The following is a 144,179-nucleotide window of genomic DNA, read 5'->3' as shown; positions in this document are numbered from 1 at the left end:
ATCATAGTATCAGCTGCTGTTTAGCCCAAATCTGGGAGAAAAAGTGGTACCATCCGATAGCTTTTACTAGTTGAAAATTGGGCACATCAGAAATCAACTACACGTATATGGAGAAGTTGTGCCTGACGATGGTCTTTGCGACTAAGAAATTTAGGCGCTACATCCTCTATGAGAAGGTAGTGTTCTATATGAAGACGGAAGGGCTTAGATTGCTTATGAACAAGCTACAACCGCCTATTCGCCTGGCAAAGTGGTTAATCACTTTGCAGGAGTTCGATTATGAGATTAAGAGTAAGCCACCAAGGTTGCAGGGTATTGTGGAATGCCTTGTGGATTTCGGGGAGCCGAAAGAGACTTTGGCTGGAAGTGATATCAAAGAAATGTTTAAAATTGATACAACTTCTATTCCATCTTCGTATGCTGCTATCACACATTATCTATCAACCGGAGAGACTGGAGCTGGTTTATCAAAATCAGAAAAGAGGAAAATCAGACAACAGGCTTTGAAGTTTTCCTTGATCGTAGGAATACTATATTGGTAGGGTGTTGATGATATCTATCACCGATGTGTGATGCCTGATGAGGTTCCTTTCATCTTGGAAGAGTGCCATGACTCTACGTGTGGAGGGCACTTTGCTGGACGGTTGATGGCACAGAAAGCTTTAAGAGCTGGATATTGGTGGCCGTCCATCTTCCAAGATTCCTTTGAGTACGTTAACAGATGTGATACGTGTCAAAGACATGACAGTAGAGAGAATAGGAAATGCCCACTTACGTCTATCATGGATATCCTTCCATTTGAGAAGTGGGGCATTGACTTTGTGGGTCCTATTACCCTGTCGTCTACTACTCAGAAGAGGTACATTATAGTAGCAACTGATTATTTTACAAAATGGTCAGAAGTGTAGGCGACGAGGCAGGACAATGCAAAAGAGACTGCAAGTTTTCTTTTAGAGTAGATTATCTGTCGTTTAGGTCCACCGAAGGAACTAGTGTTGGACCGTAGAACCCACTTTTTGAATAAATTTGATGGGACCTAAAACGGGCCAGCTCTAGCTCATGCACTAGCCGGACCTCTACCATGCGCTCAACAACCCCACGGCCTCGCGGCTAGGAGCGTGGATGACACATACATCCTCTTCCTAAACATCTTGCATTTGTATTACGTCTCGTAGTCCAGCTCTAACCCAATTAACACTCCTCAGAGGGAGTCCCACCACATTTCCAAATAGCACAAAGTACAAACATAGGAGGTCCTCCCACGGCTAACTGCCGCTACCTCACTACGACTCTCCTACATCTTGGGGATTGGCCCCTCAATGCGTCGCTAAACATATATAACACAATATTGCACACATTTCCACTCAAGGTACCAATTGATCGTATCCAGGAATGTACCGTTTTCCTCACTTTACTTTCCCCTTAGACCCAACGCCTAGCCTGTAGCTTGGACAACCTTACTCACTCAACGTTGGTCATATTCCTCTAAAAAGCAATTGCCATGCATCCAAGAGATATTGTCTGATACCTTTTATCATTTCTTTATGATTCATGCAAATTGTGAATGTCCATGTACTCAAACAATTAAGAAAATCAGCATTGGTGCACATGTGGAAACCATTTCTTTCAATGATTTTGACTATTACTCGTATGTGGCGTTGCATGAACCTAGCACCAAGAAACCCTCGTGCTACTAGGTCCTTAATTTTTAATTATCGACCAACCTAAATGGTATGCATAAAAAACAGCAAGCTTTTCATCATTTCATTCAGTATTTAAACACCTTTTATACACTCTACCCCCTCACCCGTTTAGGTTGTGCATGGTGCATAGGTTTAAGGTTCATTTTCCACATTTTTATTGTATAAAAAGTAATAAAAACTCACTAAAACATAAAGTAGGGTTGAACTGAGGCTAAACCTCATACTTCAAACCCCCCATACATCCACAACCATGAATCTTATTTTTCCTTAATTTTCGGCACTCAAAATCCATTTTTCTCCTATTTTTCCACATTTTCTCTATTTTTCTTGTATTTTTTCCGCAATATTAAATGACTTAAAATACAAAATGAGTTGTGGTCTATGGCCCTTAGGTTCATTTGCAGCAAAAACACAAGTTTAGTTGGTGTGTCTTACTATATTTTCCATTTATATCTCAAAAACACTCAATTTTTCCATATTTCACGTATTTTACGGGTCTTACACCATTAATTTCATCCACAACACTTATGATTTTCAAATTCTCTAATTTCAAACAGTTGAAAGACATTGCAAACAATATTATAATCCATAATCATCCCATGGGAACAAATATTCATGAAGCAAATTGCATAAAACATCAATTTCCTTTGTACAAATGGGATTACCGTTCTTTGCGAGTTGCGGGTTTTTATTTGCCATATCCTGGGACTGATTTCCAACCACCATTAATGCTCATGACAGTTCACAATCAGCAATCTTCATTCCTCTTGAACCACGGAGCAATCCGGTCTTCATTGGACAAGCATCCGTCATCCATTCTTCTTCTTCTTCTTCACCACATGAATTTGCCCTTGGAAGAGAGAGAGGGAGGAGAGAGAAAGACTGAAATCAGAATTCTTCATAGAGACCGCCATTGAAGGAGCAAAGCACGGCGATAGAGTCAGCATCTAGGGGGGATTGAAGGGCAATGATCATTGGCATGGGTTGTTTGCAGCAGGCATGTTGCCTTCATCAACATAGGAGCGCAAATTTCAGTGCATCCTGGTGTCTTCTTCTCCTCTACCTTTTTTGCTTCTTCATAGAGACCGCCATTGGAGGAGCAAAGCACGGCGATAGAGTCAGCATCCAGGGGGGATTGAAGGGCAATGATCATTGGCATGGGTTGTTTGCAGCAGGCATGTTGCCTCCATCAACATAGGAGTGCAAATTTCGACGCATCCTGGCGCCTTCTTCTCCCACGTTTTTTGCTTCTTCATGCATGAAAAATTTCATGCTACATTCAAATCTTGGGCTCCCAAGGGTCACTTGCCCATTTTGGCCAAATTTTGTCCACCTCTTCGCATCTTGACCGGTTTCTTAGCCATTTCCCCGTCCGGACTCCGAATTGAGCTCTGAAAAATCTTGTGCGTCCGGCTCGGCATCCCGCATTGGGCGGTAACTCTTGTCAACCCACACGACAGTCTGAAAAATTATGAAAAATCAACAAGTGTCGCTCGGGCGGCTTTAAAGTACTTTGACGCTTAAAATCGTCCTAGATCGAGCCGCCGCCTTTGATGTTGAATATTTTTCCCTTGATATTCGTAATTTTTAGCTATTTTTAAGCACTTCTCGACATCAAAATTCCACTCTCATTGGCGACCACGGGATAGGGCGACTCAGCCCGTCAAATCCCACAATAGATCTACACAAAACAACCAAAGGAAGCATCAAGCTGATACAAAGTAGATATATACTAAATACAGCACAATGCTCACCCTACCCCCTGACAAAACGAAGGCATGAAATCCACAAGGAGTAGGCCTAGCATAATCTGATAGAAGGTCCCAAGCTAGTCACTAACCGACTGCTCTAACATGCCCAAACTAAAAAGAACTATCAAAGAGGTTGCCCTAAGTGGTGGTCTGAACTACCTACCTAACTAAGGACAACATAGCCAGGAGCTCCTACTAGGTGAGGACTCCTATAGCCTGATCAAGAAGTATTTTCTTGTAACACATTTCTTCTTTTAGGGTTTTATGTTTCCATACTCGGGTATGTAAAAAGGAGGGAGCTGAGCGTAGTGACCCAAGGAGAACAGGGCATCGGCCTCAGGACCTGTCTCGGTACCCAAGAACCTACCAAGCCCTCGCAAGGCGACACTTAATCCTTTTCTGACGCTCACTTTTATTTTCGCTCCAACCTTCCTTACTTTCTTGTTTTCTAGCAAGATGCCACCCCTAGGGAGACAAGGTATCGGCCCCAGGTCTGACTCGTCCCCAGGAACCTACCAGGCCCTCACAAGGCGATGATCAACTGCGTATAAATTCTTCTTTCTTTTCTTTTCTTCTTTTGATAGGGGTTAGAACCCCTTTTTACACACCTTTGTATATACTTAGTGTCTTTAAGATATTCAGGGTTTTTTTTTTCCTTTATCATCTTGATTTTCCTTTTGCAGGCTTCTCTAACTGCCTCACAACTAACAAGAACTCCTAGAATGGGTGCCTACCAAGCCAGCAGAACAGGGTCCCTAGGACTTCCTTCTAAAACAGGTCTTCTGATCCTTGACAATGTCTTTATAGGAGGCAACAACTACTCAGACCTCCCTCAAACACACTGAACCTAAACCTGGGATTTCATGCCTTGGACGCCGGTCCCCAACCAGAAACGAAAAACCCCTTTAACAAGTACACAAACACATATAACATAAAACCCACAGTACTCATAAAGGATAGATATCACCTGGAGAGGGCCACAAGAAGCTTCCACGCAACAAAAGGCTCCTTCCAAGCTCTTCTTCAAACCTGTCTAGTACAGAACTCAAACAAGAAACCATTAACCGTACCTGCACTAAACAGACAACTGGCCCTCTTGGTCTAATGAAATAAAGCACTTTACTACCAAACTGAATCGGCCCTCTTGGCCTAATGAAATAAACCATTCAAAACCTCGCAACACCGGTCCTCTTGGCCTAACGAGAGCAAACAAAGTAACACCTACACATCCTTCCCTAGAAGAATCCAGATATACAATAATAAGCTCCTTTCCAAGGAGGAAAAACAGGCTCGTAGCCCTAAACTAAATGCATGAGGTTATGACCCATCCCTCCTGCATAGATAGCAAGAGGCGTATGCATAACATGTTGTCTAATCAACCTATGGGTCCCAAATAATAACGGTAGATTGGTCTCGGCTACCCTTTGCATCACCCATATCAACCATCGTCTGCCATATATTGCATGCTCTGATAACATACCCCACAAGCGACCGGGTCCGGTGTCATCATTGATAACAATATCCAGACTAGGACCACAATTGAAGAAAATGTCTTCTTCATAAGCAAGATTTGCTAATGAATCCGCAAACTGATTCCACTAACGTGGAATGAGCTAAAAAGACACTCTCTCAAACTCCTCTAGTAGGGTCATAGCAGTCCGATGATACATACAGAGAATGGGATTCTGCACTGTGTATGTCCCATCTAGCTGATTCAGGATCAACTGGGAATCCCCCTTTACTAACAATCGACGAATACCACCTTGTTTGGCAATATGCAATCCCATAATCAAGGCTTTATACTCCGCCATATTGTTAGTGAATCCTACCTCGAGATAAGCGGCTAACTTCATCGTAACTCTTCGTCGAGGATCGTGGATTACTACTCCAACACTTCCTTTTCTATTAGGGCCCCTAGACGCTCCGTCAAAATATAATGTATACGTCCACAACGGGTTTACACAGACGGCCATCGCGAACTCCTCTATTCGTAATTATGGTAGTCAAAGTTTAGCATGTTGAGAGGATGAACTGACGGCTCCATCCCACCTTCTTCATTGAACTCAACAGGGATACTCATCAATAGTCGTAAACAGTGATGGCAGAAGACTTTAATCTCCCACACAAAGGTTCCGTCTTCTTGCTCAATCACTTTATATCCTTTGCTCCACCAGATGAGTTTCCCTTGATGGTATCTTTGCTCCAGATATGGGTGCTCCAAATAAGGGATTAACCGACCCATCAACTGTCTTTGAAACTCTTTCCCACAGGTCTCAAATCATTCCTAACACGGACCTGCAATGCATTTCCTTTGTATTAGCATACTTAGAAGTAATAAGATTTAATCTTATTAAGATTAACCTTATTCCTAAACTCTTCCCTGTAAATTAGCTAATAGGGCTGTAGACCTATTCTTCCCTAATCTGATGATTTTGTAGGGGCCATCCCATTTAGGTTCCAATTTCCCTGGGAACAGCTCCCTATGCGCATCGTAATACAAAACTAGTTGTCATTTCTTAAAGGTATACTTCTTCGCTTTAAGGTCATGCAACTGTTTCATGCGACGTTTAGCTACCTCTTGGTGTAATAGACTTTGTAACTTAATTTCATCCAGGTGTGCTAAGGTCGTAAATCCCTCTAATAGAGCATCCTCATTACCCAAAGAATGGTTTATTGCGAATCTAATGGTCGGCAACTCAATTTCTAAGGGTAAAACGCACTCTTCACCATAAACTAGTTTGAATGGAGGGTGGCCAGTGGCTCACTTGAACGTGGTATTATATGCCCATAGTGCCACATACAGCTTCTTATCCCAGTCGCGTTTCTTTTCAGATACGACTTTCGATAGGATACCCACAAGCTGCTTGTTGGTACTTTCAACCTACCCATTTGCCTGCGGATTATAAGGAGTCGTTTTATTGTGCTTGATTTGCCAAGCCTCAGTCAAGCTTTTGATAACCTTGTTCAGGAAATGGGTTCCAGGTCCGACACTAATTCTTTCGGGGGACCAAAACGGCATATTATCTGCTCTAAAAGGAAACTAGCAGTTTCTTTAGCATCATCTTTCCTTGTTGCACGTGCTTCTGACCACTTTGTGAAGTAGTCAGTTGCTACAATAATATACTCTTTTACGCAGTCGATGATGGAGTAATAGGACCCACAAAGTCTATTCCCCACTTTTCAAATGGAAGTATCGCCATAATAGGGGTGAGTGGTCTTTTCCTATTCTCTCCACAATCATGTCATTGACAAATATTGCATCTCTTAACATACACGAACGCATCCTGGAAAATCGCAGACCACCAGTAACCTTCTCTTAAAGCCTTTTGTGCTGTAAGTCGTCCAGCAAAATGGCCTCCACAAGCGAAATCATGGCACTCTTCCAAAATGAATGGCACCTTGTCAGGCATCACACATCGGCAATAGATGTCATCAACCCCTTGCCAATATAATGTACCTGCAATCAAAGCAAACTTTAATGCCTGCTGCTTAATTTTCCTTCTCTCAGCTTTAGATAGTTCGGATCGAGCCTCTCCTATCGATAAATAATGCGTTATTGCAGCGTACCAGGAGGGAATAAATGCCGTATCTATTTTAAATAACAACTCCATTTCACTACCTTCAGCCACAAATTCTTTCACCTCCCCAAAGTCCACAAGACATTCCACAATACCCTGTAACCTTGGTAGCTTACTCCTGATCTCATAATCAAACTCCTACAAAGTGATTAACCACTTTGCTAGACGATCAGGCGGCTGCAGCTTATTCATCAATAATCGAAGCCCCTCCACCTTCGTATAAAGCACAACTTTCTCATAGAGGATATAATGCCTAAATTTCTTAGTCCCAAAGACCATCGCAAGACACAACTTCTCCATGTAGGTTTAATTGATCTCTGAAATGCCCAATTTTCGACTAGCAAAGGCTATCGGATGATACCACTTTCCCCCCCAGATTTGGGCTAAATAGTAGCTGATACTATGCATGGTGGCTGCTGAAAATATATAGAACACCTCACCTCTTTTAGGTGCTTTTAAAACGGGAGATTTTACTAGCTCCTATTTCACATCCTCGAATGCTACCTTACAAGGGTCGCTCCATACAAACAAATAGCTAAAGGACAATAGATTTGTTAAATTTGCATATTGAGGCCTTACATCTACATAGGCCATGGCCATTATAGGAAGGTCTTACCGATTGCCTTAAGGAATGGCAGTGTCTAATCCTTTACAAGTGGCAAAGCACAGCATAATAACATAAATGATAGCCAAGTTTTAAAATTTTAGAGTTGAAAATGGTTGGAAATCATACATATGCAATATCTCAACATAGGATTTAGGAGGTCCCGTTCTTCGAACAACACTTGATTTAGGCTTTACTGTTTTTCTAGGTTTCAACAAGGTGAGCTTTGACTATGGACTTCAGGCTCTTCCCGATCATGTGGCCTATTAAAGGAGTTCTTAGTGGAATAGGGCTTATCGATAAATTCTATGCTCTTGGATGAATCAGAGGAGAGCACAATAACATCATATCTTTGATGTACCAGCAAACTAAATTTGGGATATGGTATATGTGTTTATAGTTGTACACATAGCCTTACAACCAAACATGAAGGGATAAATGTTATAAATCACTTTGATGAATTTAATTTTCTAAAAAAACTAGATTGAGTCAACATCGAGCTAGCAACTTGATTGTAAAATGCAACATTAGTGCTTACAAGTACTCATCTCAAGGTTTATACCACTTGAGATGTAAGATGTGGATTATTTGCTGAATTAAAGAGATCCACCGATTGTAAGAACTTTGAAATGGAGCTTTCAAACCTTCAACTAACTTTGGAGAAGATCAATCAATGATTAGAATCACTATTAGTGCTGAGACATTGAAATTTGGTGAATGAAAAAGCTTGAAGCTTCTTGGCTATGGCTGCTAGGAAACAAACATTTAGGGTTTGGTTGATTGTAGCCACCATAGGAATAATTTCACCAAACCCTCATAGAGGGAGATAGCTCACTAGGGAGGCTTTCAAAGCCCTACAGTAGCCAGGAAGATTGCGTTGCCTACAGACCATGCCATGCCCTGAAATGTCACGCTGTCCAAAACTATGTCGTTTTTAGGAACTGAGCAATGCTGCTCTCCACATGAACTAATCCTTGCATTTAATGTTCCATGATGAAGTGCATTGTGTTGGGTAATAAGTTCTCAATTGAAACCAGGAGTTGAAATTCTCTCCTTTGGCTTCCCCACGTCCTCCAAGGTTAGGGGGTCAAGCTGGCTATGGAGGTTGAAGGTCCAAGATGAGAGAATGAAGCTTTTCTTGTGCACTTAGTGAGGCTGAGGTTAGAGGAAGCTGAAAGGATCAGAGGAGGCTTTGATACCATGTGGAAAAGTACAAGAACAAAATCTTGCCTACTAAGTTTCTCAAAGTACAACTTGGGTACACTCTATCTCACACTTGATGGTGACCCATAGGTTGTTTATATAGCCTTTGCCAAGCTAGGGTTAGGGTTTCCTTTCCCCTTAAGGCCATTCACATCCATCTGCCCTCATATACCCTTTCTTAGGGTGATTCCCATGCCTATGTTGTAATAATGTAGGCCACCACCTATGAATTGAGAAAGGTAGTGGCAATTTTCATCACCATCAATGGACTAGCATGACACCATGAGCCTACAATACAATGTTGTGCTCTAGTGACTCGCCTTACATAAGGGCTACTTGTACATATGATTGATGTACTTAAAGAGATTATAGGTGGTCATCCTATTGCAATTTCTATAGAGTTTGCTAAAGGAATAGGTAGTATTGAAGACATGAGAGAGAATAACAACAGTCATTCAGGGATAATGCACATGATGAAGAGCATTACCATCATTGTCAAGATGGAAAACATTCTTCGAAAGTAGCAACAATGCTAACAAGCAAACACATGCACTATTATTCAAAGAGGGAAGGAGCTCTCATGTTTCAACTGAACGAGACTTTTGGAGTTCATGCTATATGTAAGAATGAGAAATCCTAAAGGAGTCAACACAGGCTTTGGATATGCCATTACAGCCCATCATTATACCCCATACCTTCACTTGAATATTTAGATCAATACATGCTTTGAATCAAGAACAGAAATCTTTCCATGTTGAGGTGAGAGATATCTATCAAATACAAGTACTTGTATGTTTACCCTATGTCAAAGATAGGAGTGAATGAGCTTGTAAGAAATCTTATTTCCCACTCTTGTGGAGTGAAATATTCTAGAAATCTTTATCACTAGAGCCTCTATTGTTCATTATTCTATTGTTTATTATATAAGTGAGATTGTAACTCATCTTTTCAACCATTCTCCCCCATCTAATCTGATTATGAGGCACCTCCAAGCTCATGTATTATCATTTACAAGAGTAACTTGAGATAAGAAGTTTATGAGTTTTTCATTGTGCTTGGAGTCACAAACACATATTTTTCTTTGTATTACAATAGAATAGATTTTTGAGTCACTGTGCAGTTGGGAAAATTTCCGCTATTGTGATAGAGTGAGGTTCAAGCAATAATCTTGAGTCGAAGTTTGCAAGTTTTAGTAGCTACTTCTACAGCTTTCCTATAGTCATCCTCATCATCTATGAATGGCAAGTTGATGGTTGCCAATAAATGCATCCAATCACATTCATCCTTAGGGCAAGGAATATACTTAGTTAAGGGTCCATATTCATGCTTTCTTTGTGAGTCTCCCTTTAGTATTGCAAAGATAGCATCAAGGTCAATGGGTGAGGTTTTCCAAGTAACCATTTCTTCTTGAACAACTTCTATTCTATTGCCCAAGAATATTAGGCCATTACCCCAATCTTGTATCACTTGATTTTTTCTCATCCATGGCCTACCTGACAAAATATGATAGTCCACTATTGGATTCTTCTTATCTTTAAAGGTCATTGACCTTTTACTTCAAATGGTCTGATCTTCATTCCATTTGCTAGTGAAACAATAAAACATGCAATTTTCAATGGTGTGTTTCCCAAGGCTTGCAAAATTGTGTGGCTAAGCACACTAACTCATGCTCTTGTGTCCATAATTACTTTTTGTGTGGCATCACCTAATGCAATAATAGGCAATAGACTGCATGCATTTATGTGCCCTCCCAAAAGGCACTCACTTGTAGAGATTCAAATAATGGGTGGTTAAGATTGGTATATGTGTCTCTGCATCATGGTCTAGCAAGTTTGTCCCTCCATGTTTGTCCAATCTTTCTACCCACTACTTCAACACTTGCCATATCATGGGGTTTTACCTAAGAAATTCTCCTAATGGCAAGGTTACAGGTGTTGTTATCACTGTTGTGAGAAAATTTCCCACCTTTTCCTTTTCCTCTAACCCAAGGCTTTTTTGCCAATGGTCTTGGGTAGTTCATCTATCTCTGGCATCTAGATTCTGCTTGTGTGGTGCTATATGGGGTATTGATGTTCCTCTTAATCTCAAGTGCATAGGGAAAGCTAGTGGACTCATGTTAGAGAGTTTACTAATCTCATCCGCCATGACAAGCTCTGCATCCTGCAAGTGTGCTTCAACTTCTCTCATCCACTCTTTGACTTTGTCCACAACTTCAAATTGGTGTTTTGGGTAAGGATATTCTCCAATCTTGGCACTTCCCTTTTCCACTATCTTAAGAGTAGATGTTTCTACCTCTACATCCGTAAACTCTTTCCATTCAGTCAATGCATTGGCAATATCAGTTTTAAGTGTTATTTTGGTGTTCGCCCTCTTCCTTTTCCTCCTTTGGCTCTTCTTTTCATCAAATCTTGTATCTAAGTTGCTAGGTCTACGTAATGAGATACAAGACTACTTCATTTGAGCTTGGGTCATGACGTTCAATGGGATTTTGTGGCTTCATCTTGTCATGTGTTTTGAAACTAAAAAGTCCAACTGGTACTGATGGCACAATTTCCGTACTAATGGAGGTTTTCTCTCTAGCACAATCAGCATAAAAATGTGTAATCCATACTCTGGACATCTCAAGTCAGCATTTTCCTTGTTCACTTGCACCTTTTCAGGGCAATGAGATGAAATGTATCCAGGATATCCACAAGTTCAACATGCTAGTAGCTCTTGGTTTGGGCCCCCTCCTATAAGAGGTTCATATATGTTTCGTCCTCTAGTAGTTTCTTTACAAAGTTTATCCGTCGGTGGATGGGTCATTATGGGTCTAGGTTGCTAGGGATTCTTGTGGGGTTGATGTTAATCCTAGGGGGAGCTAGCTTCAAGTCATTGGGCACTAGTAGAGCTAATGAAGCTCCTCTTGCAAAGTTGGGTTGCCTATTCCTTTTATAGTAGGGTTGAGTATTCGGTTGTGGGTATGGTAGCCTTCTTGGCAATTGGCAATGTAACACATCATGTCCAAATCTATCATAGTTAGCACAATGTTGTGATCTAGGATCGGGACATTTAATTGGGAGGTGGTTCCCACCACCGCAGTGCACACACTGCACGTGGGGTCGCACTGGCCTTCTCGAAATTTCTTAAAGCTTGGCCAACTCTAACTTCAAGTCAGCTATCTCTTGGTTGGTCAATATTTTTTTCCTTATCTTGCATGCCAGCTTGATTGATCACTAAGGATTGTGATTTCTGTGTGTGTTCTTAGAGATGGTATTCTCTTGCAGTGGGACTCTTGGGCTTCTCTCTCTCAGCAAGTCGTCCATACATATTGTCTCTTCAAAGTCCCTTGATAATGTGTCTCTTTGCACATTTGAGTTACAAGCTAAGGCCTTATAGAGTCCTTCATTTCAAATTCCATTGATAAACATTGTGGAGATTTCTCTCTCATTGGGTCGCTCCGTCACACTGGAATCTTCTTGTAGAGACTTCACACATGAGTGACATAGTCTTGGATTTTCTCCTTGTCTTTTTGGTTGACATTCATCAACCTAACAGTGAGGTTGTCTACGTATCTAGATTCAAAAAATCTCTTAATGAAAAGATCCTTTGGGCTATTTAATTTTTTGCACTCAACATTGTCTAGGCTAATAAACCAAGTTTATCCTATGTCTCCTATGCAAACTCCAAAATCTTTTGCATGCTGATTAGGGTCCATGAGACGATTTGCCTCACACACCTACTCAAACTGCTCAGTGAAGCTATAAGGATCATTATCTGTGTGATAATTCTCAAGTTTCTTTGCAACTATATGTATTTTTGGTTTGGCTTCTATTGTTTGAGGTGATTCCCAATCTAGCTACTATTACTACTAGCAATGAAGTTACTAGGTCAGCTTGACTTTACTTTGTGATGGTAGTGTTATTTAACAGTCACTTTGTGAGAAGCTCACTTAATTTAAGATCAATCTCTAACTCTCTCTCCCTATTGACATTTCCTCGTGCTCTGTTTCTTTCTAGGATAGTGAGGACTCATTGGATCTTATTAAGCTCTATCTCCTGACGTAGTCTTTGAGCACATTTCTCCTGGTTATAGTTGGCTAAGTGTTGTAGGGAAACTCTTTCTAGCCTCTTCTCCTCATCTAGATGGGCTATGATCTCATTTGTAGATCTCCCATGGTGTGTTATTTTCGTTTGACCCCAAACAAGGTCAAGGTCTATTTTCGTTTCTCCTAGGCCAAGGTCTTGGTTTTTTGTGTTTGTGCTAACACTAGCCATGTTGTAGTCTCTTGAACCACTAAGTGTTAATGATGGCGATTAGGTTAGCTAAGGACACATTTCTAATTGTGGTATGTTTCTTTCATTCCTTGAATATCCGCTGGTTTGAGACTATACACTTCTCAATGTTAGATTTCTTGGTTCATTTCCATGGTCCCAAGGATTTTGCACATCCTACTAGTGGGTTCGTTTCTTAGCTTAATTCCCCTTTAGTTTGTTCCTTGTTAATCAAATCACTTTATAATTTTATGCTTACTCATACACTTGGATAGTGCAATGTAAGGTGAGATATGTACAATCAAGCTTTCAACTTTTCTCATGCACCTAAGTGCCTACAACACGATATTATTATGGAATTTGGAAATTTCCATGCACTTTGGAAACCCCCAATACCTTTATTGTTTGACCACATGGTCAAATCTTATTCTCTTACTCAAAGGTGGAGTCTACCCTAAATGCTATATAAGCTATCTTTTCAGATCCCACTTTCAAATATGGATCAATATTTAACCATGTGGTAAAATATTTATCACTTATTTGAAATTTGGACTCAAGAAATTTCCAAATTCTCTAATATGGTGTTCTATAATGCTATGTGCAACCTTTAATGAAATCATTTACACACACATAGTGACAATTTGTTTTGTATGGTCATAGCCATTTTTCATGAGTTGTGATCATACCTGGCAGTCAATTGTGATCCTCTATGGGGTCTTGATGGGTGGTCCACCTAGGTGGTCAAATAGTGTTTTTATTGGGAAGTAGAGTGCAAGTGATTGTCTGATTTGGTCAATTCTTGGGCTTGTCAAGGAAGATTTTGATGTTGGTTGAGTTCTATGGTTACACTTGTAGGTATGGGATCTAGCTAAGGTCACCTAATAATTAGCTCATAACCTTTGGTATGTCTCAGAGGTGTGGATGGTCCCTAAAAATTTCTTTTGAGTCAGAAACTCTTCCAAATTGAATGTCCAAGTCACAAGTCTTTGTCTGTCTAAGTCCCAATCTTGGCCATCCAAGTAGTGAATTTTGCTTGTTTGAATGGTCGAGCCCTTGAATCAAACAACAATGCCCATCTAAGTCTGAGAAGGTATAATGAGTAGACAATTCAACCATCTCTCTGTGGTTGCTATCCAAGAGTGGGACACATCTCAAGACTAGGCTATCCGAGTAGACCTTTTAGGTGTTTGAGTGGACCAACTCAATTGTCTAAGTAGGGACTATCCGAGTTTGAGAAGGTCTTTGTCTGAGTGGATAAAAGTGACTTAGGTGTCCTTCCGAGGGGCCAATTAGGACTCAGTAACCTCTAAGGCTTGGGGCACTATCCAAGTGGTAGGAAAAAAGAGAGGTATAAATCGATGACAAATTATACACTAAGTCACATAAGCACCCAGGTATGATCCTGTCCTTATTCCTCAATCAGCAAAGGAAGGTTTTGAGCATACTTGAATCACCATGATGTCAAGAATCAAGTGATGGGTAACTTGCTTGAGGTACTATACCAAACACACACGATACAAATACGAGAAAGCACATTCAATGCCACAAGAAGAGAGATAGAGGCCAAAAAAAAATTATGCTAGTTTTTTCTTCTTCTTCCACATACAATACAATTCACACAAAGTATAGATAATTGGATCCCCAAGAGGAACACCAAGGAAAAGGGGTTTCTACTACAAGAAAATCTATCTTGTAAGATCAACAAGCTTTTATGTCATCCTTTAGAGAACCAGAACAAGGAAAATAACAAATCTTCACGTAGCATCATAGTAGATATCTCCCACGAACTTGATAGAATCAACTATAATCTTCGATTTATTCATAAAATCTATCATAACAAACAAGAACACAAAGGAATACACAACTTTTGAATGGAAATCAATCACATAGTATTCATCTTCAATGTCTTCATAGTTCTCTCTCTATCTCTCATAGTACATACATTGTTTTTAGGCATAGAACTCAGTTTCTCTCACTTCTCTCTCTTACATACTCTTTCTCTCTCAATAATACATCATAGCCTCACTAAAATACTCAAAAATGGCACTCAATTCTCCTCTCTTGGTCATGGATACACCTCCCAAAAGGTATGTCAGATGCGAAGAGGCACTAGAGACATCAGTGTCCAGTGAGATCTGGCTTGTGTCACTATTCTTCTATAACCTTCTATGAATCTTCAACAACTACTTCTTAACTTCAATTAGCTTGAATAGAGCTTCCGTTCATCATTTCCTAAAACAAAAACACTTCCCAAAACATCCATACATCCAAGATAGCACTCAACAGAAACGATCAGAACAGACCATAGAGCAACAGAAATCAGAATAATAGAACCACAGAACCTTACAGAAGATCAAGAGAGACCATAAAAACCATAAAAACCAAACCAAAACCAATTCAATCTTTCATAAAACTTTTAACACAAGCTCAATCATCTCTTAAAACATTCATTCAACCATCTCAACTACCAAAACAGAAACAAAACATAAGAAAATCAGACCTTACAAAACCAAACAGAAAAAATTAGAGAACCCCACAGAACAATATATCCTCATCGAAAACCATTCAAACATACTCAAACCATTCCAAAAACTTCAAAACATCTTGAAATTCAAATAATTCATCACAAAAAACAACCATTCACCAACAAAAACAGCAAAAAAATTAGCCCAAAAAACATATCATTTCAGCACTCAACATATCTCCACACTTAGAAAGGAAGCGTCCTCATGACCTCAACAAAAAAAATGAATCAAAGCTCTAATATATGTTAAAAATAATCTTCAATCCAGCTACTATCACAACCCCAACGTATCAGCTTCATAGAACCTGTATCTAAAACACATATGAAAGGAAAACCAATAACACCAAAAACCATTCCAATACCATAAACCAAAATAACTTAAACTATTAAAGGATATAAGAGTTCAGCATCCAAATTCTCACTACAACCATGTTATAACCATCATTAGCAATCTTCACAGCTTCATCTTCATTAGCTCCTCACAATATAAAAAACAAACAAAACTCAACACAAAAAATACCCATATACAGATATAGTCTAAATGGCACAAATTCCCAACAAATTTGAGAGAAGGGAGAAGTTTCCATTAATAAAGAGAGGATAAAAACATGAAAACCCTCCTACTAAGTAGGATGAAGTTCTTCTTAAATTTCATACTAAATTTAAGACAATGTCCAAGGCTTTGTTCTCATCTACAAAGTATGGAGGTACATTTTGGAGGAACTGTAGACAACATATCCTTTCCAGTAAAATTATGAACCTGGTAGGAAAGGCCTGTGCAAAGTAATACAGAACATCCATGTGAGCAACAGTTACATCCACATTTGGATTAATAAGCAATTGTGGGATGCTCTTTCGAGTATTTAGGTTGGACTGTTGATGCATGAAAGCAAGGCACGAGAAAAAATGAGCTGCAATGTAAATAGTGGTATCCCTAGAAGTAACATGTACTCTAGCAAAATGGAGATAAGAGTTCGAACATGCTGCAGAGGTATCCCAAGACCTAGGAATAAAAGGCCAATTAAACACCGGTCCTGTCACAGAATCATGTAGTGTCCATTGTCGTCAACGAATTATGTCACTATCATACCTTGGTGTATCCAATACTCTGTGAGGAGGAAGGTTAATGTAATCGAATGGAGAGGGAAATGGCATAAAAGGGGAACATTGTAATGGAGGATAGGATATATCATAAAAGGAAGGTAAATGAAGGGATAAAGAAGGTGGAAAAGACGGAGAATACATCAAAAAGATATGAAGGGATTCTACTTGAAAAACAGAAGGAATAAGAGGAATGGTAGGTGGAGGTTCAGAAGGAGTAGGAGATAATGTAGGATCAGTAATGAAAGGACATGTAATAAAAACAAGAATATGAGAAAATCTTGAAGAGGTAAAGGATAAGAGAGGAATGGTGTTAGAACTAGATGAAAGAAGAGAAACATAAAGAGGGAAATGATAAGACATGAGGGAATAAGAAAGAAGATCTGCAGGATCTAAGGGATAAATAGAACAACAAAAATTAAGATCCTGAAAAAAGGACTCAGTAAATAACAGGTGATCAGCAATAAAGCTCAATAACTGAGATTATAGAGGCTCGATATCAAATTTATGAAAAATATTTCTGAGTCAACGAGGCTCCAAAGCAACATCCTCCAAAGGTGGATGCCAAGCATGTCCCTTACACCAAAATGTCTTCTCATGATAAGTTCACAAACTCTCTGCTAGTAGAAGCTCAACTGAGTGCACATACATCACTGCCTCTAAGATGACATCTCCCACATAAACATTCAAATCTTCTTCATCAGAGATCTGCAAATGGTCTATAAGATACATGAAATATAGTAATTGGATCTCATGGGAAATTAGCTCATCCACAAAGCGATCAAAAACAGCTCTCAAAAGATCCGCGAGCCAAAGATTTGAACATCCATCCTCTCGAGGCTCCAAATCCACATTTCTTAAGGATATATATAAAGAAAATCACTGTTGGTTATACTTCACCCAAAAGGAAGGAGGAGGTGACACCAATTCAGTATAACCGACAAAATCATTTTGCATGCAATCCATACACTGTTGAAGTCGTTCATCTTAGCCAAGAACCCATCACATAGTTTAGCTTTTTGTTGCAACTGATCAAGCTCCTCTTTGGAAGACAAAGTAGAAGATACAAGAGAGGGAGGAGAAATAGAAAGAACAGCGACTCTTTGGTTAAGTTATTCAATAAGTGTATTTTGGGACTCTACAGTTTCCTTAGAGTGCTACAACTGTTCCTCACTAGTAGCAAGTTTACTAGCCAAACTAACCATTTTCTCAAGGGCACACTTTTTCTCAATCATCAGAGATGTATTCTCCTCCTCCAATTTAGCAATCTTAGATTCTAGCTCTTGAATAGTTACCTTCTATGAATCCATGAAGGCTATGGTAGTAGTCATTTGGTTATGGATATCACTTAGTGTAGCCCTTTCAAAAGATAGATCCTCTAGTGCCTTACTCAACTAACTGGTTAAGGAATCCACCTTGTCTTGCATGGAAGTGTAAACACTTGTGTACAATGTCTGAAGACAAGAAGTGAGGGAGGTTTCCAAAGTAGACTGGACATTTGAAACCATCTGTGGAAGCATGGGTCCAGATAATATGGTTTGTAAAGAAGAATGAATTTGCAAATCTAACTATCCTTTCTTTTGGGCTGCAAATAGATTGGTACAGGAGAGAAATGAAGGAAGGGCATTGCCAGAAACAGCAGGAGTGGATGTGTGTACTAGGAAAGCTAGTATAGAAGGATTGAAAGGACCCTTCGTGCGAAGGCATTTCTTGCTAGAAAACACAATAGGGGACTCTTCATCTTCTGAATTAGGTTGCATAGGCCAAGGAGAAGGAATTGAAGATGTAGGTTGCACTAGTAAAGGAGAAGGATCGGGCATTTGAACACCACCAGGAAGAGGTGCAAAAGTGAGGATTCTTTGTAATAAGGCACCATAGGAGACATTACTGTTTTGACCCTTTCGTACTCGATGGAAATGTTGATCCATCTTGGATAATAGGAAGCCTGCCCAATTGAAATTAGCACCCTCTAGAATCTTCACAGAAGCTGTGAATAATTCATTTGACAAATACTTGGATACAGACTTGCTTGACATAAACTGGTCCTGGAGGAACTGACATAGCTACTTCCATATGGGAGAAGAGATATGGGCAACAAATACCCCTGAAATATTAATGAGCTGGTTAAGGAGCAAGGGGGTAGAAGTTTCCTTCTTCATCAACGTAACAATCTCTTCAGTAGTGAGTGATTGGTTACTGCTAGGCACAAATGAAGTAGAAATGGTCAAGCATAGTGCTTCACTGATATTAACTATAGATAAACAGAAGGTGCGGTTATGAACCAGACCAAACTAGTTTTTGTAAGAAGCCAAGAAGGAGTAACAAAGTTTCTCATCCACGGATGGCAATGTGAGAGCAACAAATGGGCAAAGGCCTGCACGTCGAATGCAATATGCCTCTAAAAGGAGGAACTAATTATAGACTGTGAGGGGAACATGCTATACCATAAGCATAGGGGTAGAAGTAGGTGCCATTCAGACTATAGATAAAAACCCACACACACAAAACCATAAAGACAAAGAGAAAACCTGCAAAATCCACAAACAAAATCTCCATTGAGACCATTGATAGGAAATAGACTAAGGACAAGACTGACTGGACCAAACCACCCTAAACAAACCACATCCTGTGAAAAATTCAACATGGCCTATGCATATATGCGACCGAAAGCTTCATGCAATGCAAACAATCAAACACCCTGTATCCCCATATCAAGCACGCAAAAAAAAAGGCACACATACCGTAGCCTAGACACAAACTCAAAAAACCATGACTGAACCAAATATTTTGACTAAAAATAGAATAAACACCATATGGACTAAAGTTAGATTAATAATCCCAAATCCCACATAATGTTCAACGTCCTAAAGTGCGGTGAAGTAGGTGGGTGAAACTAACGACTCATTTTTTATTAGATAATCCATTAAACAAAATTCATTGTTAAGTTAATCCATTAATGCATGGTGAGTCAGAAACGTAGCCCATCCCCTCTCAAACTTGACACGACTTGACTTGACTTGGTCTCTACTGATGCAGTTCATTGTTACAATTACATGATGTGTGGCACTTGAGTGCATGCATGCGTGACTTCTGGGGGTTTATTGTAATTACAATTTACTGTGTCTGTAACACATGTGCGTGTGCACTTGTGAATGGAGTTTAATTTACAAATTACATGAGTTAGGTTGCAAAGGTGCACATGCAACGGTGGGGTTTCTTTGATAATTAACGTCTGGTTCATTTTAATTATAATTTTATGATGTGCATTCTATTAATTGGGTGTGTGCAACAGTCAATGGATTTTATTTACAATTAATGGTGTGTTATGGTGCAAGTGAGAGAGGAAAAAAAGAAAGGAACTTGGCAATGTGTGGGTGGACACGTGCAAGGTCTGAAACCACGTCCTCCAAAATGGAATGTGCAATCTACGCAGATCCATAAAAATAGACAAAAGGTCGACTGATATTAGTCATCCTATTGGATTTAAAAAAGAAAACTAACTAACAACTTGACTAAACAAAAACAATGATATAACACATGACCAAAATAAAGGAGAACATGTGGATTGGAATTTTAGTGGGATATTTTGATTTGTGTGGTTTTCTTATTTTTATTTTGTGTTATTTTTTTATTTGTATTGTTTATATTATTTAATTGTTTAAAAAATAATAAATGAAAAGGAGGGTTTGTTTCTCTTTGTTTCATTGGTTTGGTTTGTGTTGTTTTTGTGTATTTTGTGTTTTTTTTTGTTTAATGTTGTTTTTTCAATTTAAAAAACCAAGAAACCAATTTATCCCACTATAAGGGCTGAAAACCATTCTGTTTCAATGTGATGGAAATGCTTTTATCATGTTTGGGAGTTTTAAAGGATGTGTTTATGATAATTACATTGTCATAAGATTTTTCCAAAAAAGAAGTATTTTCCAAAAAATATTTTAATAATTTTTCATTATAAAAAATATCCAAAATGGAAAAGAAAGTGAATGTGATTTTTTGGAAAATTTAAGGAGTTTTTTTCTAATTTTTATGTATTTTTTAGAATTTTTAGTAATTAACTAATGGCATTTTTCATGAAGAAAATTTTTAAACTGTGAAAAAATGTTTCATCAATTTTTTGTAAATTTTGGAAAATCTTTAATATTTTTTTAAATGTTTTTCTAGAATTAACAAATATTATTATTATTTTAAATGGATGTTATGATTTGAAAATTAATTTGTGGATTTAAAAAATGAATGCCCAGACGCGCGAGTGAACAGTCGAATGTGAACAACAATAACTACGCATACCCTCATGAATGAGTCCTCACGCGTTCTCGTGCGTGAATGCTTGCAAAGACCACAGACGCAACGACCACGCACAGTTGTGTGTGAACAACCGCTATGAAGACGCATAAATTTCTGCAGCATGGAAACAACCACGAAACAAGCCCATGGAACAACACCACGGTGTGGGAACAACCGTGACGAAGACCCACAACCAAAAAAGGTTCTGTTGCGCTCGAAGGGGGGCTAAAGAGGGGGTGGGGGAAGGGGGCTTAGTTAGGGTGGGGGAAGGGGGGCTTAGGTAGGGCTGGGGGAAGGGGGGCTTGGGTAGGGGTGGGGGAAGGAGGAGGTGGTGGTAGAGGGGAAGGAGGAGGTGGTAGTGGTGGGGGAGGAGGAGGAGTAGGGTGGGCAGAGGGAGGACAGGGCGGCAGCGAAGGAGGAGGAGGAGGAGGAGGAGGGGCGGGTAGAAAGAGGACATGGCGGCAGTGGGCAGCTCGGCAAGAGGCGATGACTCCACGGGCGAGGCAAATCCACAGCGGATGGCGGGCACAATGGACAGCGGGTGGGGCGGCGTCTCTAGTGGGCCGCATCGTCGGTAGATGTGGCAGCGAGGAGGAAGAGGAGAGGGGAGGTGGAGGAGGAGATGGGGGGAGGAGAGGAGAAGGAGAAGAGGGAGGAAGAAGAAGGAGGAGGAGGAGGAGGAGGAGGGGGGAAAGAAGAAGAAGAACATGAAAGAAGATCAGGGAGAGAGAAAGAGAGGGAGAGAGAAAGAAGAAGAAAGAGAGAGAGAGGCGGGGAGGGAAAAACTATTGGGGGGAAGGGGGGTTTGATTTTTTTTGTTTTTTTGTTTTCTTTTGTTTTTTTTAAGTTTTTGGTCTTTTTGTTCCTTTCCTGTTTTGGTTTTTTTAATTAAAAAATTTGGTTCTCTTTTTTTTGTTATTTTTGTATTTTAAAAGTGAGTGGTGGGGTTTATTTTTTTGGTTTGATTTTTGGTTTTTGTTTTTGTTTTTTTGTTTTGTTTTGTTGGTTCTTTTGCTTTTTAAAAAAAATTAAAATAATAATTAGGGGGGATAATTAATGTAAAAATGGGGGGAATTAAATTAAATTAATAAAATTAAAAACCTAAAAAGGAAAGCACGCCCCCGTCCCGTGCGTATGCATGGGATGGGGGTAAAAAACTTTGCAATGACGGGATTGAACACGGTCAAGATGTCGGTACGAAAGAGCGCGAGGGTGACAGGGCGTCGCAAGATGGGTAAATTCAAAAACGCGCATGTTCACGCACGAGGCGAGGCATGTGTGAACACGACAAAACAAAGAAAAATTAATAACTCGCAAACCATTCATCGGAATGCAATTTTGTCCGGGTGCCACCTTTTCAGTATTCAAAAAATGGAAATTGGGAGATTCCCAAACTCACTAATATTGTGTTTATTGTCAAATTAAACTAGAAGTGCGGTGCAAATAGGGCATGTGCACGACATGTGCACATGGGAAAAATGTGAAAATTATGCACGAAAATATCGCGAAAACTCGCAAAAATTAATATCAGACCAACCGTGCATCAGAATGACACGGAGTAAAAACAAAAAATGTCAAGGGGAAGGGGGTTGTGAGGGCTGCTATGTTAAATCAAGGTTCCAAAGCAATAAAGATGCGTTCACGTGGAAAACCATCTAATTTACGCGAAATGCATAAAAAATTAATATCTCAAGAACCGTGTGTCGAAAGAAAAAATGGGCAATTCAAAGGAATGAACAGGGATGTAAGGTTGGATTTGGATTCCAGTGAACATAGGATGTGTTCACATGCAAAATGTCAAAACAAGGGAGAAAGAAAAATAGTAAAGAAATGGCCCCAAGGGTGGGGTAAAGTTAAACGTGTGGGTGGGAAAGAGACCCCCATGAGGCAAAAACTAGTATATGGTAGACACACATGATTGGGTAATGATATATGTAGAGGGTATGCACATCAGACGCACAGGGAAGCGTCCCCACACTTGAAACCTTAACGGACATAGTAAAATGCATCAAGACAACCTAAGACTCGTCAACTAATTGGACTCTAATATCCCCACACTTAAAACATTACATAGACTTGCAGTCATAAAGATAGGGTTAGAAAAACTTGGCCCGTTTCGCCGAGCATTGCAATTGATGGTGGATGTCACATCCTGTGTCATAGTTGGCTCTACAAGAGGTACCAAGGTGTCTTCACAACATACATCCAAGGCAGCAGGGACCACGCAACAACATCAGGGAGGTAGCTAATTGATAAAGCCTGTTTGGTAGGTATCGTGGACGAAGGATAGTCTCTCAGCTCGTAGCACTCAGATGAAAATAAATGAACAGTCACTCGCTCCATTACTGACATCACTCGAGATAATATTAATGGTAACCCAGATCTCACACCTTGTTTAGAAATGGACAAGGAGAATGGTGTAGAGGGAGTATGCCAAGGTGCATAGTTGATGGTGCATTAGTGCATCCAACCCTGTCTGGCATAGGTGCAAGCAAGAAGGCTAGGGAGCCTTGTAGTTAGTGTACAGAATAGGGTGATGTGTCCTGTGATGGTGGCAGAGACCCATCCTGTGTATGCATAGGGAGACAGAAACATACCTGACTCCAATTGTTGTAACATCCCTCAATCTCACCTCTCAGAATTGATTGAGGAGAAACACCAGTCATACTCAGCCCACCCTCTGTCTCACACTCTATTGAAAGATACTGACGGCAACCCATTCTTGAAACCCATTGATGTAATCCTCACATTCACTTGTGCAGAGGTTGTATGCCTTGTGCACATTTGATGGTGCAACAGTGGATCCCGCCCTGTGTCGGCATACAGTGCAAGAAGGAAGGATAGGGAGCCTTTTGGTGTAGTGCACAGGAACAGGTCGTGCGTTGTGCATTGAGAAGCCCATCCCGTGCATGCAACACTCCATTCACACATCACACCTTTGAATTGAATTGAAGGGAAATGACTGGTTACTCATCCCACCCTCTATCTCACACGCTTTTGATAGATATAGAGGGCAACCCATACTCACATCCCCATCCTGTTAGGATGAAAGCTCACATCACTCAAGGGGTTGGTGATGAAGATCGTGTCGACTGTTGTTGTCACCAGAGTGTTGAAGATGATGCGTACCCAAGGAGGTAGCTGACACGTCTAGTACTTCAATGATTTGCATGAAAGATCGTCTGTTCAGGAGGAAGATAGACTGATATTGCAGAGACAGCGCACCAAGGGAGGTGGCTTCAAATTGCTTTTGGAAAGGTTCTGCTGGTGAATCAACTATCCTGAACTGTGGGGTATTACTACATTTTCCACAGTCAGCTTCCCGCCCAAGGGTGTTTCCACCTTTTCTTGGAACGAGGCCTGCTATGACAGGGAATTTCTTTCTTTTCTCCCATAATAGTTTTCTTTTCTCTCTTTTTTTCTTGTCTTAACCTATTCTTGAGGGTGTCTCCACCTTTTCTCAAAGAAATAGGCCAGCATGGCAGGGACCACGGTCCTTTTCTCCCATAACCATTATATATATTTTTTCTCTTTTGTTTTTTTTTTTTGCTTTTAGAAGGGAAATGGTAGAAACACCATTTGTCAGAACCATCCTCTCCACTAGGGCTGATTGAAAATAGAGGATAAGAGATCAGGGGGCAGGAGGTGGGCCAAAGGGGACAGAGGGTTGCATGCACCTCTTCAGGAGTGGCAAAAGAATGGCTATTAGAAGTAGCATCAGAAGAATTACAGTGCCATGCCAATGGGGGAAAGGATGGGGTGACTGTGATTGTCAAAATCCCCAAGGAGAGAAGTACTTCTTCAGGCGATAGCCATTAATCATGAAGGGATTATCAGAGGCATCAATGGTCTGCACCTGAATAGAGCCATTAGGGTTGATAGCAAGTATGTTATACGGGCCCATCCACAATTATTGAAGCTTGCCAAGAAACTTACCAAATCTCAAATCATAGGCTAGAACCAGATCACCTTCATTGAACTCCTTGCGTTTGATGAAGCTGTCATTGTAAGCCTTACGTTAGGCTTGCGTAGCCTCCATGCACTGTAGAGCCATCCTGCAAGTCTCGTCTAAACATTCCAAGTGTGCAGGAGACAACGTTGTAGTGACTCATCATCTCCAAGCATTCTTTGATAGCCACTCGCAAAGAGGGCAATTTCAGTTCAACGGAGAAAACAACTTCTGTACCATACACCAGTTGGAAAGGAGTTTGTCATGTAGGAGCCTTAAGGGAGGTTTTGTACATCCAGAGGGCCTTTGTAACTTGATCATCCCAATCATGACAATGTGCATCAATCGTTTTTGTCAACATTGAGCAAAGGATACGGTTGGTGACTTCAACTTGGCCGTTGGCTCTGGGATAGTAAGGAGTGGACTTGCGACGGCGGATCTTATACAGCTCGGTCATCTCTTCCATGATCTTGTTAAGGAAATGAGTACCTCTGTCATTTACTAGCTCGAGGGGACTACCAAAACGAGTGATAATATTCTCGTACATGAATAGGGCCACTTTGTTACCATCGTCGCGTTTCAAAGCTTTAGCTTCACATCACTTTGTGACATAATCTATACATACGAGGATGTATCTGTTCTACTTCTGTTTGGTGGATGGATCAATGGGACCCAAAAAATCAATCCCCCACTTCTGGAATGGCTTTAGGGGAAGAATAGGTTGCAGTGGCATGGCACTTATTTTGGTGGGTTTTCCCATTTGCTGGCAAGCATCGCATCTCTTGTAGAAGTCATATGCATCCTTGTGGAGGGTTGACCACCAATATCCCACTAATAGAGCCTTCTTGGCTGTTTCTTCTCCTGTGAAGTGTCCACCACATGGTTCTTCATGGCATTCTTTCAATACTATGCCGATTTCATCTTCTGCAACACCTCTTCACAATACTTCATCTTTGCCTCTCTTGTACAGTGCACCGCCTAGAAACGTGTAGGCAGCTGATTCTAATAGAAGCTTCTTCTTCTCACGGCTTGAGATGTCAGGAGGATACTGTTGAGTTTCCAAGAGGTTGGCTATGTCTGGATATCATGGAGTAACTGTGTTGACTAGAAACAAGGAAGCATCAGGAAGGTTTGGATCATCTTGTTCCTCTTCTGTAGTTTGAGGGATCCGTGACAGATGATCGGGGGGAATGGCTCGGCTTAGTGACCACTTCAAAATCGAACTCTTGGAATAGGAGCAACCATCTCATCATTCATGCTTTAACATCTGCTTTGTCCATCAGGAAGAACAGGGCTTCATGATCTGTGTAGAACTTGAAATGTGTTGATAGTAGATAGTGTTGAAACTTCTCCAGGGCAAACACCATTGCCAAGCACTAAAGCTCTGTCACTATGTAGTTCTGCTCGCACTCAATTACTTTTAGACTTGCATAATAGATTGGTTGATCTAATTTAGAGGGTCCCTTTTGACATAGGACAACACCTAGCCCTTCGATTGATGCATCTGTGTGCACATGGAACTCCTTCATCTAGTCAGGAGGCTATAAGATAGATGCTTGGATGAGGCACTATTTTAGGGTATTAAAGGCTTCTTTGCAATCATCAGTCCAAATGAAATTCGCATCTTTCCCTAGGAGCTTGTGCAAAGGGGCTGCCTTGGGGTTGCAAAATGTGCAATAAATCTTCTGTAGTAGTCCACTTGGCCAAGAAACCCTCTCAATTGCTTGAAGTTTGTTGATGCTGTCAAGGTGGCAATCTTCTCAATCTTCGTTAGGTCTATTGTAATCCCTTGTGTAGAGATAATATGGCCAGAAGAACTCCTAATGAGATGCCAAAGACACATTTTTCGGGTTTGAGAGAAATCCCATACTTTTGGCATTTTTCAAAACATTGCTCTAGGTGTCCCTAATGCTCACGAATTAAGTTATAGACACAAAATTCATCAAGATACACCTCAATGAAATCATGTAGATGATTCTAGAAGGCAGCCATTATTACTCATTGGAAGGTGGCAGGAGCATTACAGAGCCCAAACGGCATCACTCTATAGACATAGGTCCCCCATTCTGTTGTGAAGGTTGTTTTCGATTGGTCCTCCTCTCCGATTTGGACTTGATTATATCCACTGAATCCACCCAAGAGGGAATAGATCTCATGGCCTGCCACTATGTCCAACAATTGGTTTGTGAAAGGGATAAGGAAATGATCCTTCTTCATCTTCGAGTTGAGCTTTTGAAATCCCACACATATTCAAAGTTTTCCGTTCTTCTTGGGTACAACCACAATGGGCGAAACCCATTCACTATTAGTCACGAGATAAATGAACTCTGCTTCAAGGAGCTTCAATAATTCACCCTTCACCAAAGCAGAATAATTAGAATTCATATGCCATTGTCTTTGCCTTATAGGTTTGGCATCAGGCTCTAGGTCAATGTGGTGTTGACAAACTGTAGGGTCAATCCCCTTTAGGTCTTTGTATGACCAAGCAAACACATCTAAGTTCTCCTTTAGTAAGTCTTGCAGGACCACTAGTTCTTCTTCAAGAAGATTGAGACCCACTTTCAGATGATGTTCAGTACCATCAATATCCAAGAACATCACTTACCTTTCACCTTCCACTTCGCGGATAAATGTGCCACGGATTGCTTCTGGATAGAGGTCTCTGACTCCTTCAAGGGAGTAGTGTCATCCTCTGATGTTCCACTAGAACCAGTGTCCTCCTTCTGAATAGATGACCCATTTGTCTATTGAGATTGCTAGAAGGGTATCAGAGCTTTGTTTGCTTCTTTTGAGTGGTAATTGCTTATGGACGCAAGGATTCATCTTCAGAGGATGTGTCTAGGAATGTCACATAGTACGGACCTTCTATAAGCCATGGCTCTGATGGCTCTGGCTTTTGTTGACAAGGGGCATTATCATCCTCTTTCTCTAGAATGAATGGTCAGGGTGATAGGAACCACTAGTGAACTTAATTTTTATACCTTTGATCCATTGCTTATGTAGATTCTACATACATTGTGGTCCATTGGTCAACCCAAATGGAACCATGGTCATTCTATCCAACATCTCGAGATCTTTGGCCTCTTAGGTCTTTGTAGGGACATCAACAAGATCATCCATGACTAGAGGAACTTCTTCATCTTCACTTCCATAACCTGCTTATTTTTGTTCCTCATCACTTTCATTATTTTCCTCTAGAGGCTCTGTCTCTGCTTCTGTAGAGGCTTTGTAGGAGAAGAACAGGTCCTCTATCTTTGTGTTTGCTTCTGATTCTGCCTCTATCTTTGGCTTTGTCTCAGTCTCTAACTCTGCGATTGCCATGTAACAAGGAGAATAGTACATCCATGCTTCTATCTCGCTGTCAGAGATGATTTCAGAAGTCAATTTGAGTTGAGGTAGGAGGTAGTCTCCCATGGACAAAGACTTTGCTTCCTTCACTAGTTGGCTTACAGTGCCCACTGTTAGGGACTGTACCTTTGTTTGCTTGGGAAAGATCTGTTTAACAGCCTCTTCATCTCTTGATGTACCATATGTTACTTCATTAGCAAAGTCTGTTATGACTTCGATGGATGTGGATCCATTGCCTTTTCGCAATCCATACAATTTCAACACCACTTTTTTAGGTCCTCTACCTAGGGTTAGGGTCCCTTTGAACCAGTTCGTCTTGACTCTTGCTTCAAAAAGCCAAGGTCTTCCCAACAACAGAGGGTATGAGGTCCCATAAGAATTTGGTTTGACCACCAAATATATTAGCCAATAGTCTGTTCCTGCAAGGGTTGTTTTCACATATGGGAGGATGCCCAACGGTTTAATTTTGCTTTGGTTTGCCAATCTAATAAGCCACTATGTAGGTTGAATTCCATGCAAATCTAGATCCTTCATTGTCACATCCGTCATTCTGTTTACTGATGAGCCTCCATCAATCAATGCATGTGAAATAAAACATCATTCTATCCATACACTAATGTGTGGAGTTTGAGGATCTAGGAAGGCGTTAGCCACGTCTACTTTCTTCACAAGTTCTGAGTCTCTGTTGGACTTTGTTGTTGTTGGGAGAGCAATCCTTAGTCTGCGTCTTCTCGTCAAGATGCTTTTGAATCTTTTTCGGCAACTAGGAGATAGAATCAGCAACTGTTGGAAGGTTAGGTTTGGTTTAAATGTATTTACGGCTTTGACCAAATCATACTCTTTGGTAGGATCCACACGCTTTTCCAATCAACTGGGAAATGGGGCCACACCCACTTTTATCTTCCCTTTTTCTTCCAGGAGCGGCAACATATGCTCTTTGCCTTCATGAGGACTTCTGCATCCTCTATTTCCTACACCTCTGGTCTTGCCTCTACAACTGTCTCCCTAACTCTCTGTGGCTCTGTGGTGCTTTGTATTTCCTTATTTTGAATTGCATTGTTTTGTTTTTCCCAAGAGAGGTTTAACTTCACAGTCCTGGCAAAAGGAACGTTCTCTTTTGGAACTACAGGTTCTCCTTTCTTTGCTCGCGTTATTGCGGCCACTTTCAATTCCACCAAATTGGAAGTAGGTTCTTGGGTCTTCTGTTGGGTATTAGAAGTAGATTTGGAGCTAAACTTGGACAATATTTTGCAGTATGGCCTTCTCCTTTGCATCGGCTGCATAAAGGCTTGTAATACATATATCTTCTGAGGTTTGGACAATTCGGTGAGATATGACCCTTTTCTCCACATCTGTAACATTCCACCTCTGATCTGTGATTGACCACTGCCAGATTATCGTCCTCTGTAACTTTGAGAGGGAAAACTCTGTGGACCAAAATTAGGACCAAAATCCCTGGGCTTTGGTCCAATGTCTTGTTTTGTCATTTTAAATTCTAGTAAGTTGAATCTTGCATTTTCATGTTTCTGTCTTCATTTGTGCATCGCTATCAGAGAGCATATATCCTCTATATGGTTCTTTCTCAAACACTAGGAACACAAGGCTCCAGGAATGGTTGTTTTTCTGGTACATTCAGTGGCTAAATGTCCCACTTGATGGCACTTTCCGCACCATGTATTAGAACGCATCACATCTCACCCACCTCTCGCAGGAGTAGATATATTGGTGGTATTCACCTTCAACGTCTGTAGCTACTTTGTAATCACATCCATAAACTCTTTCTTGATACTTGCGACTGAGTTGCATAAGTATTCCTTCAGATTTTCACTTCCTAGAGCACTTGTAGTAGGGTTTTGGGAAGCTTCTGCAATTACTGCATATACAGGTTGGGTTGATCCAGAGGGTCCTCTATTCTGGTTATGATTCAGAGCTCCTGTTGAGACTTGGGATTGTTGATTCCAGTTGGTAGGGTTCGGTTGTTATTGAGTCACCATTGGAGGAACTATTTGAGGCCATTGATATTTTGGTTAAACCATTATTTGAGGCATTGTTGATTGCAGGCCACTGTGGATTAGGTGCATTGTACTGCGGCAGTATTACCATCTACAAATAGGGGTAGGAAAGTGTTCCTGGGATTGCATTTGATGGGTATACCATTCTTGGCATGGAAGGAGGTAAAACTCCTCTTCCTGGCGTCATTGACAACCTTGCTTCAACTTCGTCATACAATCTTGCACCTTCTACTATAGCTTGCAGATTGGCTGGTCTCTTAATTCCACAAACTTGCAAACTTCTAGTTGTAGGCCTCTGAGGAATACTCCTTTCTGGATACCTTCATCCAAATGATGATTGGTCCATCTCTTTAGGATGGATTCCATTTGCGAGACATAAGATTCTACTCTTTCTCCAGAGAATTCACTTAGGTTCATGAACTCCTCTTGCATCCGCTCTTCAAAACCTTCACGCGTGAATTTAGTGAAGAAGGCCAACTTCAGGTCGTCCCATCTGCCAAAAGTTCATGCTGCCTCTCTCTCATACCATTGAGACACTACGCCCATGAAAGTGGCGGGGAATATCGCTAACCAATGCATGGGGGTTTTGGAATTATTAGCCGCACATGCTACCATAAACTCTGCTACATGAAGATCGGGGTCTTCATTGTACTGTCCCTTAAAAATTAACAATAGGACTACATTTGCCGGCTTGTCATCAATATTTCCAGGATGAATCTGATTACGAAGGGGACCTTGAGTCGCCATGGGGACTTTTGTAAAGAGTCCTTTTAGGGTGTCAAAAGAGGCTTCTGGTGCAAGCTCGTTCTCAGCCTTGATTCCTTCCTTCTCTCTTCTCACGTACCTCTGGACTCGTTCTAACACTTGCCTCTTGATTGCGTCATTCATCAGGGGATTGGCTCCAACTAGTTGGTCTATACTCAATAGAATAGAATCAGAGAGGGGCTTTAGTCTTTGGAGGATTCTGTGGCCAACATCTCTTCTACTTCCTTCTTTTCAACATCTTTGAATTCAGCTTTCAAACCACTTTAGAGGGGGAGATATTCCGTTCTAAAAGTATTAAAACTCATTCTTCTTAGGATCATTGTTGTGCAATCATTATAATAATGCTAGCTTCTGATGGTTTCAATAGTGTATGTTGTGAAAAATACTATGTCTACCAACTTCCAATGGGTTGCTACTTGAATAAACAAAAGATTGTTAGAACACCAAGCATCCCACGTATCTTGCTGTTGAGCATCCATGAACAAATTCCAACTCTTTTCTTTCTTGTTTTTGTGAACCTCCACTGACCACGACTCCTGAAGCTTCTTCACAATCTCCCACTTGATGATGTTTGGAAACTTCTCAATGAATGCCAAATCTTCCATGGATGGTTGTTCTCTCTGTTTCTACCCTTCACTTTATTCCCCAACAATTTGCCACCAAGATGCATGTCTCTGTTGCTTTAACTGAAAGAGGAAATAGTCCACCACATAGAGCTTGCATCATGATGATAATATGTTTCCACCATTGTGGGACGAACTTCTTGTAGAAAGTGGCTTTGGCAATAAGAATCTCCAACTCTTCAGTGGAAGAAGGAACTTTGCAAGCATCCATTGAATTCTCCTCTTCTTGGCAATGCCATTTCCAACATTCTTAGCCTCTTCTAATGCTTGTTGATGGCAAGTTTCCCCAGCTGTGGACCAAAAACATGGAGCCCCAAGAGAAACACCAAGGAAAAGGGGTTTCTACTACAAGAAAATATATCTTGTCACATCAACAAGCTTTTATTTTATCCTTTACAGAATCACAAGGAAAATAACAAATCTTCACGCAGCATCATAGTAGATATCTCCCACGAATTTGATAGAATCAACCATAATCTTCAATTTCTTCATAAAATCCATCATAACAAATAATAACACAAAGGAATACACCACTTTTGAATGGAAATCAATCACATAGTATTAATCTTCAATGTCTTCATAGTTCTCTCTCTATCTCTCATAGTAGACACATTGTTTTTAGGCATAGAACTAAGTTTCTCTCACTTCTCTCTCTCACATAATTTTTCTCTCTCAATAAAACATCATATCCTTACTACAATACTCAAGAATGACACTCAATTCTCCTCTCTTGGTCATGGATATACCTCCCAAAAGGTATGACAGATGCAAAGAGGCACCAGAGACATCATAGTGTCCTGTGAGATCTGGCTTCTGTCACTGTTCTTTTGTAAAACATCATATCCTTACTACAATACTCAAGAATGACACTCAATTCTCCTCTCTTGGTCATGGATATACCTCCCAAAAGGTATGACAGATGCAAAGAGGCACCAGAGACATCATAGTGTCCTGTGAGATCTGGCTTCTGTCACTGTTCTTTTGTAACCTTCTATAGATTCTTGGCACCAGAGACATCATAGTGTCCTGTGAGATCTGGCTTCTGTCAGTGTTCTTTTATAACCTTCTATGAATCTTTAGCAGCTACTTCTTCACTTCAATTAGCTTAAATAGAGTTTCCATTCATCCTTTTCTAAAATAAAAACACTTCCCAAAACATCCATACATCCAACATAACACTCAACAAAAACAAATGGAACAAACCACAGAGCAATAGAAATACAGAACAACATAACCACAGAACCTTACAGAAGATCAATAGAGACCATAAAAACAATAAAAAATAAATCAAAACCAATTCAATCTTTTATAAACCTTTTAACAAAACCTTAAACATCTCTTAAAACATTCATTCAACCATCTCAACTACCAAAACAGAAACAAAACAGAAGAAAATCAGACCTTACAGAACCAAACAAAAAAATTATAGAACCCTACAGAATAACATATCCTCATCAAAAACCATCATAAACCCTTCAAACATACTCAAACCATTCCAAAAACTTCAAAAAATCTTCAAATTCAAACAATCCATCACAAAAAACAACCATTCAGCAATACAAAAAATAAAAAAATTAGCCCAAAAAACATATCATTTGAGCACTCAACAATAATATACAACATAAAGGAAAGTGGCCTACTAAGTCAAACAGTGCATAATTGAATATAATAATTGATTGGAATTATAACTATGCCAACTGTAGGTAGGTGCAATAAACTAAATATAATAAATGATAAGTCAATGGCCATGTGAGGATCATAATGACTACTAGCATTCTAAGTGTAGAGATACGGGCCCATCTAGCTAGGCAGTCCATCATCAATGCCCACACATGTTCAACTTGCCATCTCAACACTCCTCCTCAAGATCAATTGTATCTTTGAAACTCCAAGTAAGCTTTTTAATTTTCGAATCTTCTCTACATCCAATGCCTTTGTGAAAATGTCAGCTATATGATCCTATGTATTGACATATACCAAGTCAATCTCTCCTATAAGTACATTTTCTCTCATAAATTAATAGTGCACCTCAATGTGTTTTATCCTAGCATGGAACACTCAGTTCCTAGCTAGCTGTATGTTGCTCATGTTGTTAGAGTGAATGACAACTTGTAACATGTCCACTAGAATCATCTAGGACACGCCTTGGCAGTCCATCGGAAAGGATGTCTAGAAACCTCCACCCGGCACTCCCATGGAATGTTACGGGTTTTGCAATCTAGGTCTTCCCGCGTCTGCCACGTAGCGGAAGTATCCTGGCGGTTTCCCACTTAGGATCGACCGGAATTAGGGTTTTCCTATTTGGTCATTAGCTAACAACAACTAGCGTCAGACCTAATCGAACTACTTTACGCAGAAACGCCAGGTCTGAAGCGGATTCATGCTGCACTTGGTTCAAGGAGAATGGGAAACGAGAGGGATGCAAGGTTCAACCTCTCTGCCTTAAGGCATAGTCCCATTCCGTTCCCCTAAAACAGCGTAAATCGGGTAAGACGTGACTCTAGGTTTTCGCTCTCATTATTCGCTTTGATAATGATGATAATCCCGCTATTCTTCGAGATTCTTTGAGAAAAGTTCCCGGCTAACCGGGACCACCCAACCGTAGGACGGACCCATGGCCCATCCTCCGCACTTTCCTCGATTTGTTTTAGTTATGTAATTATCTAACACATTAATTTGACATATAACAATCAGCTTCTTTAATTAACCCTGTTAAGCACTGGTTCCTTCACGTAATCTTATCACGTGACATAGAAAAACAATATCAAACAACTTCTTTATTATCATTTCATCCTTTTATCTTTGAAATACAAGGAGTTCCGCCCGTAGGCTTGTCCATAATCCGCCCGAAGGCTCATCCAGTAATCCGCTAGGGATCACTATTCCAAGCTTCTGCCCGTAGACTAGTATGCGGGCCTCGAGATCCAATCCCGAGTCACGTTAGCCTCTTGTGCAGGACCCGGAAGGCGAGGGATTTACGGCCAGAGCCCCCCCTGGCACCCAAGCGTCCTCCTGCTCCAAGTAGAGCTCAACGGAAAGACCTCTCGCGGCGGGTTCGGTCCACGTTCCCGGCGCGGTCAACAACCCCCTTGGTTAGGGTCAGGCATGCAGTCGGGGGTAACTGAAGCTGCATCTCCCTTCAGGCCTTCAACTTGAAGCATTTATATATCCTTTCATCCTTTAGTTCCTTGTACAAAAAATGCAAACAGCGCTTTCTAAACTGTTACAAGCACAATCAATTCCAGTGGTCGTTTATTTGGCAAACTGTTAAGGAGTGACTCCTTCTCTCCGAATGCATCCAACATTCGATCCGGAATCAATTTCAACTTGGCAAGATTCCTACTGTCCTTGGGTTAGGGTCATACCCTGTTAACCCAACTTAACCAATACCTTAGGTTTTATTAATAGTAAATACCGGCGGCCATGTCGCTTTAATTTATTGATTAATCATTTGCGTCCAAGCAAATACCTAACTTCCCTTAACTTGACAAATTTCCCCTAATGAGGGCGATGTAACAGGATGACTACCCATCCCCTTGCAAGTTAAACTTGCGCAAGAACCTGCCAACCTCATTCCAAGGAATGGCAAAACTTTCTTGTGATCAAACCACAAGGCTATGCGACGTTGCACTTGTTGTACAAGTGTCGCTTCCATTCCAAGAGATCATTTCACCCATTGAGTGGTGTTTTCTGGTCAAAGAGTTATGATTAGACTCGAAGTAGGGTTTAGGGTGTCTTCTTACTCACCCCAATCCTAATTGCACTAGACCGTCAACGTTCGGTCCTAGGGATTCCAACTCAATCCAAGTTCTAGCACTAGGTCGAATGATCCTTAGGGTAGAAACCCTAGATCATTATTTGCGTGCACGTCCAATTGGCTCAACTTTTCCGGGAAGGTGGGTAGGACCTTTGGGTTTGAGGACTTCGACTTGGTGTCCAATTACGTTACTTGGCCACATCTCTAACGTGCCAAGCCCTAACTAGTACTTGAGGTTTTTATCGAATCGGCTAGTTATGCTTATACGAACCCTAGCAGTCGTGATACCACAAATGACTTGGGTAAATTGACCTACTTGTCTGATGACAAGGATAATTCTTTCCTAGAGATGATATACTTGATCTAAGTAGAAAAATAGTTGCAAAATGTTACAATACATGTAAACATGTAATTCATTACTTCCACGCACCATAAGATCCGCAATAGCCCTATTCCTTTTTTTTGTTAAAGTCAAAAGGCAAGATAATTTGAAGGATACTTAAAAAGGGTTTACTAGGGTTTACATTGATGAAATAACACCTACAACCTTGTGTCTAAGTATTTGCATTTCATGCTTTTATAAGCCATGCAATCATTCCTAAATGTTACATGATGAAATGAAGTTTGCGAAAGTAAAAGTGCGACCCTTAGATACAACAACATCGTGAATGAAATTCATGCAATACTAAGGCAAGTGTCGATTTAATCTAATTGCAAGCATCTTTTCCATGCAACTTATAAAATCGGGGTTCTTTATCATGCCGTGCAAAAGAATCTAACAATTTCCTAATTAAACCTAGGCAATATGTGGCTTTCCTTTGAAAATGCACGACGAGGCAATTAAGGTCGTAAGATAGATGGACAATTTGCGTTTATATTGAAACTACCAATTTCTCCCTATTGTAATTAACTAGGTTAGGTGAATTTAAACATGCACTGATACTTCCTAATCCTTGGAGTTGTCATGCTTAACGCATTACTTTAGTATGAATTCACAATAGTAAAAAAACCTGAGTCTGTGGGCTCGGGGATATGTCCACTTGAATGCTAGGAGAAGAACCTCCCGCAGGCGCGCCTTGCGACTTCTTGGGAGCCATCGATAGCGTGCTTACGGATTTCCGGTTTTGCCTTTACCTTTACGCGATCGATGAGTCTTCTCCAACCGTTGCGAGTCCCTTCAAGATCTTTTTCCTTTTTCCCTCGTACGCCGGAGAATCCTTCCAAAGCGCGGATCCTTGAGAGTACCGGCTTGCGGTTTTCAAGGCTTATTGGCGGCCTTGTGGGGTTGGAGCTTTGATTGTGGAGATGGCCCTTTTACGAGAGAGCTATGGGAATGGAGGTTTTCTAAGCTTCTTCTCCTTCTAAAAATCCCGTGGTGGCCACGCGAAAATAGGTCTTAAGGAAGTTGGGACTTCTTCCCCTCGTTCGCAAGAATTTCTCCACAAAAATGGGTTCCCCTGAAAACCCGTGGTGGCTAGTGGGAAGGGACTTATAGATGGCTTGTGTGAATGGGCTTATGAATGCCCCCTTAGAGCTTCTTAAAAAAAAACTCCTGGCTATGACCAGAATCCACGTGGAAGAGGGAGGGGGTGGTAACGTGGCGAAAAATGACGTCGCTTAGGGAGGGGGTTGATTGTCCTTCTGTGGCAACGTGGAGCCACAGCGCCGCCAGCACGCTGCAATGGCAGCAACAGCAGCGCTGCAAGCGGTGGCGTTCTCAGCCCGGCAGCGTCCCTTCCCCTCGATCCTCCAACTCGGGCCCCTCCTTCCCCTCTTGTCTCCTCTGGCCGTTAGCATGGTGACTGTTGGCTTGAGCAGGCGGCGACCTCAGCCCCTTTTCGCAATCCTTCTCCTCCTCAGCACGGCGACGAATATCAGAGCCTTCTCCCCTCAGCACGGTGACGAGTATCAGAGCCTTTCTTCTCCTTAGCACGTAGGGGGTGTTTATATAGGCATGGGGGGGGAGAGAAGGGCTCCACCACGTGGCCCCTTGCATGGGTTCCCCCCTCCCCATGCAGCCCACGACTCCATCACGTCCCATCCCCCCACACTCCCTCTTCTCCAGCCGTGCATCGGCTGGAGAAAAAGGGATAAAAATTTAAAAAAAAATTGCCTTGATAATATTCACTTTGCCCCTCCCAAGAGGGTGTTTACGTGTGATGTGCGGGTTTGAACTCTCGGGTTTTCCTTGCCAATGCGGAGGTCCCGATTTCTTGCGTGTAGGTCACAGATCACACTGCCGGTAATTCCAACAAGAAGGATAACCTTTGCACGAGGTTTACGCGGTGTGTGGGAAGTCAATATTCACGGGTGGGAATATTACACAACTAGACCATCTCCATACACATCCAAATCACCCAATAACTTTTGCAGCCATACCACCTCACATGCTGCCATAGCACCACCTCTATACTTAGCATGTGTACTTGATAAAGCAATTCTAGGTTCATTTTTTCTACTCCATGTAACTCTTGCAGTACTAAGGGAAAACATGAATCCATTAGTAGATCTTCTGTCTGACACACTATCAGCCCAATCTACATCTATGTATCCAAACATTTGTACATCCTTACCTGCTCATAGAAAAGTCCATAATGTAAAGTGGACTTCACATACCTCAATATGCATCTAACTACATCCAAATGAGGATTTCTAATAGGCATCCACATAAATTGACTAACAAGACCAATAGTATGGCTCAAGTCTTGGCCTTGTGATAGTCATGTAAATCAAACTCCCTACTATTGTCCTAAATATAGAAGATTCTTCTATCTCATTCCCAACATTAGCACTCAACTTCGTATTTTTCTCCAATGGTATAAAAAGAGGCTTACATGTCGTCATACCATACTTCGATAACATATCCAAGCCATATTACCTTTGCGATGGCCATATACCATCATCACATCTGATTATCTTAATACTAAGAAAGTATCTCAGCTCTCCCTAATCCTTGATCTCAAACTTCTTCTTCAAAAAGTCCTTAACTTTAGCAATTCCATTATTATTGTCACCTATAATAGACAAGTCATCCACATAGATAACTATGATGACCAAACCTATATCCCCCCTTTTCACTTAAAGTGAGTAATCAACATCGGAAACATAAAAGTCAATATTGACAAGATACTCTCCGATCTTGTTAGAGCATGTTGTAGGTGCTTGCTTCACCATAGAGCAACTTCTTTAACATGCATACATATGTGGGATGCTCTAAGTCCTCATAGTCTACTGGCTACTTCATATACACCTCTTCTTGCATTTCACCATGCAAGAAGACATTCTTAACATCCATTTGTTGTAAACTCCAATCTTTGGCTACTGTGCTGACAAGGCAATCACACATCTAATAGTTGTCATCCTAGCAATTGGACTAACTATCTCGTTGTAATCTATGTCATATGTTTAAGCATAGCAATTTGCATCCAGCTTGGCCTTATACTTGCTAATAACCAAACCATATGCATTATACTTAATTTTGTAAACGTACTTACAACCAATAACCTCGCCCTGCTGCCAACGAACCACCAACTGCCGCCGTTCTGGAAGTACACCAGTTGCCACCATATCCTTCCCTCCTTGTGGGCTCTCCACATTACCAGAAGCTTTCTGGAAGCTTCTAAGGGAGCTCTTTAAGCCCTCTTTCCCCCCTTTTTGTCCACCGCGTGCATTTTTAAACCTTCCCCTCCCCGGGATTTAAACTCCATTCCCGTGGGTTTCTCCCCTCCCCCATAAAAATCCCTCTAGAAGGTCTTTTACACCCCTTATCCCTTTTTTTTTCAATCCCCTAAAGTCCATTTAGTACCCCCTTTCCCATGGAGTCCTATCCGAGGCCTTTAAAAAGGCTCATTAAGCCCTTTCTCCCCCTTGGATTTCCCACAAGCTTCCAATAGCTCGAGTGCTAAACCCCCTTCCCGTGGGCCTTCCCTATTGCCCTCTCAAGCGGGTTCTTGTTACCCAGGATCTTTTAAAATCCCCTTCTAATTGCCTTCACAAAGCAAATCTTTTACACCCCTTCTTCCTTGAAGTTTAAGGAGAAATCATATAAAGCCTTCTAAAGTCGATTCCAAAAGATGAGAAATTAATCAAGGAGGCCGAATCACAAATGAAGTTTTGCGTGCAAAGGAGATGGCCAATATCATAAAACTGCAACCAAGACAAAAAGGCCGAAGTCGCCATGGCCCCTAAGAAGGCACAATGTGCAACGACAGAGTGGATGATCTCCTAACATCCATGTGGCGATTTCACCACAAGTCTAGGTTTTTATTCTTAAATTGGATTAATGTTGTAATATTTTGATTATGCGTGGATCATTTATGAAATAAGGATGCTTTTTTAAATTGAAATACTTTGGATAAATTAAAAGGACATAGCTTACGGTCAAGGAATTGGTCATTTGTATTGTTTCCAATGGAACGAAGGAAAGGACATGAGACGTCTATGCATTCTTAGAGATTTGTTATATGCATTACAAGTAACAAGTTTAGATAAATTAAAGATCATCTTTATTGAGTCGAAATTATTATCGTGCACTTCGATTAGGCATGGGAGTATAAATTGCATGTCGCATTATTAGACATCTCTTCTTCGCAATTATTCTTTATAGAAAGTGCTAATAATCCGTAGGAATTTGCAAGGCATGACATGGTTCTTGAGTTGCATAACTCTAATCAATTGGTATAAATATCGTTTCAACTGCGTAATTGTTAGAAAAGGCTGCATGGTTCAAACATAAAACCCTAAAGCTTAGTAGCATGAACCTTGATTGCATGTTATAGAAGGATCACTAGGAATTATGCCATAACTTAACTTACGCTTTGATCTTAATCCGAAAAGTTAGGGATTGTAAAACTACTCATACATAGACAATACATCATGTGGTTACGAAAATTGTATTGTAAATATCTAATAATAGACAAATAAATTGGCTTAAACCTAAACACCTAAAAACCGCGAGGGACTCGTTTAGGAAGGGATAATTCAAGGAAACATATCCCAAAAACCTACATGTTGAGGATGTGACCTAGTCGCTCTTATTGCCAACGTTGAAACTCCTATACCCTAAATACTTGCCCACATTCAAGGAATGTAGGGACAGTAGGACATACTTGCGAGAAATGATCTAGGGTTTTTACCCTAAGGATCTCGCTGAAAAGATGAAACTCAGTTTGAACTTGGAACCCTAGGACCGACAATGTCGGCCTAATGCAATCAGGAACGGATTGTTATATCTAATCATGATACCGTGATTAGAAGACACCATTGATGGGTAGAATAGTCCCATGGACTAGATGCGACACTCGTGCAACAAATTGCAGAGTCGCATGATCTTGTGATTCGACCACAAGGGAATGGCCAATTCCTTGAAATGGGATTGGCAGATTCCTATGCAAGTTTATCTTGCAAGAGGATGAATAATCATCCTCATATAGTACCTTTCTTGGGTAAAGTGATCAAGATACGGGGATTAGATAATTGCTTGGAAGCAAAAGACCAATCAGTAAATTGGAATAACATATTTACTACTAATTAAACTTAAGGTATTGGTTAAGTTGGGTTAATAGGTTATGGCTCTAGCCCAAGGATATATGGTTAACAAACAAACCCTTGGGGATATTGCCAAGTTGCAATTGATCCCGGATCGAGTGCTGGATGCATTCAGAAAGAAGGATTCACTCCTTAGTAGTTGGCCAAAAATAATGACCACTGGAAATGATTGTGCTTGTAACAGTTTAGAGAGCACTGTTTTGCTTTGTTTGCTTAAGGAATTAAAGGATGAAAAGATATCTAATGCTTCAAGTTGAAGGCTTGAAGGGAGAGGCAGCTTCAGTTACCCCCGACTGCCCACCTGACCCTAACCAAGGGGGTTGTTAAGCGCGCTGAAAAGGTGGACCGAACCTGCCGCGAGAGGTCACTCCATTGAGCGCTACTTGGAGCAAGAGGACGCTTGGGTGCCAGGCAGAGGGGGCTCTGGCCGTAAATCCCTCGCCTTCCGGGCCCTGCACAAGAGGCCAACGTGACTCGGGATTGGATCTCGAGGCCCGCATACTAGTCTATGGGCGGAATCTTGGATTAGTAATCCATGTGGATTGCTGGATAGCCTTCGGGTGGATTATGGATAAGCCTATGGGCTAGATGTTATAAATGTATTCCAAAGATAAATATGATAAGTTATTGAAAAGAAACTTGTTTGACGTTGCTTTTCTATATCAAGTGCTATGATTACGTGAAGGAATCAGTGCCTAACGGGCTAATTAAGGCAGCCCATTGATACATGTCCAACTAAATGTGGTAGGTAATTAGATAACTAAAACAACCTAAGTAAAGTGCGGTGGATTTGGCCATGGGTCTGTCCTACGGATGGGTGGTCCCGGTTGGCCGATAAATTTTCTCAATCATGATGCATAGCAAGAAGATCATTCAAAGAACACAAACAGCAAGAGCGTTGTCCTAGAATCTAAGTTACAGTAATCTCGATTTACGCTGTTTTAGGGGAACGGAATGGGACTATGCCTTATGGGGCAGAGAGGTCGAGCCTTGCATCCCTCTCGTTTCCCATTCTCCTTGAACCAAGTGCACCATGAATCGGCATCGGACCTGGCGTTTCTGCGTAAAGGAGTTCGCTCGGGTTCCACGCTAGTTGTCGTTTAGGAAATGACCAATAGGAAAAACCGTGATTCAAGTCGGTTCTAAGTGGGAATGGCCAGAATACTTCCGCTATGTGGCAGATACGGAAAGTCCTAGATCACAAACCCTGTAACATTCCATGGGAATGCCAGGTGGAGCTTTCTAGACATCCTTTCCTGTTAAGACGTGTCCTGAAGACAACAGGTGGACATGTTACAGTTGGTATCAGAGCGAACCAACGAAGGATTTGTTTTAGAAAATCCTAATAAGAAAAAATAAAGCAAATATTGCTATTCCCAACATTTCCTTACTTTCGATGCTGTCTTGTAGAATTATGAAGCATGGAACAAGTTCTTAGTGCTCCGAGTCATGTTTATGACTGCGATGCATTCCCTAGATTATCAACAAAGGGTTGAGATGATGAACATCCTAGAGCGTATCTATAATCCATCGCCTTTCTACATGGAGTAAAGATGGACGGGTTCCTCAGGAATCTACTATATAGCTGCCCACCGGTTTGCATACCTCCAAACCAAACTCAAGAGGATCAAGTGGTTAGAAGACCTAAAGATCGTGAAGCTGTTCATTTTTGTGGAGGCTCACATAAACTCAACTTTACATATTCGAGGTCAGAGGGTTGAGATGAACTCATATGTATATAAGGAAGTGACCCATATAATCCCCACCGACAGGATCAAGGTGTTGGGACACTATGAGAAGAATGGGTTCCAAAGGAGAGGATACCTTGATCTTCCAATGACTTACCAATTCCTGAAGATCCATGACCCGAAACCATACTATTATCCAGTTCCCGTAGATAAATGTAATACAACGTTATTCTCCCCAAATTAAATGTAAACAGTTGCCCTATCATCCCAAGAAATGTTGTATTCTGAAAGGGCTATGCCCATATAAATACAATAAGACTTCTTTTTATCAATGTCTATTTGTTCATGAGAATTGATAAGAAGGTAAGTGGTTAGATTGCTTGGTTGATAACTGAAACGGAGATGAAATATAAATCCTAATGATTAACGAGTAATAACGTTAAGAAACCTTTATCCAGGCACAACCCCAGGTATAGATTCCTAGTTCGCCTCCTACATCAAGTACTGCTATAATCTAGGAGAAGAAGTTTCTTCTCAAGCAGATTAAGCCTCCCGAATTTGATGGGAGAGGCAGGTCCATCCAAGCAGATGCTGAAATTTGGATTGAATCCATGAAGGATTACTTTGAAGCAGCCGGTACTCCACCCGCCATTCAGGCTATGCTCGCCAAGCTAAGGCTCACCGACGAAGCCAGGCTTTGGTGGAAGCAATGGTGCAGAGATCAAGGGATCGCAGAAGGATCCGTTACCTGGGAGAAACTAAAGAAAGCTGTGTAAGGAAGATACTTACCACTCGCGTATCGCACGCAAAAAATAAATGAGTTCTACAAGCTAAAACAGCTGGGACTCACTCTTGACATATACTATTCTAAAGCTTTGGTGGAAGCAATGGTGCAGAGATCAAGGGATCGCAGAAGGATCCGTTACCTGGGAGAAACTAAAGAAAGCTGTGCAAGGAAGATACTTACCACTCGCGTATCGCACGCAGAAAATGAATGAGTTCTACAAGCTAAAACAATTGGGACTCACTCTTCACATATACTATTCTAAATTCGTCTCACTTCTTAAGTATGCACCACAGATGGACATGACACAGCAAGTGTCAAAGTTTTGTGCTAGATTAAATCCACCAGTGAATACCCGTCTCGAATCTATGCGCCCATTAGATCTTTAGGACGCACTCATTCTACCCCTATAATTTAGAAGGTGTAGGCTAGACCAAGTGGTAACAAAAATTGGTCTTATAATGACCTGAATAGAGGAGGATTTAGGCCTCAAATGAAGAGAGTTCAAGGTCAGAGTCAAGGACAAAGAAAGAAAGCAAGGACTAATAATGTCAACAACTTTGTTCCTACTCAAAGCAATGGCCAAAACCTCTGTTGTTTCCACTGCAAGGAGCCCGATCATTTCAAGAGGCAATGTCCCAATCTTGGAGGAGGACATCACCAAGCACCTTTCCAATGAACTGGCCATGGTCAGGGAGCCACTACCCGAGCCAGAGGAAGAACCGCATGTGTTGCCAACAGGGAGATGTGTGAAGAAGAAGAAGATCCGACCATGGAAGCAGAGTTTGAAAGGGCGACAGTCCATGCGGCTCTTCACAAGAATAAAGGTTTCAAGTCCTTGATTGATTGTGGCAGTACACATTATTTTATCTCACCAGGTTGTATAAAAAGATTAGGAATAGCCATAGTAGAAGAACCTATCTTGCTTATGGAATTGGCAAATGGTCGTGAGGTTACTTGTACCAAGCAAACTGCTAAGGTGAAATTCTTTCTGGGTGGAAAGACGACTTCGGTCAAATTTAGAGTCATGAGCCTAGGTATCCATGAGTGTCTACTCGGAATGGATTGGCTTAAACCTAATGATGCCCACATTCATTGTGGAAAAGGCAAAAGTTTCTTTCGAAACTCTGAAGGGGATTTAGTCACAACTCAAGGTGAGGCTGGAGTACCAAAAATCCAATTGGCCAAAGCATCTCAGATCATAAAGGGAGTCAGAAAGGGACTACCTATCTATTTGATCAAGCTCAACAAGTTAGATCAGAAGCAGGAGTCTAGCGAAGACCTTCATGGCTAAAGGAATACGCGGACATATTTCCTGAAGAGTTAACAGAACTCCCGCCTCAAAGAGAAGTGGATCATGAGATCAAGCTAGTACCAGGAGTTGTGCCAATTGCGAAGAGACCCTATAGAATGTCTATACCGGAAGCAATTGAGCTGAAGGAACAACTCAAGCAACTGCTAGATCACGGCTACATCCATCCTAGCAGTTCAACATGGGGAGCTCCAGTATTGTTCCAATAAAAGAAAGATAGAACACTTCGACTGTGTATTGATTACAGAGGGTTGAATCAATCAACTGTCAAGAACACGTACCCTATTCCTAGAATAGATGAACTTCTTGACCGTCTTCAGGGAGCGAAGATCTTTTCCAAGATTGATCTCAGGTCTGGTTACTATCAAATAAGGATAAAGGAAGAAGATATCCCAAAGACGGCCTTCAACACAATATATGGACACTTTGAGTTTCTAAATATGTCATTCGGGCTTACGAATGCACCTACCACCTTCAACAGGTTAATGCAGGATATATTTAGGCCATATCTTGATGACTTCATACTCGTCTTCTTCGACAATACTTTATTCTATTCTAAACAGGAGGAAGATCATGAACCCCAACTTTGGATTTTCCTTGAGACAATGAGGGCACATAAGTTGTATGCTAAGATGAAGAAGTGTGCATTCTTCAAACATCAGATTGAATATTTGGGATTCATCGTATCAACGAAAGGAATCTCAGTGGACCCAACCAAAGTCAAGAGATGTGCTAGAGTGGCCAATACCAACAACTGTCAAAGAAATACGAAGTTTTCTTGGATTAAAAAGATGGTATAGGGTCTTCATAAAAAATTATGCTTTGATTGCAGCACCTTTGATGGACTTACTGAAGAAGCAAACATCCATTGCATGTTCAACTCTCGAACAAACCAGCTTTGATAGATTGAAGCAAAGTTTGGTATCAGCACATATCCTAAAACTTCCAGACCTCAGTAAGGAGTTTGAGGTAGTAACTAATGCTAGTGCACTTGCCTTAGGATGTGTGCTCATGCAAGAAGGTCATCCTGTAGCATACTCTTCAAGGAAACTGAAGAGTCATGAGAAGAATTATGCTACCCATGATCTAGAATTGCTAGATGTCATCCATGCTCTAAAGCTTTGGAGACACTACCTGTTGGGTAACAAGCTTACAATAGTAACTGATCATAAAAGTTTCAAGTGGATCTTTACCTAGAACGAGCTCAACATGAGGCAATGTCGGTGGATTGAAGTGCTGGAGGAGTATGACTTTAAAATCAAGTACTGACCGGGAAAGGAGAATGTAGTTGCTGATGCACTTAGTCGCAAGGCATTCCTTAACTCATTAATCTTGCAAAATCCATCAACAGCTAGATCTCTAGCCACAAAGGTATCCATGACAAACAATCCAATACTTGAGCTAGCTAGAGAGGAAGCATGCCATGATCTAGCCTATCAAAAGATGCTAATGGAGATCTCTATCAAGGATCATGACCAAAAGCTACATGCTAAGTATCATGAATTCTCTATCAATAGTGGATTTGTCTACTATAGGATGAGAGTATGTATACCGGCAAGCCAGTCACTTAAGCAGAAGATATTGTGGGAAGCTCATGATTCCCCTTTCTTAGGACATCCTGGCTATGCCAAGACTCTCAATGTAGTTAGAAAGAGCTACCATTGGGAGAGGCTTAAAGGTGACGTTCTCAAATATGTCACTGAGTGTTTGTCTTGTCAACGTATCAAAGCCGAACACATCAAGATGCCAGGGAAGTTGCAACCACTTGACATTCCCCAAATGAAATGGGAATTCATCAGTATGAACTTTGTGGTTGGCCTATCCCATATTCAGGGAGGATACAACTCCATCATGGTTGTAGTTGACATGCTTACTAAGGTTGCACACCTTATTCTAGTAAAGACAAACTATAAAGCCTCAGACATTGCAAGGTTGTTTATCAAGGAGATATTCAAGCTACATGGGTTACCCAGAAGAATCATTTGTGATCGTGATTCTCTCTTCACATCACACTTCTGGAGAGCTATCTTTGAAGCCATTGGGACTCAACTCTATTTTAGCACAGCTTACCATCCCCAAACTAATGGTCAAATGGAGTGAGTCAATCAAGTTATCGAGGATATGCTTAGGGCACATTGCTGTCATGAGCCAAAAAGGTGGATTCAATACTTGCCTTTGGTTGAATTTTCCTACAATGCTTCTTACCAACAAAGCATTCAGATGACCCCTTTTCAAGCATTATATGGTCATGACTGTCGAAGTCCCCTAAAATTCTCAGATCCAACCTTGAGGGTTGAAGCTTCAAGGAAGATGTTGAAAGAGATGAATGACCAAATAAAGTCAATAAGATAGGACATCCCAGCCACCAAGGATAGACAGAAAGCATACCCGGATTTGAAGCGTCAAGATAGAATCTTTGAGGAAGGAGACATGGTCTTCATTCGGGTACATCCAAAGAAGAGTTCTCTATCCTTAGGAGATTGCAAGAAGCTAAGTCCAAGGTATTGTGGACCATACAAGATCCTCAAAGTGCCTAGGACCTAATGCTTATAGACTACAACTCCTGGAGAACCTAAAGGTTCATAATGTATTCCATATCAGCCTATTGAAGAAGAATGTACCTAATCCTAACCATGTACTTGATGACCAATAGGTTTTAATGCCTAGTCAAGGAGTCCTTGAATTAAGGCCTGATAGGATCTTAGATGTTAGAAAGAGACAACTGAGATCCAGAACCTTGAGAGAATGCCTTGTCCAGTGGAAAGATTATCCCGAGGAGAATGCTACTTGGGTAGATGAGGGCACTCTCAACCATCAATATCCCCAGTTTATCTTGAGATGAGGACATCTCGATTCCTCCAAGGGGGAGAGAATGCAATTATTCCATTTTTAAAAAAAAACCGCATTCTTTATAAGAACCTCCTCTTAGGAGGCCAAAGGATAATTTATGGGGAATAATGGTAAATTTTTTAAATTATCCCTCTCTCCCCCAGCGGACTGTCGTGCTGGAGGAGAGGGGAATAGCAAGGGCAATTAAGCTCCTTGCTGGAGCTTGTAGAAGGACGAAGCCATACAGGATGCCACGTGGGGGAGGGAGGATTCCCTCCCCTCACCTATATAAGCCTTGTGGGGGGAAGTGAGGGGAGAGGCAAAAGCGGTCACGTTGCCATTGAGGAGGAGACAGGGTCGTGAGAGGAATCAGCGTTGCTGATGTCGTTGAAGGGGAGAAGAGAGCCACCAGCTACTGCTGCCATTCGTCAGCTCGCCCTGCCGCCAACGAACCACCAACTGCCACCGTTCTAGAAGTACACCAGCTGTGCCGCCATACCCTTCCCTCCACGTGAGCTCTCCACATTACCAGAAGCTTTCTAGAAGCTTCTAAGGGGGCTCTTTAAGCCCCCTTTCCCCCCTTTTTGTCCACTGCGTGCATTTTTAAACCTTCCCCTCCCCGGTATTTAAACCCCATTCCCGTGGGTTTCTCCCCTCCCCCACAAAAATCCCTCTAGAAGGTCTTTTACACCCCTTGCCCCTTTTTTTTTCAATCCCCTAAAGTCCATTTAGTACCCCCTTTCCCGTGGAGTCCTATCCGAGGCCTTTAAAATGGCTCATTAAGCCCTTTCTCCCCCTTGGATTTATCACAAGCTCCCAATAGCCTGAGTGCTAAACCCCCTTCCCGTGGGCCTTCCCTATTTCCCTCTCAAGCGGGTTCTTGTTACCCAGGATATTTTAAAATCCCCTTCTATTGCCTTCACAAAGCAAATCTTTTATACCCCTCTTCCTTGAAGTTTAAGGAGGAATCATATAAAGCCTTCTAAAGTCGGTTCCAAAATACGGAGAAATTAATCAAGAAGGCCGAATCACAAAGGAAGTTTTGCGTGTGAAGGAGACGGCCAAGATCATAAAACTGCCTCCAAGACGAAAAGGCTGAAGTCACAATGGCCCCTAAGAAGGCACAAGGTGCAATGATAAGAGGATCATCTCCTAACATCCATGTGGACATTTCACCACAAGTCCATGTTTTTCTTCTTAAATTGGATTAATGTTGTAATATTTTGATTGTGCATGGATCATTTATGAAATAAGGATGCTTTTTTAAATTGAAATACTTTGGATAAATTAAAAGGAAATAGCTTACGGTCAAGGAATTGGTCATTTGTATTTTTCCAATGAAACGAAGCAAAGGACATGAGACGTCTATGCATTCTTAGAAATTTGTTATATGCATTACAAGTAACGAGTTTAGATCAATTAAAGATCATCTTTATGAAGTCAAAATTATTATCATGCACTTCGATTAGGCATGGGAGTATAAATTGCATGTCGCATTATTAGACATCTCTTCTTCGCAATGATTCGTTATAGAAAGTGCTAATAATCTGTAGGAATTTGCAAGGCATGAAATGGTTCTTGAGCTGCATAACTCTAGTCAATTGGTATAAATATCATTTCAACTACGTAATTGTTAGAAAAGGCTGCATGGTTCAAACATAAAACCCTAAAGCTTAGTAGCATGAAACTTGATTGCATGTTATAGAAGGATCACTAGGAATTATGCCATAACTTAACTGATGCTTTGATCTTAGTCGAAAAAGTTAGGGATTGTAAAACTACTCATACATAGACAATACATCATGTGGTTACGAAAATGGTATCATAAATATCTTCAAGAATAGACAAGTAAATTGGTTTAAACTTAAACACCTAAAAACCGCGAGAGACTCGTTTAGGAAGGGTTAATTCAAGGCAACATATCCCAAAAAGCTACACCTTGAGGACGTGACCTAGTTGCTCTTATTGACAATGCTGAAACTCCTATACTCTAAAGACTTGCCCACATTCACGGAATGTAGGTACAGTAGGACATACTTGCGAGAAATGATCTAGGGTTTCTACCCTAAGGATCTCTCGCTAAAAAGATGAGATTCGGTTTGAACTTGGAACCCTAGGACTGACAATGACGGCCTAATGCAATTAGGAATGGATTGTTATATCTAATCATGATACCATGATTAGAAGACACTGTTGATGGGTAGAATAGTCCCATGGACTAGATGCGACACTCGTGCAACAAGTTGCAGAGTCACATGATCTTGTGATTTGACCACAAGGGAATGGCCAATTCCTTGAAATGGGATTGGAAGATTCCTACGCAAGTTTATCTTGCAAGAGGAGGAATAATCGTCCTCATATAGTACCTTTCTTGGTTAAAGTGATCAAGATACGGGGATTAGATAATTGCTTGGAAGCAAAAGACCAATCAGTAAATTGGAATAACATATTTATTGCTAATTAAACTTAAGGTATTGGTTAAGTTGGGTTAATAGGTTACGGCTCTAACCCAAGGACATAGGGTTAACAAACAAACCCTTGGGGATCTTGCCAAGTCGCAATTGATCCCGGATCGAGTGCTAGATGCATTCGGAAAGAAGGATTCACTCCTTAGAAGTTGGCCAAAAATAACGACCACTGGAAATGATTGTGCTTGTAACAGTTTAGAGAGCACTGTTTTTCTTTGTTTGCTTAAGGAATTAAAGGATGAAAAGATATCTAATGCTTCAGGTTGAAGGCCTGAAGGGAGAGGCAGCTTTAATTACCCTCGACTACCTACTGGACCCTAACCAAGGGGGTTCTTAACCGCGCCGGAAAGGTGGACCGAACTCACTGCAAGAGGTCTCTCCGTTGAGCGCTACTTGGAGTAGGAGGATGCTTGGGTGCCAGATGCGGCTCTGTCCATAAATCCCTCGCCTTTCGGGACCTGCACAAGAGGCCAACGTGACTCGGGATTGGATCTGGAGGCCCGCATACTAGTTTACGGGCGGAATCATGGATTAGTAATCCGTATGGATTGCTGGATAGCCTTCGGGTGGATTATGGATAAGCCTACAGGCTGGATGTTATACATGTATTCCAAAGATAAATATGATAAGTTGTTGAAACGAAACTTGTTTGACATTGATTTTCTATGTCAAGTGCTAAGATTACATGAAGGAATCAGTGCCCAACGGGCTAATTAAGAAGCTGATTGATGCATGTCCAACTAAATGTGGTTGGTAATTAGATAACTAAAAAAACTTAAGCAAAGTGCGATGGATGTGGCCATGGGTCCGTCCTACGGATGGGTGGTCCCAATTGGCCGGGAACTTTTCTCAATCATGATGTGATGCCAGGAGGCATATTTCACGGTGGATTTCGTGAGGTTTTACAGTGGATTCCGTAAACTTTGTTGACCGGGGCTCATACACAAAGTGGATTCGTTGTGCGAGAAGTTGATGGGGACGCCTATCCTTTTCGGGCATTTCATTAATTTAGTGTGTACATGGGTGATTCCATAGCGGGTGATTCCGCAAAATGCATATTAAATTAATAAACATTTATGAGTTTAGAGTGCGCACTCGTAATAAATTAAGGTTAGGATTGATTTCTAACCAGTTGATTTATTTATGTAGCTGAAGACTGCTAGGTATTCACTTTTGTCGGTTTAATTGTATTATTTTACTAACGATTGTGAATGCTTCAGTTGATGTGTAGAGATAGCAGTAGTGGCGGAGGAAAGCATTGGAGGATAGCGAGTATTCGATTTATCACTTATATTTTGATGGGCGCATACCTTAGGCATGGCGCCTATATTTTGTCGCGCCTATTTATTGAGGCGTTGGATATTTATTTATTATTTTGTATACGCATGGGTGCACGATTATGTTATTTGTACTTGGACGTTGTATTAGGCATGCCAGACTCTTTGGGCACCGTCCGTTAGCTTTATTCCTATTTTGTGCTAAAGCAAACTCAAAAGCTAAAAGCTTGCTATTTTGTAATTTGGGCTATTATTTGAGCTTGAAGATGATTAATACATAAAATACATGCTTTGTGGAGCGCTCACACAAGGCATGGGGGGAGATTGCACCCAATTGGTCTCTTGTTCATGTCGTTCATGCTTTTTACCTTGAATTTTGTGCGAAAAGTAGAGTTCTATTGTTCTTGGGGACCTTCCGGCATTCACTACGCGAGCATACAGCATCTGATCTATGTACCAAAGGTATCAGAGCGAAGCTGAGATCAAGAGCTTCCAATCGCTACCCATCTTGTGCGAAGGCAGAGCTCCTGGAATGATCGAGCTCTACGGTCAATCTCATCGCGAACGGTCGATACAGGTGGATTCCTGGCGATCAAGAACCTCTGTTTCCATCATCAGATTGCGAAGGACCAGCTTGTAGAGGCGGAGGATCACTCCTACATCCTCACATACAAGTCGTCAACAAACAGAGATAAGCCATATTTCTTGCCAAGTTTAAAAGCTTTAATCTTTAAGTTACAAAGCTTAGTCAATTAGAAGCTTAACGTAAGCTTCAAAACGATTCATTATCAAGGACATGAGGACGTTTTGGGCGCCGATTTTTTTGTCGAGGACATATTCATGTCCTCAAAATTGACGATGGACCAAGAAGCATAAAGCTTTTTAATCCCCTAAGTTACCTAAAGTCATTCAACCATTCAAGTCTTCAAAGTTCTTTCAAGTCAAAATCTGCAAGTCTGATAAAGCAACTAAGTTCTGCAAGTCCTGAAACTCTGCAAATCACATAAGTTTGCAACTTTGCAAGTTAGACAAGTCATTTGAAGTCAAAACTGACTTCTGTTCAAAACTCATAGAAGGGCTGTTCTTGCGCAGAAACTCCGAATTGCAAAGTTGTTGGCCGAAGGTACTCTTCGCATACGCAGGTTTGCTGAAGCATTTTCAACACATGCAGAAGATTAAAACATAGATTTTTCAAAGATTACAAATCCCGCAATAGTCAAAGATAAAGATTGTGAAATCCACACCCAAAAATATATAAGCCTTGTATACCCAATCGTGAGCTACGCTCATCCCACTAACTTGATTTTGAGAGTGAGAGGTCTTTTGAGTTTTGCAGGATGACGGAACCACATATGGATGATTTAATAACTGAAGGCGACCTACCTGAACCTACAATGGAGCAAAAGTTGGACTTAATTATGATGCAATCGGATGAAGAACGACGAGCTAGGCAAGCATTGCAAGTTCAATTTGCTAATTTACAAAGATCGACTACCGACAAAGAGGAACCTCAATCTGAAGACCTTATCCGACGTACCATCGACGTGACTCTCGAAGCTCAAACCATCCGCAAGGAAGCAAAAATAAGTAAAAGAAATTTCAAATTCCGTACTTTCAATGGCACTCGAGAGGGAAAAACTGTTCTTGCATTCATTAGTTAGTTTGATGACTACTTTCATGAGGAAACCTATGCAGAAAAAGATAAAATCAAGTGTGTCACTAATCATTTAGTGGATAGAGCATATCTTTGGTGGACCGTGGTTCGCAAAAGTATAGATTGTCCCATTACCTGGGAGAATTTCAAGAAGAAGTTTATGCAGAATTTTCTTCCTCCACAATTTCATGAAAAAGCCATAAAGCAATGGGACCTTCTTCAGCAACGAGATCGTGAGCCTATTCCTCAGTACACCAAGCGTTTTTGGAATGCATTACTTCAGTTACGTATACTTGAAGACGTACCTGAAGTGACACATAAGCGCAAGTATATGTCTCGACTACTTTGGCATTACTACGCTGAAGTTAATATGTTCAAGCCTGCAACTCTTGAAGACGCAATTTCATTAGCTCACGACACTCAAGACAAGCTGCGAGGTAGAGATAGATGTCCATAGCAATTCCAAGCCAATGGTAACTATGGATCTAAGCAATTCAACTCAAATTTTAGAAGATTTAATCAAGGTCGTTTCTCTTCATCATCTTTCCGTAAAAATTGGGCAAAACCACCTGCTTTACCATCCAATACCAACCAAAACCCCAAGCCTATTCCATAGCCAAATCCTAATGTCCCTAGACTTCCCGCCATTGCAAACAATGTAACCAAAGCCAAGCCTATAGTGTGTTATAAATGCCACCAACTTGGACATCTAGCAGCAAATTGCCATTCGAAGAAGCCACCTATCCATATCAACTACCTTGGAGCAATGGAAGATGACGAACATGGATAAATGCTTGATTTCACGGAAGATGAGGATGACACTAGTACTTCTCCGGATACTTTACCAGGTATTCCAACTCCACATTCTTTATTGACAATGAAATGTTTAGTGCATGGAAAGGAAAAGATTATTTTGCATGATGACGGTAGTACTCATGATTTTATTTCTACAAAGTTAGTAAAAGAATTGAAGTTACAGACTGTAACTATGCATTATCGCATTTAAGCAACATTCTTAGGCACTAGGTATAATGGTACACAGGAAGTGCATGACTTAGAAATTCAAATTGGTCAATACACTGAAAGAAAAAAATTTCTAGTTGTACCATTCCAATCCAATGACATTATTTTAGGTATGCCTTGGTGTCATCAGCATAATCCAGATATAGATTATTTTACACATTCAATTAATATTAAATTTCAAGGAAAACATCTTACATTGTATGGTATGCATGCATCTAATGCTTTTCCATTGCTTTCGCATACTCAAGCTAAACGTACATTACGCAAAAGTAGTAAATCCTATCTCATTTGGGTGAATGAACTGCAAGTTAAAGAAAATCATATGCACCCTAGGCATAAAGAATTTCTTACACATTTTAAAGACTGTTTTGCCAAAGATCTACCACCTGGTTTACCTCCTTCACGTCTAGAAGACCATAAAATAGATTTGATTCCTAGTACCCAACCATCTTGTAAAGCACCATATAGGCATAACCAGATAGAGCAAAAAGAAATTCAGAGTCAAGTTGAGGAATTACTAAATAGAGGATTGATTAGACCTAGTAGTTCTCCATTTGGTGCACTTGTTCTGTTAGTAAAGAAAAAGAATAATACCTATCATATGTGCATTGACTATCGAGCTTGAAATAAGATCACTGTAAAGAATAGGTATCCAATTCCTAGAGTCGATGACCTTATGGATAAACTGCAAGGTTCTGCCATATTTAGCAAAATAGACCTTAAGTCTGGTTATCATTAGGTGAGACTAGGTAAGTCAGACATATTCAAGACTGCATTTAGGACACATTTTGGTCATTATGAATTCTTAGTGATGCCTTTTGGATTGACTAATGCACCTGCTACATTTAGTAGAATGATGAATCGTATATTTTTGAAATATCAGTATTGTGTTATTGTCTTCTTTGATGATATTTTGGTGTTAAGTCAAAATGAGAAAGAACATTATGAGCATTTGTCATTGGTTTTCCAGTTATTAAAAAATAATCAACTGTATGCAAATCCGGAAAAGAGTGAGTTCTTTAAAACAAAAATTGAGTATTTAGGTCATATTGTATCATCTGATGGAATTAAGGTTGACCCTAAGAAAATAGAAGCAATATTAAATTGGCCTGTATCTAAAAATGTGTATGAGTTACGATCATTCCTAGGTCTTGCTAGTTTCTATAGGAAGTTTGTGCGTAATTTTTCATTACTTGCTTTACCATTGACTAAACTTCTGAAGAAAGGTATTGTTTATCATTGGTCCGATAATCAACAGAAATCCTTTGACTTATTGAAACATGCATTAACCCATGCTCCTGTACTACAGTTGCCTAATTTTAATAGACCATTCTTTTTAGTAGTAACTGATGCTAGCGGATCAGGAATAGGAGCTGTACTTATGCAAGATAATCATCCCATAGCCTATTCTAGTTGTAAACTGAAATCCTCTGAACTGAAATATTCCACATATGACAAAGAATTATTAGCTGTGGTACAAGCCTTAAGACAGTGGAAACACTACTTAATGGGCTCTAAATTTATGATTAAGACCGACCAACAAAGTATTAGACATTTACTTAGCCAACCTCAAATATCTGACCGACATATCAAATGGGCATCCTTTATTCAGAGTTTTCATCCTATCATTCAATATCAACCCAGTAAAGAAAATGCAGTGTGGCTGATGCATTAAGTAGAAGACCTGCCATTCATAATATTTCTATTATATCATTTGATTCTTTGATTGCTATGAAAGATACTTATCATCAAGACATTACTTTTCATGCTGATTGGAATAAATTAGTTCAAAATAACTTGATTCCCATTGATTTACTATCTTATAATGATGGATTTATGTTTTATGAAAAGAGATTATGTGTTACAGTTCCATTTAGATCTTTTGTTTTGAATGAGATTCATTGTCCTCCATATCAAGGTCATAGAGGTATCATATCTACTTTACGTACATTAACTGAAGATTTTTATTGGCTGCATATGGACACTGATGTATCTAACTTTGTTTCTGAATGTTTGATTTGTCAAAGAGTTAAGAGACATCATGGTAAACAGTATGGATTACTTATGCCTTTATCTATTTCGTCAAGACCATGGAAACAAATTTCTATGGATTTTATTACTGGTTTACCTAATACTAAATCTAACCATGATATGATTTGGACAGTAGTAGATAGGTTTAGTAAACAAGCATATTTCATTCCATGTAAGAAAACTTTAACAGCATCATAGGCAGCACAATTGTTTTTTAAAACTATTTTTACTAACCATGGATTACCAAAAGTTATTATTTCTGATCGTGATTCTAGATTTTGTAACAACTTTTGGATTACTCTATTTGCTAACCTAGGCACAAAAATTGATTTCTCATCTGCATTTCATCCTGAAACTAATGGACAAACAGAAGCTACTAACAGTTCTATACTAGATCTTTTACGTGCTTATACTATTTCTAAACCACAGACATAGGATACACATTTGCATTTATTACAGTTTGCATATAATAATACACCACACACATCTACAAAGAAAGCATCGTTTGAAGTGATTTATGGTTATAGATTGTCTACACCTGTTGCATCTTTGTCAAATAGAATTCAGAGTGCTCATGATATTGCTAGTATGCATGATACTATCTTTGATGAGGTTAAAGATATGATTGCCAAAGCCCAGCAATCATATACCAAACAAGCCAATAAGAAAAGACAAGCAATGAATTTCAAAGTTGATGACTATGTTTGGTTAAGAATAGAAAAACGTAGATTACAAAGTGTAGATAAACACCCAATTGTGAAATTAGCCCCTAGATTCTATGGACCATTTAGGATCATTCATAAAATTAATGATAATGCATTCAAGTTAGAATTACCACCTCACTGGAAAATTCACAACACATTTCACATTAGTTTATTACGACCATTTAGAGGCCATTTACCTGTACACCCTGTTTATGAAAACCCACCTTTGTTAGAGGAAGAGATTGAAATACTTGAACCTGAAGCTATCATAGATACTGATTTTATGACCACTAGAACTGGCCAAAGATATTCTAGATTTTTAGTCAAATTTAAGAACCATCCTGTAGAGGAAGCTCAATGGATGCACGCTAGAGACTTAAATGCTTTCCCCACTCTGTTAGCTCCACATTGAGCTAATAGCAATTGAGGTCAATTGCTATCCCACCCCGGAGGTATGATGCCAGGAGGCATATTTCACGGTGGATTCCGTGCCACGGTGGATTTCGTGAGGTTTTACGATGGATTCCGTAAACTTTGTTGATCAGGGCTCATACACAAAGTGGATTCTTTGTGCGAGAAGTTGATGGGGATGCCTATCCTTTTCGGGCGTTTCATTAATTTAGTGTGTACATGGGTGATTCCATAGCGGGTGATTCCGCAAAATGCATATTAAATTAATAAACATTTATGAGTTTAGAGTGCGCACTCGTAAGAAATTAAGGTTAGGATTGATTTCTAACCAGTTGATTTATTTATGTAGCTGAAGACTGCTAGGCATTCACTTTTATCGATTTAATTGTATTATTTTACTAACGATTGTGAATGCTTCAGTTGATGTGTAGAGATAGCAGTAGTGGCGGAGGAAAGCATTGGAGGATAGCGAGTATTCGATTTATCACTTATATTTTGATGGGCGCATACCTTAGGCATGGTGCCTATATTCTGTCGCGCCTATTTATTGAGGCGTTGGATATTTATTTATTATTTTGTATGCGCATGGACACACGATTATGTTATTTGTACTTGGACATTGTATTGGGCATGCCAGACTCTTTGGGCATCGTCTATTAGATTTATTCCTATTTTGTGCTAAAGCAAACTCAAAAGCTAAAAGCTTGCTATTTTGTAATTTGGGCTATTATTTGAGCTTGAAGATGATTAATACATAAAATACATGCTTTGTGGAGCGCTCGCACAAGGAATGGGGGGGAGATTGCACCCAATTGGTCTCTTATTCATGTCGTTCATGCTTTTTACCTTGAATTTTGTGCAAAAAGTAGAGTTCTATTGTTCTTGGGGACCTTCCGGCATTCACTACGCGAGCATACAACATCCGATCTGTGCACCATGATGGACAACAAGAAGATCATTCAAAGAATACGAACAGCAAGAGCATTGACCAAGAATCTAAGTTACAGTAATCTCGGTTTACGTTGTTTTAGGGGAATGAAATGGGACTATGCCTTATGGCAGAGAGGTCGAGCCTTGCATCCCTCTCGTTTTCCATTCTCTTTGAACCAAGTGCAGCGTGAATCCGCTTCGGACGTGGCGTTTTTACGTAAAGTAGTTCGCTTGGGTTCGACTTTAGTTGCCGTTTAGGAAATGACCAATAGGGAAAACCCTGATTCAGGTTGGTCGTAAGTGGGAACGGCTAGAATACTTCCGCTACGTGGAAGACACGGAAAGTCCTAGATCGCAAACCCTGTAACATTCCATGGGAATGCTGGGTGGAGCTTCCTAGACATCCTTTCCGAAGGACTACTAAGACGTGTCCTAAAGACAACAAGTGGACACGTTACAGAGACAAAGGGAGTGCAAGAGGTTTCATAACTAGTATATGTGGCTAGTGAGAGGGAGAAAAGTGCTCAACTTGATGTTGAAGCTTTGAGAAGAGAAAACATGAAGGTGGTGGGTCATATTGTTGAGCAAGGCGTTGAGGAGGATGTTGGTGAAATTTTCACAGCTCTGCTCCCCTCCTTCCCTATTGGTGAAAGGCAATATGTTCTTGTATTTGATATCCATGACCTATTGAACATTAGGGAGGACTACTGCCTAGCCATTGTTGCACAAAATTTAGAAACAGATTCTAGTCTTATTGTACCAACTTTGACTATGATATACAAGGATGCACTCTGATATGAGTCATCCATTCCTTAAGAGGAAGAGTTCGAGGCAACACAAAAAAAATTGAAATTTTCTCACTTGAGCAAATCAAACAAGGATTTGACTCCTAAGTCCTTGCAAATCGGCCAATTATCCATTCAAATATGGATTGAGAAGTTGCTTGTTTCAAATGAAAATCAAAAGGTTTATTTTACAAACCATGTTCATTTGGATACTGTATTGATTTCCATAAAAAATTTCCTAAGATTCACTAGGTACGTTTGCTATTTTTCAGCTTGTGATGTAATTCCTCTAAACTGTTGTCTCTCTCTACTCCTCCACTGTGTTTTGTATGGCTGAAATATCTGGTACACATGCTTCATAATGGGTTTTATCAATACCTTGAGTTGACCATACTGATAAAGTGCCATATTACTTGGCAAACCAAGGGGTGTTGGTATATACAGTGTGCTATCAAATCATAAGAAAGGATGCCACATTAGTGCTTCATGCACTTACAATTAAGCAATTATACTTTATTAGATATTATAAAGATAATGTACCATGTAGTGGGTAATGTCTTGATCTGTCCATGCACTAACCATTGAATTTTTAAACTCATCCAACGCTATTTCAAAGGCCTGGTAGTCATTTGAGTTCCATGCATGCATGTCAGAAAACTTAAAGATTGTATCTAAAGACTTTCAAACGTTGGCCTTGCGTGATAATGCCTCACCCCCACTGTCAGCATGGTCCATAATTGCATTCTCAATGCACTTCCACCTCTTGAATTGAATTCTTTGAGTGGAATGTTTTACTTGACTAGGATTATCAAAGGGTGGCGGGGATAAAATTTTCGGTGCTTTCACACCCCCAATGTAGAGTTTCTTTGGCATGTCTTGACCATACTTTGACCTTTTCTTGTCCCTTTCAATCTTCACATTTCCACCATGCAAACCAATGTGTGATAATGCCTTCTCAAGTGCTGCAATTGCCTTAACTTGTGTAGACCTAGGTTGCATTGTCCAAGCTAAACATATGTACAAGAAAAGTAATTTCTCAATGATCCCACACAGACCATGCATTGTGCAGATATGGACTTGAGGCAAGGGAATATCTAAAACTTCTCTCAAACTTGGATCTTTGAGGTGCCTATTGGGTGTGTTTTTCCAATTCCTTTTGTCAAGTTCCTTTGTAGCATGCATGAAATCTATGCATGGGCTCTTTGAATCTGCCCCTTTTGAGACATTGTACATGCACTTTTAGGGTCTTTAAATCACTTGCTAGATGCCACTCTACTTTAAATCTTCCAAATCCTTCCACGTCTAAGATTCTCCCATTCCTTTGCTCACTAATGATTTGGGGTATATTTGTCTTGTGAAAAATCGAATGTAACATTTCAAAATTCTCGGACATAACCTAGAATACACACATATTATAAACATGTGATACAAAAATAGTATTAGCATAAGTAAACTTCCAATTTAAAATCTATTATTCACCTCAAAGGACCCTAGAGAGAATATATTGTTATCTGACTGGACACTAAGCCATTTTGGATTGTGCTTTGAGATTGTTGGATTGAGTGCCCTATTCATCAGGGTGATGGTGATTTGTTGTTCTAGCTTTTTATCCTTCACAATCTGGCACTCATCAATCGCAAGAGACCATCACATTCATTAGGAGTTACCTCAAATAACTGAACAAAGTATGACTATAGGGCCTCCAAGTTGTAAAATATATTGTTGTATTTGTTGTAAACCATCGCCTCCCTTGGTGCCAAATGATACGTATCTTTGATATGAAATGGAGCTCCTAAGAGTTGTAGAACTTGATCATTCACTTATTTTCACATTCTTTTGAGTGATGTTGTGTTTGGAAATATCGTAGAGTTTTACATGTCCCACATTTACAAAGGAATCTTCTTTCAGTTGTAACGCAAGACTTGTGGATCTTGGTTTGTTTGTCAGTTCTGACCATACCAAGTGTCACATTGAGAAAGATAGCCAAACCATAGCTATTGCTCCTTGAAATGGTAATATTTTTTAGTTATCTTTAAATAAAGATGTCGCCAATATTGTTACATCTCCCAACAATCTTAACAAAAAAATACGATATCATCACTTTTTTCACTTTGATTTTTTCAAGCTTGTCGACCTTTATCAGTGTGACCTTGTTCAAGGTATGGAATTCAAAGCTCATCCTCGTATGGGTATTTTTGAATATTTTCCACTTGGAAAGAATTTTCACAAACAGTTTTCCATATCCATTACAACTCATTCTAGAGACTTTCTTGATCTTATTCACATTGATATTTGTGGACCTTTTTCTTCATCAAAATCTCAATATCGATATTTCATGACTTTTATTGATGACTTCTCAAGATACACCATTGTTTCTCTCTTGTGACACAAATTAGAAGCCTTATTAACTTTTAATAAGCAATATCAAAAATTTGCAGAACTTCATACTGGTCATCGCATCAAGAAACTTTGCAGTGATAATGGTAGAGAATACATTTCAAACGATTTTGATGATTATTGTAATAATCACGGTATTCATCATGAATATATGGTTCCCTACTCTCCTCAACATAATGGTATTGCTAAACAAAAAAACATGACTATTCTCAATGCCATGTAATACATGCTCATTCATTGTGGCTTATCTCCATGTTTTTGGGCTGAAGTAGTTTTAATAACACTATTTGTGAAAAATCATCTTCCTACAACTACTCCTTCTGGTAAAATACCAAATACTACTTGGACAAGTGAAACTCCTTCTGTTTCATATTTTCAAACTTTTGGATGTATTGCTTATATTCATCTGCCGAAGTGACTTGAAAAAAACTTGATCCTCCCAGTTTGAAAGTTATTTTCATTGGATATTCAAATTTTTCTAAGGGATACAAGTTTTATGATCCATATTTCAAGAAGGTAATAATAAGTCATGATGCTATTTTCAATGAGCAACTTACGGGCAGCACATGGTCTCAGGAGGATGCTGGACAGATGTGGTCACTAGAGGAAGTTGATGATACAAAGTTGTTAATCACTTATTTTCCTTTTCCATATGATGATGAACCTCCTTCCTTGGATAATATTAACTCTTCAAGTCAAGATTCACAACCTGCACCTATTACTATATTGATGATGACCTTCGCATTGATCTTTATGTTGATCTTCCAATTGATAATGAGCATGGTACTTGTCATGTTTATGATGCAACTTGAGAATGCTCTCAATATTTTTGAAGACCCTCTCTCTTTATAGTGATACCATGTCATCTCCAAAAAAGGAACAATAGCAGGAGGCCATGGAAGGTGAGTATGAATCTCTTCTCTCTAAAGGTACATGGGTTCTAAGTGAGTTACCACCTAGACATACCACTATTAAATGCAAGTGGATTTACAATACTAAAACAAAAGAAAATGGAAAATTTGACAAATTCAAAGCAAGGCTAGCTACCAATGCTTTCTCAAAAATTGTAGGAGTTGATTATCAACAAACTTTCTCACTTGTTGTTTGTATTACTAATATTCGAGTATTGTTAGTTTTTACTATTGAGTTTGATTTGGAGGTTTACCAAATGGATGTGATAACTTATTTTCTTAATGGAAATTTGAGGGAAGAGTTATATATGGAGCAACCAAATGGATTTTTAGTCAAACATAAGAAAAAACTTGCTTGCAAACTTCATCGCATGCTCTATGATCTCAAACAATCTTCATGAGCCTGGTATCCAAAGATTGATCTCTTCCTTACAAAACAAGGTTTTGTCTCTTGTTCTTCATATCTTAATTTATATATTAGCCATGCACTCCAATGATAGTTTTGTTATTCTTGCTTTATGTGTGGATGATATCATAATTGCTTTGAAGAATCTCAACTCCCTTCAACAAGTAAAGAAGGTTTTATCTTTTGTGTTTGACATGGTCAATTTTGGAGACATACACTCATGTCTTAGTATTCAGATTCAACGTTATCAAGAAAAGGGTTTTTTATTATTGTATCAAACAAATTTTGTTGAAGATATTATTCAGAAGTTTGGTTTGGGTTCTGCACATCCTGCTAGTACTCCTTGTCTTCTAAGCTCTACCAAAAATTCTCACTTCTGGCAAAATGATGGACAATTAGCATTACATCAACCTTATGCTAATCTTGTTAGATGTCTTCAATTTGTTGGCTTAAATTCTCACGCTAACATTCTTTTTCTTGCAAATTTTCTTGGATAACATCTTATTTGTGCATGCCTTAAACATCGGACTACAGTAGCTAAACTAATTTTGAAGTATTTGAAAGGCACTAAAGATTTTGGGTTGGTTTATAAGCGCGAACAAAACTTTGATTCTCTACATTCACTTCAACTTTTAGGTTACATAGATGCAGATTAGGAAAGCTCTCATTTATCTATATGTTTTATAAGTGGAAATTGTTTCTTTATCAATGATTGTCTTGTTTCTTGGAGTAGCAAGAAACAAGGTTGTGTTGTTGTTTCCACTACAAAGGCTGAATATGTAGCTACATCTTTAGCATCTTGAGAGTCTAAACATATTGCAGTGCACTTGGAACTTGGAGTTGTCTCAACTTCAATATTTGGAAATTAATCTACTATGACATTGTAGTGTGATTTTACGTACTCCTTGTAGGCACCATACAATTCATGTATGCACATACACCTCAAACCTCCTGGTCATCTTTGTACATATATATTCAGTTTCACTTCACATGCATTGATTCACTTTACATGCACACAATAATCCTTCTTGATCATGTTTGTGCATTTGTACATAGGAGCTCGGGTTTTTCCCTTGTCCTCCCCAAGGGTTTTTTCATCCATAGCTAAATACCTTTTGTTTGAGTGGGGGTGTTGAAGCTATATATAGCTCACCCTATCTAGACTAGGTCTCACCTATATATATGTAGATTGTGATCAATATGATATAGTATTTTGGGAGTGTATATGATGTGCCTCTTCTCTCTTTATCACGTCTCTACATATCTTCTCTCTCTACATCTTAACAAATAGAACCAATAATTCCAAAAGATAGTGCCCCCTCAGCCAAAACGGTGAAGTTCAATCTTCCAAAAGAGAAATAGAATAGTATAGAATAGAATGCTACAATACAGAGCAGTCCAGCACCATAACAGGATACTAATACAGTTACAAAGACAAGAGCAGAGGTCCAAGAGATAGAGGATGCAAAAGTATCCCCACAATGACAGAAAAAGTGCAAATGTTGCTGTTTCTAGAGGAAAAAGGAAAGCTAAATGTGGGTGTCATCGAATTCCCTAGCCAATTGGAGAAGCTTATGGATCCTAGCAAAGTGGCCACTAGTATCAATAGGATCTTTGAATTAGAATCGGAATAGAGGTCCTTCTAGATCAGCCTAACCCATCTATGTAATAATTACAAAGGCTTCTCAAAACCCTACTATGAGTACTCCTAGGAGGAGAAAATTTGAAGGATTATTTATCTCATTTAGCTACAAGCATCAAGAAAGAGCTTGTGGATATGCCTATAGAAAATTTGTAGACGGTGAAGGTGAATACTACCAATATGTCCAATATTGTACGAGGTGGAAGAAATGTGATGCAATTTAATATATGGTGTAGAAAGTGCCATCCAGCTACATGACATTTAGTGACTGAATGTACTTGAAAAACAACTATGCCTAGAGACTTCTGTTCATATTGTTTAAGGAAGAACAATATAGAAGATATTTGCTCTCTGAAGGAGATATATGAAAGAAGGAAGAAAGAGGAAGAAGCAAGATTCAACTTGTTGGAATCCAAGATGACTACCTAGGATATAGGACCAAATCCTAGAGGGTTCGGTCCTAATTTTAGCTCAAGGTTTCTCTCTCAAAGTTACAAAGGACGATAGTCTAGTGGTAGCCAAAGATCAGAAGTGGAGTGTTATAGATGTGGAGAAAAGTGACATATCTCGCCAAACTATCCAAATCCTAGAAGGTACATGGAATACAAACCCTTATGCAATTGATGCAAAGGAGAAGGCCACACCATAAAAGTCTATCCTAGTCCAGCTCTTATGAAAGCCAACACCACTGATAACCAATAGAAGACCCAAGAACATGCCTCCAATTTGGTGGGATTGAAAGTTACCGCAATAATGAGTACCAAGAAAAGAGAACTCATATTCCAAAAGATAATGTTGAGTATCAAGATAGAAATCACCTATACCTTTGACTTGATAGATTGCATCATCAGCAAGGTAAACCAATTTCTTGACAAGAATAGAATGATAATTATGTAACCATTGGGACTGGTATGTTATGTTTTCCCGTAGCACCTGAATCAATAATAAAAAGAGATCCATCATGAATATGAAGTATCCTTTTCGGAGAGATAGAATAACTCATACAATTTGCTTCTTCAATATTGTTGTCATGTATAACAACATATGCTCCATTACGATCTGAATCAAAATGCCTCTTGAAACATAGATGGCTTGGATAAGCACTCTTTTTGCAATAGTCACAAGGAGAATAGTCTCTAGATAAATGTGGTTATTTATTTGTAATACCATGTTCATCATCATATTGTTTTTCCCACTGTAGTGTGACCATTTCTATTGCGATAAGAAGAATGTTAGGAAACTTTGTAAAATATTACACGGCGCAGCGAACAGAATCTGAGAAAGAGATAGAGAGTACACAACAGATAAGAGGAGAATCAGTAAAATTCTTTAACTCCAAACAACTGATACAAAGATGGCTCTGTCCACCCGTGCGCTTCCACTAAATGAAGCTTAGATGGCGATCTAGACAGAAGATAGGTGAAGAGCTTAAGGCTAGCTAGAACAACAACTCTGACTGGGTGAAAGATGAGTGTTAGATGGCTGCGAAGGGGTTTAGCTTTTATAGCCCGCGAAGGTTGTTAGGTCAGCCTGCTGACCGACCTACCATATGAGCCTCCACTAGTCGGCCAGGGAATATTCCAGGGAATATTTCCTTTACCATCGGGCCGCGGGCCCCCGGACCCCACAATAGGGGCCCCTTTTAACTCCCTTACCACGCAACTCAATGCAATGTGCCTCGAGTTGCTACCAGCTTAACCACTCCGTCTAACCCAAAGATTAGACCCACAATGGTCACCTTTTTGCCATCCGGTCACATAGACCTCATCTGATATACAAGTCAGGACTCCACCAATGTCCGGGCTCACATTTGGCTTCTCCTCATAATGGGGGCCTTACAACTTTGAGCACCATGGATCATTGGTAGCACCTAATGAGGGTGGGGGCATTGATCATATCTAACACCCCCCCTCAATGTCCACCCATAGGTGAACTATCTCCTCGGCCCAATGCCGAGTCTGTGAAGATGAACTTGAAGCAGATCCTTCGTAAGTGCTTTGGTGAAGATATCTGCTCCATTCTCCTCTGTTGGACAGTAGACCAATTCCACTATCCCATCCTCCATCAAATCACGCACATAGTGATACTGGATCTCTATATGTTTGGTGCGTGCATGAAACACTGGATTTTTGGCAATGGCGATGCAACTCTGATTGTCACATCTCAGCAAAGTTGGTTCTTCATCTTGCACTCCCATATGCCATAGAATCCTTCTCAACCATACGGCCTCACATGCAGCAAAACAAGCTGCCTTGTACTCTGCTTCGGTAGAAGACAATGCCACTGTTGGTTGCTTCTTACTAATCCAAGAGAAAATTCCTGAACCCAAAGAGAAACAATAACCAGAAACTGACTTCCTGGAATCAATGTCTCCTACCCAATCTGAGTCACAGTTTCCCACAAGAGAAGTTCCGAAACTGTATGTGATACCATAGTCAAGAGTTTTCTTCAAGTATCTGAGCACCCGCATCCCAGCCTTCCAATGACTCTCATGAGGTTTGTTTGAGAACCTGCTCAAAACACCAACAGCAAAACTGATATCTGGTCTGGTGTTACACAAGTAGATTAGACTGGCGACCAACCTCCTATACCTCCCAATGTCTGCTAGTGCTGATGTATCCTCAACGGATAACTTTACATTCACCTCCATAGGTGTAGCTATCTCCTTGCACTCGGTCATGCCAAATGCCTTCAAGATCTCCCATGCATACTTCTTCTGAGAGATGAAGATCTTTCCTGGCTCTTGCCAGACTTCAATCCCCAAACAATAGTGCAACAAGCCCAAGTCTGTCATTTCAAACTCAAAACTCAAAGCCTTTCGAGTTTGGTTGATCATATCTTCATAGTCACCTGTAATAAGAAGGTCGTCCACATATAGGACAATCACTACAGACTTTTTACCATCCCTGTAAACATACAAGTTAGCATCTGAGGCACATCTTTTGAAGTTTAGGTTTAAAAAGAACCTATCTATCCATTGGTACCATGCTCTGGGGGCTTGTTTCAGCCCATACAATGCCTTCTTCAGTTTACACAGTTTGTTCTCAGAATGGGGGGCCTCAAACCCTGGTGGCTGAGCCACGTACACCTCCTCCTTGAGGTCACCATTTAAGAACGTTGACTTAACATCCATTTGGTACACTGGCCACTTCTTATGGGCAGCCACTGCAAGTACCGTGCGAATAGTGGTCATTCTGGCAGTTGGGGCAAATGACTCTTGAAAATCAAACCCTTCAACTTGTGAAAATCCTTGAGCAACCAGTCTAGCTTTGTACTTTTCTAAGGTACCATCAGCCTTGTACTTTACCTTCCAGATCCACTTGGTGCCAATAATCTTCCGCTTTGCTGGCCGATTCACTAGCTCCCAAGTGTCATTCTTCATTATGCTGTCATACTCCGCCTGCATAGCAGCCTTCCATGATGGATCTGCAAGTGCTTCTTCTAAGTCAGTTGGCTCCTTTACTTCTCTCATAATCTCAACCATCAAGGCCATGTTGACTATGTGAGCAGAAGCCCTCCTTTGCTCCTCTATTCTCTGAGACCTCCTTGGTCCGTCTGCCTTCTCCTCAACAGATGCAGGCATAGGATTATTGTGGTCATAGAGCTGCTTCACCCAGCGCGGCAATGGCTTTTCCGGTGGGGTGATGTCAGGTTGGTGAACTTTTTCCTCATCATCTGAAGATGATGCTTCCTCCTCCTTAAGGATAGGGATAGCTCTCGGGACAGGTTCATAGTGGACTACTTCTTCGCTTGATGATAAAGTGGAAGACCTTGCCTTCTCCTCCTCCACTGTATGCGGCTCCTCCTTGAACACCACATCACGGCTCGCGATGATCTTCTTTGCCTCTTGGTCATATAACTTGTAAGCCTTCTGCTCATCATTATAACCCAAGAAGATACATTTTCTGCTTTTTGGTTGTAACTTGTTTCTCTTCTCATCTGGAACATGTGCATAACATTCACATCCAAAAATTCTGAAATGTGAAACAGATGGTTTCTTACCAGTGTAAGCCTCATGAGGTGTTTTTCCCTTGAGAGCCTTTGTGTAGCTCCGATTTAGAATGTAGACTGCAGTATTAACAACTTCAGCCCAAAAATGGTTAGGCAATCCCTTTCCCTTTAGCATGCATCTTGCCATCTCCACAATGGTACGATTCCTGCGTTCCACAACACCATTCTGCTGAGGTGTGTGAGGCGTCGTCAATTGACGCTTGATCCCTTTGCTCTTGCAAAAGCCTTCAAACTCCTTTGAGTTGAACTCACCACCACCATCTGTTCTAAATTTCTTCACACTTTTCCCTATTTCATTCTCAACAAGTATTAACCATTCTTTAAACTTACCAAAAGCTTGAGCCTTATCACAAAGGAAGTACACCCACATCTTCCTACTGTAGTCGTCGACAATCAACATAAAATAAGAAGATCCCCCCAAGGCCTGTGTAGGCATCTTACCACACAAGTCAGCATGCACCAACTCTAGAGGAGCATGTGCTCTATTCTTGCTTTCTTGTGGAAATGCCTTTCTCTGTTGCTTGCCCATCATACAAGCTTCACATGGTTCCTTCAATTCAGTTATTGTAGGTAGGTGAGCAACCATACCTTGCTTTTGCATCTCCTTCAATACTGCAAATCCGATGTGTCCAAACCTTTCATGCCAAAGCTTACTTGTGCCCACTCCAGCGGTGGCTGTAAGAGCACTTAGCTCATACAGGTTGTTCCTTCTTTCTCCTTTGCCAACAATTGTGCCAGCACTATCAATAATTTCTGCACCTGTCTTCTTGAACCTCACTTCATGACCAAGATCAGTTATGGTAGCAACTGATAAGAGATTTCTCCTGATTTCGGGAACATACAACACATTTGAAAGCTTTTTGACTTCACCATTTGCAGCAACAAAAGAAATAGTACCTGTGCCCGCAGCAGGGCATTTAGCATCATTTCCAACCGTCACAGTGATGGATTCTTGTAGAGGCTGCATAGAACTGTATAGACCTTTCTTGTTGGTCATGTGACGGGAGGCCCCACTATCCAACACCCAAGAGTGAGTGGTAGATTCTTCTTGCGCCGAGGAGCACACTTCCTCAATGGTCGCCATGAATAATTCCAACTCTGCTTCAGCCGTATTGGCTATCTCTTTCCCTTTAGTTTTAAGGGTACGATTCTTTTCATCTGCCTTCTTGACACGACAATCTGCAATTGCATGTCCTTTCTTCTTACAGTAGAAGCACTCTCCTTGAAACTTCTTCTTGCCGCCCTTCTTCTTTTTGTCACCATCATTTTTGGTGGAGGAAACACCTTTGCCTTTTGCATTGGCAGAGAATGCAGCATCTCCATTGTTGCTTCCTTCTCGGGCTTTCAGCCTCAACTCCTCCTCCATTAATAATGCACAAAACTCCTCAAAAGTCAAAGCTTGAGGTCTCACCTGAGTATTAAGGGCAGTTACTAGTCCATCAAAATTTTGTGGACAAATCCGAAGACACCTCCAAGCTAGCTCTTCGCTAGTCTTTTGTATCCCAGCGCCAGCCATCTGGTCGCGCAGATTCTTAATCCGAGTGATGAATGCTTCAACCGTCTCTCCTTCAGCAAACTTCTCCGCTGCTAGTTGATTCTCCAAGTTTTGAATCCTTGTTTGGTTTCGTGTTTCATACTGACTCCTTAGTACATTCCAAGCCTCTGACGCTTTGGTTGTATGCTGAATCAGAGTCAAAACACTGTCAGAACAGCTTGTAACTAAGGCACACAATGCATCTGCATTCCTTCGTTTCCAAGCTCATAGAAGATCTGCATTCGGAGAAATCATCACACTAGGATTTGATGGGTCGGGGATAGGCTGTGGTTCTGCGTCAGTCCCCAGCACAGTCTCCAGAAGCTCATAAGAATCAAGGATAGTTGTAATTTTGAACTTCCACAAGGTGTAGTTTGTACCATCTAACTTGCCTTCGCTGAAGGTTGGTGGACGAATCCTCAGTGTTTGAATAGCCGGTACAGCAGCACCACCTCCTGCACCGCTTCCTGATGCGCCAGAACTGCTTCCCGGAGTCGACATCGTTTCTCTTTGCTGTTGAAGCCTTTGCCTCTTGCACGCTCTCCGATCTCTAGAGCCCCCTGGGCTCTGATACCATGTAAAATATTACACGGCGCAGCGAATAGAATCTCAGAAAGAGATAGAGAGTACACAACAGATAAGAGGAGAATCAATAAAATTCTTTAACTCCAAACAACTGATACAAAGATGGCTCTGTCCACCCGTGCGCTTCCACTAAATGAAGCTTAGATGGCGATCTAGACAGAAGATAGGTGAAGAGCTTAAGGCTAGCTGGAACAACAACTCTGACTGGGTGAAAGATGAGTGTTAGATGGCTGCGAAGGGGTTTAGCTTTTATAGCCCGCGAAGGTCGTTAGGTCGGCCTGCTGACCGACCTACCATATGAGCCTCCACTAGTCGGCCAGGGAATATTCCAGGGAATATTTCCTTTACCATCGGGCCGGGGGCCCCCGGACCCCACAATAGGGGCCCCTTTTAACTCCCTTACCACGCAACTCAATGCAATGTGCCTCGAGTTGCTACCAGCTTAACCACTCCGTCTAACCCAAAGATTAGACCCACAATGGTCACCTTTTTGCCATCCGGTCACATAGACCTCATCTGATATACAAGTCAGGACTCCACCAATGTCCGGGCTCACATTTGGCTTCTCCTCATAATGGGGGCCTTACAACTTTGAGCACCATGGATCATTGGTAGCACCTAATGAGGGTGGGGGCATTGATCATATCTAACAAACTTGAGACGAGAGAAGTTACCATCACGACGACTCCTATGTGTAGAGCATGGAAAGAGATGCCTTTGAGCAAGTAAAGCTTGGTCAATTTGTTTTGACTATGTGTCCTCTTGTGAGATTATAACTATTTCTTGATTTATGTGTCGTCATTCATGCATTGTGAATATTAAATCAAGGATATACAAGCTTGATCAAAATTGATCCCATCTTTGTTAGATAATATGGTAACAATATTATAATAAGCAAGATTCTTTACAATATCAAGAGACACAATATTAGTGAGTTTGGGAATCTCCCAATTTTCATTTTTTGAATACTAAAAAGATGGCACTCGGATGACATGCCCATAAGTTTCACAAAACCATAAGTTATAATGTTCAAGTTATGACAAATACAAAGATTTGACCATGTGTCCCAAACTTATGGGAAATTCCCATATTCCCCAATATGGTGTTCAGAAGCTATGTTACCAATTACTTTCGTGGAATACCAACAGCAACAAGCTAATTAATAATGTTCTTGAATGATTTGATATGTGTTGTCATAGAAGTTTCAATGTTGTATTGTAACTCAATGAGCTGACCACAAAGATAAAGTATTTCTGTAATAGATTTCTTCTCAAAATTTGCTATCAAATACTCCCATATAGATTGTGAGGTTGAAAGATTACATATATCAAGCATAAGAGATTCTTGAAGAATAGAAAGAATGTACCAATAAGCTTCTTTGTTGCATCTGACCCACTCAATATAAATAGTTTTTCATTCTTCAAAGATAGGTCCTTTGGTTACAAGGGTATTATCATGAGCTTGATGAGTTGGTTGAGATGGACATTCATAATTACCAATAACAATATCACACAAGTCATCACCTTCAAGAATTACCAACATCTTTACTTTCCATCCAAGGAATCCTTGTCCTTGAAAGTGAGGAACAGAACATTGTTTAGAAGGAGATCCGTTGATGATGATAGAATTTGACATAGCTGGCTGAGAGAATATGTACAATATGAATCACAAAATCTACACATCATATATGAAATGACGAGATGAAAGTATAGCACAACAAATCATATAGAAAAGTTATGTTGTAAGGAAAGATGTTTAGTTCAACAAGCATACTCCAAAAGAAAGATACCCAAGATAGACAAAACATGAGCAAGAATAAAGAGACCTAAAATAGACAAAACGTGTGAGAGAAGAAATCTATCCAACATAGATGAGAAATATAAACAACGCTCAAAATGTTATTGCTTTACTTTTTGGCCATAAATAGATTATAAACTGACTAATTTTGGCAAAAATGTAGAAACATAAGAGTGAGTAATTGTGGCAATGAGCACTCGCGATGAAGCTTGTGTCGTAGAAGTCTGTATGAAAATCTATTGTCCTGTTTGTTTTTTGTTTCAAGTCCAATTTACTTGAACATATATACTTTTTGGCATAAAACTCCAAATTGAGAACAGATTTGGTAGGAAGAAAGCTTGTGATCACAAAAACTATTTTTCTTGAAAAATGCTTTTTCTTGAGAGTTTCTCAAATAGAAACTTTTAGGGTGTCCAAGCAAGACAAATCTACAATTCAACATATCTGCAATCTAAATGATGATCTGTGATGATCAAGTGAACTTCTTCCATGGTTAAATTTCAAAACATAAGATGCTCATAACATACACAATATATCAAATTTAATCATGAAAAGAACATGAATCAAGAATTGAAGAGATACTACATATGTATACTTGCTGATTGTCTTTTTCATGGAATTGGTTGTAGCCGATCATGGTAGCTCCTCTAATACCATGTTAAGATGTAGACAGAGAAGATATGTAGAGATGTGATAGAGAGAGAAGAGACACACCATATACACTCCCAAAGAATATACCATATTAATCACAATCTAAATATATATAGGTGAGACCTAGTCTAGATAGGGTGAGCTATATATAGCTCCAACACTCTTTTCTTGGCATGCATTAGTGTGGTAAGTTTTAACTCTACCAAATTGGAGGCAAGTTCTTCGGTCTTCAGTTGGTTATCAGTGGTGTTGGATCTCACATGAATTGGACTAGAAAAGTATTTTGTAGTGTGGCCTTCTCCTTTCCATTGATTGCATAAGGGTTTGTAGTCCATGGACCGGGTTTGGATAATTTAGTGAGATATGTCACTTTTCTTCACATTTGTAACACTCCACTTTTGATCTCTGGCCACCACCAGACTATTGTCCTCTCTATAACTCTAAGAAGAAAACCTGATTGGGCCAAAATTAGGACCGAACTCTCTATGATTTGGTCCTATATCCTAGGTAGTCATCTTGGATTCCAACAACTTGCATCTTGCTTCTTCCTTCTTTCATGTATCTCCTTCAAAGAAAAGATATCTTCTGTATGGTTCTTCCTTAAAGAGTACAAACAGAAGGCTCCAAGGATAATTGGTTTTCGGATACTACACCATATATTAGATCGCATCATATCTCTTTCACTTCCTATAGGATTGGACATATTAGTAGTATTCACCTTTAACATCTACATCTATTCTATAATCACATCCATAAGCTCTTTCTTGATGCTTGCAAGTGAATGGGACTAATAGTCCTTCAAATTTTCTCCTCCTCGAGTACTCGCTGTAGGGTTTTGGGAAGTCTCTATAATCACTACATAGATGGGTTTTGTTAATCAAGAAAGTTCATTGTTTTGATTTTGATTCAGAGCTCTTGTTGAGACTAGTGGTTGTTAGTTTAATCATTGATAGGTTCCACTATTGTTGTTGAGTCACCATTGGGGCAACTATTTGAGACCATTGTTGTTGTGTTTGAACATCATTTGAGGTATTGTTGTCTATTGCCACCACCATGGATATGTTGCATTGTACTATGCCACTATGTGCATATGAGGGTAGGGGTAGGGAATATTCCTTGGGACTATGTTTGGTGGGTATACAATTCTTGGCATGGGAGGAGCTAGGACTCCTCTTCTTGAGGTCACCACGGTCATCTTGCTTCAACTTCATTATATAGTCTCACAATTTGCATTGTAGCTTGTAGGTTAATTCATCTTCTTAGCTCCACAAACTTACGAACTTCTGGTTGTAGGCCTCTAAGAAATACTCTCTTCTTGGTGCCTTCTCCAAGTTATGGTTAGTCCATCTCTTCAATATGGATTCCATTCTAGACACATATACTTCCACCCCTTTTCAACACCTTCACGACTAAATTTAGTAAGGAATACCACTTTCAAGTCCTCCCACATGCCAAATGTTTATGCTGCTTGTATTTCATACCATTGAAATGTCTCCCTCTTTGAAAATGGAAAAAAATGTCTCCAACCAGTGCTCGCAGGTTTTGGCATTATTGGCTACACACACTACCATGAACTCAACTACATGAATATTAGCATCTTCATTGTACTCTCCCTTAAAGATTGGCAATAGCACTACATTCGCTGGCCTATCAATCAACATTTCGAAGATGGATGTAGCTAGGAATGGGACCATGACTCTCTATTGGGACTTCTGTAAAGAGTGCTCAAGGGCATCAAAGAAAACTTCTGTTTCTAGCTTTTTCTCAACTTTGATTTTTGCCTTTTCTCTTTTCACATACATCTAGACTGGTTTTAGTGCTTGCCTCTTGATTGCATCATTCATTAGGAAGTTAGCTCCACTCATTTGTCTGTACTCAACAGAATATAATCAAAAGGACTTGAGTCTTAGGAGAACTCTCTTGCCAACATTTCTTCTACTTCCCTTTTCTCAACATTTTTGAATTCGACTTTCATTACACGAAAAAGGAAATACAATTTTCAAGGTATTACAATTCATTCTTTTGAGGATCGCCATAGTGCCATTCTCTTGATAATACCAACTTTGGAGGGTTTCAATAGCATAGCTTGTGAAGAGCACTCTATCTACTAGCTTCCAATGAGTTACCAATTGGATGAACAAAAGGTTATTAGTGCACTAAGCATCCCACATATCTTGTTGTTGAGCATCCACAAATAGATTCCAACTCTTTTCCTTCTTATTCTTATGAACTTCCACCGAACACAACTCCTAAAGCTTCTTCACAATCTCCCACTCGATGATGTCTGGAAATTCTTTAATGAAGGCCAAATCCCCCATGGATGGTTATTCTCTCTATCTCTTCTTTACTCTTCAGCTTTGTGGAAAAAACTTGGCTATTGTGATGTAACATTTTATAGCTTTAGAAGACAATGGGATCAATCTATCACATAGAGCCTGCATCGAGATTGTGACATACTTTTGTCATTGAGGGATGTACTTCTGGTAGAAAGTGCCTTTGGAAATGAAGATCTATAAATCTTCAATAATAGCAAAGAAAAGGAAAATAATTGAAGCTTGCAAGTCTTTTACAAGATGAAGACAAGGTAGATGGTCTCTATGACAAGATGTCATGCTCGAATACTCTAGAGGATCTTTCTGCATTGCTGAAAACTGAAAATCAAGAGCTGTCACATGTCTTATAGGCCCATTCTCTAGTGATGTATTGCAAAATTTTTGATTTCATGCTACAAGAAAATTTGGATGCTGATAATTCTCGGCAAAAAGTGTTCTTTGTTGAAATATTTCAGCAAAAAGATCTACAAGGTTCTGTTTATATATAGCAAAATTTGTGTTTACCAGGGTATTTACATCAAGGGCTAAAAATTGCAAGTTGTAGAAAAGAAGCTAGAGTTAAAACCAATATAATGCAATTGACAAGAAGAATAGACCACTTGCAAGACTGCAAACTTTGGATAGTGATGAGATGATTAAGAGAGTAGCTATGCAGCCTCCTTTACGAGATCCTACAAGTATTGGACATAGGTTTTCAGCCGAAACAATGAAAGAGATGAAGATTGGGACTGAAGATTTTTTACTTCCAGTAAAGGTGAAATGTTTTGAGGAGATGTTGAGCAAACATGGGAGAGCCTTCACTTTTTTCCCACATGAGATAGGTTGCATTGATCCTAAGGTTGTGACACCTATGGTTATTTTTACCATTCCACATGTCCCTTGGAATCTACGACCTATTCCTGTGCCTAGGGCTCATTTGCCGAAATTGATGGAGCTTTTGAATGAGCAGATTAGGATGGGGATCCTAGAACCATCTTCAGCTCCATTTTCTAGTAGATGGTTCATATTTCCCAAGAAGAACGGGACACTCAGATTCATACAGGACCTATAGCCGGTGAACTGGGTCATTATATGGAATGTTGGTGCAGGACCTATTGTGGATGAGTTTGCAGAGGCCTTTGGTGGACATGTTATCTATTCACTTGGCAATATTTATTTTGACTATGACGCGTTCCAACTTGCCCTTGAGAGTAGAGATTTGACTACGATGAAGACACATTTAAGCCTTGTCCAGATGTGTACAATTCTGTAGTGAGCTACCAATTTGGTTGCTCATATGATGAGTGGGATGAACAAGCATCTTACGGGATTTTATTCTAGAGCTTACCATGCCTTTCATTGAGGATCTCCCTATCAAGGATTGTTTGGAGAAAAAGAAGGATGATACTTTAGACTATCATGGATGAAAGTACTTTGTGGCCATGCATATCAAAGATGTTGAGACGATTCTTTGCAGGCCTAGAGGAAGTGAATTTGACCTTATCGAGGTGAAGTCTACATATGTGTGGATATTATGGCAAGAGGCCTTCCCCTGCGAAGGTTGATGCCATAGAGAAGATTATGGAGACTTGCTCTTCTACTTCTGAGGGTCGCTGGTATCTTGGAGCTTCTGTAGTTTATCTTATTTTGATTCCTCATTTCGCTCATATTGCAGATGATCTCTACCAGCTCTTGAGAGAAGGGCAACATTTTTCTTAGGGCATGAGACACACTAGAGCTATGCAGAAGCTGAAGAGATGGTTGAGAGCTGCTCTGACTTTTCAAAAAGTAGATTATGAGTGTGGGAGACCTATTTTACTTACACTTGATACTAGTCCTATTGGCATTGAATGGGCTGTTGCCCAAGATGATGCAAATGGGAATAGGTATGGCATTCGGTTTGGGGCGAAAGTCCTAAATGAGCTGCATCGCAGGTATCCATAGATTAAGAGGGAGCTCTTGGGAGTTATTACGGCTCTCAAGAATGATAAAGAGTACTTCATTGGTGTTGTTGTGGTGGTCGAGATTGATTGCTTGCCTCTTCTAGGTATGCTTATGAGTTGTTCTACTCTAGAAATTGTCATGCTTAGGTGGATTGGGTACATAAAATTCATAAATCCTGAGTTCAAGGCACATAGTATGTAAAGACAACCCAATAACCGATATGCTTTTATGAGAGAGGTATGATAATATGGATTCTTTTTGCACTAATGATGATGTTGATGATGGGGATGATCTTTGAGCCATGCATGCTGATCATACTTGACATGTATATGCTTTGGAGAGCTTTGATGAGTCTTTGTATACAAGAGAGTATTTGTAGATTGGCTATTATTTGAGTACCATGTCTAGACAGGATGGATGGATTGATGTGGACTTCAAGAAAATCAAAAGGAAAGATTATGGTTTCTTCTTGCGGAGTGGCCTGCCTTGGAAGCATCCATGGAAGTAAGGATGACATCTATTGAGAGCTGTATGTGACAGAGCTTCACAGGTACAAATTATGAGAGAGTTTTATAAAATTCTGTGGGTAGGACATAGAGCTATTTGGGTGACCTATGAGAAGATTAGAGAGGGGTACTGGTGGAGAGGCATGCATGGAGATATCTCAAAGTTTGTTGAGACATGCACTAATTGTCAATTGTTTTCTTTAGTGAGGCATAGAGAGGAGGTACTTCACCCTACTTACCCTCTATGTATTCACTACAAGTGATTTGATTACCATGCTTGTTGGATTGTGGCAGATGTGTTACATTGTTTTGGCATGAGAGGATCTCACAAATTAGGTGGAAGGAAGAGCATTGAGGATGAATTTACTTTAGTGGTCTTGTAAGTTTTTGTTGGAGGATGTTATTTGCAGGTATGGTTGCATTGGGAAAATTACAGTAGAAAGAGATGAGTTGGATGTTGATAAGGCTAAGGATTTTTTCTCTCACCTTGGCATTAAAATTGCTTTGACTTTAGCATATAATCCAGAAGGCAATGGGAAGAGCGAAAGACGCCATCTAATGATTGTGAAAGCCTTGGCCAAAGCATGCAATGGATGGGTCAGAGAATGGCCTAGATTGTTTCCTTAAACCTTATGGGCTGATCACACTACCCACAGTATGACCATAGGTTATATGCCACCTGAGTTGATGTATGGACAGAAATTGGTTATGCCTACAGAGACTTGCACACTCACTTGTAGTTCTCACTGTGGTAGTAGGATGAGATGACTAGAGAGGACCTTTTGGCTCTTTGTATTTGTTACTTGGAGAGGAGATCCCAAGATATTGATAGAGTTGTCTAGAAACTCAAAAAGGCCAGAATTTGTAGCAACAAAGACTGATTTGATAGTAGATAGATTGAGACCTAGAGAGATTGAAGAGGGAGATCGGGTATTGATCTATGACAACAGTCTAGACAACCAACACAGTGCTATTTGCAAGGTTTCAAGACAATGGTTTAGGCCTTATTTGGTGTAGCATGTCCATGACAATGCTACGTATTCCTTAGCAGATCTTGATGGTACAATATTGCACATAGTGATTGCAAGAAAGAGAATCAAACTATTCAAAAGGAGAGATGATGCAGCCTATGCAATTGAGGAGTTGGATTATGAGTTTTATGATGGACTTGCGGCAAGAGATAATGTAGATGAGGATGTGGATATTGCAGATGATTTTTCATAAGATGAGGAGATCATCTTGACCGTTGAGCTTGGTGGTGATGAGGATGGGTAGCTATGATCTGAAGGATGTGCAATTTTGGAAGGGGGGGATGTTATGACATTACACGTCCACCGTATGAACCTAAATGTAGAGTTTTTCTCAAGGAGTTAGAACTCATTAGTTTGTGTCATTAGGAATTTGTTTTCTATTGTGTGTGTCTTTTTGTTTTCCATTCAGTTAGAACTATCAGTTTGAAAATTAGATTGCTTGGTTCCATCCTAATTTTTTTGTATTCGTTGAGTAGTACTCAAGTGCAAATAACCTGTGTGTATGTCTCTATGTGTGGTAGCTCATATAAGTGCTTGTTTGTTCTATTGTTGAGGATATAGTTCGAAGATTGCACATGAAGAAGACAGGGAGTCAAATCTATTGTCAAAGTGTTTGGAAGATTCAAATTCTCTCACGCGGGCTATGAATATCTCATGGGGCTTTTTTTGATGCCCTATGGTAGATTTGGCATAAGCGAATATTTTTTTAGCCTTCAAAAAGGGGAGAGCTAGGGGGACTTGATTTATGATAGCTACAACAACCACTTAATGAAAATGATGCATGGTCAAAGGAAATGAAAAATAGAGATGAAGGAGAGAAGTCTAGCCCAGACTAGTGTTGCTCAAACTTACATCATCATCTTCTATTCCTCTCAGCCCTCACATTGTGCCAAGACATTGGCTTCTTTGAGAGTAGGGGCTTCCCCTCCGACATTGATGCTTTGCACCCTATCCTAGTCGACCTTTCATGAGATGATTCTTGATATACTAAAGATGAAAAATCTGTTTAAAATTGAATTGTTGAAGAAGTCAACAATCTGTAAAGTTGTATTACTAAAAATGACAAATCTGTCAGAGCTATAATATTGAAGATGTCAAATCTGACAAAGCTAAATTGTTGAAACTGCCAAAGCTGAATTACTGAAGAGATCAAATCTGTCAAAACTGAATTGTTGAAAGTACCAAAGCTAAATTATTGAAGATTTCAAATCTATCAAAGCTACATTTCTCTTATAGAAGCTCCTGATGTCTTATAGAATACGCACGGGAGTTTGTGAAAGTCACTCATCGCAAGGACGGTATGTGAGATGGGAGCAAGATCAATATCAATGTAAGACAATAGATTTGATGTCAAAGGTCTCCTGTTTGCAGTTCTATTCCAAGTATACATCCAAATTCCAATCAAATTGAAGCATATACATACTCTTTACAACCCTGATTCCATGTTGTAGCAATACATGGAAGTCCCAAAGTTCTCTTTGATGATACAAGAAGCTCTCTCGATGTCAGCACAGGAGTTCAAGTCTGTACCCTATTAAGTTACCCTCTATCGAACTCAGTTGCAGCAACAAATACTTCTTCAAATATACATGGATCAGCACTAGGTTTGTCTTCATGCCAATTTAGCATACATAGCTAGATTAGCTCCTACATTCTCTGCATATTTTGAGAAAATATTGCCTTCATGGTTGCTCCTACATTATTTGCATATTCTGAGTAAATATTGCCTTCATGGTTGCTGAAAACAAGCACTCATATGATTCAATGTAGAACAGCTCCTACATTCTCTGCATATTCTGAGAAAATATTGCCTTCATGGTTGCTCCTACATTATTTGCATATTCTGAGTAAATATTTCCTTCATGGTTGCTGAAAACAAGCACTCATATGATTCAATGTAGAACGATTTCCGACAGATTTGACATATTTATTGACATCTTTAACAATACAGTTTTGACAGATTTGACATCTTCAGCAATATAGTTTTGACATATTTGACATCTTTAGCAATTTAGCTTTGATAGATTTGACATCTTCAATAATTAAGCTGTGACAGATGGTTGAATGATTGAATAAAATGAACATTTGAACAAGGGGTTAAAGCATGTTGTGTGGTAACTCTAGTGGCAAGACACATTGTAGGTAGTTATGCAAGTAATAAGGATGATCCTTTGCTTTAAAATAGTGATGATAATCATGCTAGAACAAGGAAATTCAATCAACATAATCCTCTCATGGAGCTATTGAGAAAAGAAGAGTTCCACAATAAATACTGCAAGGATCTTGGAAGCAAGATAGCAAGCTTGGAACCTATATAAATGGAGTTATCTAAACATGAAATAGAGAAAGCAAGGCAGGTTTTGTAGACAAATTGTTTGAAGATGATAGAGAAACATAGTGGAAAATCATAGTAGATAGAATGTTTGATGAGTCACAGACACCTAGCATTTGATGATTCATGAAAGTATACCACCCATGTTAGGTAAACAATGATCTTCTTGTGAGAGAGGAGGCTTGAAAAGCTTATACCATGAGGTGAAGTGGCTCCTATAACATGATCAATGGTGTATGGACATGCCTTTGCAATAGTTGGAAAAAAATTTCATTATTTGAACTTCAAACACGAGTAACAAACAATCCAACACCCTGAATAGTAGTTAGCATGTGCCTAATACTTAGGATTCTAAATTCATGGCATTGGCATCATTAAGAGAGTCAAAGATGGAGCACCAAACAATATGGGAGATCATATATTACTCTCTATTTCAAGTGAAGTACCAATCTATGAGACGCGATGAACATCAACTTCAAAATAATATTGATGGAGAGGAAGTAATAATTCTAGGGAAACAAAGAGCACCAGCTATTCTTCCAATTGACAACTTCTCTAAGGGAAGCACTAATTCTAGTGAAATAGAGAGCACTTGCTCCAAGGGAGGGATTGTCGGTAGTTGAAGGACATTAAAACGAGGTGTATGCTTTGAAGGTGAAAGCAATGGATCAGGGACAACAAGAACAACGATTTCCAAGTCAAACAAATTTGAAGAAGCTGAATCTACTTTGGAAACCCTTGAACTTCTTGGTTGAGTACAACAAAGAGCATATTGGATGCACAAGTGGAAAAAGATAGAGAATTGCTAAGCATGCAATAATATTCCTATCACAAGATGGCAGGCTCTTGTAGATTATGTATGGAGGAGTGGTGCTACAGGTTATTTGTTGTCACATTTAGCTAAAGTAGATAGCTCCTCACTTGCAACCATTGTTGGTCATATGTGCAAGTTAGTTAAGAGAATTCTGAAGAGGAAAACTTAATAAGAGAGAGAATCTATAGATCAAAGTATTGTTACCTACCCCATTGACACCACTTTCTTTCACAAGGACTATGTGAATTGCACCAAATGCAGCTAAAGGAAGTAAATTGGCTTCTTGCACAAAGTATGCAGTAGGGAGGGATTGGAGGTAGTTGGAAATTAATAGGGGGTGAAATCCTTAAGGAGAAATTGATGGATTCAGATAGTAAGGGCCTTAAACATAATCAAAGAACCTATGTGAACGTCTTGCATAGAGCAGTAAGCACTGACTAGACATAATATGTTCAATGAATGCATATTTCAATGTGAAAGCATTTTGCGTTTGACTCGCCCACCATGATTTTTATTGGATTTAACCTATAAGTAGTGGATTGTGTATAGAGAAGTTTATATATGTGTTGTAGTAGCATGTGTGTTTTTGCTTGTGCTTGAAGAGCATGAACAAGGGGATAGATCTTATCTAGCAGGCCTCAAAAGGAAACCTTGTTGAGTCTTTGAGGAAAAGGGATGCTAGGGCATATTGGATTAAAGCAATGCTTGTGTTAATCATACAAAGCTTTGTTTTATAGTGTTATGTGCACAACATATCCATGGCAAGGATTGCATTCATTTATCTTCTTCATTTGTTTAGGTATTTATTGGTCATTGCCTTGAATTTTGATTATTAGAGAAAGGCTTGACCATTTTTAAAGTTCAAATTTGTGCATTGTAGATGCATCTTGGTTCTCAAATGTTGTTACCAAGAAGTTTGTGTGATTATGTTTTGCAGACAAGGCCACAAGATTGAATCAATCCAAGGAGGAAGTAGAGAGGGAAGTCCGGACATACTGAGCCCAATGGGAAGCTAAGTTTAGGAAGAAACTCACAAAGGTATTGTGAATGTGGTTGACTTATACTAGTATTTTGATGTATCTCAATGGCTCTTCGTTTATTAAAATTTCCTAGGTCAAGGTTCTTATTTTTTGCTTTCCAACATGTGTCATGCACATGGCAAGGGGTTGCAACACTACAACCCAATTGGAAAATTTGGTATCAACTTCTTGTAACTGTTCTAATGTTCAATTCTCCCATGTGGGAATGTGACAAACAAATTTGTTTTTTGCACAGTATTGTACACCCTTAAATTTGCTAAATCATGAAGCATCAAATTCGGACCCTTGAACTAGTCACAAGTGCTTTCAAATTTAAATGTTAAGATTAAAGTCCTAAAGGAGGCCAAAATGAGTTGTCTGTCAATTACATTAGCTTTCTAGTTATTTTTCTTCACTAACTTGATTTATTTATTGAATGCTACTTAGGCTCAGATAAGTGATTGTATGTGCGTGAGCTAACATGAACTAATTTTTGATACAACTATGAAGAAGATGTTTCATTGAAAAATGGATTAATGTTGTCACAAAGTGAGTAATCAGTGCTAAATAGAAACTCTTTGATTTCTGGACTCAAGGTTTTTTATTCAGATGGGCAAGAATTATTGTGTTGTGCAAATAGTCTTCCTAGTCATCTTCTATGCTTTGCAATGATTCTAGTTGGTGGTAGATATGTTCATGATCATAGTTACATGCTTAGCATTAGATAGGCAGCAATGTTTTAGCTACTTAAGTAGTCTTCTTGCTATCCTTGGTGCATATATCCATTTCTTTGTGAATGTTAATTTTCCATGTAGATGTTTATAAGAGGGAATACATGATTACTTTTAACTTGTTTAGAGGGATTTACATTGTTATAGTTGATTGTAGTATGAATTTTTTCCACTAAATTGGAGATTCTACATTCTAATATTAAATGACTAGAAGAAGAAACCTGACAAAAAATAGAACTACTCACATGAGAGGCATCAAAAGTTGCACTAGAGTTATTTATTGAAATAGGTCAACTTGTTTATTATATTTTATTATTTGTTGCAAGTGGTGCAACATACCTAGGCAACAATAACCAACATTGATTGTTAAGACATTGAGCCCTCTAGAGTTGTTGTGGAGTAGCAACAGGTCCAAATGTAGTAGTAGAAATGACATGCCAGCAAGAATGATGATGTTAGAGTAGGCAATAGAACTTCCTCCAAGATGTAGTTTGTGGATGAGATGAGCCTAGTAATTTTGTAGCAGACACATGTCCACTAAGGCATTGCTCTTATTGCGAGTGAGGAATGTAGGAGTGTGTCCTACTCTGAAAAATCAATGTTAAGTGGAGATAAGATGGTTAGTCAATTGGCGGAAATTGAGAGTAGCCTAAGCTACCATGAAAGCCCAAAATTTGTAGTTCTTTGTGGTTTGATATCTTAACATGCATCCTTTAGGGTAGCCATCATCTACTTGATAGTAGGAAATGCAATTGTGAGGTAGATCCAAGGATAGTGACTAATATATTGTGTAGTCTGAACAATATTTTTAGCAATTGACAACTACTTAAATATAGTTGTATAGACCTAATGTAGGTAGAGTATGAAACATTCCTCACATGGATGTAGGTAAAACCTGTGGTTGTAACAAGAATGGGTACCAAGGTAGAAGCAATAATAGTCACATCTACTTTAGAAAGCATCACATGATAATGAAATGTGAACACTTGTCAAGGTAGGGCAATGAGGCACTACAAGGATATAGGGGCATAGCGACGGGCATTTGCGATGTAGATTAGCAACGTTGCTATTTGCAATGCAAATAGCAATAGTACTCAAAGAAAAAAAAAGCTAGCGAGCGTGGCATTTTGTCGCAAAGATTTTGAGAGAGAGAGAGAAAGAGATCATAGCTTTGAGAGGGACAGGGAGAGGAAGAGAGAGAAGGAGAGCCTCTCACCATAGCTGCTGTCATCGCCTTTGCGGTGAGTACATTGCCTCCTCTTGGTTTGTTCTTGTTCTTTATTCTTTTCTTTTATTTGTTTTTCTTGAGAATGAGACGCATTGAGGGAGAAAGAGAGGAAATGAGAAAGGAAGAAGAAGAAAGGAAAAGAAAGAGAGAATGAGAGAGAGAGAGAGAGAGAGAGAGAGAGAGAGAGAGAGAGAGGGGGGGGGGAGGGAGGAAGGGAGGAGAATGTGTGAGAAAACACGAGGGGGTGGAGAGAAACAAAGAGAGGGTTTGTCATGAAAAGGAGACAAAGATTCCATCCACCTCTTGGTTTGTTGTTTTCTTTCTTCCTTTTTAATTTGTTTTTTAAAGAATGAGGTGCATTGAGGGAGACAGAGAGGAAATGGGAGAGGGAGAAAAAGAACAAAAAAGGAAGAGAGAATGGGAGAGAGAGAGAATAAACATGAAAGATAACAAAGAAAGAGAGAAAGAGTGAGAGAGAGAGAGAGGGAGGGAGGGAGAGAGGAGAATGAGTGAGAAAACATGAGGGGGTGGAGAGAAACAAAGATAGGGGCAACAAAGGAAGAGAGAGAGAGAGAAAGAAATATCGGAGAAGGGGGAGAGAACATAAAATGAAGAGCGCAAAGAAAGGTGGATAAATTGTGTTAGGTTAGCTAGAAAACTAAAGCTACTCTTCGAGAGAAAGGGATAAAGGGGGTGTTTAAATTTCCCATGGATTTTTAATACATAAAATTGGTCTTGGTTAGCCAAGAGAATTCCATTAGAAATCTGACATGCTAGACTATGTCAAGTTCTCGGGAAGGTCAATCATAAATATATGTATGTATCACATGGGTTCAACATAAGGAAATTTTAAATTACCATTTTTACACATTTATACATAGAGAAGGGTCCTATATAAAGAGGTTAGTTACAGATTGAATAGAAAAGGGATATGTTTTATTAAGGAAAAGCTCATAGATAAGGATATTTACAAAGAGGCCTTGAACGCACATGACATAGAGGGTGTACATATAAAGTACCCACGGTCAAGTTAGGAATGATCGAATGTAAACTATCCGAGTGTATCATCCTAGATCCAAATCAACATTATTTTAGGGGGACCTAAGTTGAGACTATACCTTATTAATAAAGTGGTTGGTGCATATTACTCCCCTCATTTCTCACTCTCTTTAAACCAATGCAATGTTCTACATATGGTTGAGGTGGAGCTTTCCCTAGGAGATAGACTTAATTTGGATGAAAAGGGATCAAATCATGCACACCTTAGATTCACTTTATGATCTTTCTGTGCATTACGAAAGGTTTTGGATGTGGAATGGCATATATTGCTTTATCAATGCTAATCATCTTCCCTACATTAGAGCCAACATTAAGTAGATATAGTGGATAGAAAATATAAAAGTTGTTTAATGGTTATTTTTAAGAAATCTATGGTTAGCCATACTCTTAATGTGTCTAATTTCCATATATCTAAAGTTGTTATGTGTTGTAAACCAATAAGTTTTAGTTGACTTTAATTTTATTGAGTTACAAGAGAAGAAATCCCTTCTCAAACAAATTAGAAAAGAAAAAGAGAATGAGAACAAAATCCAATTATTTGTTGCAACGTAGAAAAAATGAAAAACAATGATGGTCATGATGTTCAAGATTGCGAGGCATATCTTAATTAGCATGTCTCGTGTCCTTGCTCTCAATGCAAGCTGGTAATTCAACGAAAGTGCCACTTGTCTATAAAACACGTACGACACTTTGGCGAGTTCCAATCATAGATCATTGATCAAGGCGATCTCAGACTTTGAGTAAACAATAAGAAAAATGTGAATCAATCATGCCTTATATTCGCAAACTAATTGAATATCATTTACAAAAACATTAGACGTGGCCGTAAAATTTATACAGGGAAGTGACATCTCATCCCTAGGAGGAATACACCTATTGCGGCTAATTAGAAGAGTCATGGGCGTGCGATGGATGGAGTGCTTGATGTTAGGAGGCATATTCCATGATGGATTCCATGATTATATTTATTTGTCGAGGCTCGTACACAAGGTGGATTCGTTGTGCAAGAAGTTGACAAGGACACTTGTCCTTTTCAAAGGTCAGATTAATTGAATTTGCACGTGGGTGATTCCATAGCACGTGATTTCGTAAAATACATATTAAATTAATAAATGTTTACGAGTTTAGAGTATGCACTTGAATTAAATTAAGGTTAGGATAGAGTTCCAACCTATTTAATTATTTTGTAGTTGAAAACTGCTAGGTATTCACTTTTGTTGGATTTTATTTCATTATTTTCTAACAATTGTGAATGCTTCAATTGATGTGTAGTGCAAGCGACCGTGGTGTTGGGTAGCACCGCACGACGACGTGAATCTAAATGCCTAGAAAGTTTACTATTTTTTATGGCTGCGCGTCTTATCACTAAAGGCGTGGCACAAATATTTATTTAGGTGCACTTATTTATTAAAGCACTTGACAAAGCATTTATTATCTTGTATGCACATAGGTGCTCGATTAAATATTTTATTATTTGATATTTATATTTGGGCACAGCTTGACTTTTGGACGCCCAAATGCTTTACTCTATAAATGGGCAAAAGCAAACGCAAAAGAAAAAGTATGCTATTTGTAAAGTGGACTATTTTTAAGCTAAAAAGATAAATAAATCTATAAATGCATGCCGAATGAAGCACTCACACAAGGCATAGGGGGAGATTCACCCATTTTGTCTTTTTATCTCATGTCGTGCAAATTCTCTTTTGCTTTTTATGAAGTTTTGTAGAGTTCTTTGTTCTTGGGGACCCTCCGACATTCGCTATGCACGCACGCATCCGATCTGTGCACCAATGGTATCAGAGCGTAGCTGAGATCAAGAGCTTCCAATTGCTTATCATCTCGTGCCAAGACAAAGCTCCTAGAACGTATGGGATGTACAGGTTGTCTCACCACGAACTGATAATACAAGCATGTTCCTGGCAGTGAAGAACCCCCTACTATACCCTCTGATCACGAAGGACCACTCAGGAAGCCCCTTTATCAAGACTTTTTTTTCTCTCAGAGAAATTGATAAGCTTTATGGAAAATTTTAAGCTCTAATCTCTCAATCAAGTAAAGCGGCATGAACTTGTGGACGTTGAATCCAACGAAAACGTGTCGTCATCCTGCGTCGAATTCCTAAAAATCATTAAGCTAGCTTAACTAAAGCCTAAAGTTTCAATTATCCATCTCCTCCATAGCGGTTGTTCACACTGTGGTATTTCCAAATCGATTTTGAAGTTCTAGTAAGCTCTTGTTCCCACCAGCAACTTGACCGAGCCGATTCACAGCAAGCAGACTATCACACGTACTCTATGCTGAAGCCCATTTAGCTTTGAAGAGGACCGTTTCCAATTGCTATTACCCGAAAAAAAAAAGTAATATCGTAAAAAGTAAAATTTTCCACAAGAGTGTTGATTGTCCCTCTACTTGGAAAGCCTTTCAAAAGAAATTTTTGTAGAATTTCCTTTCACCTCAATTCCATATGAGAAAGCTATCAAAAGGTGGAATCTCTTACAACAAAGAGATTGTGAATCCATCCCGCAATACACTGAGCATTTTTTAAGTGCCTTACTTCAACTTCAAATGCTTGAAGATGTTCCTAAGGTGACCCACAAGCGCAAGTACATGTCCGGTTTGCTTGGTCACTTCTATGTGGAAGTGAATATGTTCAAGCCAAAGACTTTGGAGGATGCGATTTCTTTAGCACATGATGTAGAGAATAAAATTCGTGGAGGAGAAAAGTGACTGCAACAATTTTCGATTAATGGTAACTTTGGTACAAAGTAATTCAATTCTAACTTCCAAAGATTCAATCAAAATCACTTTGCTCCTTCTTCTTTCCGTAAACCCTGGACTCAACCTCCTACTTTACTATCAAATACAAATTCAAACCCTAAGTCTTTCCTCCAGCCAAATCCCCATATACCCGAACTTCCAGCCCTTACCAACAATGTCTCCAAAGCAAAGCCTATGGTTTTCTATAAGTGTCATGAGCCTGGACACTTACCAGTGAATTATCAGTACAAGAAGCAAGCTGTTCAAATCAATCACTTGGGAGCATTTGATGACGAGGACCTTGAAGATATGCAAGGCTTCGCTGAAGATGATGATATTGGCGATGCTTCAGATACTTTACCAGGTATGCCAGATCCTCATTCGCTATTAACAATGAAATGTTTTGTGTATGGTCAAGAAAAGATTATTTTGCATGATGATGGAAGCACATATGATTTTATTTCCGCAAAGTTGGTAAAAGAATTGAATTTACCTACTATTCCAACTCATTATCACATAAGGGCTACATTCTTAGGCACTGAGATACAATGGTACACAAAAAGTACATGATTTAGAGATTAAAATCGGTGATTATGTTGAGTGTAGAAACTTCTTGGTTGTGCCTTTGCAAGCTAGTGAAATTATTTTAGGAATGCCTTGGTGTCACAAATATAATCTTAACATAGATTATTCCACACATTCCATGAAAATTCATATTAATGAAAACCAAATCACATTATATGGATTGCACACCTTTGATAATTTTCCAGTGCTTAATCACACACAGGCTAAATGTGTATTGAGAAAATGTATTAAATCATATTTAGTATGGGTGAATGAAATTGAAGCTAAGGAAAATTATATGCATCCTAGACATGCACATTTCTTTCACAAATCTAAAGATGGTTTTGTTGCTGATTTACAACCTGGTTTACCACCTACACATCCTAAAGACCATAAAATAGATTTAATCCTAGGTTCTCAACCACAATGTAAAGCACCTTATAGACATAATCAAATTGAATAGAAAGAAATCCAAGCACAAGTTGAGGAACTCTTGAATCAAGGACTCATCAGGCCCAATAGTTTTCATTTTGGTGCACCTGTTGTCCTACTAGTTAGGAGGAAAAATAATACCTATAGGATGTGCATTGACTATCATGCTCTAAACAAAATCACTATTTAGAATAGGTATCGGATCACTAGGGTAGACGATCTCATGGATTAACTACAACGGGCCACTGTTTTTAGCAAGATAGATCTCAAATTTGGATATCATCAAGTACGCTTGGAACTCAATTTGGTCATTATGAATTTCTTGTTATGCCTTTTGGTTTGACCAACGCACTAGCTACATTCAATCATATGATGAATCCTATATTTTTGAAGTATCAAAATTGTGTGATTGTTTTCTTTAATGATATTTTGGTTTTCAATAAGGATGAGAATGAGCATTGTGAACATCTATCTTTAATTTTCAAAATTTTGAAAGAGAATCAATATAATCTCCATAAGCACAATCTACTAGAAAGTTCTTCTTCTTTAAAAGTTCATCCCTATGTGCTTGAGTGAGGGCTCTCTCTTCCATAATCAAAGTAGCAAACATTTCATCACTTGACTTTTTGATTGGTCTATGTTTCAATTGAAACCTATTTTGATCATATAACTATAATGTCTTGATCCCTCACTTTCTAAGGTAGCTATTTCTTTGTGTCTATGACAAAAAGATTGACCATCCTCTTTAAAAGATCCAATCTTGCACTGAGCTAGATGGTCACAAGTTACCATCATTAGCATAGCACATGCGATGAATCTTCTATTGACAGAATTTCTATGTTTAGTAATGTGTGTGATTGGATAATTGAAATCTACTGTAAATCCATCAACAAACATACTTTCCAACTCATTAATCAATGGCTGCATGAAGACATGAAAAATCTTGCTAGAGCTTTCAAGCACCTTTTTATAGCTAAATGGAATAAATAAAAGCGATATAACTCCAATAAAAGAGTTCTTTTTAGCATTGAGGACCTTGACCTCAACAACTCCACAATTCTTCTAGGTTGTCTTTGAGGCCTGAAACCCATCATAGTGTAATAATAAAGCAAAATTTCATGGATCACCCTATTCATCAGAAACAAAAAAATTATGTATTTTAGTAATCTATATCAAAAACTATTCATGGAATTTTAAAAATTTTACATTCCAATAAAGTGTACCTTCTAGATCCTTTTATCCTTCTGTATGTGAGTTCGACATGATTTGCAAATAAACTTGTAAGTTCTCTCTGCCTCATTCCAACCATCTACAAGTATTGGCAACCTTTGGGAAGGAGGCCAGGCTTTATATGCTTTCTTGCAATGTATATGATTACATGTCACTAGAAGCTCAATGTATGATTTTGGATCCTTGAAATCTTTTACACTCTTGCACTTCATGCCATCCTAAAACTCATTTATCTGTGAAGTACCAATTGCATTATCCTCTATTAACTATTTTTATAAATTTCTTCTTATTTCCAATAATTCATGACATAGGGTTCTACTTTTGGTTAGTAATTGCAATTGTTTTGTAATGGAGATATAATAAAAAGAAAGCATATATTTGAAACACTTTTCACAACATTGTGGGAAATCAATCTTTAACTTCTTCCTTCCCATGGCATTGAAGTTGCATTTACATTCAAGAGTGTCTCGGGTATAGTTATCTTCCTGACTTGATTGGTGTAGAAATGGTGCATGAGAAGAACTCTCACGTCCTTGGCATATTCTGTATTATTGAGAGTTAACCATACCATTCTGTATTGTTGAGAGTTATCCATACGAAGTCATGTTAACATGACATTGAGTTACTCCCAACAATTACGAATACTTATACCACCTAAGTCTCCATCCCATGTGTTGGGTAGTTGCACTAGCAATTTGCCTAAGCTTAGAGCGAACATATTGTCTATACAAGTTTGAGAAGGTTTCCTCCCAACAATATCACCTAATAGATCTAAAGCATTTGTCCTAAAACTCAACCAAAGCTTGATGTTTATCCCAGAGTGCTTGTATCTAAATTGGTCTTTGAATGCCTCTATCAAACAAAGATGGCTCAATATCATCCATCTCAACCTCATCATCTTCACCTTCATCCAACCTATCAATATCATGTGAGGGCTCATTATGGGCTTTGTTATCCAACTCAATGTCACACCCTTCTAGAATGTCCTCCAATGATAAATTGTGAGGGTCATCTAGAGGTAGATAGGTTGTAAGACTCTCAAATCTCTCCTCAATTTTCTGGTGTCCTACATAATTCGAAGGAGGAACCAAACTTCCACCACCACAATATGTTTTGCATCTACACCATACATGTGTATGTCTAGGCAATGATTGAGATAATATATGACTTCCAACAGGGTTGTCATCACTCATAGTAACATTATCTCTCAAAGATTTTTGACTAGTTTCAGAAGCCACAACTGATGGATGAATATTGCCATTTATATCTTGACGATTATGTGCATCATAAGTTTGTCTTCCAATATGTTGATAGCTAAGAGATGAATGTCTACTTGTATGATGATAGTATAATTTCTATTACACTATTCTTTTGAGTAGGATGTAATGCAAATTAGAATCCAATCGACTTGAAATGTTGAGTCAGACAAGTGGGTGGTACACCCATGTTAGTCTAGATAAAAAAGATGCATGAGTGTCTCATTACAAAGTTCACTAATTGATGCGAAATGGACCAACTCTGACTTTTCTATGAACAATAATGAATGTGTATGTATGAGCTTGAGTTTGAAACCACAAAGCTTATCTCAATGTTCTTGTGTAAGTCCACAAAGATAAGAAAAAGATTCACTCAAAACACTACCTTTGATTGATTCCAAGGCCCAACAAAGATACTATGTTTTTAAGCATTGAAACACTTTAATTATGCATTGATCTGTAAGTGCTTGAGAATATAATCAATGTTATTTGAAAATGTGTAGCTCATTTTCTTCTTAGAATGAGGCGCAACTCTTTGTTCCTAGTGTTCCTCGAATACCCAATATACACAAAAGATAGTGTAAGTGATTGTTCTTTCAAAATGTAGATTGAAAAAGTGTCAATATAAAAAACTTCCATAATTTGGATGAAATTGATTCTTTGTTATGGTTTTCATCTCTTTCCCTTATTGGTTGGGCATATGGATTGTATGCTGGCAAACAGGGATATACAATATGTTTGAAAGTCTGATGCATGTTTATACAAGCATGCCCAAACCATGTGTGTATACAAGCATACCCACAAGTAAGTTCTCTAATCAATATGGTATTTTCTACAAATTTTCTTATCTACATAAAAGCATAGCCACAACCAATATGTGTGTATATGAGCTTGAGTTTGATTAACTAGTGGGCAAGATGATCTCAATGTTTTGGTGTAACTCCACAAATACAAGAAGAAGATTCATTCAAAATCCTAGATTTGATTTATAAATTACAAAAAAATATATATAAAATAAGTGTTATTAATGCAAGTTAGTATCACAACATATGCTCTTATACCCCCATAATTGTCACATAGTAGTGTGTGATAAGGATACAAATTAATAAGGAGATCTTAGGGTCTAACTCTAACTACAAATCAAACAAGAAAACAAGCAATGATGGAGGATGGCTTTGCCATGGAAATGGAAAAGGAAATTCATTAAGAAACATTTTGCACATTTTTAAGCTGGTAACATCTACTTGTACTTTATGGAAAAGTCTCCAAAGTAGTTTGACTTAACATTATACTTTATAGAAACCTTCCATGGAAAAGAAATGCTCTAATAATTTGTATTTGTATTTGGAGTGCTTCTAGGGTTGGGCATATGGATTGTATGCTAGGAAAGAGGGATATGCAAAATGTTTGAAAGTCTGATGAATGTTTATACTATTGAGAAATAGGAAAATGATGTATGCTAGAGGAAAAGGTGCTTTGTATCCCATGAGCATAGTGAGGAGAGTGGAACAGCTCTAGAAAGCTATATAAGCTTCTACTTGGTCCTTATTTTAATGAAAAATATTATGATACCTTTCTCTTTTAGTTAGTGTCTTTGTCAAGTGCCATTTTCCATTACACAAGATTGTGTTTATGACTCCAAGCTTCCATCTTGGAACCTAATTCACTTGTGTAACAAATAGTCTAATCATTATCTATGTCATCATGAATCTAGTCTTCATCTTCCAACCTCCATAACTGCCATGCTTTGGATGTATGTTTTTCACATGGTATCAGAGCTCATTTGAGCATGGTTTAGCTTCCTTCTCTTCTATTGAGCCCCTCTTCATCCCTTCACAACTCGAGTTGTGGTTGAGCTCATCTTTTACCTCTATCTCCACTTTACCTCTTTTCTGCCATAGCCAGAAAGACTTGCAGTACTTGGAGTGCTTATATCTTTTCATAGAGAGCATATCCTTTAGAGCTTCCTTCTATGGATCTCTTTTGCACTCCAAAGTGCTCCATCCCATAACCTAAATTGTTTTGATTAATGTAGGGATTCATCAACATTGTCAAAACTCTTCCTCAATGTTCTGAAGTGCGCCCTTGTTGGTCATATGGCTACCATCATCTACATGCTATGCGATTTCCTCTACAACCATAGGGCTTTTCTAGCCTACTATCTAAGCTACCTATTCACTAAAGGGTTCCCCAAAAAATGGCAGAGCTCGAACAAATAGCAAAGTTCAATGGAGAAGGCTTCCATGCCTGGAAGAAAAAGACCATGTACCAACTCATGAGGAAAGACCTTTGGACCTCTTTGAAGACGATGAAGGTGGTGCAGATGGCGAGAAATAAGATTTAGAAAGTTGGATCCTAATAGTAGCTCCACCAAAAACCAAGGAATGGAAGAATATGAATAACAAGGCACTAGGCATCATTGTTTGGGGACTAAGCGATGATGTGCTACATCATATCATTAACATTAGAGATGCTTGATTGGATTCATTTTCAACATCAACTATGCCATTTGTAGCATTAGAAGCCTTTTGCAATGGTTGCAAAATATCCTCCCTGAGATTAAAGAGTATTTGGATGTCTATTAGTAGTATGTATCCTTAGTAGGAAAAGTTGGATGAGAAGGAACAATATAGAAAGAAGGGGAGTCAGACACAATATCTACATTTGCTTGGCTTTCTTCAATAATGGTCTTAGCTTTGAATTGGGTAACAAGCATACTATTGTATATAGGGTTACCTATAGATGATGACCAAGTATCCTTGAAGTACTTGATGAATGATTCTTCATCTTGTATTTTTCATAGAACACTGATAGTAGAGTTTGAGCCTCATCTATCCTAGCATTCTCATGTGAATTAGGTGTACCTTCCATGTTTATAATGTTTATAATATTATATATAGCATTGATTTCTCCTTGAGCATCATCCACCATAAAAGCATCTCGTTCCCATGAATTGTTGTAGTCCAAGAATTGATTTCTTAATGTAGCTAGCCATGATGTAACTGATGTGGTACAAGAAGACGATGTAATGATCCATGCCACAAGCACTCCAATGTGAAAATGATTAAACAGAATAATTGTATACAAATAGAACTGCATAGAGAAGCTCAAAAATAAGAAAACTTAGGGATAAAATCATTACAAAATTAAAGCTAAAAAAGAATAATAAATATAGTACCTTATATTTAGCAAAATATCCAAGGTTGTTTCAAAAAGCTCAAAAAATCAGTTTCAATTGCAAAAGTTAGAAATCAAATGCTCACAAAAATAATGCACATTTTTTCATCCATCTTGATGCAATGCATCAACTTTACTTCACTAGACTTTTTTCATAAATTATTAAAATTTCTCTTTTTTTGAGTCCATGTTGATGCAATGCATCAACTTTCCATCACAGATGTGCACTTTTTCCAAAACTTGACCAAATCACCATTTTTTGGTCAATCATGATACATTGCATCAAGTTTGCATCATTGATGCAAAAAATTTTCATAACTTGTCAAAATCACTCTTTTTTTCAACCTATATTGACCTAATGCATCAACTTTGCATCATTGATGCACACTTTTTCTAAAACTTGTCAAAGTCACCCTTTTTTTAGTCAATCTTGATGCATTGCATCATTGATGCACATTTTTTCCAAAACTTATCAAATTCACCCTTTCTTTGGTCAATCTTGATGCAATGCATCAACTTTTCATCATTGATATACCATTTTTCTAAAAAATTTAAAATCAAACAATTTTTTCCTATTAAGATAACAATTATATCAATGTCTTGTCTCAAGTGCACAAATTTATCTCCTTATACAAACTTGGAAATCAACCCTTGGATAACTAGTCTTTTATGAGCATCTTAAATGTTTTTGGCTCCCCATTCCAACTACAACGAAAACCCAAATTGGTATGGCTTGTTTTGTGGAAGATTGAAGTATGTGTCCTAAATGAAGTTTTTATATTATGGTTGTTCTAGTCTACTAGACATGTTATGGTTGGTGCTTAAGAGATTCAGTTCCATTGTATGTGCATCAGGTGTTTTGATGTGCATATGAAGATTTGAAATTTCATCTCCTCATTGAAACATTAAATTCTCAAGTAAAGACTACATGAATGGCTATTTTTGAAGGTAGTGTATGTAACCTAGTTAAGTAGAATATATGTATAGTTTTGTTTTTTCTACAACCTTTTTGTGCCAATTGATAGGTATTGGGCCTAGATTGTGAGCTAAATCTCACGTAGTAGTAAGGCCACTTGAACCTATCAGTGCTCCCTCACATCTTGACAAGTACTAGAGAGTGTTTATGCTATGTGCCACTCACATTCCAACAAAATTACCAAATGAGGACTAAGATCAAGTGAGGGCTTAGATGATATAGCAAATGAATTGAAAGCTCATCTCTCATATTGAACTATGTCCTAACCTACTCTTTATGAACCCAACCCCTTGAGGATTATGTATCGCTACTCAAAGCCCTTTGTCTCCACATGATTTAGAAAAAAAGACCCTCCACAAAGTGTCACATATGATAATGAATGAATTACTATTCAAACACTATATTAGAGAATTTGGGAATCTCCTTGGTGCACAAATTGGATGTTGTATGCATATGTAGTGAGTGCCAAAAGATCCGCAAGAACAAAGAACTCTACTTTAAGCTCGAAATTCAAGAGAATAGACTTGCACGACATGAGACAAAAAGACCAATTGGGTACAATCTCCCCCCATGCCTTGTGTGAGCGCTCCACAAAGCATGTATTTAATCATTTAATCATCTCCAAGCTCAAAAATAGCCTAATTTTACAATTAGCATGCTTTAGCTTTTGTGTTTGCTTTTGTCCAAATAAAGAATAAAGCGGTCGGTCGGTTCTAAGAGTTGGGCATTGCCCAAATACAATGTGTAATAATAAATATTTAAATCGTGTATCCATGCGCATAAAAAATAACAAATATATGTCAAAGACTTTAATAAATATGTGCGTATAAATAAATATTAGTACCACATCTTTAATGATAAGGCATGCGCCCATAAAAAATTATAATTTCTTTCAAATAACGTGAATACACGCTATCACCCAGTGCTTCCCTGTGCCATCGCTGCGTGCTCTACACATCAACTGAAGAATTTACAATTATTAGAAAAGAATAAAATTAAACTGACAAAAGTGAATACCGAGCAATCTTCAGCTACAAAATAAATAAATAGGTTGGAACTCTATCCTTACCTTAATTTAATACGAGTGTCCACTCTAAACTCATAAACGTCCATTAATTTAAATATGTATTTTGTGGAATCACCTGCTCTGGAATCACCCGCTTGCACATTAAATTAACATGATACCCGAAAAGGACAGGTGTCCCTGTCAACTTTTCGCATAAAGAATCAACCTTGTGTACGAGCCCCGACAAATAAATATAGTTTTATGGAATCCACTGCAAAAACCTCACAGGAAAATAAATATAGTTTTACGGAATCCACCGTAGAATATGTCTCCTGGCATCATACCCCCGGGGTGGGATAGTAATTTTCCTTAATTACTATTAGCCCAATGTGGAGCAAGTAGTGAGGGGTAAGAACTTAGGTCACGAGCGTGCATCCATTGGGCCTCTTCAACAGGATGATTTTTAAACTTTACCAAATATCTTGAATATCTACGGCTAGTTCTAGTGGTCATATAATCAATGTCTAAAATGGTTTCGGGTTCAAGGATATCAGTTTCTTCTTCTAACAAAGGAGGATTTTCATAGATAGGGTGGAGAGGTAATTGGCCTTTGAAAGGTCATAACAAAGTGATATGAAAAGTATTGTGGATTTTCTAGTGTTGGGGTAGTTCTAATTTAAATGCATTGTCATTGATTTTGTGAATGATTTTGAAAGGTCCATAAAATCTAGTTGCTAACTTTACAATAGGGTGTTTCTCAACACTTTGTATTCTCTTTTCCATACGTAACTAAACATAATCATCAACTTTGAAACTCATAGCTTTTCTTTTCTTGTTAGCTCATCTAGTATATGATTGCTAGGCTTTTGCAATCATATCTTTAATTTCATAAAAAATAGTAGCATGCATATTGGCAATATCATCAGCAGCTTTAACTTTGTTTGACAATGAAGTAATAGGTGTAGGCAATCTATATCCATAAATGATTTCAAAAGGTGATTTCCATGTAGCTATATGTGGGGTATTAATGCATGCAATCTGAAGTAAATGCAAGTGTGTATCCCATGTTTATGATTTTGAAATTGTATATGCACGTAAAAGATCCAAGATTGTACTATTTGTAGCTTCTGTTTGCCCATTTTTTAAAGGATGAAATGAATATGAAAAATCAATCTTTGTTCCTAAATTAGCAAACAAAGTAGTCAAAAAATTATTGCAAAATCTAGAATCACAATAAAAAATAATAAATTTTGGCAAACCATGGTTCGTGAAAGTAGTTTTCAGAAATAATTGAGCAACTTGAGATGCAATTAATGTTTTCTTGCATGGAATGAAATATGCTTTTTTGCTAAACCGATCTACAATAGTCCAAATCATATCGTGATTAGCTTGAGTGTTAGGCAAACCAGTAATAAAATCCATTGAACTATGTTCGCATGGTTGTTCTTGAATTGGTAAAGGCATTAACAAACCATATTGCTTACCGTGGTATCACTTAACTCTTTGACAAATTAAACATTTAGATAAAAAGTTAGAAACTGATGCCAGGAGGCATATTCCACGGTGGATTCCGTGAGGTTTTACGGTGGATTCCGTAAACTTAGATGACCGGGGTTCATACACAAAGAGGATTCTTTGTGCGAGAAGTTGATGGGGACGCCTATCCTTTTCGGGTGTTTCATTAATTTAGTGTGTACATGGGTGATTCCATAGCGGGTGATTCCGCAAAATGCATATTAAATTAATAAACGTTTATGAGTTTAGAGTGCGCACTCGTAATAAATTAAGGTTAGAATTTATTTCTAACCAGTTAATTTATTTATGTAGCTGAAGACTGCTAGGTATTCACTTTTGTCGGTTTAATTGTATTATTTTACTAACGATTGTGAATGCTTCAGTTGATGTGTAGAGATAGTAGGAGTGACGGAGGAAAGCATTGGAGTCTAGCGAGTATTCGACCTTTGGACTATATTTTGATAGGCGCCACACCTATATTTTGTTATGTCTATTGAGACATTGATTATTGATTATTATTTTGTATGCACCTATGCGCACGGATATGTTATTTCTATTTGGACATTGAGATTGGGCGTGCCAGACTCTATGGGCACCGTCCATTAGCTTTATTTTCCTATTTTTGTAGAAAGCAAACTCAAAAGCTAAAAGCTTGTCATATTTTTGTAAATTGGGCTATTATTGAGCATGAAGATTGGAAATATACATAAAATACATGCTTTGTGAAGCGCTCACACAAGGCATGGGGGAGATTGAACCCAATTTGTCTCTTGCCTCTTGTCGTGCATGCTTTTACATGGTTTTTTTGTGCAAAAAGATAGAGTTCATTGTTCTTGGGGACCTTCAGGGATTCACTACGTGAGCTATCTGCGACCGATCTGCGCACCAGTGGTATCAGAGCGGAGCAGAGATCAAGAGCTTCCAATCGCTACCAATCTTGGGCGAAGGCGGAGCTCCAGGAACAAACGGGCTCTACAATCAATCTCATCGCAAACTGTCGATACAGGCAGACTTCTGGCGATCAAGAACCCCTGTTTCTACTGTCAAATCGCGAAGGACCAGGCTCTGCAGGCGGAGGACCACGCATTCATCTCCATCAACAAGTCGTGAAGAAACAGTGAGCAAACTCTTAATCCTCTTTATCAAAAGCTTAATCTTAAGCTTATGAGCCTTAAAGAAGCTCAACAAGCTTCAAAATTCTCATCGTTATGTAAGAAGATGGCTCCGAAATTTTCGGGCGCCGAAAAAAACGCCCCCCCCCCCCCCCCCCCCACGATGCCTGCTAGTCCTCCATTAAGCTTATTAAAGCTTAAGCTTAAGTTATTAAGCTCTCTGCAAGTCTGACAAGACACATAAGTTGATATACTCCAGGTCCCGCACTTCTAAAGTCAAGTTCAGCAAGTCAATTGAAATCAAGTTCTGCAAGTTCTGCAAGTTGGCCTAAGTTCAGCAAGTCAACAACTCTGCAAGTCTGCTAAGTCTGCAACTCTGCAAGTTAGACTAAATCAGAACTGACTAGTGCTCAAAACTCCTAGAAGACTTGTTCGTATGCAAAAACTCTGAACTGGAAAGTTATTCGCAGCAAGTTGTTCTACCTATCTACAAGTTCGTTGAAGTACTTTCAGCAAATGGATACAGAAATATTGCAGATTTTCTGAAGATATACAAAGAAATATCCAAAAATACATAACCTTGTAACCCCAAATTTGAGCTACGCTCATCCCGCTAACCTGATTTTGAGTGAGAAGGGTTTGTTGAGTTTTACAGGATGACTACCCCACATATGGATGATTCTATGGCTGAAGACAACCTACCTGAGCCTACCATGGAACAAAAGCTGGATCTAATCATGCTACAATTGGAAGAAGAGTGAAGGGCTAGGCAAGCATTGCAAGCGCAATTGACAAAACTTCAAAGAGCGTCCACCGACAAAGAAGAACCTCAAGCTGAAGATTTGATTCGCCGTACCATCGACGCCACTCTTGAAGCACAAACCATTCGCAAGGAATCCAAGATGAGTAAACGAAGTTTCAAGTTTCTCACTTTCAATGGTATACGAGAAGGAAAGACTGTTTTATCATTCATTAGCCAGTTTGATGACTATTTCCATGAGGAAACTTATCCCGAAAAAGATAAAATCAAGTGTGTTACTAATCATCTGATAGACAGAGCATCACTTTGGTGGACTGTAGTCCGCAAGAGCATAGAATGTCCTGCTACTTGGGAAGATTTCAAGAAGAAGTTCATGCAGAATTTCCTTCCACCGCAATTTCATGAGAAGGCTATCAAGCAATGGGATTTACTTCAACAGCGAGATCGTGAGCCTATTCCACAGTATACAGAGCGTTTTTGGAATGCACTCCTACAGCTACGCATACTTGAAGACGTACCAGAGACGACACATAAGCGGAAGTATATGTCTGGACTTCTTGGACATTACTACGCTGAAGTGAACATGTTCAAGCCTGCTACCCTTGAAGACGCCATCTCCTTAGCTCACGACACTGAAGTTAAGTTACGCGGAAGAGACAGACGACCACAGCAATTCCAAGCCAACGGTAATTATGGATCTAAACAATTTAATTCCAATTTTAGAAGGGTTAATCCAGGTCGTTTCTCATCACCATCTTTCCGCAAGAATTGGCCTAAACCATCTGCATTACCATCCACTGTCAACCCAAATCCAAAGCCTATTCCACAAGCAAATCCAAATGTACCCAGACTTCCAGCCATTGCAAATAATGTAACCAAAGCCAAGCCAATAGTATGCTACAAGTGTCACCAGCCAGGGCATCTCGCAGCAAATTGTCATTCAAAGAAGCCACCAGCACATATCAACTACCTTAGAGCCATGGACGAAGACGAGCATAAGGATATGCCAGATTTTACTGAAGATGAGGATGATCCTACTACTACTTCCGACACTTTACCAGGTATGCCTACTCCACATTCATTATTGACTATGAAATGTATGGTGCATGGAAAGGAAAGAACTATTTTACATGATGATGGTAGTACCCATGACTTTATTTCAGCAAAATTGGTAAAGGAATTAAAATTGCATACTGTACCTACGCATTATCGCATAAAAGCTGCATTTTTAGGCACTAGGTACAATGGCACACAAGAAGTACAAGATTTAGAAATTCAAATCGGTTCATACATTGAAAGAAGAAATTTCTTAGTAGTCCCATTACAGTCAAGCGACATTATTTTAGGAATGCCATGGAGACACCAGCATAATCCAAATATAGATTATTCCATGCACACAATGAATATTAATTTTCAAGGAAAATCTATTATATTATATGGTATGCATGCATCTCATATTTTTCCACTGCTTTCGCGTACTCAAGCAAAACGTGCACTATGCAAGAATACTAAATCATATCTCATTTGGGTGAATGAATTGCACGCAAAGGAAAATCATATGCATCCTAGGCATAAGGAATTTCTTGCATATTTTAAGGACTGTTTTGCAGAAGACCTACCACCAGGTTTACCACCATCACGTCCAAAAGACCATAAGATTGATTTAATTCCTGGCACACAACCACCTTGCAAAGCACCATATAGGCACAATCAAATAGAGCAAAAAGAAATCTAGAGTCAAGTTGAAGAATTACTAAATAGAGGCCTAATTCGACCTAGCAGTTCTCCATTCGGTGCACCTATACTCTTAGTCAAGAAAAAGAATAATACCTATCGTATGTGTATTGATTACCGAGCATTAAATAAGATCACTGTAAAGAATAGGTATCCTATACCTAGAGTTGATGACCTTATGGACAAACTGCAAGGATCTTCTATATTTAGTAAAATTTACCTTAAGTCTAGATATCATAAGGTGAGGCTAGATAGATCCGACATATTTAAGACTGCATTCAGGACACAATTTGGCCATTACGAATTTTTAGTCATGGCATTCGGATTAACTAATGCACCTGCTACTTTTAGCAGAATGATAAACCGTATTTTTCTGAAATATCAATATTGTGTGATTGTTTTCTTTGATGATATTTTGGTGTTCAGTCAAAGTGAAAAAGAGCATTATGAGCATTTATCATTAGTTTTTCAATTACTAAAAGAAAATCAATTGTTTGCAAATCTTGACAAGAGTGAATTCTTTAAGACAAAAATAGAATATCTAGGTCATATTGTATCAAAAAAAGGAATTAAAGTTGATCCTAAGAAAATTGATGCAATATTGCATTGGCCTATTCCTAAGAATGTACATGAATTACGCTCATTCCTTGGTCTTGCTAGTTTCTATAGGAAGTTTGTACGTAATTTTTCATTACTTGCTTTACCATTAACCAAACTTCTTAAGAAAGGAATTGTTTATCAATGGACTGAAACTCAGCAGAAATCCTTTGATTTACGGAAACGTGCATTAACTAATGCCCCTGTTCTACAATTACCTGACTTTAACAGACCATTCTTTCTAGTTGTGACCGATGCTAGCGGATCAGGAATAGGAGCCGTATTAATGCAAGACAACCATCCAATAGCATATTCTAGTTCTAAGCTGAAACCCTCTGAGGTCAAATATTCTACTTATGACAAGGAACTATTAGCAGTTGTACAAGCATTAAAACAATGGAAGCATTATTTAATGGGTTCAGAATTCATGATAAAGATTGACCAGCAAAGCATTAGACATCTACTTAGCCAACCCCAAATTTCTGACTGTCACATCAAATGGGCTTCCTTCATTCAAAGTTTTCATCCTATCATTCAATACCAACCTGGAAAAGAAAATGTAGTTGCTGATGCATTGAGTAGAAAACCTGAAATTCATAATATTTCTATCATATCTTTTGATTCTTTGATTGCTATGAAAGACACATATCACCAGGATATTACTTTTCATTCTGATTGGCAAAAAATTAGTTCAAAATAATTTCATTCCTGTTGATTCATTATCATATAATGATGGATTTATGTTCTTTGAAAAGAGACTGTGTGTTACTATTCCATTCCGATCTTTTGTTTTGAATGAAATTCATTGTCCCCCATATCAAGGTCATAGAGGTATCATATTTACATTACGCATGTTAACTGAAGATTTTTATTGGTCGCATATGGATGCAGATGTATCTAATTTCGTTTCTAAATGTTTGATTTGTCAAAGAATAAAGAGACATCATGGTAAACAGTATGGATTATTAATGCCTTTGTCTATTCCATCTAAACCTTGGGAACATATTTCTATGGATTTCATTACTGGTTTACCAAATACTAAATCTAACCATGACATGATTTGGACAATTGTAGATAGATTTAGTAAGCAAGCATATTTCATTGCATGTAAGAAAACTTTAACAGCATCACAAGCAGCACAGTTATTTTTTAAAACTGTTTTTACTAACCATGGATTGCCAAAAGTGATTATTTCAGATCGTGATTCTAGATTTTGTAATAATTTTTGGATTACACTGTTTGCAAATCTAGGCACAAAGATTGATTTCTCATCTGCATTTCATCCAAAAACAAATGGACAAACAGAAGCCACAAATAGTACCATTCTAGATCTTTTACATGCATATACTATCTCTAAACCTCAGACATGGGATACTCATTTACATTTATTACAGTTTGCATATAACAATACACCGCACACATCTACAAAGAAAGCACCTTTTGAAGTCATTTATGGATATAGATTATCTACACATGTTGCATCTTTGTCTAATAGAATTCAGAGTGCTGATGATATTGCTACTATGCATAACAGTATTTTTGATGAGGTTAAGGATATGATTGCTAAAGCCCAACAATCATATACCAAACAAGCCAACAAGAAAAGACAAGCTATGAATTTCAAAGTTGATGATTATGTTTGGCTTAGAATAGAAAAGCGTAAACTACAAAGTGTAGATAGACATCCAGTTGTCAAATTAGCTCCTAGATTCCATGGACCATTTAGAATTATTCATAAGATTAATGACAATGCCTTCAAGTTAGAATTGCCATCTCATTGGAAAATTCATAATACATTTCATATTAGTTTATTGAGACCATTTAGAGGCCAATTACCTATCCACCCTGTCTATGAAAACCCACCTTTATTAGAGGAAGAAACTGAAATACTTGAACCAGAAGCCATCATAGACACTGACTACATGACCACTAGAACTGGCCGAAGGTATTCTAGATATCTAGTAAAATTTAAGAACCATCCTGTAGAGGAAGCACAATGGATGCACGCTAGAGACTTAAATGCTTTCCCCACTCTGTTAGCTCCACATTGAGCTAATAGCAATTGAGGTCAATTGCTATCCCACCCCGGGGGTATGATGCCAAGAGGCATATTCCACGGTGGATTCCGTGCCACGGTGATTCCGTGAGGTTTTACGATGGATTCCATAAACTTAGATGACCGGGGCTCATACACAAAGAGGATTCTTTGTGCGAGAAGTTGATGGGGACACCTGTCCTTTTTAGGCGTCTCATTAATTTAGTGTGTACATGGGTGATTCCATAGCGGGTGATTCCGCAAAATGCGTATTAAATTAATAAACGTTTATGAGTTTAGAGTGCGCACTCGTAATAAATTAAGGTTAAGATTTATTTCTAACCAGTTGATTTATTTATGTAGCTGAAGACTGCTAGGTATTCACTTTTGTCGGTTTGATTGTATTATTTTACTAACGATTGTGAATGCTTCAGTTGATGTGTAGAGATAGCAGCAGTGGTGGAGGAAAGCATTGGAGTCTAGCGAGTATTCGACCTTTGGACTGTATTTTGATAGGCGCCACGCCTATATTTTGTTATGTTTATTGAGACATTGATTATTGATTATTATTTTGTATGCGCCTATGCGCCCAGATATGTTATTTCTATTTGGACATTGAGATTGGGCGTGCCAGACTCTATGGGCACCGTCCATTAGCTTTATTTTCCTATTTTTGTAGAAAGCAAACTCAAAAGCTAAAAGCTTGTCATATTTTTGTAAATTGGGCTATTATTGAGCATGAAGATTGGAAATATACATAAAATACATGCTTTGTGAAGCGCTTACACAAGGCATGGGGGAGATTGAACCCAATTTGTCTCTTGCCTCTTGTCGTGCATGCTTTTACATGGTTTTTTGTGCAAAAAGGTAGAGTTCATTGTTCTTGGGGACCTTCAGGGATTCACTACGTGAGCTATCTTCGACCGATTTGCGCACCAGAAACATCAAATTCCATCTATGGCCAGTAAAAATCTTCAACCAATTGACGTAAAGTGGAAATAATACCTCTATGGCCTTGATATGGGGAACAATGAATTTCGTGCAATACAAATGATCTAAATGGAACAGTTACACATAATCTTTTCTCATAAAACATAAATCCATAAACATAAGACAATGAGTCAATTGGAATCTAATTATTTACAATTAATTTATTCCAATCAGCTTGAAAACTAGGGTCTTGATCATAGGTATCTTTCACAGGAATAAGGAAATCAAAAGATATCATAGAAATATTATGAATAGTTGGTCTTCTACTCAAGGCATGGGCAACAACATTTTCTTTTTTAGGTTGATATTGGATAAGTGGATGAAAACTTTGAATAAAAGCAGCCCATTTAATATGATGGTCAAAGATTTGTGACTGGCTAAGGAAATGTTTGATACTTTTTTGGTCAGTTTTGATCATGAATTCACATCACATTAAATAGTATTTCCATTGTTGTAAAGCTTGTACTACTGCTAGCAATTCCTTATCATAGGTAGAATACTTAAGTTTATAGGGTTTAAGTTTGCAGCTAGAGTAGGCTATGAGATGTGAATCTTGCATAAGGACAGATCTTATTCCAGATCCACTAGCATAAGTGACTACTAGGAAGAATGGACTATTAAAGTCAGAAAGTTGCAATACAGGAGCATATGTTAAGGCATGTTTCAGTAAATCAAAAGACTTTTGTTGATTTTCAGACCAATGATACACAATACCTTTCTTTAATAATATTGTCAAAGGTAATGCAAGCAATGAAAATTTTCTCACAAATTTTGTGTAAAAGCTAGTAAAACCTAAGAAAGAACGTAATTCATGCATATTTTTAGGTATCGGCCAATTCAAAATTGCTTCTATCTTTTTAGGATCAGCTTTAATACCTTCAGATGAAACAATATGTCCTAAGTATTCAATATTGTGGGTTTGGAAAATTTCACACAGCATATAATTGATTCTCTTTCAATAATTTCAAAAACAAGGATAAATGTTCATAATGCTCGTTCTCATTTTTACTGAAAACCAATATGTCATCAAAGAAAACAATGATACAATGATGATGCTTCAAAAATATGTGATTCATCATACAACTGAATCTGGATGATGCATTAGTTAAACCAAAAGGCATAAGAAGGAATTCAAAATGTCCTAATTGAGTCCTAAATGCAGTTTTGAAAATATCAAATGTGTCCAATCTTCTGATGGTATCCAGATTTAAGATCTATTTTGCTAAATATTGCATCCCCTTGTAGTCTACCTTACAGATTGGATATCTATTCTTGACAGTAATCTTATTTAAGGTATGATAATCAATGCACATCTTATAGGTGTTATTTTTCTTTTTAACTAATAGGACAGGTGCACCAAAAGGAGAACTATTGGGTCTAATGAGTCCCCGGGTTAGCAATTCTTCAACTTGGTTTTGAATTTCTTTCTGTTCAAATTGATGATGTTGATAAGGTGCTTTGCATGGTGGTAAAGAACCTAGAATTAAGTCTATTTTAAGATCTTCAGGACGTGTAGGTGGTAAACCAGCTGGTAAGTTGATAGCAAAAAAATCTTTAAATTGTGAAAGAAATTGTGTGTGCCTAGGATGCATCTGATTTTCTTTAACTTCAATTTCATTCACCCATATTAAGTAGGATTTGCCACCTTTTCTTAATGCATGTTTAGCTTTGTATGACTAAGTAATGGAAAATTATCAAAAGTGTGCATACCATGCAATGTGATTTGTTTTCCATTAGAATGAATCTTCATTGAGTGCGTGGAATAATCTATATCAGGATTATATTGATGATGCTAAGGAATTCCTAAGATAATGTCACTGGATTGCAAATGCACAACTAAGAAATTTCTGCGCTCGACATAGTCACCAATTTTAATTTCTAAGTCATGCACTTCTTGTGTTCCATTGTATTTAGTACCTAAGAATGCGGCCTTGATGCGATAATGAGTCGAGATAGTATGTAAATTCAATTCTTTAACCAATTTTGTAGAAATAAAATTGTATGTGCTCATGTCATCATGTAAAACAATCTTTTCTCTACCATGCATAAGACATTTCATTGTTAATAAAGAATGGGGATTTGGCATACCTCTAAAGTAGTACCAATATGGTCATCGTCTTCTATGAAATATGACATTTCTTCATGGTCTTCATCTTCACTCCCTCCCAAGTAGTTGATGTGAACAGTTGGCTTTTTGGATTGACAATTCATTGCTAGATGTCTAAGTTGATGGCAGTTATAGTAGACTATGGATTTGGCTTTGGAAACATTATTGGTAATAGCGGGAAGTTTAGGAATGTTGGGATTTGACTGGAGAGATGGCTTAGGATTTGAATTTGTGTTCGTTGGTAAAGCAAGGGGTCGTGTCCAAGACTTATGGAATGAAGATGGAACAAAGTGGTTTTGATTAAATCTTGGAAAGCTAGAATTGATTTGCTTTGTACCGAAGTTACGTTGCCATGAATTTTCCAATAATCACAAGCACTTGGAATAATCATCCAAATCACATTCCACAACCAATTTAATGTAAAAGTATTTTAGGACGTTGTTTGCTTAAAAAACCATGGTGACCTTTTCCAAACATTGCAAGAATAGTCACAATAAACTCTCCTATCACATATTTGCTCTTCCCCTTGGGATGTAAGCGGTTCCATGTAAAATTTACTGAACAAGTTTCCTAAGACACATGTCAAGGTCTGATACAACAATACAAGAATGTAAATTCTATTGAGCACTTACTTTGATCAACAACCCGACCTTTTCCCCAGCAAGTACAAAAGCATCAGTCTTTCCTTTGACTTAGGGTTTCCTAGTCCTTGAGCTCTTTGCTTGCCCTAAGGTTGTTGTTGTATCTAGCCCAACCCCGAGAATAGGATTGATAAACATAGTCGCTATTGGGCCAATCTCAAGGTATCTTAACTCTAATCGTTATGGTTGTTCTTTGTGTTAACTACACACTAGAGTTTCAATATTTAATTTCGTCTAGGATAGATTACTTACCATGTGATCTGTCAAGCTTATAAGCTCAATGCACTTCAGTGTGGTAAAACACTTATCTATTATTTTCCAAAAAATTAGATTCAACAATACCTTGGAACCTTGTTTGTCGTTCATGCTACGTATGGATTTGTCGCATAGCATCTACGTGCAACTAGCTTCCCTAGATACATGTGCTTGGTAAACTCCATATTTTGAATGTTATGATGAATTTACCCTTTTGAATAATCCCTTCCTATGCGGCTTAGTACGGGTCTAATGCATCTCATGCAAGAATCAAAGTGATCATTCATTAATTTGGAAATACATTAGTTACCACATTGGTACCACAGTTGGATGGGTAGTGATGTCCTCACCCGAGGCTTTGTTGCTCATTGTGGGGTTTCCATCCGTGTGTGTCATTTTTTGCTTGAGGGCCATCCTCGATCTTTGCGATTCGCGCAAGACTTTCGCACCTTGTTCTCAAGTTGTGGGTCCATTTGCAAGTGGTGGATAATCTCATGAGACAGGTATAGGTTCATAGCCACGGTGGAAAGAGATGCGTGTGGCCACCCTCTTCGGAGGGGAAGGGAAAGAATCTCTCTGCCTCTCTCTCTCTCTCTCTCTCTCTCTCTCTCTCTCTCTCTCTCTCTCTCCTTCTTCTTCTTTCTCTCTCTCTCTCTCCCTCTACTTCTTCTTCTTCTTCTTGTTCTTGTTGTTCTTGTTCTTGTTCTTGTTCTTGTTCTTGTTCTTGTTCTTGTTCTTGTTCTTGTTCTGGATCTTGGTCTTCTTCTTCTTCTTCTTATTCTCACCTCTCTCCTTCAACTTCTCTCCTTCTCTCCTTCTCTCTCTCTCTCTCTCTCTCTCTCTCTCTCTCTCTCTATCCCCCCTCTCCCCCTTCTTCTTCTTCTTCTTCTTCTTCTTCTTCTTCTTCTCTCTCCTTCTTCTTCTTCTTGACAATGTGGGGGGGGGGGTTTCCTAGTGGGAAAAAGAGTATTATTATGGGGAAAAAAGAGATAGTGGGGGAAAGGGGGAGAGGCAGATGGAATTGCTACTTTTGAGGGGAGTTTATAGGGGAAGAGGTGGTATCATTGGGGGGAGGGGGGGAGAAATGTGGAGTGGTGGTGGTAACCACCACCTATCTTGCATGGCAGCGAGGGATTTTTGGGGCCTCCCAGCTGTGCTGTTATGCCCAAGGGTATAAGCATGCCTACCGAATAGTAACTTCATATAAAATAATCCTCTTTCATTTACAAACCTTTTAATTTGATATCATTATATGATCCCTATCTTCAAAAATAAGGCGTCTATGTGAGCGCAACGTACCATATAAGAAAACATGCCTATATTATTTATCTTTCTATTTTACTTATTCTTATCAACTCACAAAACAGAGTAAAAATTGTCATTGCCTTTGATTGGAAAGGTTGGCAAAGAGTTGACAAATAAAATTCAAAGATGACTCAAATACTTTGAGGACCTTAGCAAGGCAAGTTGTGTTTGACTTTCTCGCTTCTCAATACCCAACTTTCATTTTGAAAATCCCTATTTTAATAGATATCGCATATCTATCTTATTTTGGAAGATAATGGTTTTGACTTTGAAAAGCTCCTGAACAAATTCTCAGAACTACAATCTTAGTAGCTCGCTTTCTATGAACTAGAAACGAAACATTTCTATTTTATCTACACTCATCCATGCCGCCTTGCAAGTGCAATGATAGCCATTGAATCTAGGAGCTCATGCTCACAAGTGGGATGATTTGGTTCATGCATTCCTACTTCATTTTTACCCAAAAGATTTTTCTTTTGAGTCTCCAATCATTAAGATAATCATTGGCTTATTCTCTTCAGTTTTAGCTAAGTTCACACTACTCTTCTCCTAATCTGATTCTTTCTAAACTACTTTGATAAGCTTGTCTCCATCACACTTTAGCTCTGAACAAATCCTTCAATACAATTAGAACTCAATCAAGTAGTTGATTTCAAAAAATCTATTGTCAATGAATGGGGGGAAACAAACATCACCCATTATATGGTACCAAATTGACTTTCCTTGTTGTACTTTATTTTGTGTGTTTAATTTAGTGTTGCATATCTAATGCTAACAACCTATAGTTTTGCAACATGTATTGTACACCTACAAATCATACTATTTCGAAAAGTATGTGTCCTTAGAAATGTGGAGCACACAAGGAATGGAGAAGTCATGGCATTTTTTTAAAGAATACTTGCAAATGGAGGAGGTCACTAGAAAAGTATCTACCTTATTGAAATGTACTTGTTCTATAAATTCACATTTGGTCGCTCAATCTCATTAGACAATGAAAGTACTACTACTCTAGCAAAATCCATTAGAAATGAAATATGAGCTCACAATAGTGAAAGATGGGGGATTTGTAATGGATAAAATACACGTGCTACATAGCAAAGTAGAAGGCGATGCGATGCTCTAGATGTTCTTGTACCTGAAGTCCATGCATTACCATCCCTGGTGCCCCCAAAACTAGCTTTTTCTTTAAATAGAGAGTACAAACTCCATTCATATACTTCACTCTTGCTCATGTGTATCCCTTTGAACTTTCTCTATAGTAATGGCTTGTGCAAAGCAAACCTTACAACAACATGGACAACTTCTTAGGAAAACCAAAAGCAACCACCTTAGGAAGAATGAGAATTTCCAAAATTCTCATGACATGAAGGCTCATCCTCATTCTCTAGGCCAAGTCATGCATCAACCGTAGGGAAAACCATGCCCAAAAGGTATAAGGAGAAAGGGCCCCAATAAGATGGTGATGAAATCCAAAGAGTGGAGATGAAGAGCATGAAGATCAACAAGATGGTACATAACACTTGTAAGCTTTTCGGTCTTGTGCATAGCCAAGGAACACACTCTTCACAGCTTTAGGATCCAATTTATTCCTTTTTTCATCAGGAACATGCACACATGCAATGCTGCCAAATACCTTCAAGTGTGAAATGTTAGGTTTATGACCATACAACCTCTCATATGGAGTTACATCATGAATCCATGCTGTAGGAGTTCTATTCAGCACATAGACAACAACCACTACTACTTCAGCCCAATAACCATTTGGTAAACTCTTCTCATTTAGCATAGCTCTTGCAAAAGATGAGGAGCATGCAGATGAGTAGCAACAAGATCAAGATAAGGGCTTTGCAAGTGAGGAAACACTGATTGAGCAAGAGGAAGTAGATAAATACAAGCACCATGGCCATGGAAAAGGTCTTATGGAGGGAATTATTAGGGATGAAGGCCGCAGTCAAGAATCCACTGGACTTCCAACACTACAACAACAACACCTTTAGCAACAACTAGCATTATTGGCTACACTGGGATCACCAACTCCCAAGGATTCCAAAGACGACCATGAGGAGCAATGGCGCCAAGGCAACGGAGGAGGAGGAGGAGGAAGTACAACCTATAGGGTCTTAAAAAGATAAGGAAATTAAATCAGTAGAAAAAAAATCATTGAATATGCAAAGCATCATTTTTCCAAACTATAAAGAAAAATTTATGGAGCTATGGAGATGATATTCAAAGCGTATGAACCTCATACACAAAGACATATAATTGGCTATGAGGATTAGAGACAAAAGGGACTAGGGCCCTTGCAGTTGTACATTTTTTGTGATGAATACAACTTGTAATCCATTTGTGGAGGCTTTTGTCATTACTTAGATGAAATATAAATTTTTTAAACTATACATATTCTTTCACATCTATTTCACTTACACGAAAACACAATATTAGTGAGTTCGGAAATCTCCCAATTCCCATTTTTTGAATACTAAAAAGGTGGCACCAGGATAACATGCCCATAAGTTTCTCAAAACGATATGATGTAACCTATCATCGGAAAGCGCTTGAAAAATGGAATCTATTGAGCTATAGAGCGCTCAATTTAGAGTTATAGTGTTCAAGTTATGACAAATCCAAAGATTTGATGTGTCCCAAACTTATGGGAAATTCCCATATTCCCCAATATGGTATTCCAATCGAATGTACTTAACCCTTTTCATATTGCGGCCATGATAATCCTTGCTATGAAGGTATATACAAATAAACATTCTTTTTATCTTGACTGTAGCACTACATTTCACTCAAAAAGCTAAAACTTCACTATCATGCGATTGCTAGGGGTCCTAGGTATGATGGGAAAAAAGCCCTTACTATCTAGCCAATTCATGTGTTATGGTGGATTTTTTTACCCAATACACTTTAGAACCCCTTCGACATTGGAATTCAAGATTTCTAAGTGCTAAACAATAAGTTTGATTTAAAAATTTCTATAGTATTCTATGCTTAACCTAAATCCAATCGTTTGTTCAATGTTAGATATCCATGACTACGATGTAGCTGACAACATTACATAATTATAAACATGTATATAATTGAATCAAGACGAGAACACGACACCATTCTTTTTACACAAATCATATCAAAAGAAAAATGTACCAATCTGTAACTTATCGTTACAATGAGTGGCTTCTAAGATGATGTATAAAGAAAATACAATGCAATAAGTTTTGTAATACATTATGCCCCAAAAAGGTAACTTTAGCTTTAGCCACTTGTTTGTGGTGTATCTTAGCTACATATGTAGTCGCCCCTCTACCACACTAGTCACCATCTCCAATTTTGGGTCCTTGAATGCATTATTTAGTGCAACCAAGCTGACCATTCTCCCATATAAACATGCACCAAACACATATCTCACTAGCTCCTTCTTCACAAGGATGATCTTATTTTTATTTATAGTGAGACAGAGAGCTCCATTGAAAGAGCTTTGAGGATGATCTTATTTGTATTTATAGTGAAACAAAGAGCACCTTTGAAAGCACTTTGAGGACGGTAAGCTAGGCATGAGTGGTAGGGGCGAAGTCAACAAGCATCACAGTAATATGAGAAGGTAGAATGAAACCTATGTACTAAGCTAGGATTGCATCTCTTCCAAAAGCCCCTGAACCCCCCTCATGAGCTATTTGATTTACCTCCTAGGCTTCATCAGCATCAATCTTTGTCTCCTCATTAGGTCCATGCTAGATTTTTCTTCATAGATCGTTGGTAGAGTGACACCTTGGATGTAGATGTCAAGCATCTCATGGCATCCATCCTAGCATGGGCGACCTTGAATTCTTCAGTGCTCATAGTTGCTAGGGGAGTGACACCTTGGATGCAGGCATTGAGCATATCATGGCATCCATCCTAGCATGGGTGGCATCGAGTTCTTATTGGTCATAATGGCTTGCTTTAAATGTCAATTGTAGTCACAAGGATATCAATTGCACCCTCAATCTCTTCAAGCTTAGGGGACAAGAAAGGATCTTGCAAGTATGGTATGGTGTCCATGAAGAAGTATGGTATGGTATATCATAGATAAAGTATGGTATGGTATATCAATTGCACCCTTGATATCTTCAAGCTTAGGGGACAAGAAATGAGCTTGCAAGTATGGTATGGGATATCATAGAGGAAGATATAATCTATGAGGCTTACAAAAATCTCGGCCATGTGGGACACCTTTGTGCCCACATTCTTGCTCTTATCTACCTTGTGAACATTGGAGCAGACTTGGGGCACTCTAATATGGGGAAATTCCCTAGTGACTCCCTCTACTATCACCACCACTACTAGTGGCCTTTGCGTATGATTCCTTGAGGAGGCAACCATAATGGCAAGCTCTTTGACCACAACTTATGCTTCCTACGCTTTTGTGAGTGGCTCGGCTTAGGGTCCTTGGCCTCTTTCAACAACCCACTAATTTTACCCACCCTGACTAGCATAATAGGGTGATTGTCTTGCACATTTAGGAGAATGACAAATGTGGTAGTCTAGGAGAGGAATTGTTGAGTAAATGGCACAATCCCAAGTGCCTTGGCCTCTTGGCTAGTAATCTTTCTATAAAAGGTAAGGGTTAGGTTCTTCAAAAACCTAGCAATGCATTTTTTGAAGGCATAATCTACATTGATGTACTTCAAAAGGTTAATGCAAATCCAGTCCTCTTGAGGTTCGTCCAATGATACCATGAACTCATGAAAGTGGATAGTCATGTCTTCAGCAAGCCCTTTGAGAGCGCACTCATGCCAAATTAATGTGTTGTAGCAAGATATGAGAAGTTTCACAATTTGAAAGAGATATTCACAACATCTGAATTCTCTCTTCTCCAAGAAGTCCATGAAGTTGCTTAGTCAAGAGTCCATGCTTGTGTACAATGGATGCGAAAGGATTCAAGCTAGGAGTGCTTGGGGGAGAGGGAGGCAAAAAGCAAGTTGTGAAAAGTGAGAATGAAAGCCCAATGAACTTTTATATATAGGGTCAGAGATAAGACCATTAAGAAACTAGAAAAAGTAAAATTTTAAAGCATGAACATTAGAAAAATAAAATCTAGAGAAAGGCAAGATTTACAACCAAAGCAAAACCAATGTAACAAGCAAGCATAATATATCATTCTTCAATTTTCTTTCCCTTATCAAATTGTATGTAGATCTCAATTCCATTCAAAGTTGTAGATAACATGGAAGATTTTTCAATTCTCTTTTCCACCTACAAAAAAATAAAAACTCTTGTGCACGCACCAAAACATATAAGATCATAGACAAACTCAAATGAATATATCTTCTTATGTTTCAACTCAAAAGCTAAAACGACCAGTATCGGCACTCCTCACCCATCAGGGTTAAATGGTATACGAACATTAATAAAACTTCAATACTTGTTCACTGAGGCTTTCTCCACCAACCTTTTTGGCATATGAATTTCAATGCCAAAGGTTGGTCCACCATCTTTGCTGGACTCTAGGTGAATCTAGTAGCTCACCTTTTTTATCCACCATTGATAATGGAAGCATATATACAACCAAGAATGTGCAATCAAATACCAAAATCTAATGCTACCACCAAAGACACGTGACATGAGTATACATAATCTCCATCCACATTGTCCACCTGATCCCAACCTTCTCCAAAAATAGATGTGAGAAATGTTTCACCTAAACCTTTACAAATGTACATAGAAAGACAATAATATAGATTAATAGCCTTGAAAATATGTACAAAAATATGAATTGGCATAAACCACCAGAGTTCTGCAGATCTTGAAGATTTAGAGAGCTTCATGCAGTTGTGAATATGATTTAATATTTTTGTTGCTAGTGGCTACATGGATCATCGATGATCAAGATCAAACACTTGATTGAGTCCAATGGTAGGTAACAAAGAAGTTCATGAGCACCATATGGATTTGGAAATCTAGGCACTGAATACTGCATGACCTAAAATGGGCCCAACATTGGCTCTATGGCACTAGTAGAGCCTCTATTGCACAATCAAACCACCCCTTGGCCTTGTGGCCATGAGTGTCCAAGGGGTATACTACCCTAACCTCTAATGTAAAACTTCACATTTGTATGGACTGTAATTCTATGCATAACCCTCCCCACACTCCTCAAACTGAGTCTCTACACATATTATTGTAATACACAATGTAAGCATAGACAAAGAGAGTGCCCCTCAATTGATTGGTGTGACCTACTACGACTCTCCTACACCTCAAGGATTGACCCCAAGATGTGTCGTTCATACATAAAACACATACAAAACATACTCCACTCTTTTACTCGATTGAACCAAGAGATAATACATAGTCCACACTAAATATTCCCCAAAGGAACAAACCACTAATCCTACAACTTATCGTACCTTACCTCCTTAACATAGATCATTATTCATGAAAGCAATTGTTGTGCAACAGAATTTGAGAAACAGATAGAGATAGAGAGTACACAATAGATAAGAGGAGAATTAGAAAATTTCTTCAGCTCCAAATAGTTGATACACAGATGGATCTGTCCACCCGTGCGCTTCCACAATGAAGCTTAGATGGCGATCTAGATAGAAGATAGGTGAAGAGCTTAAGGCTAGCTAGAACAACTCTGACTGAGTGAAAGATAGATGATTGATAGCGGTGAAGGGGTTTAGCCTTTATAGTCTGCGAAGGCGGTTAGTGTTACAACTATATATATCATCTCTCACTTGACTTGGGTCTCACCTATATATACTAACTCTACATAAATATGAATCATTCTTTGGGACCATGTCTTGTGTATCTCTCTCGTACTCTCTCTCTCTCTCAACATGGTATCAGAGATATGGATGTGTAGCAACAACAAGGATAGTTGTTTCATTGTTTATACTTGATTGAATTCCTTTCATAAGTGATGATTTGATACATGAACTTGTTCAAATTAGAAGTATTAGTTAATTTTGTCTTTAAAACAAAACCAGGTCTAGGTGCGTAGCTCTCATCGTGCTCTCGAATCCTGTCAAAATCGCTTGTCAATCGGAGTTCTGGATCAAAAGTTATGACAGTTCAGGATTCAAGACAACAATTCTGCTCGAATCTGTGATTCTTTATTTAAAACTGTATTTCTAATTACAGTTCGTTAATTCCCAATTACAGTTTATTAATCGCTCGTCTTCGTTAATGATGTTGATTACGACAAGCAAACATCTTGCTATTTTTAGCGATGTTTTATTATCGTTCAGGTTCTTTGCTCGATCGAAATAGCACTTTTCTTATATGCGTCATCTCGTCTTGCACGTTAGGCCTCTCTATTTCGGGCTCTCTTTTTAGTCACTCAATACTTTTCGTCGTTCTTACGTGCATATCCCTATTTTGATTGTCATGTGTCTCAACTACACTCGTCTTGATCATGGTTTGCACATTCTGCAATCCTATTTGATCTAGAAAGTCACCAAATGGATGTTAAAACGGCTTTTCTCAATGGAGATCTTGAAGAAGAAATCTATATGGAGCAACCTGAAGGTTTTATGATTGCAGGAAAGGAGCATCTTGTATGCCAGCTTCATCGTGCATTATATGGATTGAAGCAAGCCTCTCGTGCTTGGTATATTAAGATTGATCAGTTCCTCACATCTAAAGGTTTTGTTGCATGTTTTTCTGACCCAAATCTTTACATCAAAAGGGAGGAAAAATATTGTATTATTCTTGCTCTATATGTTGATGATACTATTCTTGTGTCAAATAATATTGCTTTCTTGGATGCTATGAAGAAGCTTTTATTGACTGCATTTGAAATGGTGGATCTTGGTGAGATACATTCTTGTTTGGGTATTCAAGTTCAACGACACCGACAACAAGGCATTCTTCTTCTTCGCCAGACAAAGTTTATTAATGATATTGTTAAGAAGTTTGGGTTGACAAATGCGCACTCTGCCAACACTCCCATTCTTTCAAGCTCTACCAAGGGTACATCTACAACACGCAATGAAGAATCAGCCATTCATCAACCTTTTGCTAATCTTGTTGGTTGTCTTCAATTTATTTGTTTAAACACAAGACCAGATATTTTATTTGTAGCTAACTTTTTGGGACAGTATCTTTCTTCCCCTTCCACTATTCATTGGAGTGCTGCAAAACGTATTCTTAAGTACCTCAAGGGTACTAAGGAATTTGGTCTTATTTATCGTTGTCGAGAGGATTCTTCTTTATCTTCTTCAACTTCTCTTGACCTTATTGGATATACAGACGCTGATTGGGCAAGTTCACACTTATCCATGCGATCTACAAGTGGGAATTGTTTCTTTGTAAATGGATGTTTGGTTTCTTGGTCCAGCAAGAAACAACGATGTGTTGGGGTTTCTACAACTGAAGGCGAATATGTTGCTGCATCATTAGAAGCTCGCAAGCTAGTTTGGCTTCGACAACTACTTGCAGATTTGGGACATCCTTCATCATCTAGTACACCTCTTCGATGCGATAACCAAAGTGCTATTAGTCTTACCAAAGACTATATACAACATAGTAAATCAAAGCATATTGCTATTCATTATCATTATGTTCAACATGAAGTCAAGAAAGGTTCCATTATGGTGGAGCATTGTCCCAGTGATCAAATGGTTGCAGACATCTTCACAAAAGCTCTTAGTGAAGCTCGCTTTAGCTCATTAAGACATGCACTTGGTATTGTTCCAAGTTCTTGTCTCACTGATTGAGGCATGTATCATTGTATTCAAGAAAACTTTATAGTGAATCATTTTTGTATCGTAGGTATGTGTAGGGGCTCGGGTTTTTCCCTTGTTCTCCCCAAGGGTTTTTTCACTCGCAGCCAGAGACATTTGTTTGAGTGGGGATGTTACAACTATATATATAATCTCTCACTTGACTTGGGTCTCACCTATATATACTAACTCTACATCAATATGAATCATTCTTTGGGAGAATGTCTTGTGTATCTCTCTCGTACTCTCTATCTCTCTCAACAGAGATACCCCCTGGAAATTCCATATGACAGCCACATCCTCCAGTTCCACCACCACCACCATGACACCAACATCACAAGCATCAATGGAAGCTAGGCACAGTGGCTCTTCGCAAGATCCGCCACTACCAGAAGACTACTCACCTCCTGATACCAAAGGCTCCATTCCAGAAGTTGGTGCAGGAGATCATGGAGGGCATATTGATTAGGAACAACAGGACCCAGTTTCCAGATACATCATGCGCGAAAAAACCCGATCGCTGGACTGTCTAGGCCCTCCTTGCACTACAAGAAGCTGCTAAAGGATACCTCATCGACTTGTTTGGAGACTCGGTCTATGCAGCGGTGCATGCAAGGAGGGTCACCGTCACCGACAGGGATCTGCGGATAGTCAGGTTCTTTCGGCGATGGAAAGATAGTCCTTGCGGAGGTTAGCAAGGATAGGGGTGTACAACTCTAAAAAACATGGAATGTAGCTTCTGAAGACATTTTGTAAAGCCTTGGTTGCAATAGACCCCATGTAAATTGTTATTAATATGAATACAAATTTTTTGGCGTGTCTTATTTTTGTTTAGTCGCTTGTTATTTATTTTATTAACATCATTGAGTTATCGTTACATGTGTTCGAAGAACAACACCGGCAACCATGCCACGGGCCACCATGGAGAAAAGTGGGCTAGACCTAGTACTTGTGAATAAGTAGAGCAGCTTTGAACGTTGAAGCAACACTACCTTCTCTAGGCTGGAGTTGGTCGGGATGGTCTTGAAGGCCCTAGCCTTTGTTAGTGCCCTCAACTTCAAGAAGTTCTCAGCAAAAGCAGGGAAGCATGTCTTATGAAATACAATAATGTCATTGACAAGCTGCCCAACGTGCTCCCTCAATGCCAAGTCTTGCACCCTTCCTTGGCTACCAGATCGACCACCGTGCCTAGATGAAAACTCATCTATATAGACAATCTCCTGCATCACACAAGTTCAGTATCAGACTCACTATGCATGGAGTGTATTAAAGATATATAAATCATATTTATATGAAACTTAACCGGTAGGGCCTCTAGGGCATCGGGATCCAACACAACAGTTTTTGTCGCGATCGGGCCCCCAGATGTGCCCTCGCCAAAGGCTCGCATCTCGGGGCCTGAATCTGCAGCAATTTTTGTCGGGATCAGGCCCCCAGGGCACATCTAGGGGCCCGATCCCGACAAAAACTGTTGTGTTGGCTCCAGATGCCCTAGAGGCCCTATTGGTTAAGTTTCATAGGAAACGGAGAACATTACCTTCTCTGCATCATCTATCTGCCGCTGTAATGGAGCATCCAGGTCTGCTCCTGCCACTGGGCCACCCTCGTGTCTCTCCCGGGTAGGCATTGTGTAGTCGGGTCAAGGACCAAAAAGGCTTTCTTGCAACTGCTCAAACTCCTCATCAAAGATCTAATATTGTGGTGCCGCATCCTCAATCTGCTCTTGGATGCTCACAATGGCAGAGATGTCATCGATGCTCGTGCCATCATAACGAGCTACCTCATCAACATGTGATGGGGCATCTTGTAAATCAAAATCTATTAAATCACTAGGTGCATCATGCACCATGATACAATATAGTTCTTCTTCCCTTAACTCCAACAACTCTAGCACATCCTGCATGAGTAGATATTCCACCCCCTCGATGGTGATATCATGGACAAAAGCGAGGGGTGGCTCTTTGCTCGTGGTCATCTCATCAGGGCAAGGAGGTGGGTGCACAATGGCCAAGCTCTGTGCTGCCTCAACACTTGGATCGAGAGTGATCTCCTCAGGCTCCCTCTCAAAATACTCTAATTGTGGCCAAGAGGGTTCCTCGATGTCCTCGTTACTGTCTTCTTGCATCTTAGTGCACATAACATATATGACAAAGGCGACATCCCTCTCAATGAGATCCATCGTGATGTGGTCCTGTGACGAGGTGGGCACTGTTCTAGTGTGGAGATGTTGCCCCACATGCACTGTTGAGTGTTGAAATGACTTGTTTTTTGGCTGATTTTTGTTGTTTTTGAGAGCTGAATGGTTGATTTTATGAGATGATTGATTGGTTTAGAAGTGGTTTGAGAGTGTTTTGGATGATATTGATTGTGTTTTGGAAGATCATGATGATTATTGGTGGTTCTGTGATGTTCTGATAGGTTCTGATTGGTTCTGTATACCTTCTGTTTTGCTCTGTTTTGGTCTGTTTTGTTCTGATTGTCTTCTGTAAGGAGGGATAGAGTATTGATTGATGAAGATTGAGATCTTGTGAAAGTTTATTGAATGGTTTATGAGAGTTTGGAATGGTTTAAGTATGAGTTATGAGGTTTTGATGACCTTCTGTAGGTATTCTGTAGAGCTTCTGTCTCTATTCTGTTCTGTACTGTAGCTGTTCTGGTACTGTTCTGTGATTGTTCTGTATGCTTCTGTATGTGTTCTGATGGATGAGAGTGTAGCTTGGGAAAGTTTTCTAGCCTTGGAAAGAGGTGAATACAAGTGCAAAAGAGCTGGAAGAAGTGGAAGAAGTAGCTACTGAAGACTCAAGTGAAGACTAGAGTGAAGTGACAGTAGTGAGCTATGAAAGGACACTGTAGTGGCTCTGGTGACTCTTCATATCAGACATACCTCTTGGGAAGGGTATCCACGACCTAAGAAGGATTATTGAGGGTGATTTTGAGAGATTGTAGTGAGGATATGATGTATTATTGATGGAGAGAGAGAGAGAGAGTCAGAGATAGCCAATTCTACTCAAACAGAGTGATTGTATATGAGAGATTGAGAGAGAAGACTATGAAGATATTGAAGATGAATACTATGTGATGTATTTCCATTCAAAGATGGTGTATTCCTTTGCTTTATTTGTTCTATTGATGGATTTTGTGAAGATATTGAAGAATATGGTTGATTCTATCAAATCCGTGGGAGATCTACATGATGCTGTATGAAGATTTGTTGTGCCTGGTGTTCTTTTCTTCATTGTGATCATATGAAACATGATAAACAAGCTTGTTGATGTTACAAGATAGATTTTCTTGCAAGAGAATTTCCTTTTCCTTGGTGTTCCTCTTGGGGCTCCATGTTTTTGGTGCGCAGCCGCGGAAACTTGCCAACAACAAGCACCAAAAGAGGCTGAAAATGAAGGAAATGGCATTGCCAAGAAGAGAAGAATTCAATGGATGTTTGTAAAGTTCATTCTTCCACTGAAGAGTTGGAATTCCTCATAATTAAATCCACTTTCCACAAGAAGTTCATCCCACAATGGTGGAAACACATCACCATCATGATGCATGCTCTATGTGATGGACAGTTTCCTCTTCCTATTGAAGCAGCAGAAACTTGCATCTTGGTAGCAAACTGTTTGGGAACAAACTGAAGAGCAGAAATAGAGAGAATGACCATCCATGGAAGATTTGGCATTCATTGAGAAGTTTCCAGACAACATCAAGTGGGAGATTGTGAAGAAGCTTCAGGAGTCTTGGTCTATAGAGGTTCACAAAGACAAGAAGGAAAAGAGTTGGAATTTGTTCGTGGATGCTCAACAGCAAGATACATGGGATGCTTGGTGTACTGATAATCTTCTTTTTGTTCAATTAGCAACCCACTGGAAGTTGGTAGACAGAGTGTTTTTCACAACATACACTGTTGAAACCATCAGAAGCTAGCATTACTATGATGATGGCACCACCACAATGCTCAGACGTATGCATTTTGACACCTTCAGAACCGAATACCTTCCCCTATGCAGTGGCATGAAAGCAGAATTCAGGGACGTTGAAAAGAAAGAAGTAGAAGAAATGTTGGCAAGAGAGTCCTCCAGAGACTGAAGTCTTCTGTTAACCCTCTATGGAGCACTAACAACATAGTCGAGCCAACCCCCTGATGAATGACGCAATAAAGAGGCAAGCATTAGAACGAGTCCAGAGGTACGTGAGAAGAGAGAAAGCAAAAATCAGAGCCGAGAGCGAGCTCGCAGCAGAAGCAGCCTTTGACGCCCTTGCGAAACTCTTTACAGAAGTCCCAATGGCACATCAAGCCCTTCCTCCTGCTGGAAGTCCACTTCCAAGCCAAATCCGTCCTGGAAATATTGATGATAGGCCAGCGAATGTAGTCCCATTACCAGTTTTTAAGGGAGAGTACAATGAAGACCCCGATCTTCATGTACCAGAGTTTATGGTAGCGTGTGTGGCTAACAATGCTAGAACCCCTGAGCATTGGTTAGCAATATTCCCCGCCACTTTCAAGGGCGCGGCGTTTCAGTGGTATGAGAGACAAGCAGCAGGAACTTTTGGCACATGGGACGACCTGAAGTTGGCCTTCCTCACTAAATTCAGGCGTGAAGGTTTTGAAGAGCAGTTGTGAAAGGAATTTATGAACCTAAGTCAGTCCTCTGGAGAAAGAGTGGAAGCTTATGTCTCACAAATGGAATCCATCCTGAAGAGATGGACTAACCATAACTTAGATGATGGCATTCAAAAGGGGGTATTTCTCAGAGGATTACAACTAGAAATCCGTAAGTTTGTGGAGCTGCAAAGACCAGCCACCCTGCAAGTTGCAACAGAATGTGCAAGACTGTACGATGAAGTGGAAGCTAGATTGGCGATGAATACAGGAAGAGGAGTCCTACCTCCTCTGATGCCAGGAATGATGTATCCACCCAATGCAGTTCCAGGGACTGTTCCCTATCTCTACCAACAGATGCCCCCGGTATCACAGTACAGTGCACCAAATCCACAGTGGCCACAATCCATGCCTCAAATGGTGGTTCAACCACAACAACAATGGTCCCAACCAATTTCCTCAATGCCAAATCAGCAGCAACAGTGGAATCCTACCAACTGGATCCAACAGCCAATAGTTCAAACAGGAGCTCTGAATCAGAACCAGAACAGAGACCCCTCTGTACCAGGCCAACCCGTTTATGCAATGATTATAGAGACTCCTCAAAACCCTCCTGCCAGTACGTCCGAAGGAGAAATCTTGAAGGATTACTTATCCAACTCAGTTGCAAGCATAAAAAAGGAGTTGATGGATGTGATTACAGAGCAGCTACAAACGCTGAAAGTGAACACCGCGAGCATATCCAACGTTGCAGGAGCATGAAGAGATGTGATGCGGTCAAATACTTGGTGTGGTAAGTGTCATCAAGCAGGCCATTTAGCCACTGAATGTACACGAAAACCAACTATTCCTGGGGCCTTCTGTTCCTACTGTTTGCGGAAGAACCATACAGAGGACATTTGCTCTCTGAAGGAGATGCATGATAGGAGAAGAACAGAAGAAGACGCAAGATTCAACTTGTTGGAATCCAAAATGACAACACAGAATATTGGACCAAGCCTAGAGAGTTTGGTCCTAATTTCGGACCTAGAAGATTTCCGTCTCAAAGTTACAGAGGAAGACAGTCTGGCGGTGGTCAGAGATCAGAAGTGGAGTGTTACAGATGCGGAGAAAAGGGACACATCTCACCAAATTGTCCAAATCGTCGAAGGTCAGTGGATTACAAGCCCTTATGCAGTCGATGCAAAGGAGAAGGCCACACTGCAAAAGACTGTCCAAGCCCAGCCCCAGTGAAAAACAGTGCTACTGATAGTCCGGCCAAGGCCCAAGAGCCTACCTCCAATTTAGTGGAATTAGAAGTTGCTGCCATCACGCGTGCAAAGCAGAAGGAACCACCTATCCAAAAAGAAAATAACCCTCTTGCCAGAACAGTGAAGTTCAATCTCCCACTAGAAGAACAGAGCAGAACAAAGCCTGACAGTGCCGTATAGAGCCCTACAGTGCCACAGAGAGTTACAGAGATAGTTACAGAGATAGGACCAGAGGTCCAGGAGACAGAAGAGGAGGAAGTGCCACAGGTGGCAGAAGAAGTTCCCATGATACCCCTGTTGGAAGAAAGAGGGAAAATGAAAATGGGTGTTGCCCCATTCCCTAACCGGTTAGAGAAGCCAGTGGATCCTATTAAGGAATACGATCTGGTTAGAGACCTAGATACCTTTAAACCAAACCTCACATTCCGACAATTATTGATGTTGTCTCCCAGTTGCCGGAAAAGGTTCAAAAGTATACTGACAAGAAGACGTGGTTTAAGGATTGCTTCCTCAACAGCAACAAAGTCAAACAAGGCTCCAGAGCCTGTCAAAGAAGTGGACGTAGCTAACACCTTCCTAGATCCAGGTACTCCAGAGACTGTGTGTGGATAGAAGGCTGCTTCATTGCAAATGCACTAATTGATGGAGGTTCATCACTGAACATTATGACGAATGTGACAATGAAGGATCTAGGCCTACAAGGTGTGCAACCCACCCAATGGCTCATCAAACTGGCGGATCAGAGTAGGATCAAGCCTTTGGGCATTCTCCCATATGTGAAGACTACAGTGGCTGGAAAAGATTATTGGCTAACCTATTTGGTGGTGAAGCCAAACTCTTATGGTACATCCTATCCTCTGTTACTGGGCAGACCATGGCTTTTTGAAGCCCGAGCAAGGACGGATTGGTTCAAAGGAATCTTGACCTTGGGTAGAGGACCCAATAAAGTGGTACTGAAGCTATATGGTTCTCAAAAAGGACATGGATCCACCTCCTTGGAATTATCTTCTGACTCCCCTAATGAGGCTACGGATGGAACGTCAGCAGACGAAGATGCTGTCAAACAGATCCTTCCCAAGAAAATAGTGGCACGTTCCTTAACAGTGGATACTGTAAGCCGACTTCCAAAAGATGCAAAGCCATTATCAATGGGTGAATACTTCCTGCCTGAACCGGGAATGACTTCTGAAATCACTTCTGATAGTGAGATAGAAGCATGGATGTACTGCTCTCCCTGTTACATGGCCATAGTAGAGCCAGCGACAGAGGCCGAAGAGGAAACTGAGAACCTGTTCTTCTGTTACAGAGCGCCTGCAGAGACAGAAGCAGAAGCAGAACGAGAGACAGAAGCAGAAACAGAAGCAGAGACAGAGACAGAGACAGAAGAGGATGGATATGATATGGACGAAGAAGATTATGAAAGTGAAACGGAAGAGTCTATCCCACCTGAAGAGGATACATTTAAAGAAGAAGTTTCAGAAGTATCAGAAACAGACGAGCTCATGCTACAGGACAGAATGGTGATGGTACCATTTGGTATGGTAAATGGATCTTCTTATATGCAAAATCTTTATAAGAAATGGATTAAGAAGAATAAGCCGTATTTTAGCAGTGGCTCATGCCGTCCTCACCCATCCTTGCCAAAGAAAGATGATGATGATGCACCATGCCAACGAGCACCAGTCCCACAAACCCAACAGGCATCAGAGGGTCCCTGTTATATGACGTTCCTGGATGCGTCATCAGAAGATGAGTCTTCAAGTCAAGAGGTAATTAATCTTGAAACCAAACCCGAAACGGCTCTAATCCCATTCCAACATCTCAAGGAGCAACCTAAGTCTCCACCAAAAGAAGAAGTTGGTTCTAGTGGGACATCAGAAGAGGACACCACTCCCTTGAAGGAGTCGGATCTGTATCAAGAAGCAGTCCGTGGGACCTTCATCCGTGAAGTAGAAGGTGAAAGGCAGTTAACCTTTGTGGATGCAGAAGGCACTGAACGCCACTTGAAGGTGGGTAGCAGTCTTCCAGAAGAGGAGTTGTCAACCTTGTACAACTTGTTGAAAGAAAATTTGGACGTGTTTGCATGGTCCTACAAAGACCTAAAGGGGATTGATCCCACAATATGTCAACATCATATTGACTTGGAGCCTGATGCCAAGCCAGTACGGCAACGACAGAGGTGAATGAACCCGAATTACTCCACATTGGTGAAAGCGGAGCTGCTGAAGCTTCTGGAAGCCGAGTTCATTTATCCAGTGGCAAATAGTGAATGGGTTTCACCCATCGTGGTTGTACCCAAGAAGAATGGCAAATTGCGAATATGTGTGGATTTCCGAAAGCTTAATTCCAAAACAAAGAAGGATCACTTTCTTATCCCTTTTACAGATCAATAGTTGGATACAGTGGCAGGACATGAGCTTTATTCCCTTTTGGATGGATTCAGCGGATATAACCAAGTCCAAATCGCGAAAGAAGACCAATCCAAAATAACCTTCACCACAGAATGGGGGACCTACGCTTACCGAGTGATGCCGTTTGGGCTCTGCAATGCCCCTGCTACTTTCCAACGAGTCATGATGGCTGCATTTCAGAATCATCTGCACGACTTCATTGAAGTATATTTGGATGACTTCTGTGTCTATAGTTTGATCCGTGAACACTGGGAACACCTGGAACAATGCTTTGACCGATGCCGGGAGTATGGGATTTCCCTCAACCCCGACAAATGCATCTTTGGGGTCTCTTTTGGAGTTCTATTGGGCCACATTGTCTGTGCACAAGGGATATCAACAGACCCTGCAAAGATTGAAAAGATCGCAGCTCTGACAGCACCCACCAACCTCAAACAGTTGAGGGGATTCTTAGGCCATGTGGGTTACTACAGAAGGTTCATAGCCCATTTTGCAACAAAGGCAACCTCCTTGCACAAGCTTCTGAGGAAAGATGCAGACTTTACTTGGACGGAAGAATGTGACAAAGCCTTTCACACTCTGAAGCAGTGTTTGATAGAGGCACCCATTCTGCAACCTCCTGATTGGACGAAAGAGTTCCATGTACACACTGATGCATCAATTGAAGGTTTAGGTGATGTCCTGTGCCAAAAGGGTTCCTCGAAGTTGGATCAACCGATCTATTATGCAAGCCGAAAAGTCACTGATAGGGAACGGAACTATACAGTGACAGAGCTGGAGTGCCTGGCAATGGTATTTGCCCTAGAGAAGTTCCGCCATTACCTCCTATCCACCCACTTTAAATTTTATGTGGATCATGAGGCCCTGTCCTTCTTGATGAACAAAGCGGATGTGAAAGGACGAATGATGAGATGGCTCCTTTTATTTCACGAGTTCGAACTTTGAGGTGATTACTAAGCCTGGTCGTTCCCATGTTTTGGCTGATCATCTGTCGCGTATCCCACAAACTGCAGACGAGGAGCAGGATGATCCAGACCTCCCTGATGCTTCCCTATTCTTGGTAGAAACTGTCACTCCCTGGTATGCAGACATTGCCAATCTGCTGGCAACCCAACATATCCTCCTGGTATTTCTAGTCGGGAGATGAAGAAGCTTATGCTAGAATCAGCCCCTTACACCCTGTTAGGCAGTGCACTGTATAAGAAAGGCAAAGATGAAGTACTCCGAAGATGTGTTGTAGGAAATGAGATTGGGATTGTTCTGAAGGCTTGCCATGACGAGCCATGTGGAGGTCACTTTACAGGAGAAGCTACAGCCAGGAAGGCTCTGCTAGCAGGATATTGGTGGCCTACAATTCACAAAGATGCCTATGATTACTGTAAAAGATGTGATGCTTGTCAAAGAATGGGGAAACCCACGAAGACAAGTGCCATGCCACTGCAACCTATCCTTCTGTTGAAACCGTTTGAGAAGTGGGGCATCGACTTCATAGGTCCGATCGATCCTCCTACCAGAAGGAAACAGAACCGATACATCCTCGTATGTACAGATTATGTCACAAAGTGGTGTGAAGCTAAAGCCCTAAAGCGAGACGATGGTAACAGCGTGGCCCTGTTTATGTACGAGAATATCATCACCCATTTTGGCAGTCCCTTGGAGCTGGTAAGTGACAGAGGCACTCATTTCCTCAACAAAGTCATGGAAGAGTTGACAGGGTTGTATAAGATCCGCCATCGCAAGTCCACTCCTTATTACCCTAGAGCCAACGGCCAAGTCGAAGTCACCAATCGCATCCTCTGCTCGATTCTGACAAGAACGATTGCCGCATATCGTCGTGATTGGGATGATCGACTTACAGAGGCCCTCTGGGCGTATAGAACCTCCCATAAAGCAGCAACAGGACAGACACCCTTCCAGGTGGTGTATGGTACAGAAGTTGTTTTTCCTGTTGAACTTGAATTACCCTCTTTAAGAGTGGCTATCAAAGAGCGTTTGGGGGACGATGATTCACTGCAACGCCATCTCCTGCACTTGGAATGTTTGGACGAAATTCGTAGGATGGCTCTACAGTGCATGGAAGCCACGCAAGCTCGACGCAAGGCTTACCATGACAGCTTCATCAAGCACAAGGAGTTCAAAGAAGGTGATTTGGTCCTAGCCTATGATTCACGATTTGGCAAGTTTCCTGGCAAGCTCCAGCAGCGGTGGATGGGCCCCTATAAGGTACTTGCCGTCAACCCTAATGGTTCTGTCCAAGTGCAGACCGTTGATGCCTCTGATTATCCCTTTCTGATCAATGGATATCGCCTGAAGAAGTACTTCCCTCCTTGGGGATCTTGACAATTACGGTCACTTGATCTTTTCCCTCATTGGCGCGGCACTGTACTTCTTATGATGCTACTTCTGATAGCCGTTCTTCAGTCCCTCCTGATGAAGTGGACACAACCCTCTGTCCCCTCAAACCCCCCTTCAAGCCTTGATCGCTTATCCTCTATTTTCCACCAGCGACAGTGGCGAGGTTGGTTCTGACAAATGGTCTTTCTACCATTCCCTTGCTCAATTCGAAAAAAAAAAAAAGAAAGAAAGAAAGAAAGAAAAAAAAAAAACAAAACATATTGGTCATGGGAGAAAAGGACTTAGGCCCTTGTCATGCCGACCTATTCTTCGAGAAAAGGTGGAAACACCCTCGGGAATAGGGGAAAACAAGAAAAAGAAAAAGAAAAAACAAAACAAAACAAAACTGTTATGAGAGAAAAGGAAGAACTTCCCTTTCATAGTAGGCCTCGTTTGAAGAAAATGTGGTAAACACCCTTGGGCGGGAGCTGGCTGTGGAAAAGGTGGTAACACCCAGCAGTCCAGAAAGTGGATTCATTGATTGATATCCCTCGGATCCAATTCCGACGCTACCTCCCTTGGTACGCTGTGTCTTGGGTCTTTCTGCAGAGTGTCTAACTGTCCTCTAATAGACAACATGTTCCTATCCAATACAATATTCAATTTGATGGCTACCTCCCTGGGTACGCCTCTTCAACAACAACTGACGACGCGATCTTCATCGACAAACAATCAAGTGACGTGAGCTTTCATCCTAACCGGATGGGGAAGTGAGTATGGGCTACTCTCTGTAACTATCAACAGAGCGTGAGATAGAGGGTGGGCCGAGAGACCAGTCTTTTCCCTTCAAATTAAATGAGAGGTGAGAAGTGTGAATGAAGTGTTGCACGCACGGGATGGGCCTCTCAATGTACAAAGCACAATTTGTTTCTGTGCACTGCACCATAAGGCTCCCTGGCCTTCCTTCTCGCACCATATGCTGGCACAGGGTGGGATGCACAGTTGCACCATCAAATGCGCACACGGCATATAACCTTTAAACAAGTGATTGTGAGGATTACATCAATGGGTTTCAGGACATGGTTGCCCTCTTGTATCTATCAACAGAGCGTGAGACAGAGGGTGGGATGAGTGTGACTGGAGTTTCTTCAATCAATTACCGAGAGGTGAGATTGAGGGACGTTACGACACTTGGAGTTAGGTATGTTCCAGTTTCCCTGTGCACCCATGGGATGGGTCTTTACCGTCATCACAAGACACATCACCCTGTTCTTTCCACCGCACTCTAAGGCTCTCTTGCCTTCCTTCTTGCACCTATGCCAGACGGGTTGGACGCACTAATGCACCATCAACTGTGCACCCTGGCATACTCCTTCTGCACCATTAACCCCTTGTCGATTCCTCAACTGGGTACGCGATATGGGTTTCCATCCTTATTCCTTGAGTGATATTAGTCATGGGGCGAGTGACTGTTCTTTCATTCCAATTGAGTGACTGCGAGTTGAGTATAGTATCCCTCATCATCGATGGATTTCCTGCGACTCCTTCAACCAGCTACCTCCCTGGGTACTGCTGCGTGGTCCCTGCCATGAAGGACGTGTGCTGTAAAGATGCCTTGGTACCTCCTGCAGTTGACAACAACCCTGGACGTGCCATCGATACTCAACCTTGCTTCTTGACAAAATGGGCCAAGCTTTTCTAACCCTCCCACTTTGGTTTCTTCGTGACGGTCATGTTTTAAGTGTGGGGACGTTAGTGGATGGTCTGTGGCGTAGTCCTAGGTCCCTGTTGCTCGGTTAACCCTATCCGTTAAGGTCTTAAGTGTGGGGACGCGTCCCTACGCGTCTCCATTGTATACCCCTCTGCATATGCCTTAACATGTTCATGCATGTATGTCATGATTTGCTGTTACCCTGATGGGGTCCCTTCCCACCCGACCGTTCCTTTTCCACCCACCCTTGGGGCTGTTCCCTTGCAGTTTTCCTTCATTCCCTAATTTTGTGGTCCTGTCCTGTGAATGCACCCTACGTTCACCAAAGTCCAAATCCAACCTTGTAGCCCTGTTCCTCCCTTTGAACTGACTATTTTTCCTTTTTACCTACCCCTGTTCTGGTGCACGGTTTTTGAGTTATTAATTTTTTAAGCATTTTGCGCACCTTAGCCGGTTTTCCATGTGAACACGCTTTTCTTGCTTTGAAACCATGCTCTGACGTCATAGCCTTGACAACCACTTTTCCCTTGACATTTTTCCTTTTTACTCCAAGTCATTCTGCTACACGGTTTGTCCAATATTAATTTTCCAGTTTTTTACACCTTTTTCGTGCGTATTTTTGATATTTTTCCATGTGAACCTGCCCTGTTTGCATCAGAATTCCCATTTGATTTGACAGTTGTATCCCTTGTGCCTTCCCACACCTTTTTCCTTTTTCCTCCCCCTCTTTCGACTTCCGGATTTTTACTTATTAATTTTTCAATGAGTTTTTAGGTGTATTTTTGGAGTTTTTCGCATGTGAACCCCTCCTACTTCCACCGGAACTGCGGTTTAACGTGATAACCCTGTGCCATTCCTTCCTGCGGACATTTTTCCTTCTTACTGCATGTCATTCCGGCGAACGGTTCGTCCGATATTAATTTTCGATCCCATTTTCAAGTCTGTTTTTTGGGTTTTTCCCACGTGAACGCATCTTATCTCAGTCCGAACTCTGTTTTGATGTGATAGGATTGTCGAGCATGCCTTTTTGCACAGTTTTTCTTTTTCTTGCACCTCGTTCCAATGCACGGATCTCCCGCTATTAAATTTTAATTGCATTTTTTATTCATTTTTTGGGTTTTTTGCATGTGACGGCCCTTTACCCTTCCCGAAACCTCCCTCGTCTATTTTCCGTGTCTTCCCCCTGTGGTCCTGCCCACTTATTGTTTTTACGATATTTCGTTTTGACGTCCGGATTGGGAGTTATTCATTTTTCTTTATTTTTATGGGTTTTTGCGCGCTCCGTCCCGCGCGTGAACACGTCCTTTTTCCATTTTACGCATTTTAATGCGCCCCGGTCATGTCCGCGTGCTCCGTCCCTGCATCCAGGCGCATTTTCACTCCCGTCACCGCAAAATTTTTTACCCCTGCCCCGCGCATGCGCGCGGGACAGGGGCATCTCACTTTTTCTTTTTTTTAATTACTTAATTAATTAAATAATTCTTTTATTTTTTTTATTTTTTTTAAAAAAAACCTACCCCTCCCCCCATCGGCCACCCTCTCTCTCCTCCCCGAATCTCAACTACCCTCCCCCTCTTTTTCTCTTTCTCTCTCTTCTTCTTCCTCTCCCCTCTTTCTCTCTCCCCGATTCTCCCCTCCCTTCTTTCCTCCTTCCTTCTGCGTCGTCCCCCGCCTTCCCCTCCCCTTCTTCCTCCCTCCTCCGTTTCCTCCCTGCCCCGCCTTCCCTTCCCCTTCCTCCTTCCTACTCCCGCCTTCCTCCCGTTGGCGCCCTTCCACCCTCCCTCCTACCTCCTCCTCCTCCTTCGCCGTTCCTCCCGCTTCTCCTCCCTCCACGCCACGTCCGCTTGGCCCTTAGCGGCCCACCTGCCGAGCCGCCGGCTGGTCTGGGCCAGTCACGCCGCCGCCCGCCGCCTGGAGACGGGCGCGCCTGCCGCCACCCCGCTGGTCGACGCCGTCCGCCCCGGCTGACACGTTCGCCGCCGACTCCGCTCTCCCGCCGCCGACTCCGCTCTCTCGCTGCCGGCGCCGACCCCTCCTCCTCTTCCACCTCCTCCTCCTCCTTAACTCACCTCAGATGAGTTTCCTAACCTCACAATTAGTTAACTAACACAACTTTAGTTAGTTACAACTAACCTAACCTACCCCCTAACTCTAACCCTAACTAACCCTAGTTAGGCTACTTAACCCTAACTCTAGTTAGTTTACTTAACCATAGTTAGGTTAGTTTACTTAACCATAGTTAGGTTAGTTTCCTTAACCATAGTTAGGTTAGTATCCTTAACCTTAGTTAGGTTAGTTCTAACTACCCCTAGTTAGGCTAACCCTAACCCTAACCCTAACCCACCTTAGGTTAACTAACCCCCTTTAGGTTAGTCTCCATTGACCTAGTTCCCCTAACTGACTTATCTAACTTCACCTAGACTAACCTAATTCCCTCTGACTAACCTGACTTGACTTGGGCAGACTACCATGACTTACAAAGACTAACCAGAGTTAACAGACTTACTTTTAACTTACTTATTAGATTAACATGATTTACATGATTTAATTAATTTATAAATTAATTTCCACATCATAAAAATTCAAAAAAAATTCTAAAAATTCCCTTTGCTTTTTGCCAACTTTTGGGAATTTGTCTGCTGGAAATTTCCAACCCTCAAATTTCTGAAAATTAAATATTTCCCAATTTATCCCCCAAATTCCCAACAAATGTTGAAAATTCATTTAAAAATAGTAGAAAATTCTTTAAAAAAATTCTAAAAAATTCCCCTCACCCCCCTTGACCATTTTTCATTTATTTTTCACTTTAAAATATTATCATACATGGTACCCCTATTATAAAAAAAAACAAAACCAACAAACGAAAATTAACCATACAACTCTCTATTTTATTTTCATACGCTCCATTGTGGATATTTCCTCCATATTCATGTGTGATATATATCTTACTTTTCCTATTACTATTTTTATTCTTATTTAACAAAAAAAAAAACAAACCACAAACTACAAAAAAAAAAAACAACACACATCCACAAAACATAATAACCTCACAAACACAAACCAACCATAAATAATCACAACTTACCCAAATTAAAAAAAAACCAACAAAAAAAAAAACTCAACACATCCGCTAAGATGTTGTCTTTGTTGTTTCGTTAGTGGTCTTTACTTTTCCTTTATTGGATTCACTTCTTTTGGGGGACTCTTCCGTGCGCATTTCTACATTACATACACACCCCTTCCAGGTATTTATTTTATGTGCTTTATTTATTTTCATTTCCCCCTTAATCACATATTAATTGTTAAAATGAACTCTTTATTCACCCACCGTTTCCATGCGCATTCGCGCTATACACACATCATTTTTAATTTTTTTAAAAACCCGCCGTTCACTTAGCACGTGCTACGTGTGCTACAGAGGCACTTTAATTTTTAATTAAAATGAACCAGCCGTCACAAGAGCACGCGCTGGCAAAAAAACACTCCACATCACCGTAATTTGTAATAAATGAACTTGCATTTAGAGACCCAGTCTGAGTATCGAAGTCCGGGATTCGACTTAAAGCACTCTGTTAACCTAATAATTGGTAATTTAATTTATAATAAGGAACCGCCGTTTTCTTGCTAAGGTTTATCACCTAATAAAAATTTACCCATTCTTAATAATTTATTAAAATCAACCCTTCATTCAATTAATTTCCCCTCAGTGCACTTAATTCCCCTTTTTAATGAACCGTTTCGTGGGATGGGTATGCGCGCAGTCCTTAGAGTTATTTTCCATAGTCAAACCCTGGTTTATCAACGATGTAGTCTTGATATGTGTCGGATGTGGTATTTCTTTGGTTTACTGTCTTTGTTACGGTTACGGGTACGGTATGCAGTTTTTTCTTTTCTTGCCTGATACGGGGTTCTGGGTGTTTGTCTGATGCATCGCATGAAGCTTTCGGTCGCATATGTCTCAAGGTCATGTCGAATTTTTTCTAGGATGTGGTTTGCTTGGGATTAGTTGGTCGAGTCATGTTTTCTTGTTTGGTTATTCTCTTATCCTTGGTTTTTTGTCTGTTGCTTTGCAGGCATTCTCCTTGATTGTCTGTGTTTGTGGTGTGTGTGTAACCATCTGAATGGCGCCTTCTCATGCTCCTCCCCCTATTCAGTACATCCCATTAGTTAGTAGGGATTACTCTTCTCTACTTACTTTTGAGCCTCTCACGAAGGCGGGACTTGCTGCTTTTGTGGCTTCTTCTTTTTCCCTGCTTCTAGAGGATCCGTCGTTATGTGATGAGTTTCTGGCCTCTTACAGCAAGAAGACAGGACTAGTCCAAGGAATTTCTATGACTTTGACACCTCGAGGCCTAGGGAAGGCTCTGTCTCTTCCTTTCAAAGGCGAACCTTTTATTACCACTCGTCAGCTTTTCTCTAATGAAGAGATTCTAAAGCTGTTGCAAAAGCGGACAAGGGAAATGCTAGATGTTAAGAAGGTGATTAACTCTTCCGGAGTTTCCTTTTCTATGATCACTGATCCTGTATGGAAGAAGATCTGTTAGTTTCTCCAGGATAGGTTTATGCCTGCCAAAACACCATCCCAGTACTTGTCCAAAGAGCTTTTCACAGCTTCCAGGATGGTGTTGAAAGGAGTTGCTATTGATTGGAGCACTTACCTCCTTACTAAAATGGATCAGCATTTCGTTAAAGTCACCAGGGGTAATGTTTCCAATGTCACATATGGATCATATTTGTCTGTCTTCTTGACCTATTCAGGTTTACAGAAGACTGTGCCTCCACCTCCTCCATCAGATCAAGTACCTCCTCCTCCACCTTCAGAAGAGTCAGCACCCATTGACATCGAGGATGATGATTCTCCGCCTCCCCTGGTCATACAGCGCAAACGCTTGAAGAGGGTCGCGGATAAAGCTCCTTCAGTACTTTCTTCAGTACCTATCCCTGCTACCTCTGGCAGTGAACTCCCTGGGTATCTCACTTGTACTAACATGTTCCGAGCACATCGAGAAGGATCATTGGACATATGAGTTCCCTCCCTGAACAGTCTAGTCTCAGGAGATGCAATTCCTTTCCTCTGTAAAGATATTCAGAGCTCCATTGAGTTGTCAGTGACAGCTTGTGTTCAACAGCTGTACGCGTCTTTTTATGACGAACTCATGCAGTCTAAGGACCAGTTGCATAAGGCAACATCTGAGTTAGCTTCTGCTAAGGATACCCTAGCAGATTTATTTAAGCAAATGGAACAACAAACCCAACTGGTTGCCGCCCAAAGTGATGAGATTTCTTCTTTGAAGACCCAGTTACTAGAGGCTCAATCCGAGGTTACTAGACTTTCAGAGGAGAAGGAGAGGATATCCAGAGAAGCACAGGAGTTCCAAGCTATCTTAGATGACAAACTTTCAGCTTTACAGATTGCTAATGACACAGTGGTATCCCAAGCCTCCCAAATCCAGCAGTTACAAGATCAACTGGCGAAATCCCGCTCTGTTCCTCCAAGCCCTAATGTTCCCTTGATTCCTTCTCTTTCACAGCAGGACTTGGCTGCTCTTCAGAGACAGGCTACTTTGTGCCCTCTATTTCAAGATAAAGTGGAAAGATTGCAGTTCAGAATGGACTTGTTATGGTCTACATTTGAGTAGTTTCAGGAATATGTTCTACCAGACCATTCTTTCTTTGTCCACTACCACTTACAGAAGTTGATCTTCTATATGAAGCTTTCCACGATGGATTTACCTCTTCCAGAGGATGGATGGAGTGGGGCTTGGTCTACTAAGTTGTTGACAGAGGTAGTAAGAATGGTGTTTGAAGATTCTGTCACGCCAGATACCATGTTGATATCATACATGTATCTACGAGGAGACTTGTTAATTCCAGATGAGGTGGATATGGCATGGTATGTGGGGGATGTGGTCTTACAGGCTTTTTTGTATGTCAATCATTTGGAGTTGCGCATAGCTGACATGTTCCAGAGTTATTCCTCCAAAGTGGCTGATTGTCATGATAATTCGTGGCATCCCATGATTGATTCGGTGGTCCTGAATCACAGACAAAACACAGCTCCTACCTCTTCCCAGAGTACTAATCAACTGAGGATGGATCTCTTAGCCTATCTTTCAAAACATAATCCGTTTGATGCTACCTTCTTTGATGCCTATCATAGACGATCTCTCTTAGGACCTTCTGTTCCTACCCTCCTCTATTACCAACAAATGGCTCACCGCTATGCTATATATCTTTCCCTTTGTCAATCTAATTCCACAATTATTTTATCCCTTCTTTTCCAACCTTCATCTTTCCCTCAAATTCCTATTTTTACATACTGCTCCTTTATTGAGGATAGGGTATTTTCCCCTTCTCCGCCCTGTCCTTCTCCCTCCATTAATGTACCCTCCACATTTCCTATTTATCAGTTAACACCCTTCCTTAGTGATTCCCTCCAAATTTCTGCCACTCTTTCTTTAACCTTTTCTTCCTTTTATGATTTTTCCTATCCCTCCCTTCATCCACTCTTCCTTATTCCATTACCCTCTCCTAACACTTCTATATCTCAACCACCTCAGTTGGTTAGTGACTGTGATGGGTTTGATAATCAGATTTCCAGAAGAAGGGGATGGAGTTCCGATGATTGCCTTACAGGACCTCAGATCAATTGGCCAGTAATTCCAGGAGAATGGACAGCTTCCAGTCAAGCTTATCAGAACTATGTTCATTTTGCTCAGTAGTATTCACAGTCTGCAGATCCCTCAGTGAGATTAACTGCTCACTTTGCTTGGTACTTGGCGTATATGCATAGGCACTCTCATAATGATTCCAAGCCTATTCCAAAGTTGTGCATGAATGTCAATGTGAGCATTGATTCCCAACAGCTGGATATATTGTATTTTCATGCCCTTTGTTTGCCTAGCAGATACTTGGTCCTGTTGGAAAGGATGTGCTGTCTCCAGTTTTTTCAAAATCCTCCCAAAAACTTTGTAGATGAATCCTTGTCTATGGATTGTTTTCGACAACATCAATCTTTTAAGAGGGATCATCTTCATTGATACCTTTCCAATGTATAATGGATGCTTTTTAAATGAAAAACTCTCTTTTTGAAGGAGTCATTCAGATGGTTGTGTTGTGTATTAGTGTTTGTGTTGTGAGTTCATTTATGTCAAACAAATGTGGTGGTTTCCTATTGGATTGGATTTCGTGTACGAGTTACATTTTGGAGAATTGTGGTGATGGGGTCGTGGTTGGAGAGTTGAAGCTGATGTTGATGAAAAAGAAGCAAACTCTTATATCCTTTATAAATTTGTTGTGATTTTTAGTTTGATAAGTGGTGTTAATGTAAAAAGGGTTTTCCTTTCTTTGTATTTTTATATCAGAACCAGGTTATAAGTTGGGGTCGTGGTGGATGGATTCTTTTTGAAGAAATATTGAAGATCAAAGTTGCGATTTTAAATGCACTTGTATTCCCTTTTTCCTGGGTGGTGAGGACACTTCTTTTCTAAGTGTGGGGATATGTTGAGTGTTGAAATGACTTGTTTTTTGGCTAATTTTTGTTGTTTTTGAGAGCTGAATGGTTGATTTTATGAGATGATTGATTGGTTTAGAAGTGGTTTGAGAGTGTTTTGGATGATATTGATTGTGTTTTGGAAGATCATGATGATTATTGGTGGTTCTGTGATGTTCTGATAGGTTCTGTATACCTTCTGTTTTGCTTTGTTTTGGTCTGTTTTGTTCTGATTGTCTTCTGTAAGGAGGGATAGAGTATTGATTGATGAAGATTGAGATCTTGTGAAAGTTTATTGAATGGTTTTTGAGAGTTTGGAATGGTTTAAGTATGAGTTATGAGGTTTTGATGACCTTCTGTAACCTTCTGTAGGTCTTCTATAGAGCTTCTGTCTCTGTTCTGCTCTGTTATGTTCTGTACTGTAGCTGTTCTAGTACTATTCTGTGACTGTTCTGTATGCTTCTGTATGTGTTCTGATGGATGAGAGTGTAGCTTGGGAAAGTTTTCTAGCCTTGGAAAGAGGTGAATACAAGTGCAAAAGAGCTGGAAGAAGTGGAAGAAGTAGCTGCTGAAGACTAGAGTGAAGTGACAGTAGTGAGCTATGAAAGGACACTGTAGTGGCTTTGGTGACTCTTCATATCAAACATACCTCTTGGGAAGGGTATCCACGACCTAAGAATGATTATTAAGGGTGATTTTGAGAGATTGTAGTGAGGATATGATGTATTATTGATGGAGAGAGAGAGAGAGAGTCAGAGATAGCCAATTCTACTCAAACAGAGTGATTGTATATGAGAGATTCAGAGAGAAGACTATGAAGATATTGAAGATGAATACTGTGTGATGTATTTCCATTCAAAGATGGTGTATTCCTTTGCTTTCTTTGTTCTATTGATGGATTTTGTGAAGATATTGAAGAATATGGTTGATTCTATCAAATCCGTGGGAGATCTACATGATGCTGTATGAAGATTTGTTGTGCCTGGTGTTCTTTTCTTCATTGTGATCATATGAAACATGATAAACAAGCTTGTTGATGTTACAAGATAGATTTTCTTGCAAGAGAATTCCCTTTTCCTTGGTGTTCCTCTTGGGGCTCCATGCACCAAGGCTCGACTTATCACCTTTGCATGGCTGGATCCGGCACGCAAACTATACAAAAAATCCATGGGAACCCACCTTAGAGTGGAGTCAGGAATAGAGCAAGTGAGAGGGTTCACTGCATCAAAAACGATGCTAGTATACTAGAGTTAGGGTCTACAGTGGAAAGCGAGCTCTCTAGTCTCAAGGTCACACAAAACCTAGGGTATATCTGGTCCCCTATGTGAGCATAGCGTGTGGAGCTGAACCATGCGGCGAAGGCGGGAGTGGTAGCCATGGCACATAAAGAGAGAAGGAAGGAGAGCACAAGTGTAGGGAAGTGGAGAATGAAAGTGAAAATGAGTTTGGAGTTATAACTTTTATGTATCTAGGGTTTTAAATAAAGGTTCTTTATAAAGTTATTAACCCTAAAGTTTCAAATTAAAACTCTTACCTTAGTTTCTTTATTTCAGTACTTTAAAGTCACTATTAAAATTACTCATATAGAGAAACGCTTCGTTCTACATTATTATATCCTCGAATATGTTTGGATCGCTGAGTATATTCAAGTCTAGCGAAAGAAAATATATAAATTTTTAAAGAAAATCAATCTAAAATACCTTCAAAATTCCTTTGGATCCAATTTAATATTAAAATTTAAGAAACGAGCAGTAGAGATGCGCTACAACATATCATTGTGCAAAGACAATATTCTATCTATTATAGACCTCTAGCCTGCAATTTAATTATGATTTTTACCTGCATGATTGAGTAATTACAGTATGTATTATCGCACGCTTGGATCACAGTAAACTAAAATTTAAAATATGTATTTGCTCTTTATAAAGTTTTTTTACAAGGATTTCACTATCTCAAGGATATGTGGAGAAGCACATTGTTTACATGTCATGGATTGCTCACTACGAGTCCTGAATTTTCTATTATCTAACTTGAAATAGAAGTTGCAGAGGGGCTCATTGGACATTAATTGGATTTCTTGTCTCAGAAAATAAATGGGCCAATGACTCTCCGCGCTGACTATGAAAGGATTATGACCACTCCACAAGATTACCACATCTATGAGAGCTGTATGTGTCTCATCTCGGGTATCTTGATCCAAACTGATCCACTCCCCTTGCAAAAGTTGCCATCTTTTATATCAAAAGTGAACACATAGAGTTTTTCTAGCAATGAAATACCTGTGATAAAAACAAAAATAATGGTGAGTGAATATGACTAACACAACAATTCATCTAAGCGAGACCTATGTCAATTAAATCAAGGTATGCAAAGTAGTAAAAAAGTTTTACCTAAATGTACGATAAGATTGGTTGACCCTGCACTCAATTGTCTCATCAAAATGTGTTCTTTTGACTTGCCAAGACTCACCCAATAGCTTACTCATCCATTCCTCGAATGGACACTTGCATTGATAAGTAATCTTTGTTTTCTTCAAAACATCACATGAACCAAACAAATGTGCAAACAATGAGAATGGAGTAAACCAACTAAGATGCACATCTTTGGAGCCTATGGTGGGTTTCATAGCACTATTGATGTCAGATTTTATCTTTGACTTGCAAGCTCCTGACAACTCCAAGCTACCAATCAACCATTCACCACTAGATAGTGGCGGAAATGGGACATGCTGCTATCTTTGGCTTTCTACCACATACAATGAATTATAAAAAAAGATATTTTGAGTGGCAAGTTGACTTACATAGTTATTATCCTAGATCAAAGAACCTATCTCTTCATGCCAAACATGTATCTTGCCACTTAAACATTCCACATTCTGCCATTCATGCAAAGTCGATGGATATAGAGCTATCAATCAAAGACTGAATTAGAATACCGCAAAGACTTTTAAAAAAAGCTCTAATACAAAAGAATAATCAATGATAAAAATTAACAACTTACTATTTTGTTTATAATTTGCAATGTTGTTCTCGTCATGTACAGAGATTTGTTTGTGCGTATAAACATGTTGAATCAACACTTCTGTTATTGCACTTGTGCCATTAAACACTTTTCTGAACTCTAGAATTCTACCTTTCCAATGTTTGCTAGGGTTTGTAACATCCTTACACTTGACCTTGAAACTCCCTCGAGTACTTGGGTGCATCAAAATCCAATCCAACTTATAATACTTATCACAAATCCAATTACCGCCATTATCTTTCCTGTTGAAGACCTCCACTACAAGTATGCTACTGATGTTTTTCCTCCGTGAAGACATCTGTAACAACCAAATACAAAAGTTACCTATCAACATGTGTATAATTTGCAAATTTTCTCTCCAAAATAAATTAAATTTAAATGGATCAATTTAAAAAAGAAACATTGTACCTGTAATTTCTTTCACAAAGATCCTCAGATATGTTGAACAAGAAGTTGACTTATAGTAAAAACATTGTTCCTTCATTGACAGATTCATGCAGTACAAAAACAAAAGAAATCTTGGGTCAAAGCATACATATAACTTATATAGGATTTGTCCAAATGCATTGAAATTTAACCATGGAACAACAGTAAAAATGGCAATATACCTGTGGCTTTCTCTGCAAAAAAGCCCAAAGATGTTGTAGAAGTTGAGTTCTTAAAAAATCATTGTTCTTCACCCTCAGAGATTCTTGGAGTACAAAAACAAAGGAAAGCTCAGTATGCATATAACTTGTATACATTTTGTCCAAATGAGATAAAATTTAACAGTGGAGCAACAAAAAAACAAGACAATATACCTATAACTTTGTTTACAGAGAAACCCTAAGATGTTGAAGAAGAAGTTGAGTGTTCAAAATATCACTATTCTTGACTGTAAGAGACTCCTAGAGCACCAAAACAAAAGAAATTACATGTTAGAGAATGCACATAACTTGCACAGGTTTTCTCCAAATGAGATAAAACTTTACCATAGAACATCCATGGAAGAGAAAAATATACTTGTAGAGTTTTGTGAAGAGAATCTTAGGGCTTTGGTAAAACAAGCTCTGCTCTCATAAAACACGTGAAACTCTCTCTGTGCTTGTGCAGAGCGAATGAAATTTTACAGGGTTACAGATAGGGCAAGCAACAGTGAGGCTATAAAATTTCATCAGGAAAGAAGAAGCGGGGAAAGAGATATAACAAATTTGAGTTCTGCCTAAGAAAGAGGGGGAAACTGAAAAGGGAAGAAAAGAAAAGTCAAAAATAAAAAATAAGAAAATGAAAATTCGAGGCACAAACTTTCAGGAAGTGACAGCATTGAAGTCCCCACATTTCCCCTTATTTTATTGCTAAGGGAAGATTTGGACCAAGATATGGCTAGAAGATTCATGTTACATGAATCTGGAATCCCAACTCTCTCATTGATTAGGCCTATATTTTTTTATTCACTCCTTAAGGGGCAAAAAAGAGAGTCCATATTTCTCCCTTCTTTATCTCTCACTTCTACAAAACCTCTGTTGGAATCCAACCCATTTTCCCCTTGGGCCACTTCTTTGCAATCATCCTTGAGCTCAAAATATGATCCAAAGCATATAGTAAGTAGCAACAAATAGTTATCTTTTCAAAGATTCAATCTTCTATAGTTCCAAGCACGTTATCATAGGTGGCTCTTGAGATTGCATTTATAAGGCTATTTTACAAGTAGGGGAGATATAGATGACTAGATCTTTACAAATAAAAAACCTCATCAAGGAGTATGGAAATGCGATAGATATCCTTGAGTAAATATTCAAGTAGGATGAGGTTTTTGATATAAGATGATGATTATAAAAAGAGATTCCATTAGTCAAAGGATTTCCATGAAATGACTTCAATACATGGGCACCCATAAAGTATCATGCTAGAGAGACTAGGAGAAAAGGCCCAATCAAATAATGAGTCATTCTTTTGTATTTATTAGTTAGAAAACTCACAAGAATGTACTATATGGATACAACGTAATAGAATCCATTCATCTCTCTCTAATAAAGTATTACATCAATGTTTTGTCTTTGTAGGATAATAGGGATTAAAAAATGGAAATGCAATTGCAAGGTTTTTAAGACTACAAAGTGCTTATACAACGAGTTTGTTTCATATACAATTTGAACGTGAAACCCCTGCACATGGATAGACCATACTCAAGGTTCAAGAGAAATGGTGAAATTTGTAGGTTATTAGTATATTTTACAACATTTCTTAAGACAAGACCTCATGACAAGCACAATGAATTACTATAAAAGTAAGATGCTTTAGTTGACATGTTAAGGACTTGAAGGACTCAACTTTAATTTACTTACATGCAAGATCTACTCAATGAAAATCCCCTCTAATAGTACATTACTTTAAGAGGAGTATCCTCATATCAAGA

Source organism: Lygodium microphyllum, chromosome 27 (assembly GCF_053477565.2).
Source record: "Lygodium microphyllum isolate KBCC chromosome 27, Lygodium_microphyllum_v1.1.10, whole genome shotgun sequence".
NCBI lineage: Eukaryota > Viridiplantae > Streptophyta > Polypodiopsida > Schizaeales > Lygodiaceae > Lygodium > Lygodium microphyllum.
Note: the sequence above shows the minus strand (reverse complement) of the source record.